At 41.4% G+C, this 119,629-nt stretch overlaps 1 protein-coding gene across 1 annotated transcript; it reads right to left on the bottom strand.

Annotated features, from left to right (window-relative positions):
• Positions 1–17,594: 17,594 nt before the first annotated feature.
• PPEF1 (protein phosphatase with EF-hand domain 1) lies at positions 17,595–87,559 on the bottom strand. Its single transcript, XM_047076366.1, has 14 exons — positions 87,505–87,559; positions 79,746–79,909; positions 70,296–70,410; positions 66,564–66,610; positions 53,095–53,261; positions 49,953–49,989; positions 48,951–49,100; positions 44,747–44,896; positions 38,888–39,073; positions 37,366–37,508; positions 27,661–27,767; positions 20,417–20,580; positions 19,240–19,324; positions 17,595–17,864 (listed from the first exon to the last, which is right to left on the bottom strand). The coding sequence occupies exons 1-14, from the start codon at positions 87,542–87,544 to the stop codon at positions 17,656–17,658; spliced, it is 1,764 nt and encodes a 587-aa protein (XP_046932322.1). The 5' UTR covers positions 87,545–87,559; the 3' UTR covers positions 17,595–17,655.
• Positions 87,560–119,629: the final 32,070 nt, after the last annotated feature.

Below are 119,629 nucleotides of genomic sequence, written 5' to 3'. Positions count from 1 at the left end.
CCCAGGGACCCCAGGAGGGGAGCCACGGGCTCTGATCCCACCATGGCAGTGCCCCCCCTAGGACAATGGTTGGGCAAAGACCCAAGAAGGCAGCAGTGTAGGACAGGAAGGGACCTCAATGCCGGGAATAGGGCCTCCAGCCTGCGCTCAAGGCAGAGACGATCCACGCCGGCGATTCAAGGCCTTCCTCCCTCGGGGACAGCCCTAAAAGCCATAGGGGCCCTCAGGATGCCATCTACCTGAGCCTCTGGAGACAGAACCCGAACATTTGTCCCTGCCCCGAGATGCTCAGAATTACAAGGCGTAACTCGCAAAGAGACATTCCTGAAAGGGCAGGAAGTCCAGGCTCCTCCCACAGGGCCTCTTGAAGAACAACAGCTAACGGGCCTTCGATTCTGGCCACACCAGGCCCACGAAGCCATGTGACAGTGAGGATCCACCCTTCTTACCAGAGATACACAAGTCTGGCTCACTAGAGACCATCACCGATGTGCCCCAGGAGAGAGGGACAGACTCTGACCTGAAGCTGATCTAAACATGAGCCCAGTTCATTTAGTTAGAAATGCTTGGCTTTGCTCTGAATCCCTGCTATCGTGGAAAGATCACTGGGATTAGAGTTACAAGGACACTGGTTTGACTTTCAGTTCCATGAATTATCTCTGCCACTTTGTCACTTAAAACTCTCGTGTGAGGGGCGCCTGGGTGGCTCAGTCAGTTAAGAATCCAACTCTTGATTTTGGCTTAGATCATGATTTCATGATTCATGAGATCGAGCATGGAGGCCGCTTGGGATTCTCGCTCCCTCTCTCTCTCTGCCCCTCCCTGGCTCATGCTCTCTCTCTTTCAAATAAACTGAAAAAAAAATTCTCATGAAAACCGTGCAAAAACACACAAATATAAGAAAACTATACACCTATAAGTTCCATTAAAACTCTATAGTCGCTATTAACGCGGGGGGAACTAGAATGAATGTCAACTTAACCAAACTAGAAAAAATGGACAAAACCCCAAACAACAGCTTAATAAGTAGAGTAAGATAAGTAAAATCAAGCATATTAGTCAATTCACCAAAATTGGCTAAACGGAATTTACCCAATAAAAGACACAGCCTTTCGGAGCTAAAAATAAAAATCCAGGTATATGCTGCTTAGAAGAAAAACAAAGTGACAAAGAAAGACAGAAAATAAAATGCCAAAAAGATATAAGAAAAATGCTAAAAAGAGGAAAGGAAAAACAGATGTAAAGAAAAAATTAATGCTGAAAACACTAAATAAGATCAAAAAGGACACTGTATACAACAAAAATACAGTTAAGCAACAAAACATTTATAAATTTATGTGCATTCAATAACAGATGCCAAAATTATAAGGCAAAAAAAACCCTTTAGAAATGCAAATGGGATATAATGAAAATACAGTGTCGGAGAGATGTTTTAATTCACTTCTTTCAGAATTGGATATATCTAATAAGCAAAAAGTCAGTAGGAGCATAGATGAAATGATTGATACAACTAATAACTTAGGGTGACAAACACAGAGAGCCTGACCTCAAGTGAAAAATACAGACGTCGTCCATGACATATTTATAGAAATAGATCAGGTACCTGACCACTAAGAAAATTTTGCTAAATATGTTAAGAAGAAAACCACAGGGGTGCCTGGGTGGCTCAGTCAGTTAAGCACCTGACTGCGGCTTGTGAGTTCGAGCCCCGCGTCAGGCTCTGGGCTGACGGCTCAGAGCCTGGGGCCTGCTTCACATTCTGTGTCTCCCTCTCTCTGTGCCCCTCCCCTGCACGCACTCTGTCTCTCTCTCTCTCCCTCTGTCAAAAATCAACATTAAAAAATGTTTAAATAAATACAAATAAATAGAAGAGTGGGTATAATCATTGGCAAAGAAGTGGAGTTGCCAGATAAAATGCAGAATTTCTAATGAACAATGAATAACTTTTTGAAGTTTATTTATTTACTTGGGGAGGGAAAAAGAATCCCAAGCAGACTCCACACTGTCAGCACGGAGCCCAATGTGGGGCTTGAAGTCACGCACCGCAAGATCATGACCTGAGCCGAGATCAGGAGTCAGATGCTTCACCGACGGAGCCACCCAGGCACCCCGAGCAGTAAATCATTTTTTAGGGTAAGTATACCCCAAATATTGCATGGGACATATTTATCCTAAAAAATTCTTCGTAGTTTATCTGAAATTCATATTTAACTGGGCATTCTAGATCTCTTTTGCTATGTCTAGTAACGCTAGGAGAAAAGATAAATTAGTTTTGTTTGCTGTTAACGCCAGAGACCCTATTAAAACACTTAAAATTATTAACAATATTTGGTAACGAGGTTAGAAACCAAACATATTACAATAACAAGCAGCTTTTTTTACTCTAATAATAATTATCTAGAAATGCAAATGGGGATACGTTTTTCATTTGTAACAGTGGCAAAAAAGTATAAAATATTCAGGAATAAAATTTGTATGAGAGACATAAGACCCATAAGTGAACACCTATAATACCCTATTAAAAGACAGAAAACAACTTACGAACCAATGGGAGGTTAGAAGTGTTCTCAGATAGGAATACTTAATAATGAAAAATGTTAAATTTCCCAAATGTAATATACAAGTTGCATTCAATTTCAATTAGAATCTTAACAGGACTTTTCTTAGAATTCTATAAAGTTATCTTAAAGTTCAGATAGAGAAATGAATGTCTGAGAATAGCTAAGAAGGACGAAAGGAACAGTGAAGGGGCCTTAACACAAACGAGGGAATTCTATAAAGCACAAAAATCAATTTAACATTAGTATAACAGAAACAAAAATTAATGGAAACATCTAGAAAATCTAGAATATTGGGATATTTGAGAAATAGGTAGGATTTGACAGGGAAATAGGTAGGATATGACAAGTTTGGTGGTTCGATTCAGTAGCAAAGCATGAACTATTCAGCAAACAACAGGGTATCCGTATCAAAGAACATACACATAAACAATAGATTATAGTATGTAAAACAAAGTCCTGGACCTAAGGACTTAAAGGCAAGAAAATAAAAATCTTGCAAGAAAATCCAAGAGAGTAACTAAGTCATCCAGAGAGAACGAGACCTTTTGCAGTTACAGAATTTATAAAAACAAACACACAGGGTTCGCAAGCCCACACCAGCCCCGGGAGCGCTGGGGCATAGAAAATAAGCCATGGGAGTTTTTTGTCTTATTCTGGTTTGGCTCTGTTTTTTTTCTTTCTTTTTAATTGCGTAATTATTGTTTTCTTTCTCTAAAGAGCCACAATTTAAAAGAGCAACTAGCGGGGCACCTGGGTGGCTTAGTCAGTTAAGTGTCCAGCTCTCGGTTTCAGCTCAGGTCATGATCTCACGGTCAAGCGACGGAGCCCCACGTGAGGCTCCGTGCTGAGCATGGAGCCTGCTTAAGATTTTCTCTCTCCCTCTCCCTCTGCCCCTCCCCTGCTCACCTACAGGTGGGCGCTTGCGCGCTCTCTCTCAAAAAAGAGAGAAAAGGCAACGAGCATAATAAACGTGTCTGCCCTAGAGCTCCACCCAGTGGTGGGGGAGCTCTACTGGAACTCGCTCTGGGTGGGAAGGGCTAACGGACGTAGTTTATGCTCCCCTTCTACCTTGAAAGCACAGACCGATGCACAATCTGGGCCCACTAACTGGCCTGCCACTTCAGCAAACCCCAGGGCCTCTAGCTCACACCAGCTCCAGCTGCCCCACCAAGGTGACCACGGGGCAGCGCACACTGGGATACCCCTGGTTAGCACTCACTACGGGCCCAGCCCTCACACCAATGTGACACAGGTGCAAAGTACCCCCAGAATACCCCAGGCCCACACCCCTCTGGCTTCAGATGGCTTGCTAGGGCACCGCTGATGTAGAGCACGCCAGAACATCTCAGCGGACATCGGCTTCTGATCCAGCCGCACGGAGTGCCCGGGAACCCCAGGCCTGTGCCTGCATCAGTTTCGGCCACACCGCGAGGGCGCCCCCTGTGTAGAGTGCCTTGGAACCCGCTCGCCTGCACTGGCCTTGGCTACAGGTGCCTAGCGAGGGCATCCGCTGCACAAAGCACCCTGGGACACCCTGGCTTGTGCCCCAGTGAGCTTCAGCCATCCCACCAGGGCACATTTTACAGGGAGAGCCCAGGGATCACATCGCCCATGCCCCTTTTAGCTTTAGCTGTCCTGCCAGGGCGCCCCCTATGCAAAGCACCCCAGGACCTCCCAGCCTGTGTCTTACCTCAGTTCCAGCCAGCCCTTCAGAGCAACCTCTGTGCGGAGTCCAAGAACACCCTGGTTTATATACATTTCTGCATCAGCTATCTAGCCAAGGTACCCTCTCTGTGTAGAGCCCTGGGTTCTCCCCAGCTAGCACCCACTTTACTTTCAGCTATCCCGGTAGGCCATCTCTGCGCAGAGAGCTCAAGGACCTCTTCCCCTACACACCACATCAGCTCCAGCCACCCCAAGGCACCCCTTGCAGAGCACCATGGCACACTCTGGCTTGTGCCTATTTCAGCTTCAACGATCCTGCTGGAGTGCCCTCAGGGGATAGATCCCTTGGACACTGCAGCATGCATCCACTTCAGTTTTAGCTGTCCTGACAGGGCACCTGCTACATGGAACCCCCGTGCCCCCAGCCCATGCCAGCCACAGCTCCAGCCGGCTAGCAAAAGCCACCAAGCACACACAGTTGATATAGGAGATGACCAAACACGAGACCATTCCTTCAAGTTTAGGAGAAGTAGCCATTCCATCTAATCCGTGGAAACAAACACAGAAAGTCAAGCAAAACAGGGAGACAGAAAAATATGTTCAAGAAAAGAACAAGAAAAACAATCTCAGAAAAACTAAATGAAACAGAGAAAAGCAATATGCCTGATAAAGAATTTACATGTCATAAAGATGCTCACTGGGTTGGAGAGAAGAGTGGAAGAATTCAGTGAGATCGCCAATAAAGAGATAGAAAATATAAAAAAGAACCAATCAGAGTTGAAGAATACAGTAACAGAGATAAAAGTAAAAACACTAGAGGAAATCAACAGATTAGCAGATGCGGAAGAACATATCAGCAATCTGGAAGACAGGGCAATGGAAAGCGCCCAAGCTGAACAGCCAAAAGAGAAAAGAATTTTTAAAAATGAGGATAAGGGATCTCTTAGACACCAAGCAGACCAACATTTGCATTATGGGGGGGAGGGGGGAAAGGGGAGGAGGCCGAAAAGAGAGAAAGGGGTAGGAAACTTACTTGAAGAATTAATAGCTGAAAACCTCCCCAACCTAGGGAACAAAAGGACATCCAAGTCCAAGAAGCACCAGAGTTCCAAACAAGATGAACCTGAGGAGGTCCACACCATCGCACACAATAACTAAAATGTCAAAGGTTAAAGATAGAGAATTTTGAAAGCGGAAAGAGAAACACAAAAAGTTACCTTCAAGTGACAACCCCATAAAGCTATCAGCCGATTTCTCAGCAGAAACTTGGCAAGCCAGAAGGGAGTGGCACAATGTAATCAAAGCGCTGAAAGGGAAAAACCCTACAACCAAGAATACTCCACCTGACAAAGTTATCATTCAGATTTGAAGAAGAGATACAGTTCTCCTAGACAAACAAAAGATATACGTTTATCACCCCTAAACCACCCTTACAAGAAATGTTAAAGGGAGGTCTTTAGGCGGAAAAGAAATGTCCATAATTAGACATCAGAAAATTATGAATAAAAAGATATAAAATATGACAACATATACATAAAACAGAGGAGGGAGTAAAAAGGAAAAGAAGGGGAAAGAGAAAAATTTTTCTGTGTTTTGGCTTTTGGGTTTTTTTAGAACGTATTTGAACTTAAATGACAATAAACTAATATAGACTATTTACTTAGAATGTAATATAGGAACCACAAAAAATAAGAAGAAAGCCAAATATAGCACTAAAGAAATTCATCAATCCCCCAAAAAAGAGAGCAAGAGACAAAAGAACAGAGAAGAACTACAAAAGCAACCAGAAAACAAATAACAAAATGGCAGTAAATACAGGCCTATGAATAATTACTTCAGATATAAATGACCTAAATGCTCCAATCAAAAGACACAGGGTGGTGAAATGGATAAAAAAACAAAACGCATCTATATACTGCCTACAGGAAAGTCACCTCAGACCTAAAGACACATAAGACTGGGGGCGTCTGGGTGACTCAGTCAGTTAAGCATCCGGCTTCAGCTCAGGTCATGATCTAAGAGCTTGTAGGTTCGAGTCCCATGTCAGGCTCTGTGCTGACATCGCAGAACCTAGAGCCTGCTTCGGATTCTGTGTCTCCCTCTCTCTGTGCTCCTCTCCCGCTTGTGCTCTCTCTCTCTTTCAGAAATAAACAAACATTAAAACATTTTTTAATTAAAAAAAAGACACATACAGACTGAAAGTGAAGGAATGGAAAAACATTTACCATGCAAATGGAGTGGGGAAAGAAAGCTAGGGGAGCAATACTTATATCAGACACAATAGACTTTAAAAAAAAAGATAGTAACAAGAGACAAGGAAGGGCATTACATAATGATAAAAGGATAAATCCAATAAGAGTAGATAACAATTTCAAATATCTATGCACTTAACACTAGAGCATCTAAATACGTAAGGTAAATATTAATGGACATAAAGAGAGAAACTGATCATAATATAATAATAGTAGGGGGACTTTAACACCCTATTTACATCAATGGATAGATCATCCAGGCAGAAAATCACGGAAACTATGTCTTTGAATGACATATTGGACCAGATGGACCTAACAGATATATACAGAACATTCCATCCAAAAGCAACAAAATAGACATTCTTTTCAGGTACACATGGAACATTCTCCAGATAGATCACATATTAGGCCACAAAATAAGTCTCAGTAAACTTAAGAAGATTGCAATCATACCATGCATCTTTTCCAATCACAATGGTATGAAGCTAGAAATAAAGCACACATAAAAAAATGGAAAAAACACAAACACATGGAAACTAAATAACATGATACTAAGCAACCAAAGGGTCAGTGAAGCAATCAAAGAAGAAATTAAAAAAAAAAATACATGGACACAACTGAGAACACAACAGCCCAAAATCTTGGGGACACAGTGAAAGCAGTTCTAAGAGGGAAATATACAGAGATACAGGCCGACGTCAAGAAACAAAAAGCTCAAATAAATAATCTAACCTTGTACCTAAGGAACTAGAAAAAGAATAATAAAGCCCAAGGTGAGTAAAAGAAAGGAAATAATGCAAACAAGAGCAATAGTAAATGACGTACAGACTAAAAAAAACAAACAAAAAACAAAAACAAAAAAACCCCAAATCAAATAGAAAAAAAAAAAAAAATCAATGAAGCCAAAATCTGGTTTTTTGAAAAGTTCAACAAAATTGACAAAGCCTTACCCAGATTCATCAAGAAAAAACAGAAAGGACCCAGATAAATAAAATCAGAAACAAGAGAGAAGTAACAACTGACACGACAGAAATACAAAGAATTATAAGAGAATACTATGAAAGCTTATATGCCAACAAATTAGACAATCTAAAAGAAACGGATAAATTCCTAGAAACATATAATCTTCCAAAACTGAACCAGGAGGAAATAGAAAATCTGAACAGATTATAAGTAACAAAATTGAGTTGGTAATCAAAAAACTACCCAAAAATAAAAAGATGGATTCACAGGTGAATTCTACCGAACAGTTAAAGAAACTCAACACCTATTGTCCTCAAACTATTCCAAAAAATAAAAGGGAAGGAAAAAGTTTCCAAATACATTCTACAAGGCCAACATTACCTTGATACCAAAACCAGACAAAGACCACACACACACAAAGGAAAACAAAAAAAAAACTACAGGTCAATATCCCTGATGATCATAGATGAAAAAATCCTCAACAAAATATTAGCAAACCACATACAACAATACATTAAAAAGATAATGCGCCACAACCAAATGAGATTTATTCCAGGGATACAAGGATGGTTCAATATTTGCAAATTAATCAACGTGATACATATCAACAAAATGAAAGATAACAATCGTATGATCATCTCAACAGATGCAGAAAAAGCATTTGACAAAAGTCAGCATTCGTTCATGATAAGAACTCTCAATAAAACAGGGTTAGAGGGAACACACCTCAACATAATAAAGGCCATATTTAACAAACCCACAGCTAACATCGTAATTGTAAAACACTAGGAGCTTTTTGTCTAAGATCAGGAACAAGACAAGGATGTCCACTCTCACCACTTGTATCCAACATAGTACTGGAAGTCCTAACCACAGCAATCAGACAAGAAAAAGAAGAGGAATACATATTGGTTAAGAAGTTAAACTGTCATTATTTGCAGATGATATGATACTATACATAGAAAATCCTAAAGACGTGACCAAAAAACTACTATAATAAATGAATTCAGTAAAGTTTCAAAATACAAAGTCAATACCCCCAAATGTGTAGCATTGCTACATACCAATAACAAAGTAGCAGAAAGAAATTAAGAAATTTACAATTGCTGGGGCACCTGGGTGGCTCAGTCAGTTGAGCGTCCGACTTCCGCTCAGGTCTGATCTTGTGGTTTGTGGGTTCAAGCCTCACGTCTGGCTTTGTGCTGACAGCTCAGACCTGGAGCCTGCTTCAGATTCTCTGTCTCCCTCTCTCTCTCTCTGCCCTTCCCCGCTCATGTTCTGTCTCTCTCTCTCTCTCTCAAAAATAAGCACTAAAAAAAAAAAAAAAAAAAAAAAGGAAGAAGAAATTTACAATTGCACCAAAAGGAATAAAATACCTAGGAATAAACTTAACCAAAGAGGTCAAAGACACGAAGTCCAAAAACTATAAAACACTAATGAAAGAAATTCAAAATGACACAGAAAGATATTCCATGCTCATAGATTAGAAGAATATTGTTAAAATGTCCATATTACCCAATCTACAGAGTCAATGCTATTTCTATCAAAATACAAACAGTTTTTCACAAAACTAGAACAAGTAACACAGAATTTGCATGGAACCACAAAAGACCCCAAATGGCCAGAGCAATCAATCTTGAGAAAGAAGGAAAAAAGTTGGACGTATCACAATTCCAGATTTCAAGATACATTACAAAGTTTAGTAATCAAAATGGCAGGATACCAGCACAGAACAAGACACAAAGATCAATGGGATGGAATAGAGAGCCCAGAAATAAACTCAATTACATGCCGAATCCTTTGTCCAATCTATGACAAAGGAGGCAAGATTATACAACGGGGGAAACATAGTCTCTTCAACAAATGGTGCTCAGAGAAGTGAACAGCTACCTGTAAAAGAGTGAAACTGGACCACCTTTTAATACCATATACAAAAATAAACTCAGAATGGATTAAAGACCTAAATGTGAGATCTGAAACCATAAAAATCCTAGAAGAGAGCACAGGCAGTAATTTCTCAGACAGCGGCCATAGCAACATCTTTCTAGATAGGTCTCCCAAGGCAAGGGAAACAAAAGCAAAAATAAACTATTGAGACATCAAAGTAAGAAGCTTTTGCACAGTGAAAGAAACCATCAACATAACAAAAAGACAACCTGCTGAATGGGAGAATACGTTTGCAAATAATATATCTGATAAGGGGTTAATATCCAAAATACATAGACCTTGTACAACTCCACACCAAAAACCCCCCAAAAAATCCAATTAAAAAATGGGCAGAAGACCTGAATAGACATTTTTTTTTTTAAAGAATACATACAGCTGGCCAACAGAAACATGACAAGATGTTCCACATCACTAATCATCAGGGAAATATATACCAACACCTCAATGAAAGATCACCTTACACCTGTTCAGAATGGCTAGAATCAAAAACACAAGAAGTGGGGCGCCTGGGTGGCGCAGTCAGTTAAGCGTCCGACTTCAGCCAGGTCACGATCTCACAGTCCGTGAGTTCGAGCCCCGCGTCAGGCTCTGGGCTGATGGCTCGGAGCCTGGAGCCTGTTTCCGATTCTGTGTCTCCCTCTCTCTCTGCCCCTCCCCCGTTCATGCTCTGTCTCTCTCTGTCCCAAAAATAAATAAATAAACGTTGAAAAAAAAAATTAAAAAAAAAAAAAAACAGAAGAAGTAACAAGTGCTGGTGAGGAGGTGGAGAAAAAGGAACCCTCGAGCACTATTAGAGGGAATGCAAATTGGTGCAGCCACTGTGGAAAACAGTATAGAGGTTCCTTGAAAAATTAAAAATACCATATGATCCAAGAATTCCACTATTGGGTGTTTATCCAAAGAAAACAAAACATTACTTCAGAAAGATATACGCACCTGTGTTGATCGCAGCATTGTTTACAATAGCCAAGAAATGGAAGCAACCTAAGTGTCCCTTGACAGATAAATGGATAAGGAAGATGTGTGTGTGTGGGGGGGGGGGTTGTATAATACACATAATGGCATATTACACAGCCATAAAGGGGGATGAGATCATGCCATCTGAGACAACATGGCTGGACCTAGAGGGTATTATGCTAAGAGAAATAAGTCAGACTGAGGAAGACAAATATCATATGATTTCACTCGTAAGTGGAATCTAAAAAGAAGACAAATGAATACACAAACAAAAAGCAGAATCAAACCTATAAATACAGAGAATGAGCTGATGGCTCCCAGAGGGGCGAGGGGAGAGTGTTGAGCAAAATGGCGAAGGGGAGTAGTAGATACGGGCCTCCGGTTACGGAATGAGTAAATCATGGGAATAAAAGGCACAGCAGAGGGAATGCGGTCAATGGTACAGTCACAGGTGTGTATCAGCATCCATGAGGGCTACACACTTTGGTGAATCACACTGTACAATTGAAACTGATGTAACATTGCGTGTCAACTATACCCCTATGAAAATAAAAAATGCATATTATGAAAGGAAAAAAGCAAATATGGTATATTTGCTATTTAAAGCATAAGAACTTTTGTATGGCAAAGATAATATGACAAAGTCAACACAGAAAGATGTGGACAAACATTTCTAACACAAATGACAAAGGGTTAACTTCTATACTGTACAAAAATATTTTACAAACTGCTAAGATTAAAAGCTCAAAAAGTGAGCAAAAAAATGAACATGCAATCCACAGAACAGCGTGTCCAAACCCATGAAAAGATGCTCAAATTCTCTAGTAGAGAATAAAAATTAAAGTACTTATGAGATGTCATTTCATACCCATCAGATTCACAAACCAGAACTATAACATCTCATGCTGGTAGAGTTGAGGGAGAAGGGAATTTTCAAACACGTCTGATGGAAATGGCATTGCCACCGAATTTGGGGAAGACAATAGAACAACAGCTCTCAGTTTTGAAAGACGATAACTCTACTAACCAGCAATTCAACTTCTGGCCGTCTGTCCCATCGGGAGGGAAGGACTGGTACCCCTATGTAGGCACATGCAATACGTATTGCAGCTTTGGGGCACCTGGGTGGCTCAGTCGGTTGGGCGTCTGACTCGGCTCAGGTCATGATCTCGCGGTTTGTGAGTTCGAGCCCCACATCGGGCTCTGTGCTGACAGCTGAGAGCCTGGAGCCTGCTTCGGATCTGTGTCTCCTTCTCTCTCTACGCCTCCCCTACTTGTGCTCTCTCCGCCTCTCAAAAATAAATAAACGTAATAAAAAGTATGTATTGCAGCTTTGCCTTAGTGGTCAAGAGCTGGAAACGAAGTAAATACCTACTAAAAGCAGGCCGGCCAAATCGAGGGTGGTCCTCTGTAGCACGGAATTATTATATAGCCACTAAAAAGAACCAATTAATGAACAAAATGTTCATGGTAGCACCGTCCATCATTACCCCAAAGTCTCTCAGTAGAATAAATAACTGCTGGTATATTCACACAATAGGATATTATAGACTAACCAGAAGGCACAAACTACAACTACATACAACAACCTTGTGAATATAATGGTACCATGTTGTACAAAAGAGGATGTACTGAATGATTCCATGTACACCAGGCACAAAGGAGGCCAAAGCCAAATCTATGCTGTTACAAGTCACGATGATAGTTGCACTTATATGAGGGTGTGTGTGGGGGGAAGAGATACATGGAAGAAGGCATGAGGGGGATTGGGGGATCTCGGGACACTGGTTGCGTTCCGTTTCTTGATCTGGGTGCTGGTTACATAAGTGTATTCACTGATGTGTGTATTCAAAAAAGAAAAAGAATTAGAGCCATTACAACTTGCAGGGATTTCAAGTAGGTATTATTGGTTGAGAAAAGAATGCAGAAAAATATGTATAATATAACCCCATTTTTATATAGCATATAGTAATCAAACCACCTTATGTATTACTGTGTGTGTAAATCTATGCTTGTATGAGGACAGATACAGGTCTGTACAGGTTCATATGGGACAGATGGAAATATGGAAGGCCATAGAGTAGGTTAACATGGTGAGTTAGTGAGTGAGTGAGAGAGGATGATGAGGGCCATGCTTATGTTGGGGGAGAAGAGGGAAAAGAGGAAAAAAATGTGCCCCTGTTTTTTTTAATGTATAATATTCCATTTATGTAAAAAACAAACATTAAAGAGGAAAATTATTTAGAAATATGTTCTACCAAAGTGTAAAAACTGAGACTCACTAGGGGCGCCTGGGTGGCTCAGTTCGTTGAGTGCCTGACTCCTGATTTTGGCTCAGGTCATGATCCCAGGGTCATGGGATCGAGCCTGCTAAGTGTGGAACCGGCTTGAGATTCTCTCTCTGCCTCTGCCCCTCTCCCTCACTTGCCCTGTCTCTAAAATTAAAAAAATGTTTTAAATTGAGATTCACTAAATGACAGTATTGTGTAATTCAAGCACCATGGCCTATTATAAACTTCATTGTCCAAGTAAAAACATGAAGCCTCAAGATTATTAACAAATAGCAGTAGATACCAAAAGACTATTTATTGGCTTCTAGCAATATGGTGGACTCAGACAACTTGAAAATCCTTTTACTATAATCACCTACAAGTACAGGGTAAAATGTAACATAATTATGACAAATGTGCAGCTAAGCTCACAAATAATAAAAGCAAATCCCCAGGTGCCAAAAACAAAGAGGGAAATGAAAGAGCACGGAGTGGGTGCTTAAGCTAATGGGGGAGGGTATTTGTCTACAGAACCCAGGGGTTTGGTGTTAATTCCCACACAGGAGTAGTAAATGAAGCTTTGGAAGGTAGGGGATTGGAACTGAGTACTTTGCATAAAGCCAAGACCCTTAGAGGACTCTTTTATTTATGAAAAGATCTGAAAACAAGAGAGATTACGGGACACAGGGCTTTGTGTGGGGGAAAATAAAGAAAAGCTCTCTGAGAACTCAAAGCCACAGGACCACAATTCACATTGCTTTTACTCTACCCACATAGTTCAGCAACTCCAGACTAAAAAGTAACAGAATTATTCCTCAAGCAGTGATACTACCACGGCCCCAAGGCAGAAGCAAACAAAAACCTTCTCTGAAGAATTGTGCCCACATCCCAAATATCATGGGATTTTACACACACACACACACACACACACACACACACACACAACCAAAAACAAAACGCAAACCCTGCTAACGAGATGTCTACAATAAAAAATGGCCGAGCCCAGGAGAGAACAATCCAACCGGATCAAGAGTCTGCACACACAATTATACCCCCATAAACTCGAAATATAGGGAGATAGCCAGAAAGGGATTATAAAATAAATGCACATAAAATGACTGAGGACTAGAAAGGAAGAAAACAAATCCAAATAGAACTAAACCCTATGAAAAAAAAAAAAAAAAACAAGAGCCAGCAGAATTGAAAGAAATAGGTGAGACCCCTTCACGTATCTTGGAATAAATCTTTTAAAAAAGATTGTAAGAGAGGCACCTGGGTGGCTCCTTCACAGAAGTCCTACAATGTATACAGAGGACTAAAGGACCCGAGACATTCTGACGAAGAATAAAGATCGGGGAGGGGTCGGGGCTCCTAATGGCAGCTACAAAGACTGCTCTAAGCTGGAGCGTTAAAATACGTGAGGTATTTGTGAGCAGACAGACCAGAGACCAACGGATCCTCAGCTTAGAAACGGAGCTTGCTATATGACACAGGTGCATTTCAAACGAGTGGGAAACAATGAACTATTCAAGGGGCGCCCGAGTGACTCAGTTGGTTAAGTGCCAACTCTTGATTTTGGCTCAGGTCACGATCTCGGTTAGGTTGACCAGGTGGAGCCGCGTGTAGGGCTCTGTGCTGACAGCACGGACCCTGCTTGGGATTCTCTCTCTCTCTCTCTCTCTCTCTCTCTCTCTCTCTCTCTCTCTCTCTGCCTTCCCCCACCCCGCTCACACACATACTCTCCCTCTAAATAAATCTTAAAAATTATTAAAAAAAAAAAAAGAACGAACTATTCGATAAATGGTGCCTCCACATCACACCCCAAAATCATTTCCAGCGGATGAAACAGCTTAACGGTCTGGAAAACCACTTTTTTTTTTTTTTTTTTGAGAATACAGTCCATTCTGGTTATTTGTAGTATTTGTGTTCTATACAATCGCGGCAACCACTGCTTTCGTGAACACTGAGGCAGCGCTCCTGGGGAAATACAGGGCTCGGTCCCTGCGAGACTTCGGTCACAAGATTTTCGTCACACGATCAGTAACATAACCTCATTGTACGTGTGTTTCTGTTCACAGACGCCCCATTTCATACACATAGATGATTCATCAACACGGACGAAGGAAGCTTATCTAACGCACCTGTTTTCTCTGAAACACCTGTCTCTCCCCCCGCCCCGCCAAGGCCTCCTTGCACTTCAGGAACAACACGAGCAAGAACTTCAGCACTATGTTTGAGGGCCGCTTTCCACGGTGAAATCACCAACACAAAGCACAAAACTACAAAATCGTGGCACTAAATAGACATTAGTTACCAATCTTGAGGAAAATCAAAGTATATTCTTTCGGTGAAAATTCCAACAAAGGCAAATAATCAATTCGCGACTGGAAGCCCAGGAGAGAAAATGAGAGTTCCAGAAAGAACGCCAAGAAGAGATAACCAAATGCTATTCAGGAAGCAACAAAAAGAAAGACTCATGCCGGACTGCCTTAAAACCGCTATCCTGGGATCATCCGCGGATTTTCATAGGAGACAACGGGGCAGGGGCTCCAGATACATCAGGTTGTACACATTCGGAGCACTCATTAAGATTCTGTTCTTTTGGAACCAGTCTCGGCGCGAAATTTTGTATCAGTCGGGGTTCAACCCGAGGCCGAGCCGGGACGATCCATGTGTGTATGCGTATACATACGAAACCACTAGAAGGGGCTTATGCAAATGCGGGAGCTGGTTAAGCGGGCTCCGGAAGCCGCCGTACCTGGTGTCGGAGCTCCGAGTCCACGGGGCGGGCAGGCAGAAGGGGAAGCAGGCTGGAACACACGAGCACAGGCTGGCACTCCACAAGAGCGGACTGAAGACGGAGCCCACTCTTAGTCTCCGCTGTTGGTGATTGGTGACGAGGTCATCCTGCAGAAGCCAGGGCCCTTCGGCCGGGAGCTAAGACACGCCTGGGCCAGGAATCAAAGAAGCTGACAGAGGACCCAGGGCAACTCAGAGCAAGTGCCGGCCTAGCAGCCCCTCCACACCAGCAAAGTGTCTCGCGGGTCAGCAACAGCGTGTGGGAGCCACGCCACGACCGCCACTTTCCTTTGCCTTCCCGACCACTCAAGAATCTCCCTGGCCGCCCACCTTAAGCAGAAACACGTGAGACAGGGGGATTCTGAGAAATGTAGTTCAGCCGGCCAAAAGGACACGTGGCAACACCAGCCCACTCCTTAACGGTTATGTCTCCTCAGACCCTCTTTTTGTTCTCCGGTTAGCTTTAGTAAATTAGAGTTTTCCCTAGAAAACGGCCCATTCACCTATTTTTGAAAAGAGTTATTTGCCGTAGTCCTGTGAAGCATTTGTAGCAATTTCTGGTCGAGCTCCAGTTATGTCACTTGGCACTCATTAATCTGGTTACCTTCTTATGTCTTCTCCTAATTTAATTGCATTATCATCGGAGAATGTAGTATCTTGGGTTTTGGTTGCTTGGTATTTGAGAGATGTTTTGTGGTCTAATACATGATCAATTTTTATACACGTCCCATGTGTGCTTGAAAACAATGTGTATTCTCTAAAACTGATTCCAGAGTACACATGCCCACAGTTAGGTGAATTAGGTTGCCCAAAACTCTACACTTTTTTATTTAGATGGTCAATTCCTGGCACGGGCATATTAAAAATCTCTATCAATTTCTCCTACTGGTTATGTCAATTTTCGCACTACAAATGTTAGAGTTCTGTTATTGGATGCATATATGTTTATAATTCTTCTGTCTTCCTGGCGAAGCATTCCTCTCAGCATTCAGCAATGACCTTTTTTTACCCCTGATGATATTTTTTGCCTCAGAGTCTACCCTGTCCGACGTTAGTATAGCTCTGGTTTTAATTATGCCTTTTTTCCCTTGCCCAGTAGGGGTTTCTTTTACTTTCTTGTCAGCTCAGCTATGCATATATATATGCATATATATATATATATTTGTTGTATTTTATCCATTATTTCTGGTGTGTCTATCAAGCAAGGTTGCAGGAGATCTAACGTGGCATGTTGACAGATCTTGAAGTTCTCAAAATTAGAAAACAATGAAACACATACTCGCCTTTAAAGGGAAACCTATTATGTTTGATATGCAATCAGAATACCAGAATAAATTGCAAAATGTATGCATAACCAAGGCCCCATCTCACCAATGACCGTGTCAAACCATATTAATTGTAGGGCTCAACGTGAATTGTATTCACTTTGTATCTCCAACAGACAGGAAAAAAAAAAAAAAAAAAAAAAAGCTTTTTCAAACAATCCACTCCCACAGCTTCCACGAAGAATCTGATTGACCCCCATCCCTCAAGGGTGGTTCCCCCACGATTGAGAATCACCAGTTTATGGTCTCCAAAGAAGACTCAGCTCAAAGGGGTGCCTGGGTGGCTCAGTCAGTTAAGCATCCGACTTAGCTCAGGTCATGATCTCAGGGTTCATGAGTTCGAGCCCCGCGTCGGGCTCTGTGCTGACAGCTCAGAAGCTGGAGCCTGCTTTAGATTCTGTGTCTCCCTCTCTCTCTCTGCCCTGACCTCACTCACACTCTGTCTCTCTCTCTCAAAAATAAATAAATTAAAAAAATATTTTTTAAATAAAAAAAAGAAGATTCAGTTTAAAGATGGAAGTATTTTATTCCATTACTAGTTTGGTATTCCTCCTCCCATCCCTCAGTCATTCACAGATGTTGCACTTTTCTCTGCGGTTCTGTGGGTTCCTTTCAACATGTTTCCAAACTCCTCTGGTATCTTGGTCAAGGAGGCCAACACTAGGCTCAAACCCAGTTTCTACCTGGCAATGCATGAGTCCTAACACTGGAGCCAAATCCCATCAGCTGACATTTAACCTAGTCTTTCCAATTACAGCTTACTGGAGACTCAAATACCCACACTATACATCTGCTCATGACACGAATGGGGGTCTACTTTTCTCTACAACTGATTATGAATTACAAGGGTTCGGGAAAAGATGGTGTCGGTGGTTTGGGCCCCAGGGTTTACAAGCAGAGAGAGCCCTAGCTCTTGTTAAGCAAGGCCGCTACCTGATTTGTTCAACTTATCCAACTTATGCACTACATGGAAAGCCTTTAGGAACTCATTAAAGTCAATGCTTCCATCTTTGTTTAAGTCCATTCTTTCAGCGAGCTCATCAATTTGAAAATCATCAATATGAATGTTGTAGTGACTATTGAAGAGTTTCCACATGGAACGAAATTCTTCCACGGAAATCAGGCCTAGAAGAATATAGAAGAAGGTGTGAGTGTTCGTGTTAAGACCCACTTAATGGCGGAGTGGGGAAGCTATACTGATTGAATGGTCCCAATGAGAAGAAGTTCACTGCCGTGCCTGACCATCAGACACTGAAGGAGATGGAAAAGTCAGATTGTAAATATAAGAAACAATGTGTCACTTTCAACTACCAAGTGGCCCTGACATTATTCCAAACCTGGAATGAGTATACACTCAAGGGATGGGGGTAGATTATGGACCGTGGGACCCTATGTGGTATAGAAATTACAAGATCTAAAATCTAAGGGAAAAGGACATCAGGGCAGAGGGAGAAGTTACCCTGGCACTCAACAAGAGGACTGCAAACAATGGCTCTGCCATGTTTTCTAGGCAATCATTTGCTTTCATATTTTGATTATTGACCTTTTGGTATTCTGTGATCTCTGCGGTTGAGGATTATCTGGTGATTGTTTTAAAGTTTGAAAATAAGTATGGGGTGCCTGGGTGGCTCAGTTAAGCACCCGACTTTGGCTCAGGTCATGATCTCGCTCTTCATGAGTTTGAGCCCTGCATCCGGCTCTGTGCTGACAGCTCAGAGCCTGAAGCCTGCTTTGGATTCTGTGTCTCCCTCTCTCTGCCCCTCCCCGCTCACATTCTCTCTCTCTCTCTCTCTCTCTCTCTCTCTCTCTCTCTCTCAAAAATAAATAAAAACATTAAAAAAGTAATAATAATAAAGCTTGAAAATAAGTAATCATGCATCAAAGCCAAGCAGAAATGAATTTTCATACCCCTGAGTCCCAAACATAGAATCAGAACTCCAGGAATGATTTTTATTGCCAGGAGTAACTACTATGTTTAAATGGACAGTGAATTATCTTTTCATCTGTGCTGATGATTTATAAAAGGAGCTATTCTTGTCTAACAGATACAGAGGCCTATATAGGGGCCATATGGTCTTGAATACAGTTGGTGGACAAACTAAAATAGTAATAATCCTGGGGCGCCTGGGTGGCTCAGTCGGTTAAGTGTCCGACTTCAGCTCAGGTCATGATCTCACGGTCCGTGAGTTCAAGCCCCGCATCGGGCTCTGTGCTGACAGCTCAGAGCCCGGAGCCTGTTTCAGATTCCGTGTCTCCCTCTCTCTCTGACCCTCCCCCGTTCATGTTCTGTCTCTCTCTGTCTCAAAAATAAATAAATATTAAAAAAAATTTTTTTAAATAGTAATAATCCTAATCATGAGTTTATCATCGCCTCCCCCCCAGCCCTGAGTTAAACCAACTTTGGATGAAGAATGCAATAGATGAAAATAGAGTTCTGGTTTCTGAGAAACAGATTAGCCCTTGCTTTCCACTGCTACCGAACTAATCAAAGTTCATTTACCTGAGTGATCAGAATCAATGACATTAAAGATGATTTGCAGGTCGGATCGGTATCTGTACAGAGTTTCAATTAGAGTAGATTGAGCCTAAAATAAAGACGTTCTAAATGTTAAAACACATAGAATTCATAACGGTCAATTTTAGTACATGCTACAAATACAAAACGTTCCCACCAATTCAAAGCATGTGATTCAGACAGAAATTCGAGAAGGCAGGCCTTCCTTGGAGTCCCAACCTTCTTTAATCAGAGAAAAGACCACGCTGTTGCGTGCGGAGGCGTGTGCAGTCTGCAGGGCCCTGACTGATCAAGAAGCAGTGAACAACAGCCAACACGTACTGAGAGCACGTGCGCGCGGGCTCCGGCCTGAGACTTTTCTGTGGGCTATTTCATTCAGTCCTCAGCAACGGCCCCAAAGAAAAGAACTATTATTATGTCCATTTTACAGATCAGAAAACAGAGAGGTAAGGTAAGTTTTGCAAGGTTCACGTAGCTAGGGAATGGGATCTGATCTCAGCTGCCCGAAGCCAAGGCCCGTGAGTCTGGTCACCGTGGTAAACTGCCTCTTGCGTGAAGCCGAAGCCTCTCTTGTGGGGGTGTCTTAGTTTCCCACCTGCCTTACTTCTCTTCTCTCTGCTCTGACCTTCTCATCTCCCCTGCAAACAATCGCCCCAGTCTTCCTTCCCATCGGCTCACGTTCAGCCCAGTGTGGTAACTAACTGGCAAAGAGTTGTTAATAAGTACGGGCCGGGGACGGGCCTTACAACTCTCCCCGGGGTATTCCCATTTTAATAAGAGATTTTTAATTTTACAAACACTTAAGGCATAAGATGTCATGTCAGCAGGTCTATACTCTCGCGGTGTAATAGGGACTCTGTTGAGGAGCTGAAGGGGTGAGTTGTATGAAAGAGGGGGTGTCGTATCTGCCCTTCTGATTTGACATGGATTTTCTCGCAGAAGCTTTTCCTTCTTTTTCCATTTTGCCTATCCTTAGAAAGCACAAATTTCCCGAACAGATCACTATGTACTTGGGGGAGCCCCCGGAGGCCTTCCCCAAGCCTGCCATGCCCATCCATTAGATGATTCCACACCCAACTTTTCAAGACTGAGTCCCTCTCACAGGTCATCTGAAGGGTGTTTCGCTCCAGCCAGGTTTCAGCTGGGGCTATGTTTCACTTGCCTCTTTCACAGGTTTCTGAATGTGGATATCCTGGAAGCTGGACATGTAGTTAATATCTCCATTGGTGTCTGTGGTGACCAGACGTGAACTCAGGGATCTCCATGGTAAGTTCAGCCCCAAAGTGTTCTCCATGGAAAAAGCCCACTGGCTCATAGAAAGTTTTCCTGACGACAACAACAACAACAACAAAGCCCATATAATTGGTTGATGATTTGATAAAGAAACGCAACCTACGTGGCAGAGTCAGTGAGCAGCCTGGGGTTCTGAGGCCTGGGTGCCTCCTTCGCCCCTTTGTGATTTGTCCCACCAGGCCCCACAGCTCTAAGGGACAAATAAACTAAAGAAAGTCTTGGGTGTTCCACAGATCTTGCCCGTAATGTTATGTGTAAGCAATCAGACATTGGGTGTTCGATCTTTTGTTCCTTTTTCTGATTAGCAAAGGAAGGTGTATTTACAATAGAGGATTTTAAAACACGAAAGGATATAAAGGATAAAAGATTACTTTCATTTTTCATATTTTGGCATGTAATTCACTTCTCATTTTCCAAGGTCCTATCCCTTCATCCCCTGATATTATATGTAGTCTTTCAAAAATATAAATATCTTTATTTTTTCTGATTATTAAAGATACGCTCGTTCGAAATGATTTTGAACGAATAGAAAAAATGTTATTACTTGTAGTGCACACAAACAGGGATATATACAAATATATCTACATTTTACCTTTCTTAGAGCCAAATGTGCCTTGTAGTCTAGCAAATGTTTTATATACATGTGTCTGTGGCAACACACATAGCATATTTATTCTTTTTTTTAATGTTTATTTATTTTTGAGACAGAGAGAGACAGAGCATGAGCGGGGGAGGGCCAGAGAGAGAGGGAGACACAGAATCTGAAGCAGGCTCCAGGCTCTGAGCTGTCAGCCCAGAGCCCGACGCAGGGCTCAAACTCACGGACCGTGAGATCATGACCTGAGCCGAAGTCGGACGCTTAACCGACTGAGCCACCCAGGTGCCCCATAGCATATTTATTCTAATCTGAGTTTTTACTTACAATAAATCATGGACATCCATCTATGTTAAGAAACGTAGATCTACATCATTATTTTAATGGCTATTCAACTATTTCATTATCTTCTTAGGATCACTCCTATAAGTGGAATTTACTGGATCAAAGAGGATGCACATTTTTAAGCCTTTTGACATACAATACCAAACTGTTTTCGAGAAAAAAAATATCCATTTACACTCCCATAAAACCATTCCCCACATACTTACCTGCCAAAGACATAATTCCTTTTTACCTTTTGGGGGGGGGTGAATTCCTTTGTTTCATCATTTTGAAGGGAGAAAAGGAATTAATGAGGTAGAAAAAATTAAAATTAAAATTAAAAAAATTAAAATTAAAAAATTAAAAACACACACAAAAATTGAAGAAATGCTGCTAGATCCTAGGTGTGTTTTGATAGTAGAGAAAAATTAAAGAAAAATATTTTTAACAAAAATTGAAAATAAAGATGAGTTTTTTCTCTTTCTGCTGAGTTCCTTGGTTCAGGTTGTGCAGTTGTTGTGTTATCCTCAGATCAGTTTTCTAGGTGTGCAGGATGCTTTAATGTTGGTCTGGCTGTATGTCATGGACGCGAGACACACAAAAAACCTCCACACTGTTCCCTCTTTGAAGCTTTTTTAAAAGTTATTTTAATTCCAGTTGCCGTGCAGTGTAATATTAGTTTCAGGTGTACCTATAGTGACTCAACACTTCTGTACATCCCCCTGTGCTCACCCCAAGTGCACGCCTTATTCCCCATCACCTACGTCTGGCTTCTTTTGCTCAACGCTAAGTTCATGAGATTCAGCCATGTTGTTCCATTTAGTTGTAGGTCTTCATTTTCATCAGTGTATAGTATTCCATGGTGTGAATATACACAATTTATATATCCGTTCTACTGTTGGTGGATGTTAGGTTATCTCCAGTTTGGGGCTATTACAAACAGTGCTGCTAAGAACATTTCTGTAGGGGCGCCTGGGTGGCTCAGTCGGTTAAGCGGCCGACTTCAGCTCAGGTCACGATCTCACAGTCCGTGGGTTCGAGCCCCGCGTCGGGCTCTGTGCTGTCAGCACAGAGCCTGGAGCCTGTTTCAGATTCTGTGTCTCCCTCTCTCTGACCTTCCCCTGTTCATGCTCTGTCTCTCCCTGTCTCAAAAATAAATAAAACGTTTAAAAAAATTAAAAAAAAAAAAAGAACATTTCTGTAGATGCCCTTTCGGTGCATTGAACCTATAGCTCAATTTGAAGAGAATTCATATCCTGACAACTTCGGCCCTTGCACACAGCAATACCTACCCATTTATTTTCGTCCTTTTTAATTTCTCTTAATCATTTAGAAATCTCATACATCAATCGTTCGGTTCCTTTCTCGTCCTTGATTATCTACCCTGAATGGGATCTTTGAAGATTTTCATTACCTAAAAGTTCATTGTGAGCTCTACCAGCCATCAGTTTACTCCTACTCAGCTCAAAGCTACCCTTCTTTGCCCTGTTTTATGACACTGGAACTGAACCCTGTAAATAATTCTCTTTGGGCGCCTGGTATAATGTCAGTAGAGAGTACAGGAAGGATACCCTAAGACACAGCAGAAGAACCACTTCTGGCATGCTTTCCTTCTTGCTTTTCCAGTGGAGCATGGTTACCAGAGTGTGGGAAATGCATTGGCACCCACTCTCCAGTCAATTTCACTGACACCACAGTGAATGGCTTCCTTGCCAGGAGTGTGTGGGAGGCACAGCGGTACACAGCCCAAAAAGGGTTTTGTTGGCACTCCCGTGGGTGGCCCCATCCACTTCAGTCCGGGCTCAACAGCTACCAACCAGCTCTGACATGAGACACTTCAGTGAACTTCCACCGCATCTAGTGGGCCACAGTCATTCCCTCTCCAATTAGGTCTGAATATTAGCCTTGCTTGAGAGCAGGGGACTCTTCCAAGTCTGTTCCTTCCTTGGGTTCACTTTCTTAGCCTTAGAGATAGTAGCTGCACCCTACAATTTCTATTCCTGTATGCTTTAGCATTCTCTTTCAGCCATTTTAGTAGTTAAATAGCCTTTTACTAGTTAATAATTCTTTACATTAAATTTCCCAGTTCAAATTATTGCCGTGGTTTCTATCTCCTGAATAGACTCTGACTGATAACCTGATATATGAAAACACAATAAATTTCTCTGCGTTGACCTTGTGTTCTACAACTTGTTCAATTCAATTATTAATTATAATAGTTTTTCTGTGTATTTGGGTTTTTGATATACTCAATCATGTTGTCTATACGTAGTAACATTGTATTTCTTCCTTTGTAATTCTTATCATCTTATTTAACTTGCCTTATTGTAGTAGCTAGCATCCCTAGCACAATGTTGAACAATTTTGAGAATAGACATCTCTATTAGTCTCCTATTGCTGCTGTAACACATTACCACAGACTTAGTGGCTTTAAAGAACACAAATTTATTCTCTTATAGTTCTGGGGGCTAGGAGTCCAAAATCACTTTTGCTGGTACAAGCGAAAGTGTCAGTGGGGGTGGTTCCTTTGAGAAACTCTGATGGGAGGATCTGTTTTTTACCCCTTTTCAGCTTCTAAAGGCTGCCTATATTCCTTGGCCTGGAGGAGTTTTCAAGGAGTATCATTTCAATATCTTCTTCCATTATCACATCACCTTCTCCTCGGACTCTGACTCCTACATCCCTCTTATAAGGACCATTGTGATTATATCAATGCCACTTAGATAATGCATGATAGTCTCCCTAGGTCAAGATCATTATTTTTTTTAAGATTTTATTTGTAAGAATTTCTATACCCAACATGGGACTCGAACCCACAACTCTGAGATCCACTGACTGAGCCAGCCACAGTATTTTAATCACATCTGCAAAATTCCTTTTGGGATCTAAGGTAACACTGAGAGATTCTGGGGATTAGGATGCAGACACATTGGGGATGGGGAATTATTCAGTATCTTTCTCTTATTCCCAATCTTAGAAGAAAAGGTTTCAACATTACCCCATCAATTATGCTGTTTTCTATAGGCTATGATAGATATCCTTTATAAGATTAAGGAAATTTGCTTCATTTTTAGTTTTCTAAAACCATGCAACCAAGGTAAAATACATCCAATAAATTTTTCTTATTTTGAGAGAATTAAGACTTCTTTAATTTGGTTAAATTGGTGAATTACACTGATTGATTTTTCATTTATCAAATCAACCCAGAATTCCTAGTGTTTCTAGAATAAACCAACTTGTTCGTTTTACATTAACCTTTTTCCAGTATTTCATTTGGGACTTTTTTCATCTAAATTTATGTCTGAGATTAGCCTTTAATTTTCCTTTTCCATAATGTTTTTACTAGGTTTTGGTATCAAGGTTATGCTGACCTCCTAAAATAATCTTGGAAGTGTTCCTTATGTTTTTATTCTCTGGAAGAGTTTGTGTAAGACTGATTTTATTCTTTTTTTTTTTTTTTTAAGTAGGCTTCATGCCCAGCACGGAGCCCAATGCAGGGCTTGAACTCTACAACCCTGAGATTAAGAGTCAGATGCTTAACTAACTGAGTCACTCAGGTGCCTCTAGACTGGTTTTATTCTTTAAAAAAATTTTTTTGTAATGTTTATTTGTTTTTGAGAGAGACAGAGTTTGAGTGGGGGAGGGACAGAGAGAGGGAGACACAGAATCTGAAACAGGCTCCAGGCTCTGAGCTGTCAGCACAGAGCCTGACGTTGGGTTCAAACCCACAGACCATGAGATCATGACCTGAGGCAAAGTCGGATGCTTAACCAGCTGAGCCACCCAGATGACCCTAGACTGGTTTCATTCTTAAATGTATATTTTAATGGCTAATGAAGCTATCTGAACCCAGGGCCTTCCTTGTGGAAAGTTTCAAAATTTCAGATCCAGTTTCTTCAACAGTTATAGAATTGTTCAGGCTTTCTATTTCTTTTTGTGTCAGTTTTGGTAAGTGTGTGTGTGTGTGTGTGTGTGTGTGTGTGTGTGTATACATATATATTTTAGGAATTTGTCCATTTAATCTAAAGCATCAATTCACTAGCATAAGAGTTTTTATAATACACCTTATGAGCTTTTTAATATCTGTAAAGTCTGTATATACTAAAATTTCCCCTTTCAGTTCTGGCATTGGTTATTTATGCTTTCTCTATCTCCTTACCAGGGTTTTATCAAATTTTCCAGTTTCTTCAAATAACCTTTTTGTTTTTACTTTGTTGATCATAGTTTCATCTTTCAAAATATATGCATTTTCAATTCTTCTCTAACTTGCATCTTATATGTTGCATTTTCCTTATCATTGAGTTGCAGATTTCTAATTTCCACTGTGATTTCTCCTTTGACCCAAGGGTCATTTAGAAGTGTATTTCTCATTTCCAAGCCCAAGGGGGATTTTCTGGCTACCTTCTGTCATTGAGTTATAGCTCAATTCACTATGACAGAAAATTTATTCCGTATGTTTCCAATACAAAATTTGTTGATATTTGCTTTATGTTCCAGGATATAGTCAGGATATGTTCCATGTGTGCTTGACAAGAGTGCGTATTCTGCATTGTTGAGCAGGGTTCTATGTATGTCTTTTAGGGAAACTCTGCTAATCTTTTTGTCAGTTAATTCTTTCAGTTAAAGGAGTATTATAATCATCCACTATGATGGTAGATTTTTCTACTTGTTCTGTCCATTTTTGTTTTACATATTTTTGAGGCTATATTAGTAGGTACATATGCATTTATAATGGATTCAATTGGCAAACAGAATACTTTATCATTATAAAGTGTCCCTTGTTATTTCTAGTAATGTAGACTTCCTTGAAGTCTACTTTGTCTAATATTAATAGAGCTGTTTCAACCTCGGTTTTGTTAGTGTTTTCATGTTATATCTTTTTCTAAATTTTATTTTCAATGTTTTGTATATATTATTCCACTGTCTACTGGCTTCTATTGTGACTGTTGAGAAGTCTGATATCAGTCAAATTGTTTTCCCTTTGTAGCAATGTGTATTTCTCTCTGCTTGCTTTTAGGATATTTTTCTTTGCTGTTGGTACTCTGTGGTTTCTCCACAAGGGTATATAGGTGTGGATTTAATTTTTTTTATCCTATTTGAGAAACACTGTATCTCTCTACCTGTGAATTTGAGTTGCTCATCAATTCTGGAAAAGTCTAGGCCATTATCATGTCAAATACATCCTCTCTTACATTGTTTCCTCCTGGGACCCTGAGTAGATGTATGTTAAACTTTATTTTACTGTCCATTAGTCTTAACCTTTCTAATTCTGTCTTAAGTAGTGTCTAATCTTCTGTTTAACCCATCCAATATGGTTTTTTTTAAACAAGTATATTTTTACATCTATTTGGCTCTTCTTCAAATCATTCTTTAAATGCATGTCAGTGATCCACCTTTTATTTCCTTAAACATTTCTTAGTTATTTTTATTTGTATTTGATAATTCCAATATCTGATATCTTTAGAGAATGAAATCTGTCATTGTTTCTGTTGACGCTTACTCACGGTAGCTTGTCTCCTTTGTTTCATGATCTTTGGTTATGAACTCATGGTTGATCTTAATCTCTGCATATGTTAGTGGCCAAAATTAGGGATGCATCCCTTGAACATGGATTTGCATTTGCTTGCCAAGAGTCAAGGGGCACTACAAAAATAGCCTACTTTAGCCACTTTCAGGGTCCAGGCTTAATGTGGAAGTCTCAGATTCAGCTTATCCATCTTTCTATTATCCTTTGGTCTAGTCTCAGGATTGAGCACAACACCAAAATTAGTATTTGCCCTCAGGACAATCTAGCATTTTGTGCTTGTTTGCTGCTCCAAGCTGGTTTCAAAAAACGTTTCATGAGAGAAAAATGTTTGCTAGATATTTATCTTACTGTGAGGCTGGTAGATGCATTACAATTCTGTATCCTCTAGAATCTCGCTGTTTCTTAACAGGAGGGCCTTCCAGAGTGTCTAGTCTGAGCCACTACCAGAATAGAAGGGTTGCTGTTGTTTTAAGTTGAAAGAAACGTACTGCAAAGGAGGGATATGGCTTTTTTCAAGCACATAACGGATTATGTTTTATTTTTATCTCTATCTTTCCTTGCTAGTAAAAATAGAGAACTGAAATCTTAAGGAAGCGAAAAAAATGAAAACTGATTTGTACGTAAGCTGGTATGTTAAGAAACGGTAAGCATTACATAATTTTATTACCTGATTTACTGCGGTCTTGAAGTTGGAAAGCATGAATGAGGTCAGTTTTTCGTGCAATTATTCTCTCTCTTAATATCCTGATGGCACTACTTTCAATAGCATTCACCCTATGTTAACAAAACAATTATTAGGCAAAAGATACAGAAATCATCCTGTTCTGTCTTGTTTTAATGTGCTATGTTACCACTTACCAGTTTCTACTTCAAATGAATTGCCTAATTTCACACATGCCATGTTCCTAGGTGGTCAGTGTTGGTATATGTATGCCTGTGTGTGCATGTATTGTGAAATTTTAAAAGGACTACCACTGGTGTTTTCTTTTTGAATTCAAAGATTTACATGAGCAATTAATGTCTGAGCATATCCAAGATACTTTTGAAAAACAAGAAAATTAAGAGGGACTTGCTAGAGCAGACTTTAATATTTCCTGTGAAGTTGCTGAAACCTAACAGCAGGTATTGACACAGGAGAAGACAGATACATGAGCAGAACATAATAGAAATTGCATAAACATAGTCAACTATATATGGGAACAATATATATGACAAAGGAGGTATTACAATTCAGTAGAGAAGAGCAATTTTTTTTTTTAACATGGTGCTAGCTAGCATAGTTATCCGTCTGGATGCTAAACCACCTCAGACCATTTACAAAAATAAATTCTAAATAAAGGAGGAACAGAGGAACAAAGTAGCTATGAGTCATATACCCCTCTCCCCAAAAAAGCAAAATGGCAGAGGTAAATCAAACCATATCAATAATAGCATCATATGTGAATAGATTTTTAGACATCAAAAAGCAGAGGCTATGAGACCGGATTTTTTTTTTAAAGACCCAACTATGTTTTCTACAGGAGATACACTTCAGTTTCAAAGATACAAAAGAGCTTGAGAGAACAACAACAAAAAAGATGTATTATGCAAACATCAACCATAAGACAGTTAGAATGGCTATACTAACAGTAGACAGAGTAGACTTGAAGACAAAATCTGTTACTAGAGACACAGAGGAATATTTTATAATGATAAAAGAGTCCATCAGTCAGGAAGATAAAACAATTACAAACATCTATAAACCTAACAACGGAGCCCAAACCTATATGAAGCAAAACCAGACAGAACTGAAGGGAGAAACAGACAATTTAATAATAACAGTTGGAGACTTCAATATTCTACTTTCAATAATAGATAGAACAATGAGGCAGAAAATAAAAAAGGATATAAAAGACTTGAACAGAGGGGCACATGGGTGGCTCAGTTGGCTAAGTATCCGACTCTTGATTTCAGCTCAGGTCATGAGCTCACAGTTTGTGGGATCCAGCCCCATGTGAGGCTCTGTGCTAACAGCATGGAGCTTGCTTGGGATTCTCTCTCTCTCTCTCTCTCTCTCTCTCTCTCTGCCCCTCCCCTGCTTACACTCTCTCTCTCTCTCTCTCTCTCTCTCAAAATAAATAAATAAACTTCAAAAAATTAAAAAAAAATTTAAAGACTTGAACAGCACTATAAACCAACTAAATTTAACAGATATGTATAAAACACTGCACCCAACAACAGCAGAATATACATTTTTCTAAAGCATATATGGAACATTCTCCATGATAGATCCTCTGCTAGGCCATAATATGTCTCAATACATTTAACATGATCAAAATCAGACAAAGTAGCTTTTCTGACTACAAAAGGAATAAATTAGAGATCAATAACAGAAAAAAATTTGGAGGAATCACAAATATGAGGAAATTAAACAACACCATCCTAAACAACCAATATGTCAAAGAAGAAATCACAAGAGAAATTAGGAAATACTTTAAGATAACGGAAGATTAAAACACAACATGACAATGTTGTGACAATGTGAGACACAACTAAACCAGTGCTTAGAGGAAAATTTGTAGCTATAAATGCTGATATTAAAAAAAAAAGATCTCAAATCAATAACCTAATCTCTACCTTCAAAAACTAGAAAAAAGAAGAGTAAAAGTAAACCCAAAGCAAGCAGAAGGACGGAAAGAATGAAGAGGAGAGGAAAACTACAGGCATCCGTGTTTTCCTGTGCTTCACTTTATTGCATTTCACAGGTATTTTTTACATGTGGAAGGTTTGTGGCAGCCCTGTATCGACCAAGTCCATTAGTGACATTTTTCAAATAACATTCACTCACTTCGTGTCTCTGTGTCACAGTTTTCAAACTTTCAATATTTCAATTTTTTCAAATATTTCAAACTTTCTCATTATTATTGTATTTGTTATGGTGATCTGTGATCAGTGATCTTTGATGTTAGTATTGTAATTTTGCCTTGGGGGGGGTACACCATGCCCATATAAGACTTAATTGATAAATATAGCGTGCGTTCTGACTTCTCCACTGACCAGCCATTCTCACATCTCTCTCCCTCTCCTTGACCTTCCCTATTCCCTGAGACACACTGAAATTAGGCCAGTTGAGAACCCTACAATGCCAAGTGTGCAAGTGAAAGGAAGAGTCATGTCTCTCACTTTATTTCTAAAAGTTTATTTATCTATTGTTTTTTTAGTAATCTCCACACCCATGTGGGGCTCAAACTCACAATCCTGAGATCAAGAGTCGCATGCCCTTACAACTGAGTCAGCCAGGCACCCCTCTCACATTAAACCAAAATCTAGAAATGATTAAGCTTAGTGAGGAAGTCATGGTGAAAGCCAAGACAGGTTGAAAACTAAGCCTTTTGTGCCAAACAGTAAGCCAAGAGGTGAATGCAAAGAAAAATTTTTTGAAAAGAAATTAAAAGTGCTACTCCAATAAACACAAAAGATAAGAAAGTGAAGCATTCTTATTGCTGATATGGAGAAAGTCTGAGTGGTCTGGATAGAAGATCAAACCAGCCAAGGTGCACCTGGGTGCCTCAGTCGGTTAAGTGTCTGACTCTTTTAAATAAAAAAAAATTTTTTTTAACGTCTATTCATCTTTGAGAGACAGAGAGAGACAGAGCATGAGCGGAAAAGGGGCAGAGAGAGGGAGACACAGAATCCAAAGCAGGCTCCAGTCTCTGAGCTGTCAGCACAGAGCCCAACGTGGGGCTCGAACTCACGAACTGCAAGATCATGACCTGAGCCGAAGTCGGACACTCAACCGACTGAGCCACTCAGGCGCCCCTAAAAAAATTTTTTTTAAGTTTACATATTTATTTAGAGAGAGACAGAGATAGCGTGAATGGGCGAGGAGCAGAGAGAGGAGTAGAGAGAGAGGGAGAAGAGAGAGAATCCCAAGCAGGCTCTACATGGTCAGCACAGAGCCTGAAACAGGGCTTGAAGTCATGAAACCATGAGATCATGACCTGAGCTGAAACCGAGAGTCAGATGCTTAACTGACTGAGCCACCCAGGCACCCCAAGTGTCCAACTCTTGATCTCGGCTCAGGTCTTGATCTCAGGGTTGTGAGTTCAAACCCTGCATTGGGCTCCACACTGGACATGAAGCCTACTTAAAACAAAACCAAAACAAAACAAAACAAAAAAGATGAAACCAGCCACAATATTGTTTTAGTCCAAAGCCTAATCCAGAGCAAAGCCCTAAACCTCTTCAATTCTATGAAGGCTGAGAAAGCTAAAGGAAGCTGTGGAAGAAAAGTGTGAAGCTAGCAGAGGTTGGCTCATGAGGTTTAAGGAAAGAATCTATCTCTGTAACATCAAAGTACAAGGTGAAGCAGCAAGTGCTGATGTAGAAGCTATAGCAAGTTATCCAGAAAATCTAGCTAAAATAATCAACGAAGGTGGCTACACTAAACAACAGGTTCTCAATGCAGATGAAACAGCCTTCTACTGGAATATGATGCCATCTAGGACTTCCATAGCTGGAGAGGAGAAGTCAATACCTGGCTTGAAAGCTTCTAAAGCCAGGCTGACTCTCTTGGAAGGGGCTGATGCAGCTAGAGACTAAGTTGAAGGCACTGTTTATTTACCATTCTGAAAATCCTAGGGCCCAGAAGAATGATGCTTAATCCACTCTTCCTGTGCTCTATAAATGGAACAACAAAGCCTGGATGACAGCACACACCTGTTTAAAACATGGTTTACTGAATATATTAAGCCCATCGTTGAGGACTACTGCTCAGAAAAAAGGATTACTTTCAAAATACGACCGCTCAGTGACAATGTACCTGGTCACCCAAGAGCTCTGATGGAGATGTACAATGAGATTAATGTTGTTTTTGTGGCTGCTAACACAACATTCATTCTGCAGTCCATGGATCAAGGAGAAATTTAGACTTTCAAGTCTTATTATTTAAGAAACACATTTTATAAGGATATAGCTGCCATAGATAGTGATTCCTCTGACTGATCTGGGAAAAGTAAATCGAAGACCTGAAAAGGATTTGCCATTTTGGATGCCAGTAAGAACACCCATGATGCATGGGAAGAGGTCAAATAGCAACATTAACAGGAATCTGGAAGAAGTTGATTCCAAACCTTATGGATGACTTTGAGGGGTTCAAGACTTCAGTGAAGGAAGTAATTGCAGATGTGGTAGAAATAGCAGGAGAACTAGAATTACAAATGGAGACTGAAGATGTGACGGAACTGGTACAATCTCATGATGGCGAGAAACTCCAATTTTCAAAGAAGTTACTATGGATAAAATGCTGTCAAACAGCATCACATGCTACAGAGAAACCTTTCATAAAAGGAAGAGCCAATCAATTCAGCAAATTGCATTGTTGTCTTATTTTAAGAAATTCCCACAGCCACCCCAGTCTTCAGCAACCTCTACTCTGATCAGTCAGCAGCCGTCAACATTGAGGCAAGACCCTCCACCAGCAAAAACATCACAACTTGCTGAAAGCTCAAAAGATGGCTAGCAATTTTTTTAGCGGTAGCATATTTTTAAGGTATATACATTGTTTTTTAGACATGCTATTGCATGCATACCAGACTACAGTGTAATGTAGACATAACCTTTATATGCACTGGGAAAGCAAAAAAATTCTCCTGACTTGCTTTATTGTTAACATTTGCTTTCTTACGGTGGTCTGAAACTGAACCTGCAATTATTTCTGAGATATGCCTGCAAATGAAAGAGAAAATAGAAAAACAATAGAGAAAATTCACGAAGCCAAAAATTGGTTCTTTGAAAAGATCAACAAAACTGACAAAACTTTGTCTAGACTGGCCAAGAAAAAAAAAAGAAGACTCAAATTTCTAAAATCAGGAATGAAAGACGGCTCATCACAACTGACCTCACAGAAGTAACAGATTATAAAGGGATATTATAAACAATTGTACACCAACAAATTAGATAACCCAGATGAAATGGACAAATTCCTACAAGGATACAAACTACCAAAACTAAGAAGAAATAGAAAAACTGAACATACCTGGAACAAATAAAAAAAATTGAATAAGTAACCCAACATCTGCCCACAAAGAAAAGCTCAGGGCCAGATGGCTTCACTGGTGAATTCTACCAAACATCTAAAGAAGAATTAATACCAATTGTTCGCAAACCCTTCCAAAAAAATAGAAGAGGTGGGAATACTACCCATCTTTTTATATGAAGCAAGTGTTAGCCTGATACCAAAACCAGGCAAAGGTCGCAAGAAAACTACATATCACTACAACATCTCTTAAGAATATACATCGAGGGGCATCCTGTTGGCTCAATCGGTAGAGCATGTGACTCTTGATCTCTGGGTTGTGAGTTTGAGCTCCATGTTGGGCATAGAGATTACTTTTAGACTTTTTTTAATTAAAAAAATGAATATAGATGGAAAATGCTTAACAAAATAATAGCAAACTGCATTCAGCAATATAGAAAAAGGACTATATACCATGAACAAGTGGGATTTATCCCAGGAATGCAAGGTTTGTTTGACATCTGAAATGAGTAAATGTAACACACTATATTAATAAAACAAAAAAAAACCACATGACCATCTCAATAGATACAAAGTATTTGACAAACTCCAACACTCTTTCATGATAAAAACACTCAACAAATTAGGCACAGAAGGGAACTTCCTCAACCAGGTGAGGGACATCTACATAAAACACAGAGCTGATATACTTAGGGTGAAAGACTGAATGTGTCCCTCTTAAGATCAGGAACAAAGCAAGGATATCTGCCCTCACCACTTTTAGTCAACATTAGTTGTCAGCTAAAGCAACCTTGAAAAAGCAAAGCCAAGCTGGAGGCATCACAATTCGAGACTTCAAGTTATAGTACAAAGCTGTAGTAATCAAAACAGTATGGCACTGGCACACAGATCAATAGAACAGAACAGAAAACCCAGAAATAAACCCGCAATTATATGGTCAATTAATCTTTGGCAAAGCAGGAAAGAATATGCAATGGGAAAAAAGACAGTCTCTTCAACATATGGTGTTGAGAAAACTGGGCAAACTACATGCAGAAGAATGACACTGGACCATTTTCTTACACCATACACAAAATAAATTCAAAACGGATTAAAGACCTAAATGTGAGACCTGAAACCATAAAAATCCTAGAAGAGGGCACAGGCAATAACCTCTCTAGCGTCGGCCACAGTAACTATTTTCTAGACAGGTCCCCTGAGGCAAGGGACACAAAAGCAAAAATAAACTATTGGAACTACATCAAAATAAAAAGCTTCTGCACAGCAAAGGAAACAATCAACAAAACTAAAATGCAACTTACAGAATGGGAGAAGGTATTTGCAAGTGACATAGCCAATAAACGGTCAGTATCCAAATTATATAAAGAACTTACAAAATGCAATACCCAGGAAACAAATAATCCAATTTAAAAATAGGCTGAAGACATGAACAGACATTTTTCCAAAGAAGACATACAGATGGCCAACAGATACAGGAAAAGATGATGATCATCACTTACCATCAGGGAAATGCAAATCAAAACCACAATGAGATACCACCTCACAACTGTCAGAATGGCTAAAATTAATAACACAAGAGACAACAGGTGTTGGTGAGGATGTGGAGAACGGGGAACCCTCTTGCCCTATTGGTGGGAATGCAAGCTGGTGCAGCCACTCTGGAGAACAGTATGCAGCTTCTTCAAAATGTGAAAAATAGAACTACCCTACGACCCAGCAATTGCACTACTAGGTATTTACCCAAAGAATAAAAAAATACTAATTCAAAGGGATACATCCTAGGTTTATAGCAGCATTATTTACAATAGCCAAGATATGGAAGCAACCCAAATGTCCATTGACTGATAAATGGATAAAGAAGATGTGGTGTGTGTGTGTGTGTGTGTGTGTGTGCGTATTATGTATACATACATATATATACATACATATATGTATGTATATATATATATATGAATATTATTCAACCATAAAAAATGAAATCTTGCCATTTTCAATGACATGGATGGAGCTAGAGAGTATAATGCTAAGCAAAATAAGGAAGTCAGAGAAAGACAGACACATGATTTCACTCACATGTGAAATTTAAGAAACAAAACAAACCAGCAAAGAAAAAAAAGAGAGACAGACCAAGAAGCCGACTGTTTACTATAGAGAACAAACTGATAGTTACCAGAGGGGAGGAGGGTTGGGGGGTCACGGGGGAAACAGGTGATAGGGATTAAGGAGTGCACTTGTCGTGATGAGCACAGGGTGATGTATGGAATTGATGAATCACTATATTGTACACCTGAAGCTAATGTAACACTATATGTTCACTATACTAGAATTAAAAACATAAAAAAAAATTTTTAATAAAGAAAATGTGGTCTATCCATCTAATGGAATATTATTCAGCCATAAAAAGGAATGAAATACTCATGCATGTTACAGCATGAATGAACCTCAAAAACATTGTGTTGAGCGAAAGAAGCCAGTCACAAAAGACCACATACTGTGTGATTCCATTTACATGCAATGTCCAGAATAGGTAAATGTATAGAGACAGAAAGCAGATTACTGGTTGCCTAGAGTTGTTGATGGGGGAGGTGACTGGTGAGTGACTGCTAATGGGTACAAGTGGTCTTTTCAGGCTGGCAAAAATGTTTAAAAACTAGATTACGGTGATGGTTGCACAACTCCAAAAATACTATCGGTGAGTTGTGTATTTTAAATTGGTCAACTTCATCATATGTGAATTATGTCTCAACAAAGCTGTTAAAATAAATTAGCTTGAGATGAACTTACTAATATAACAATATAATGAAAACTTGGTGTAGAGACATTTTTCTAACAGAGATGAAAATCCAAAAGATATGATGAAATTATATATATAAATGGGATTTCATAGAACTAAAGCAAAATGAAGACACCAACAAAATATATGCAACGTAACCGTAAAAATCCTCTATCCGTCATATGCAAAGAACTCCTAAAAATTGATCAGAAAGTGACAAGCAACCCAAGGTCAAATGCAGGAACTATATAAATAGCAAATTCAAAGAAGAGAAAAATGCAATGTCCAAAAACCCAAGATGGGTGAACTCAGCTGTCTAAAAAGTTGCCAATTAAAACAATGAGATTCACCATTTTGATCCATCGGCTTGGCAAAAATTAAGAAGTCTAACAATATCTAAGCCTGATGAGCATGTGGAAAAATTGGTTTGTTGTTTTCATATTGTTAATTGTTACAACTCTTTTGGAGTACCTAGTAAAATTGTAAACATATAAATCCATAAATATCCCATTTTGAGATGTTATGTAAAAAAAGCCCACTAAAACTTATGGCCGTATGTATGCATGTATATGTACACACAGAGGAGTGTTATAGCATTGTCTGGAATTGCAAAACCCTGGAAGCAATCTGGATGGCCATCAGTTAAATAAGATTCGGTCACTCCGTAATTATTATGGCACATCTACTAAAAAGAATGAGTTAGGTCTATGTGTACCAACTTGGAGTGATGTTCATGATATCATGATATCATCTTTAGAGAAAAACTCAGTTGTAGAATGTGCAGCGTGATTCTATCTTTGTAAAAAAAAAAAAAAGTGCGTATGTTGCCGACTGCCTTTCTCCTTCCCCTGGGATCCGTATTTGATGAGGAAAAGGGTTTTTGCTTCTTCTGTTCACTGCTGTATCACTTGTGCCTACAACGGGGTGTGACGTATAGTAGGTGCTCCAAAAACACTTTTTTATTCGATGAATATAAAGGTCTGTTTTTGTGGGAGCAAGAAGAGGCTGTCCATTTCAGTTGCATCTGCAGAAAAGGATTATCGAGAACGAGGGGGAGAGATGATTGGCATTCTCTGTATACATCTTTGGCCTCACTCGTTAACAATAAACATACTCGTTTTGTGATGACAGCTTCTTAAAAAGGTAATGTTAAGTGGAGAAAAGGAAGATAAACTACGGATGCCATCACATGGAGAGACACTCAACTCCTGTCATACACACTCTGAGCAGAGAAGAGACCAAGAGGCAAGAGCACACGGGGCCGTTTGGGGACAGAGAAGACTGCAGGGTGCGGGACTGGGTGGATGTGGGGACCGTCTTTTCTTTACATTCGGTTAGAGGCTGTTCGTGCACACTGACTGCTTTACCCATTTACAGAGACATATGGGCTGGAAAGGTCTTCTCTTGGTTTCAAATACGAATGCCTTCACCACCGGGTGTCTGGAACGAATTCTATTTTGTTTATGCCCACGAGTAACCAGTAAGTAGTTGCCTTCACTCCCACAGCTGCTCTTAGTCACTCTGGACTGATCCCACTTGGTCACCAGCACCAGCGCTCAGAGTTCTCCTTAGGGCATACACACCTTTGGTAAAGAGGCCTCAAGCACGTTGTCCTAGTTACTTGGTACTGGAAGAATCGAGGGGCCATACCAGAAGACAGTTTGATGTAAGCGCCTCGATTGCTGCCTTCTTCATAATAATTGGAAGCAGAAAATATAGTAATGACCTGATAAAAGAAACAGAAGACCAGGATCACATGGAGGTCGTTCTCAAAAGGTCTCTCAATAAAGTCAGAAATAGCTCAATTCCTAAAAAGGCAAACATCAAAGTTCCGGACGCATACAAATGATCCAAGTCTGACAGGATTTTCTGTGCTTCCACTGGAGAGGCAACAAGGCTCTCAAACGGGTGTCCCCAGGAATACGGACTTCTAGCCACTCGTCCCCGCAGTGCCTGGCCTTGCAATCCTGTGTACGATTTCAGTTCCGTATCTGACGATCCCCCTTATCGCTAGGTTTTGGAAATTCTAATGTTCCAAGCGGGGGAAGACTTTGTTTTCCTTCCCTGTGGTATTTGAGCGTTCAAAATAAAACTTGTCTAGTATGAGTCTTTTTCCTTTGCTTAAAGCTGCCTGATTTAGAGCGTTTAGGGCCCCCACAAAACTAGGCATGTAAGGGCAGGGAAAATAGTGGCCAGAATAAGGGCCCGGGACCACCGTGTTGGGAGGGAACGGCCCCGGGGCCCTGGTGGAGGATGGCAGGGTAGTACTTGTTGTAGCCGGTTCTGCCCTAATCGGCCTGCTACTTCAGACAGGCCGTTTTCTGTTTTCTTAGCACAAGAAGCCTCACATAATACTTGCCTCAACTATCCCACGGCATTAGTAGGAGCCCGAAAGGAACTAACAGAGGTAAGCAAAGCAAAAGTTTTGAAATAGAAAGGAATGCCCCACAAGCTGGTATTCCACTTGATTCACGGCTGTTCTCTACTAGGAAAGGGACATCCCGGGACAACTTGGGACAAGAAACCAGTTCACCAGCCCTCGCCTCTCCCAGCCTCACCACACCCGCACTGAAGGAGCACAACACGCTCCGCTCCAGCGGCTGCAGCTGAACTGGGACCAGGCGAGTGCCTTGCTGGGGCTGGCCCGCTCGGTGAGGAGAAGGGAGGCGACTCTGTGGCTCTGCCCCGCACAGGGAAGGTACAAAAGGCGAAAGGGAGCAAACTGGATTCACTGCGGCCTTTGAGGCGCTCGGTGAGGACAAGCAGACTCTTAACCCCACTGTACTGGAAAGTTGCCTTCCGGTTAGTCAAGAATGAAGCCTTTCTGTGAGGGTCCTTAGAGCTACGGGTCAGGATTTCGATCTCTGGGATTAGGGAAGATGAGGGAAATGAGCCACTATCTCTTAGGGTGAGGCACGGCGAGGCCCCTTCACGCAACCTGTGTGAACCCTATAGTCTCCTGCTTCCGTCTACCAAAGCGTGGCCTTCTGTTTTTGTCCCGGGGAAGACACCTTCCCGGAGGCTTCGAGGTCAGACGCATCCTGGGAAGAAAGACTGCTCGGGGCAAGGATGTCTGTGATGACATCACCAACGGTGTTAGCTCACCTTCCCATCGTGGCAGATTTCATACCCTTCGGGCTTACATTCATGAGACCTGATGAGCATCTTCAGTTGGTATCTATTAAGAACCTTGGAGGTGATATCTGGTCCAAAATAGCAGCCCCCTCCTCGACTTGTGTTCGGGTAACAGCCTCTTTTGCCTCTGGGATCACTCCACAGAATATCGATGACCTTTGAACAACAAAGCAGGTTAGGCTGCTATTTACAAGTGAGACTCTGTCGTTCTAGACTTCGACTTCTTTGCCAGAAACATTAACCCGAGTTATCCCAAAGTCTAACTGTTCCTCATTCCTCCTTCAAACTTGTTTCGTACTCCTCTCCTCCATGGATCTTTTCCACGACAACTGCAAGGCCCACAGCCACCGCAATCCCTTTCTGCTTGCTCGTCCCCAACAACCAATGTACCAAGAACAAGAACCAACGCAGCAATACTTAGTAGCCATGGAGAATCGGCCCTTGCCCTTGTCTGTCTGTCTTTAAAAATCTCATCACGATTGTTTCACAAGTGCCGAATCTACCAATTCACGATTCTTACATGAGATGCAAGTTCTCTTAAAAGAACTTCGTTGTCCTACTCCAAAGAGAAAGCAGCTCTCCACAGCGAACACACGCTAGATGGTCTTTTTTGTTTTAATGTTTATTTACTTTTGAGAGAGGAGGGGAGAGAGAGAGAATCCCAAGCAGGCTCCGCGCTGTCAGTGCAGGGCCCGACTCTGGGCTCAGATCCACAAACCGTGAGAAGGCGACCTGAGCCGAAACCAAGAGTCGGACACTTAACCGACTGAGCTACCCAGGTGCCCCCACATTAGATATTCTTAATACGTTCAAAGAGATAATTGGGTCTCCCAGCTGTGGCTCTGGCCCTGGCTTTTGTCCTGTTGAGCAGACAGCATGAGGAAGCCTTCTTCCCCAACACAGATACAGATAAGAGTTCATCCAAGAATACTTCCCTAAATCATCTCCTTCACTTTTTGGCCCATCCATAAGAACACTCTCAGTTTTAGCAATAAATTCAGCCACCGACTGGTTTCCCCAACGTGTCCTAAATCCACAGGTATTTTATTAGCATCACATTTCCTTCTGGGGCTGAAAGAGGTAAATGCAGGCTATGTGATGCCCAAGACTGAAGATCCAAGTTTCTAAGAATATTTTTCATGGCTCTGATCTACATATAATGTTTCTTTATTTAAACTCCTATAGGAGCTTAAGCAGCAGTGAGAAAAAAAAAATAGCTGTGTCACTAAAGCTGTGAAGCCTTGGGAAGACTCTCTGGGTCTCAGTTTCTAGATCTCTAAAATCAGCAGTTTGGGCCAGATGACTTGTAAAGTATCTCCAAGTTCTAACACACTATGATTCTACGAGTCCATGTTTTGTGGGCATGAAGAAACCATGCATCTTAAGTTCTGCAGTTATTCAAGCAGGTCCAAGTGAGGTCTTGACGAGAGGACCAGAAATGGTTGTCCCGGTAAACTTGAGTGTACACCCATTCGTAGGTTTGGTATTGAAGGGGGGCTATAAATCAGTGAGGAAAAAGACAGCGAGCTGGAGCGAAGAACGGAACCGGTAGGAGAACTCTGGAATGACCGGCACCTGGTCGGAACTTGTCGAAACCCTCCATCAGGCCAAACCAGACATTTGTGCCAAGTTTTTGACGACTGATTGAAGTGAGACTTAAAACCACCCGAAGAAGATTCAGACCAAGATTCTCCTCTCTCCCCCTGAATGCCAACACTGAATGCCAACACTGGCACAATCCTGCCCTTCCAAATTAATACACTGGAGCCCCTTTCCTTGGCTGGTGTTTGTGTCAAAACCAATACTTGTCACATCTGGCTCTTACACCATGAATTCCTGTTTGGGGGTCCCGATTTGGCCTTTAGTGTAATGAAGGCGGGAAAAATGGAACACAAAGAACTGTGCTTGTATGAGGAAGGGATTAAGTGGTAAATTCCCACATGAGATGCAAGCCATTTATAGCTAAAATTACCCCTGGGAAACCTCTGAAATTACCCTTAAAGCACACTATACGTGATTTTATATATACAATCCTACACAATAATATGGATGTGTGAACATTTTATAGATGTAATAATACATAATGTGATAAATAACATTTGTGAAAATAAAATTATATATACTTTTCTCCTTTCTGCCATATACATATAGTTAAAACGCACAGAAGTTAAACGTATGCATAACGAACTCTGTTGAACTCGGAGAAACACTGGCCAAGGACTTAGGTCTTCGGCTGGCACCTGTGTCACCTGAGGCAAATCATTTAACCTAGCTGAACTTTAGTTGGCTCATCAATGAAACGAGAAAGACATATCAAGAATTCATTTTTCTTTGACTCAAAGTCAAAGGGGGTATGAGCTTTATAGAACTAAAGTTCTTCAGAATCATCCCTTACCAGGCGTGGGCATTTCTTTTTTCGGTCTAGAATCCATTCACTTGACTAGGTTTACCCAGACTGTGGCTGTAACATAGACTTGATTCTAAAACTCACAAACAGAAAAAGGACCCTTTGTGGGTGAAGCAGATTCCTCAGAAGAGACCCTCTCTTTCCTTCCAGCAACATCCTCTCCTCTGAAATGCAAGGGCCTTGTGAGTGGTAAGCGCATGAAACAGTTATTCGCAATATCCCTTCCCGAAAATGTTCAAACCGAAAATTGGAAAAGCTTTACTGAATGACAGCTCATATATGATCCGGCCAACAAAAATCTCTTCGTGCCTCGGCCTTCAAACCTCCTAAATCCAAAATGAGTCCAGCAAGAAATGTCCTGTGCTTGTCTGCAGCTCTCAGTTATCCAGTTCCCAAAAGCACGCTTTGGGGGAGAGTTAATAGCTGTGGAAGGTATATCTAAATGCCTCTCTTCTAACACACTAATGCTATAGATTCACTATTCTTTTGCATTTTCCCCTTAGTGACGTATCTTCCTTCCAGCTTGTGAACATCTTTTAAAAGCTGCGCTCAGCCCAAACCCTCCGGCAGCACCTAAATCACTTAAGATGCCTACTCCCTGTGTACCCGTTAGCCACACTGGATGAGAAACCGGAGAAGTTCGACTCCTTCTTGAGACCCGCCCCCATCATTCCGAAGCCATCTTTCCCTTCGGAAAAAGAGCTTGGGCCTTAAAGGCAGACCTGAGATCACATCCTGCTCTATCACCCAGTGACTAGCCAAGTGACAAGCCATTTCACTCTTGCGAGCCTGCACAATGAAGCTGACTACTCCCACTACAACTCTGTCCCCCGCCTCCGGTTCTCCGGATACCCCTAACCTTGTTCTGGTTTTCCTTTTTTTCCATAGAACTTTTCACTTAACATCTTATATAATTTACTTGCTTTACCTACTTAACTCCTCTCCCTAGAATGTAAGCTTCACAAGGTAATACATCTTTGGTCACTGACATTCCCAAAAGCCTACGACAGTGCCTGATACATAGCGGGTGTTCAGTAAATTCTTGTTGAATGAATGAATGAAGACTCACTCAGGAAATAAACAACTGCAACTATTTTTTAAACCTCTCTGGTCTTCTTGTTGCAAGTCTGTCTTAAAGGAAGAGTGCCACATTTGTCTATAGAAGGACTTAGCTATGAGTACGTGTCTCTCCCACATCTCAGTGAACATAAAACCCAAACCATAGCACTCTGCCAAGAATTATGCACTTCTGTGAGTATGGCACAAATAAAGAGCCTATGACCTTTATCATAACACAGCTCATAGATATTAAGAAATAAAGTGCGAAATCTGGTTTTATCTGGAAATTTCAACTCTAGCTAACTGAAGTATGCACACCCACTTTGTACCAGCAACTGAAGGAAGAAAATTAAGGGTACAACCGAAATTGTTAAAATATCGGGAATGAGATTCTGGTCCATTTTCCCCTGTGTCAACTCCAGTCATGTACAAGGAGTCTGTAAGATGCCTCATTCATAGAGATGGGGTGGTGGGAGGTTCAATTACAGAATAATGACCCCCCACACACACTTCTTAAAGCTCCATCCCTCTATAATTCTAACTCATCTAGGCTTCCAGAAGCCACACTTTTCCTTTTGTGCAACTCCGATCTCTTTGGCATCATCCTTTTTATTTACCACAATCCTAGAAGTGCTTGTAATAATCTTTGGTCTCTGGAATTTGGATTTCAGAATCTAAGGAGGCATCCTTTCCTACCTGCCATAGGTTGCCTCTTGTACTTAACTTGATTTTTTTTTAATACTTTGGATGCACAAGCCATTAACGAATTCTATTTCTCTCGTACTACCCCTTCTTCCACCCCCTCTCTATCCTCCCACCTCTCTCTTCTCCTCATTATTAGAGGATATTTTGCATCAGAAATCACATTTTAGTCTACATTTTAGGAATCAGAGTGTAAGAGTACAGAGTCAAGAAATAGGGGCTTCTTGGGGGGTAAGCAAGTAGAAGAGAAGAAGGCTGATGGGTCCATGATACTAGGACAGAATCAGGGAAAGGGGTAGATGAGAAGAGCCCTCTTAGGGCCTCAAAGATTGTCGTACCCTGCCTCTGCAAAAGAGACCAAGTTTCATGGGATCAGATTGTGGATCTGTTCGTGAGCCCTGGGACATTGTTAAAAACAATAGCACAATCAGCTCAGAGCCTGGAGCCTGCTTCGGATTCTGTGTCTCCCTCCCTCTCTGCTCCTCCCCTGCTCACACTCTGTCTCTCTCTGTCTCTCAAAAATAAGTTAACATTTAAAAAAAATTAATTTTTTAAAAATGTTTATTTATTTTTAACAAACGTGGGGCTTGAACCCACGAACCGCGAGGTCATGACCTGAACTGAAGTCGGACGCTCAACTGACTGAGCCACCCAGGCGCCCCTAAACAACTCAATTTTTTAAATGAGCAAAGGATCTGAATAGATATTTCTCTAAAGAAGACATAAAGGTAGCCAATTAGCACATGAAAAGATGCTCAACATCATTAATCATTAGAAAACTGCCGAAAAACCACAACAAATCAAAGCCACAATGAGATTCCATCTCATACCCACTAGGATGGCCACAATCAAAAAGGACAGACAATTTGTTAAGTGAGGATATGAAGAAACTGGAACCTTCATACATTGGTGATGGAGATGTAAAATGGTGTAGCCACTTGGGAAAAGTTTGAAGTTTCTTAAAATGTTCGACTTAGAATTATCTTATGACCATACAATTCCACTCCTAGGTACATACCAAAGAGAAAGGAAAACATATGTCCACACAAAAACATGTCTGTAATGTTTACAGCAGCATTATTCATAATAGCCAATAAGTGGAAACAACTCAAATGTCTACCCACTGAGGAATGAATAAACAAAATGTTTATTATAGAGTATTATTTAGCAATAGAATATTATTTAGGATATTACTTAGCAATAAAAAGCAACAAAGTACCAATACATCTTACAACATGGATGAACTTCAAAACACTGGGCTGAGTAAAAAAAAAAAAAAAAAAAAAGAAAAAGAAAAAAAAGCCAGACACAAAAGATCACCTGTTGTATCGATCTATTTCTAGAACATGTCCAGAACAGATAAATCTATAAAGACCAAAAGTAGATTAGTATGGGATTTCTTTTTCAGGGGATGAAAATGTTCTAAAATTAAATTGTGGTGACAGGCACACAACACTGTGACTGCATCAAAACCATTGAATTAATATACTTTAAATGAGTGAATTACATCTCAAGGAAACTATTAAAAGTATAGTGGCGAATTCCCAGAGAAGAGTATGACCTGCTTATGAAGGTCAGCCACTTTCCTGTGTACATATTATAAGAGATATCATCTATGCCGCATCTTCGTTGCTACTTTGGTGAATACTCTGATTACCTACCTGTTCCCATTCATGCTTTGTTAACTGTTCAGAATGGGATGCACTCGTTTTGACTTCCTGAGGTACAATAGTGGCGTTGAATTTCTTTTTCTTCACGCTGGTGTCAGGGTCTCCATCTAAGGGGGTTGGTGGCATCAGCACAGATTTCATCTGCAAAGCAAATTCCCTCTTTAGTCGAACCCCAGGTTTCGTGTGCTGCACGCAGAAACTTCAATGCGAGCCGCCACTCTGTCTATATCGTTGTGCCTCGACCCAATGAGAGACACATGGTCACCTTTTCCATCTCACCTACCACTTTCATCTCGTGGAGCCACTGATCTCTGTAAAGTGGGCCTGTTACATTCGGTTGGCACATGTTTTAACTAGAGACATGGCCCTTCAGGCCCTGGTTTCCCATTCGAGTTTCTAAAGGCCCCCAGAAGCACAGATGTCAGTGCTAGACGTGTCCTGAGGTCTGATCACAGGAAATGCAAGTTGCAAAGGGAAAACTCGTCTCCCTCTGAGCCTTCACCTACACATGGGGCTAAGAGAGAATCAATAGGCTTTAAATTCAGAAATGCTTCTCGAGAGGGTGGCTGCCTTTCACGTTGTTGTTTTTTTCCAGGAGATATGGGAGAAAATACATCTGTGTTCACAAAAGTTCTCCAAAGGGACAGAGAAAGCCGTTCAACTTCAATGCCATGTAATTCACAGTCTGACCCTGCCAGCAACTGGTTATGTTCTCTAATCTTAGCAACAAAGGTGATGCATCCTTCGGAAAATAAAATGTCTTTCTGATAGTAAAATGACTATTACAATCCCTTCTGTGTTCCCTTACTTAAGCTAAGACTATAATTTTGTACTTGTTTCTTCATAACACCATACCTTTATATAAAACAATTGGAAACAACACTTCTGTTAATGGTAGGCACTTTGTCTCTTCTATAAACTAGGGTGTATACGAAATCTTACCTTTAGTTTTTAAAAATAAAATTGAATCTTATTCTAAGATCTTGTCATATTGAGATGGCTGGAAATTCAATCTCAGCGATTATCAGTGAGTTCACAGCCTACCCTCCCATCTCTCCCCAGAAAATATCCCCAGGTCCTGAGCAGGGCAGAATATTCTGGGAGGCCGCTCTCGACTTGGGTCCATACAACTTCTGATAAGCTCACTGGGCAAGGCCACATGGTCTCTTGTACATGTGGCTTTGATGTTTTCAAGGCTACTTGGGATCAAGATACTTTGCCCCAGCTCCCCCCTAAGGTAGCACACCATCATTTTCTCCTGGGAACCCTACTAGCCATCCCTTCCTACACCCCCTGCCAGGGAGTTTAAAGAATACGAAACCAGAGTTTTATAAAATCTTCCTTCTCTGTCCCTCTGATTGACACCCCCCAAGCCTTTAATGAACCTAGAAGGAGGTTGTCATCAGGTTCCCCCATCCTACCCCACTCTGTTAAAATTATACCACCGCAACAGGTATAAACAAGGAAACAGTGTCATCCCTACACTTAAAGGGTACTAAGGGATGGGAAAGTGGAGGCTGTAAACTAGACTTGAAAATCTACTTTTATAGTTCATCTAGTAGAGTTCCAAAGGCTTGCACCTACTACTTTCATCACGGTTCAGTTATATTTAATACAAGTATGTGCTTCCAGTTCAACCTCACTCTGGCAGGGGTAGAAGATACATGAAGTACACAAGTCAAATGTCTATGTTTAAAACCAGGCTTATGAGTAGACGGAACGATGATTCTCAAAAGAGGTGAAGTTTGAGGTTTCCTGAGAAAATTCCTGGCCCCAAAACTTCTCCCCAGCGTATGTTTTGGTGACTAAAATTCCAACCTCAGGGGCGCCTGGGTGGCTCAGTCAGTTAAACATCCAAGTTTTGATTTCAGTTCAAGTCATGATCTCATGGCTGTGGGATCGAGGCCTGCACTGGGCTCTGCGCTAAGAGCCTGCTTGGGATTCTCTTTCTCCCTCTTTCTTTCTCTGCATCGCCCCCCAACACTGCAATAGCATGTGCACACGCTCTCTCTCTCTCTCTCTCTCTCAAGTGAATAAACTAAAAAAAAGAAAAGGAAAAAGAAAATTCAAACCTCAGTTCCAAGTATCAGGAAAGAGAGGAGAGCGTTGAAGGAGAGAGCTTTGTGTTCAGAGCTTACTTTATGCTGTTTTCTTCATCTAGGTAATTATATTTAATCCTCCTAACAATTCAATATAGTAGGTATTTTTAGCTTCCACACACGGGCGCGGAAACTGAGGCTTAGAAAACTTTGGTGCCTTGCCCGGTCACCCAGCCAGGAAGTGATGGGAAGCAGGAAATAGAGCTGGCTATGTCTGTGTGATGTCAGAGCCTCACGGAGTTTACTAGGTCAAGGTGGCTCACACCTTAGGGTCTCCACAGACATAGGAATAGGCATTTCCGGGCCATGCTCTTAATATCTCAAAAAACTCTAGAGAGGGCTGACGGTTCAGACTAACTTCAGGAAAGGCAAGTTTTCAATCTGATCGATTGGTGGTGGCTGCTTAGCGCTGTCGTCCCAGGGCGGGTGACGGTAGAGTGTTGCCTTCCTGCCATGTGCTTGCCAATATTTGACTGACAGAAACATCATGTACCCTTGCTCTTGGCTAAAATCACATCCAGTCGTTATGTTAACATTGACTGTCTCGTGTGGATCAAAATATTTTATTGGGTCGATTATGTGCTGATATCATGAGAAAGATGCCTTAAACGTAGGGTGAAAAACTTATCGCAATTGAAGTACTTCTGAGAGTAAAGGGAGGCACTATTAATAATCACACGAGGACAATAGGGTCAAGGCTGGGTCAGATTCGGGAGGAGGTATGTAAAATCACAACAGAATCAGGAAAGAGGTTATAAAGAAGTTTCTATACGGTTTCGTATGAGGTCTGCCCTGCTTCCGTCTAAATCTCTTAGGAGATACCTAACAAACAGTGATTGAGTATGTACTACAGCTTAGGGGCTGGAGCTATGTCAGTGAATTAGAGAAGCAGGGGAGGACAGTAAACAAACAGTACCCCAGCTCTTTATTCAATTCTGGTAACTGTTATGAAGGATATGTACAAGGGGCCTGAGAGCATAGACAAGGGGACCCGACCTAGTCTGGACGTCATGGAAGGCTTTCCAGAGGAGGGGTGCGTTTAAGCTGAAATTGAAAGGATGAGAATTAGCAATAATATTATCTTTCATATGTATGTAAAGGTGTGAGGGCTCCAGGAACCCGAGGTGAATTTCTGTCTGTATCAAATGAAACTCCAGCTCTAGACTCGGCTTGCCTACATGGGTGAGAAGTTGACTATCAGTCTTGAGGGGTAAGGGTTCAGGTTTCTCACTAAGACCATAGGATCATCTGGTTCCAGAGCTGCTTCCGGTCCTCATGCTCACGTGGCACCTCCCGTGCCCCTGGTCTGGGGGCTTCAGCCGGGCTCCGGTACAGGAGGAAGATAATTCCAGGCACTCTGCGAGGCCCAGCCAACGGGGCCCTTCACTCAGTGTGGGAGCTTGACAGGCCACACATAGCCTCTTGAAGGCTCTAGACATGTTCTTGCTCTGCTTCTGTTGTACTTAATATGACTACTCAGGTTTAAAATATTCCCCTCGCCAAATACCCTGAGCCATTTGAAAGTACAAGAGAAATCATATCAATTCAGAAATAAATTGCTGCACGATTCCATTTATATGAGGCACCCAGAATAGTCAAAATCAGAGACAGAAAGTAGAACGGTGGTCACCAGGGGCTGGGGAGAGGGGAGAATGGGGAGCTGTTGTTTAATGGGTATAGAGTTTCGGTTTGGGAAGTTGAAAAGTTCTGGAGATAGATGGTGGGGGTGTCTGCACGACAATGTGAATGTACATTATTAATGTGACTGAATTGTACACTGAAAAATGGTTACGTATACTTTACCACAACATTAATTAGAAATCTTAATTTCTAAAAATCAGGATTTGTCACTTTTAGAAACTATACGAAATGTCAACATTTCTTCATTTTCCACTTTCATCGTGAAGTTAAAATACATATTTTTTCCATATTTAGAAGTTACCCGTTTGGTTATTTCTCTTGCAATCACAGATTTTCTCAAAATTTGTACTGATCTCTGCAGAGTTACAACTACCAAAACACAAACGAATACAAAATAATAAGTGGAAAGAGGTATAAAACTCTGAGACAAGATTTATGTAAACACTGCTTCTTACTTTGTGTCTTTCTACACGGTGGAGTAAATTCAAGTCTGTGGACTCTGATATCCCACCATGTATGACCAGGATTTCATTGTCAATGATGGTACCAATTGGGAGCCAGGTATAGACGTCCTCTAAGATTTGTAAGATTTGTTTCCCATGTATCTGTAAGTAAGAGCTTGAGTAAGTTTTGTTTTTCTGATAAGTTCAAGTTTATCACAAAATCAACAGTTATCACACCATGCAGAGGGAGTCAACATGGAATTACTAACCCATCAGCATGCATTAATCCTGATACTTTTAGGTATTTGATGGCTTGCTGACTCTAGAGAAGAGACCACCCCTCCCAGGGCTAGCTAATTCCCAGAAATCGGAGATGAACTGTCTTTCATATGCAGGTAGAGTGCCTTTCAACCAAACCAACCAATCCAGACCCCATGCCCCCCAACCACCTCCGTTAGAGGGCTTTGGCACTCTAGGCCACTATTCCCGTGCCTTAATCACCCCACAGCCAGACACCAGACAACTAAACACGGCCCCTATGCCCCAGAGCCTGCTGAAACTGTTCAAAGCAGCCAATCCTAAACCCTGATCCCTTCCCACAGAAACCAAAATGAAGGCTCTTGCCCACATTTCCCCCTCATTCCTTCTGCCTCCGGGCCAACCCTGGTGCTTCCCCACACGGCCCCCCTGGCGCTGGGCCTGTGTTCTAGGGAACTGTGAGTAAAAATCTTCCTTTACGACAGTCATTTCTGTATCTGCGTGTCTTCCCATATGGAGGAAAACAAATCCTGGATACCTTTAATACAACAGAATATGTTCGTATCTATGCTAAAACTTACACAAAAGTCACAATGAAAAAGCTCGGTTTAGTCCAGGAAGCACTGTATTGGCATGGAGCCTGACTAGTTTACTCACCGCTCTTCCTAAAGGCTCTTTTTTTTTTTTTTTAGTTCTGTGTATAAAAAGCAGAGAGGATGCAAAAAAAAAAAAAAAAAAAAAGCATAGGAGTCTTACCTTATATTTACACAAAATTTCTTTTGTGAAGCCATACCTGAAAAAAACAATGGTATTTAAACGAATTAAATGTTGACAACTCCTAACTTACGGGAGTCACGCCAAAAAGGGAGCCACTGACATCTCACCATCAGAGGTATCAAGAACTCCAGAAACTAGAGTGTAGTTGAAACTATTACTTACCCAAGTCTTTGCTAGGCACGATGGGAAAGAACAAAGGCAGCCGTCCCTACTCCAAAGGAGCTTATAGTATAGTTGGAGAAAGAAGATAAATTCTCATGAAACAATTACAAGGCAACTTAAGAGATATGTTGTAGGTATAGGATGTGTAGACGCAAGTTCTCAGAGACGTGTGCTGTGGCAGCTGGGGAAACTGTGTGGGAGAATGCTTTTCATTGAGATAGAATTTCTCAGACAGCCTAAATCTTATAGTAAATGAATGAAGGCACAGGAAGGGGGGATGGGGGAAGGGACTGAACAGAGACAAAGAAAAGCCTAGAAGACAGTAAGTTGGCTCTTTGTACTCTCTCTGATAGAGTTCAGGTAATGGTATTCAAGATTTTCAAGAAACTGTCAGGAATTTTCACGCCTGAACAGCAGTCACTATGGGAGCTTTAATGATGGAAATCTTTTTTTGATTGCTTTCGTTGCCTCAGGATTATAACATATATTCTTAAGGCCCAACACAGGGAAGTCAGCACACAGCATACTCATTCCAGGTTTCCGTGCAAATCCTGTCACGTCAGGCTTCTACAGTGTCATGCTACGTTTTCCGAGAGGAAGTCAGTCCTCACCAAAGACGGCTGTGTTGTGAAATGCAATGGATACCTTGCAGTCTTCATTTTTCTTGCCCTCTCTGGGATACCAAATACGGTTGACTACACCATCCTTCTGGGAAGCTTTTCTTCTCTTGGATTCTGTGCCAATAAACCCTCTTGGTTTTCCTCGTGCCTTTCTGGGTATTCTAAATCCTTGGCAAGTTTTTCTCTGCCTAGCCTCGAATGCTGGAGTCCCCTCCGATTCTGTCCTAGGCCCTCTTCTCCCCTCACTTTCTCTTGTGGCAATTTCATCCTTGCCTAGAGCTTCGGGTACTATCTATGAGCCACTATGGCAGGACAATGCTGTAGGCCACACTTCATTTCTGAGCCCTGGACACATACACCCAACTGCCTACTCAAAAGCACTTCTAATAACCTTAACCCGGACTGAATTGACCATTCTCTCTCATGCCAACCTTTTCCTCTCATCATGTTCCCAACATCTGTGAACAATGCCACTGTACTTCCCAATTCAAGCCTGGAACCTGGAGGTTACCCTTTATTCTCTCCTCTTTCAAGTCCTCCATATGACGTTACCAAACTTTAAATCATCCTTGCCTAGGGGCGCCTGGGTGGCGCAGTGGGTTAAGCGTCCGACTTCAGCCAGGTCACGATCTCGCGGTCCGTGAGTTCGAGCCCCGCGTCGGGCTCTGGGCTGATGGCTCAGAGCCTGGAGCCTGCTTCCGATTCTGTGTCTCCCTCTCTCTCTGCCCCTCCCCCGTTCATGCTCTGTCTCTCTCTGTCCCAAAAATAAATAAACGTTGAAAAAAAAAATAAATAAATCATCCTTGCCTAAACTCCTCTTGAATCTGTCTACTTCTTTGCATCTCTATCCCTACAGCCCTAGCCTATGTGAGAGAATCCATCATCCATCTCTTCAACTACTTCCTAAGTGGCCTCCCACGTGCAAATATTTCTTCCTGCTGCATTTTAAAACACAAATTTTATGATACTCTTCTATGATTTTTTTTGCTGTCCTTAGAAAAAAGTCCAAATTCCTTTGCACGATCCAACCATCTCTTATGTCTCCAGTCCTATTAGGGACCGTCCTGTCTCTCAGTCGGTGCTCCTGCCCTCTGAAGTGCTTTCATATCGAAAAAGTCTGGTCTCAAGCTCTGCACAAATTGTCCCCTCGCTGTGGAATACCATTTCTCGTCTACCACCGTGGCCCTTTCTGAATGGCTTAATTTATCCTTCAGGTCTCAAGCTAATGCCATACTTCTATGAGAGAACCCTCTGTCACCCCTCAGACAAGTTAGGTCCCCCACTTTACAAACTCATCACATTGGAAAAACCCGTTTAACATAAGCCTTCCCCACTAGGTGGAAACTCTGTGAGGGCAGAGGCCCTGTCTCTTTCATCAACCATTATAGACACTAGATAAATATGATTGGCTAACTGAATAAATGAAGGGCTACGTGGCATGCCCAAATAGAAGTCTTGAGCTACGTTATATATAATGGGCCTCTGAGGACAGTCTTGGATTATTTTTCATCATAGTCTCGGCATCTGCTTCCATAAACTGAGAGTCAGAATTGAAACTCTATACTCAAGCCAGGTGCCAAAACTGCCCCAGAGACAAAACTAATCAGTTGCTGAACTTTCATCAAGGCATCCAAAAGCCTAGGATCAAAAGCATAAGGCATATCACATGTCATGCCTTCTACTGCCCTAGATAGAGCCAACTGGTAAAGGAGGGGTGAAGGAGGAAGAAAGAAGGGAAAGGGGAACGTTTATCACCTACTGTGCCTTTCAGCACAATTTGGGAAACCATTTAACCAATCTTTATCCCTCAAACCTCCAGTGATTCAGAGAGCTGAAATGCTACGTTACAGCTGTTCTCAAATATGTTTGTGAACAACTATGCCAGAAGCAATCACCGTGTCATAAAAAATATACACATCAGTGAAAAACACAGTACTGGTTTCTGAGACAACATCTGAGGCAAGCCAAAAGAGCAGCAACAGAATGATCTCATCTAAGCCTGCTCATGGAAACTACCACACCGCCAAAGCTGGCCTAGCACATCCACCCAGGAAACCATTTGGCCTGTGATGGTAGTCACAGGAGGAAGAGAAAGAACATTAACAGAAGGGAGAAGCGGGGACAGAACTGGAAGCAAAGATGGGAAGAGGACTTCAGAGTAATTTATAGTCACTCAGTAGAAGACTGAGGTGGTAAACAGAGGTAAGAATTGAGGTCTCCCTTGAGACTCCCCTCATCCCTACTTCTCTACACTCACCTCTAACTCTCTGCAAGGAACTAAACATGGCACGATTTTTCAGAATGGGAAACAACAGAGGAAATCTAAAGGCCTAAGTTACCTCAGATTCATCATAAAATCTTCATGGTTCCCTCTGTTCAAGTGCAGGTCATTGGGGTAGACAAGAAAACTCACAAACAGGATCATTAGGATCTCTATGGAATTTCTTCCTCGATCTACAAAATCCCCATTAAAAATATATGAGTTGCTCCCTGAGGGGAGACCATTCTGTGGAAGGAGGAGAGGGGGAAAAACAAGCAGTTAAAAGAATGTACTTTTAAAGTAAGGCTTTGTACCTAACGTCCCTGTGAATATGGAGAAAAGAGGCTGAGTTAGTTCCTCCACTGGGGAAAATCTGCTACCTTGAGCTAGTTTCACTCTTCCAGGGCAGGCATCTCCTACAAGGGACCTTGGAAGTGACGCATTAGCTTGAGACAGGAAGATTCCAGGCGTGGGGCTGGGGGATGGTGATTGCTCTTTCTACGCACTACCTACTATGAGTTTTCTCTGAGAGGAGCTGATTTTTGTCCTATCGAAAATGGCTACTCCCATCTCTTCCTTCTCCCTTGAAAAGAGAGAAACTTCCACCCAAGGAAGAGCACCGAACCAAGAGCCCAAAGTCTTTCACTGCAAGAGGCCCTATGTTTCACTTCTTATGGCCGTGAATCCCTCAATTTGCAAAAAGGGGATGACACTATACCCACCCCCCTCCCCAGATCGAATGAGACAATGGATATGAAAATACTCGGTATGGATATGAAATGGATATGAAAATACTCTTGCTCATGACCAAGGCTGATAGATCACCAGAACACTCTGATATCATCGCGCCAGGTGTCGAGAGCTGGCAGATATTGTGACCGCTCACCGACCAGGCTTTAACTATTTCGATTATCACTCCTGGACATGAGAGAATACTTTTAAACACAGTGTTGGTACAAAAAAGAACTGGGATCAGGACAAAGGTCTGGTCTTTATACTAGTCCAAATGTTTAAAAAATACATGACAAAGAGAAAAACGTAAGTACTTATCTACCCAAGTGTACGTCCCCCTTCAGAAAAGTCACCTTCAGGAAATAATGCACATATTCTAGTTACATTAATCTTTTTCCAGCTATTTCCAGAGTCCTCTTGTTTAGATTTCAAACTACAAAAGAAATCTTATTACTTTATAGTCACCGCCCGAGGATTTATATACATTTCAAGTTGTTCATATCAATATAATAGAAGTAGTTGAAAAAAATATAATACAGGTTACAATATATGACTTACAATATAGGATTCCAAAAACCATCATGCAATGTCACATGTTCCGAAGAGAAATGGAAACAAACAAACAAGCAAGCAAGCAATAGTATAGTACCCTGGGCCAGAAATAAGAAGACTTATTTGCTAGTCCAACTTCATTATTTAATCTTTGAGCTACAGTTTCCTCATCTGTAAAATGGGGATGATAACTTCCATGCCTAACCATACAGGGCTACTTTGGAACTCAAATGAGGCTGTGTGTGTACAACTGCAGGAAAACCACAGAGTACCGTACAAATGAAAAGATTCATTTTATTCCGACCTCCGCGTTATTTCTAATTTTAAGGTCCCGTTATTTTACATTTTCTAATATACTAATTCACATAACTTTATCACGTTAGGCTTAAACAGTATGAGCCAGTTGCAAAAATATAGGTTCCTGCTTTTCAAAACTCAAAGAAAAATGGAAGGATTCTGCGGCTCTGATACTCTTCCTTCCCCAGCCTTCACCTGGTGGGGATGAGTAAGCCAGAGGAATCTGACGGCTGTCAGAGGCTACAGGCTCTCTTGGGATTCCAGGCCTGGAGGGGGCTAGAGGAGCAGCAGAGAGCCCTGGCATGGAGGAACTGGGCCTGAGGGGACCTGTGCACCCCTTGATTAAGGGAGGCGCTGACTCAGAGCATGGGGGAGGGGGAGCTGGATCTTACTAGAAGAAAGTATAGGGAAGTTCTTCCCTATTTCTGAAGCTAAAAGAAAACTAACACTTGCATTTAGGGATCCCTAGGAACATAAAGACTTCCTCTCACACTCTTGATGCAGGAGTAGCAATTATTGTGCCTACAACAACAAAGAGGCCTTCTATTCTAAGCAGAGAATAGAAAATGAAAATAACCTAGGGGCGCCTGGGTGGCTCAGTCTGTTGAGCCTCCGGCTTCCGCTCAGGTCATGATCTCACGGTTTGTGAGTTCGAGCCCCGCGTCGGGCTCTGTGCTGACAGCTCAGAGCCTGGAGCCTGTTTCGGATTCTGTGTCTCCCTCTTTCTCTGCTCCTCGCCCGCTCGTGCTCTGTTTCTCTCTCTCTCTCAAAAATAAATAAACATTAAAAAAAATTTTTTTTTTAAATAAAAATAACCTGGTACTTAAGGGGATCTAGTAACCGGAGAAAAGCAGACCAATCAGATCTGCCAAAGTTCTATCCCCCTAATAAGCTAGAATTGTTGAAGGAGACAGGGGACAGTTTTATTTTTAAAAAAATAATCAGAGGACCACAAAATAAACAACAAAAAGGTAATAATTCTTAGCATTTAAAATGTGCTATTCAGATTTAAAATATCAATATATTAGAGCTAATTAAAAGAAATAATGATTGGAAAATACATTATTGACCTGAAAGAACAGATGAAAAATCTCTTAGATTAAAAAGCAAAATGATGGAAACTGTAAGGAATGAGTAAGAAATTAGAGTTCAGAGCCAAGAGAACTAATATGCCAGTAATAATTCCAGAATCAAGAAAGAGGAACAGATGGAGAAGAGGCAAAAATTACACAAATAAGAGAGGGAGACTTCTATGGTTAAAAAGAGACTTCATCCTGAAGTTTGAAAGAGCTCACGAATCCCATGCACAATTGATGAGGGAAAAATATCCCTATTACCTGGTAAAAATCTTAGAAGCTGCTAGACAAAAAGAGCAAGTTACAAAGGGAAAAGAATCATCCTGGCATTAGACTTCTCACATGCAGCAGTGGGAGGTAGAAGATGATGGAACAAATCTACAAACTAAAGAGAGAAAAGGACTATGAAGCAAGAATTCTATATTGGCCAAGACATCATTAACTTCCTAGGGTGATAGAAAATATTTGCAGATGTGTAAAGGGTCAAATATCAGCAGCAACATCATCGGGGTGGAAGAAAGACATATGTGAGTATGTAGTGATCTAATACCACAAAAACAATGAACATGTATTGATTGTGTGTTATGTGCCATACACAATTTTAGATGCTAGAAACACAGAGGTAAATAATACAGAGTCCCTGCATTCCATGAGCTTGCATTCAGAGAATATAGCACCCACATGCCCCACAGAGGAAAACACTCAAGAAAATATCCTAACCAAATAACAGCACAGTACAAAAAAAAAAAAAAAAAAAAAGTTCTCAAGCCAGGGAAAGACCCAAGAAGAAAGAATATAGATGTGAACAACAAACCTTTCAATATAAATCAACAGTGATAATGTGGAACTTGCATTTAAGTACTAAGCAAGGATTCTGGAAATAAAAGAGACATACTATGAAGAAAAGCCTAATAATGGTCAAGAACTAAAAATATGGCATGAGCAGTAACCAGAATTTGCAGGGGAGCTCCACAAATCTCATCCCAATGGGGGACATACATGGAAAGTGTGACAATAAACACATTTATCTTGCTGGAGGAGAGGGAGTATAATGGTGAAAGAAGAAAGTTATAGCTATTTGAGAAATATATACACATACATTATTTATCAGAAATGTCAAGAATGGGAAAATAACTACTAATGAATGAAAAGCACAGTAAAAATGTCAAAGAAAACAATAATAAAGAAAACTTTACCAGAACAGCAAAAAGAAAAGGGAGAGGATGAAGCAAAGTGAAGTAAATAGTAAACAAAGAAGAAAATTTTTCAAAAACATCTGCTGTTATACTAAATGTGAATGGGTTAAATTCTTCCATTAAAATATCAAGATTACCAGACTATATTAAAATACAAAACTCTGATATATACAGTTTGAGAGAAAAACACATCAAAAATAGATAAAGGAAGGTTGAAAACAAGGTAAATACAACAAACAGAAAACAAAAATGTAAATATTGATACTAGACAAAGTGAAATTTAAGATTAACAGTGCTAATAAACACGGTCACAAAGCAACAATATATAATAGAAGGCACTTATAAAGAAGGTACAATTCATGAACTTGTATTCAATAAACAAAAGAACACATTTTTCCTTCATATATTTAACTATTATAGATGCAAGAAGAAACTGTTTAAAAATACAAACACAGTAAATTATTCAGATTGAATTATTGGTTTAAAATAACATCTACAAATTCTTGACACACCCTTTAAAAGATGAAGCCTAACTTCCCTCTTCTTGAAGGTGGGTTGGATTTAGTGATTTGCTTCTATGAATTGAAAAAAAGAAAAAAAGCAGGACTGATGGTGAGCAGCTTTGGAGACTAGGCCATAAAAGACACTACAGCTTCCTTCCTGCTGTCTCTTTTGCATCACTCACTCTAGGAAAAGTCAGATGCTATGCCATGAGAACACTCAGATACCCTGTGGAAAGGCACATGTGGCTCTTTTGCCCATAGCCAGTGAGGAGCTCAAATGCTGTGCCTGCAGCCATGTGAGTTAGCAATCTTGGAAATGGGTCCTTGAGCCCCAGTCAACCTTTCAGATGACTTCAGGTCTAACCTATAGCTTGCCACCGCATGAGAGACCCTAAGCCAGAACCATTCAGCTAAGCTGCACTCAAATTTCTGACCCACAGAAACTGTGCAACACTAAATGTTTATAGTTTTAATGAACTAAGTATTGGGGTAGCTTGCTACACAGCAATATGTAACATACACATTTAGACAGATACATTAGAAACTGAATATGTGGGAAAATTGAATATTTAGGGGCACCTGGGTGGCTCAGTTGGTTAAGCATCAGACTTTGGCTCACGTCATGATCTCATGGTTTGTGAGTTCAAGCCCCACATGGGGCTCTCTGCTGTCAGCTCGGAGCCTGCTTTGGATCCTCTGTCCCCCGTCTCCTTGCCCCTCCCCCCACTCACAGGCGCACTTTCTCTCTCTCAATAAACATTTTTAAATATTGAATATTTGATCAATGAACTTAATTTAATAAATGGATATATGAAGAACTTTACATCCTACAAGTAGAGAGTATAATTAATTCTTCATATGTCTAAGGACACTTTATGACAATTAATCATGTGCATGATTTCAAAGAAATCCTGAATAAGTTCAAAATAATAAATATGTCATAGGATATATTCTCATGTCATAATCCAATAAGATTTGAAATATATAATAAAAATATGATTCAAAGAATTCTAGCTCCTTTAATTAAGACCCTTGGAAATTAAAAACTGTAGTGTTAATAAGCATTAGATTAAAGAGAAAATTCAAAGCAAACTTACAAGTTCAATCGAAGACTCAATTAAAACTAACATTAGAAAAGATGGGTAACCTTAAATGCCTTCATTATTAAAGAGGATGCACATGAAAGACTATTCATCTCAGGAAATTAGAAAAGGAACAATAAAATCAATCAAATAAAGATAAAAGCTAAAATTAATGAAATAGAAAACAAACAAAAAAGAAAAAAATACATAAAGCCAAAGGACGATTCTTTGAAAGACCAATAACGCTGATACTCATCATGAGCCTGACAGAGGATGAGTGAAAAAAGAGAGAATTACAAAATATGAAAGAGGAAAGAGTAGAAAAAAGACATAAAGACAGAGAAGTAGATAAAAGAAGTACATATATGTAAACAATATGATGCCGACATCTATGATGTACTTTTACAGTCTAGAGAAATGGAAGATTTCTCTGAAAATAAGAAACTATCAGAAATGATTCAAAAGAAGTAAAAAACTTGAACAGTGCATCTCCTTGTGGCTTTATAGCAGAGCTGTATCTCCATTTTCTGTTCTTTTTTCTTTTTAGTTTTTATTTTTGAAGGACAGAGCAGGAGTGAGGGGGGGGAGAGAGAGGGGGAGACACAGAATCCGAAGCAGGCTCCAGGCTCTGAGCTGTCAGCACAGAGCCCGACGCGGGGCTCGAATCCATGGACTGGGAGATCATGACCTGAGCCAAAGTGGGACACCCAAATGACTGAGCGCCCCAGGCGCCCCAGCTCTATCTCCATTTTCAAGAGCAAATGGTTTTAATGTTATTTAAACCAATGATTCATTCCCATCCTTGAGTGCACACTGAATTCACTTGAGGGATTTTTAAAAGTCCCCGGGTGGGGGCGCCCAGCTGGCTCAGTCAGAGGAGTGTGGGACTCTTGATCTTGGGTTGTGGGTTGGAGCACCATGTTGGGTACAGAGATTAGAGATTACTTAAATAAATAAGACTTCTTAAAAAAGTTTTTTTTAAGTCCCCAAGTGTCTATCAGAGTCTGAGAGTAGGACTCACATTCAGTACCTTTTTTTCCAATTCCCTTCGGTGACTACAATGTCAAGTTTGAGAACCAGGGCCTTTAATTATTCCAAACCACAGAAAAAGATGAAAATCTTTTCAATTCACTTCATGAAACCAGCATAACCTTAATACCAAAATATGAGAAAAGCATTTAGTGGTCTAAAATTATATTTATTTATATTTTTAATTTTTTAGTTTTGTTTAGAGAGACCACAAGCACATGTGCACATGCACATGCATGAGTGGGGGAGGGGCAGAGAGAGAGGGAGAGAGAGAATCTTAAGTTCCATGCTCAGTGCAGAGCCCGATGCAGGGCTCGATCCCACGACCCTGGGATCATGACCTGAGCTGAAATCGAGTCAGATGCTCAACCGACTGAGCCACCCAGGTGCCCCTAAAATCACATTGATTGTATCTGGATAATAAACATGTTTTCCACTAGGATGACAAACTTTCTTGCATTAGAAACTTCTCATCTCCAGTTAGGCCAAACTTTGTAGGTATTTCACCTCTACTATGAGCAAAGAATGATGAATTCCTTTAGCCAAACCTAATTTTAAGCCCCAAATAGTAATGGTCACCTAGGTCATCCACCTTATACAGCACCATTGACACCCAGTGAGTTTTAACCTTTTCAAAAAATTACACATGTTGTCAAAAGGCTAAGATTTGCGATAATGAAGTTCATTCAATAGAATATGTCAGAGTCTCTGAAAGGGACTCTAAAAGGCGTCTTCAATGTATACTGAACTCCTGTACATGTTAAGTCTCTCAGAACAGACACTTCAAAAACGGCAAGGTTTATTTGAAGGTATAAGATCTGTCCTACTGGTTCAGTATTAGTCATATTACTTTATACATATGAGTTCAAGTACATTTTTGTCTTAGAACAGCAAGGAAATTAGAAAACCGATGCGAAGATGAGGAGCTAAGTGTCCCTGTACGTAAACTCTCTAGGACGTCTGGGCTTCCGACTACTGAGATTTGTCTGGTTTTCCTTCAAAGAAGCAAAAACTGCTGCTGTAACCCATCCTTCACTCAGTTCCAGTAAACCAAACTCTCTGGCTTATTCTGTAGCTAATATACAACAAATCGTCTATGGCATGGAAACGAAGTTGACAAATACAGCAAACCCAGGGCAACTACAAACCCTGAACAGCATTCAGATGACCCGGAGGGGAGACACCAGCAGACCACAGTTAATTAACTGGAATGGAGACAAAGACAAGATGTTTCCCTATATTCTCACCTATTTCCTCCTGAAGCATTTTACAATCAACATCTAGAAGTTATGCCTTTTTTTTTTTTTTTGCTCAAACAATAACCTCTGGACCTCAACTCCGCATTATTTTAATTGTTATTTCTTTTGCCAACCCTGTTTTAGAGATCTGTTCTTCTGATTGCAGCACACTGCCTTCATCTCAAAAGAAAAGGAATTGACCACTGTGTAGTATGGAGCATATCAGCAAGAGAGAAAAAAGAAAATATTTAATGACCTTCTCGAGTGGAAAATCATGGGCACGGGGAGTGGAGAATGGTAGGGAAGAGAGAACGAAAAGGAAAACAAGGTGGCATGGACAGCATCAGTGTGACATCCGCAGGGTTAAGAGTTAATTCGCTTCTCTCTGTCCATGAACATCTCTTTTTCAGCTTCAGGAGGTCTCCACTCACAGCAGCAATTTAGCAAACTAATTTGCCAATACTTGATCTAAAATTCCAAGCTTTCCATTCAGTGAGGAAAAGTCTCGTAATTTTAGCAAGGCTAATTAAGGCTCTGAATGAAGTATTTCAAATCGGTCACTCTAATTAAGCAAAAGTGGCTGATTAAAATTAACCTTTTCAGAAAATAAAATCTAAAAATAAACCTAAATAATGCCATGTAAATTGCTTCACTTGATGATATTTGAAGCCATATAATGTTGAGATGCCCTTTTAGCAAAGGTCTGTTACAATGTGGTATCCAGAGGAAAGAATTCTTTTCAAACCCGGATAGGATTGCAGCTGTAAATGTCTAGCTTAGTCTTAAGGTGCTCCATGGCAAAATTTTTAAGGACGACCGAATATGAAAGAAACCCAAATCTCAAAACCAATAATCGAAAGCAATCACTGGTATGAATCCCATCGGAGGAGGTGACATTCAAGACAGTCCGTTCAAGGAACTTCAGTAATTTAGCAAGTGCCTAAATCCCAGTCACTAATACATCCCACCCTGAACTGTCCTGTCTTTTCATTAGTTGACCTTCACCACTAAACTGTGAGGTCTCTGGGGCTAAAAACTGCACCGTGATCAGACCACACTGCCAACCCTTAGCAGAGTACTTCATTCATACCCGGTGTTTAATAAATACACGTGAAAGGAATAGACTGCATATTTGTCTTTGTGTCTTCTCAGTTTTTATATAGTGCCTTGAACACTGCAAGGATCAGACAAAAGTTTATGAAATGAATAAATTGGCGGATAGGCTCGCTTTCGTGTGGGATTGGTTATAACGATACAAGTCTTGAACCAAACCAACCACTTGGATGAAAAGAGTGACATAGCAAGGCACCTCAGGGATCCTACACTGTACGGTATGCCTTTGGTTGGCCTTGGGCCAGCCCTGGCCTGCAGCCTACTCACCCTAAACCACATGAAAGAGCCGACAAGGAAGAAATTGCCTAGCAAGACGTCAACTGAAAGATGAGTAACAATTTTGCCTTCATTCAAAGCCTGGGGGTTTCCCGGTTTCTCTTTGGGGCTGACTGAGAGGAATCGGAGCATGATATGAACCGTAGTGATCTACAGCTCCAAAAATCTCCAACGGGAGTATTTTGCCAAACTATCCTCTGCGATTCAAGTTCAATCAAAATCTGAACAAAATACATTTGGATAAATCAAATAATCCGTAAGTTGCTAATTTTAATAAATTAATTAAACCATAAATTAAACAGGGATCAGTTAAAGCACGGTCACTAGCTGCTTCTAAGTAGAAGACAGAGAGAGCCCGTGGCTTACACTGAGGTGACTCAGTCCTGCGCGCTCCTATGAATGAACCGGAGGAAAGCACCACGCGCAGGGCATTACATGTAACCAGGAATCAAAACCACATTGCTGATGCTGTGAATATTGCAGTGAGCATCGGCCACCATCACCGAAACTCTACCATTGCCTGAAGCAATCGAGAGATTGCTCAGGTCAGAGTTAACACCAGCTGTAATCCCTGCGCAGCCACCCTCGTATCTGAGGCCACCAGGGAAACCCACCCCTCACCTCCCCTTCTCTCGCCTTATTTGTAAGATGTTCTTTCTTGCCTCCTCGTCTCTTTCCTGGCACATTATGCTTCTCTCAACTAATCTTCCTTTATTTTGTTTTCACGTTCTTTCATGCTCCGATACCTAAGACCCCATAGTGATACTCACTCATACCGTAAGCATTGCTGAGATGAATTTTCCAGATCACTGAAGCTTACTCCTTTAAAAACTAAAATGCGTTTTTAAATTACTTTAACCATTTTAACTAAGGGTTTGGAAAGTGTGCCGTCTGTTCTCTTTACTTCTTAACAGAGCGCACGCCGGAGCCCCTCGACACTTTCTTGACCGTGCAGGCTTGTCGATCTAAGCATCCCCTCAGGTCCTGCTGAAAAGGACGGAACTCTCTTCCCTGCATATATTTCCGACCTTGTGCTAACAGTTCTAGATCTCCTGTGCCATTTAAGAGCTCTGCTTTTCATTGTTGTCCTTGTTTCTCACTTCTGCCTTTCCCCTCCCCCTCCCTAATTGGCCGTGGGGTGGGAAGCCACACAGGCCAACTTGGACCAAGACGGTGTCAGGATGTGAGTGATATATGTTCATAGGTCTTTGAGTGAGGGCCCAGGGCCCGTCCGCTCAGGAAAGTTCACTGGCTTTGTGACAGCGATTTCAACAGCTCAGAGACCCTTTTTCCTTCATTGTGGGGCCGGGACCATAGGAGTGTTAAGCAAAGGTAAGTCAAGGGCACGGGAGCTCGTCCTCCGGATAGGCCGGGCGGCACCGTCATCTGCATTCGGGTAGAAACACCGCTTCCCCGTAGTCTGTGTGCCTGGTTGCAGACTGTACTCCACCCCTGCGAGCCTACCCTCAGTCCTCATTTAAACTTCGGACAAAAAACGAGACAGAAACAGGGAAAATGCTGACTTTCGCGAGTGACAGCACCCTTCTGTGAAGGAGCTTCCTCAGACATCTCTGTGCGGCTGCCCTTTCATCTCCAGGCCCGCAACTCGGGACGCCCACCAGGCCCTTCTCGACACCATTAACCACGGCACCTTTTCAAGCTTCTTAGAGTGGAACCTTGCTGTCCTCGGTGGCCCTTCCCTCAGTTTTCCCTCTCAAACCAGGCAATTTCCAGATCCTCGTGTGCATGGTTTATCCCACATCCAAGATGCATTGTAGCTGCTTCTCGCTCACGCTTAATGAGATTCAAATTCATGGCTCCTGCAGGCTTCTGTTTTCCAAACATCCCTCTCACCTCCCTCTACCCAAATCCCTCTCAAGTTAGACCGCCCTACTCTTTTCTCTGCTGGGCTCTCAGTCTGCACTTCTGGAACGCTCTCATTGGTTAACTCTCAAAATACTTCTTGCTTTCATGTGAGCGCTATATTTTCACCTTCGGTTCTTTTTATGGTACTTCTTGCCTCCCACCTCCTCCTGTTCAGTCTTTACGTTAGCACTTTCCAGTTTCCTATGTTCCATACCGCTCTGCTGAGAGAATTAAAGAAACCCGTGGCAATTTTCTCCTTTCTCATCTGTCTACACCAGAGTCCGTGCCCTGACCACACCTTAACATCTTCAACTACCTCTCAAGAAATTTGCTTTTCTAACTGTCTCAGAAGTCCTTTTTCTCTTTTACTTTACTCAACTGTTTTCCCTTTTACATATCTCCCCAAACCTCTAAAAACATAATCGCTAGATTTTCTCTTGTGGTTGTGTCCCATATCCTCCCGCCCCCTCTTCCTTCCTTCGACCGTCACTGTCAGCAATAGCAGGACTGAACCTCCGAACATTTTATATGGTGCCGCGCATGGAGTCAAACGGACCTCATTCCCCAAACTGTGCAACTCCTTGGGGTCCTCTCACGAGTCCACTCTCCCTCCGCTGCCACAGCGTTCCAATATGGCCCATAGAATCCCCGTTTCATGGTAGATAAACTCTCCTCTGCCTTCAACTCATTCGGGAAGACCGCCCTCTGGAAATCTGGGCCTCCCTTAAGGACGCTGCTGGACTCCGGACTCATGCAGCCCTCTGGAAGGAAAGGACTCATTCCTCCACAGGATGGATACCTCAGGGTCAGGAGCTGGGGAGGGTTCACGTGCTCCTCAGAGGCGCTACAAGACCAACACTTTGCCAGCCTCAGGTAAAAGCCTCTCCTCCTTTCTAGTCCATGACCTCTGACTGGCCTTCCTTGCCCACTCCTCACCTCACGGTCCTGTGGTCAGCTCATTTAACCCACCTGCTTTCCATTTCCACATCCTCGACCTCCTCACCTCCAATATTCTCTTTCTCGCACTTCGGCCGGCCGCATTCGAGACTCCACATTGAACGTGCTCATCCCCTAGGACTATTCCTCATATAACTTCCTACCCTTCCTGCTTCCCAAGGCCCTTGCCCCCGTCAGTCTGCTCCCTCAGAAAGCATGCCAATCCTGTAGTCTACCCATCTGTCCCGGTTGGCTGGCCCATCCTGACTCCTCTTCCTTCCCTGCCCAGCTTGGGTTCTGTCACTGGTCTCGGGAATTGCTCTTTAACCGGCACCCTCACCTCCCTACCAGAAAAACTTCGGGTGGACTTCCTGACGCCAACCTAAGTTCCTGGGCAGCTTCCTACTTCCTCTGCTCCCACCCTCCAGCTATGAGGCTCTAGATCCTTGCTTAGGCCTCCTGCAGTCTCAACTGAATCTCCTCCTAAGAGCAGCTCCGTTCATCCACTCCTGGTTTGGCCCTCTCCGTTCCCTTCTAAGCCTCCACTCCAAATGAATGAAATAAAAAAAAAAAACCCTTGCATCTCTATCATAATTCATTACTTTAAAACATGCTTTTGAATATCTGTTATTCTATCCACAAGACAGCTTTTGTGGGGTGGCAGCTCAAGGATATTACAGCCCCCCCCCAAAAAAAATTGAGTTTCACAGAGGCTATGTGGCTTACTTAAGCTCTCACAGTATCCAAAGAGTAGAAATGATTGGCCATCATAATAATCAAAATATATTTTCTCTCAACCATCTGAGACACCTACGCTGTGCCCAGTTATTCCACTCACTAGTTGTAGGGACTGACACACTGATCAAAAAGAGAGATAAAGGGGAGCACCTGGGTGGCTCCGTGAGTTGGGCATCCGACTTTTGATTTCAGCTCAGGTCATGATCTCACAGTTCATGAGTTCGAGCCCCATGTCAGGCTCTGTGCTGGTGGTGCCGACTCTGCTTGGGATTCTCTCTCTCCGCCCCCCCCCCCAAAATAAATGAACAAACAAAAAGATAAAGAGATGACGGCGGAGGTCACCTCAAGATCACTTTTCTTCACGCGGTTGTCCCAGAAGCAAATATTCAGGTTTGTTATTGCTGGCTCAGAGAGAGAAATGAATCTGATCGAAGAGATGCAGAGAAATTCCATGCCAGCAAAGCTGCTCTCTGCCCTGTGTGTAGGCCCCACAACCAAACCCCAACAAATGAACAGGAGTCACAGCGCTGGAAAAGCAACTGAGCTCAGCAATGGTGAATCAGTGCGCAAAACGGATTGCTCCTCTCCGCATCCTCTGCCATCTAGACATTTCTGATGTCATAAAGACCACAAACACAATCAGGTGCAAATCGTAATGGATACACAGATAACAGTACTATTGAACAAAGACCCAGGTTAATTTTTTTAAAGACATTTGTATGAAATACGTGTTAAAAAGCCAAAAGATATCCCTCTACAAATATTTCGGCTTCTTCGATGAAAAAAAAAAAAAAAAAGAAACCGTTACATACATCTGAATCTATCCATATCCCTAATAAAACTAACACTGTTATCTGCCCTGGGACTCTCCTCCCCCAGCAAAAATGCAACTATTTAGCCAAATAATTATTTACCTTATAGAAGATCAAAAGAAGGTCATCCAGTTTCCCATGCAAATCACCTGCAGTGCAAATGAAAAATCACTCTTCAGTAGGAAACAAGAAAACGCCCATTTTGTTACAGAATTTTTAAACAGAAATACTGCTGATATACTCCAAGCATTCTCAGGGCACTGGGGTTTTCCCCATGATGGTATGAATTCAACAATTTGTTTTTATAGCTCTCTTTTTGTCCCCTTTCCTCTGGGAGACGGCATCTGATATTACAATTACCTGTTCACTCCTACCATTTATGCAGCGCTTAGCTCACTCTGTGCCAAGCACTGCATTAAGGGTTTGCGTGAATTATCCTGTTCAATCCTCACAACCACTCTATGAGATGGGTATTGTTTTCACCATTCCTAGGTTACAAAGGAGGCTCAGAGTAGTTACCCGGTACAAAATTACCCAGCTACCAAAGATCAGAGCTGGAATTCACACCCAACTTTACTCAAAACTCAGGCTCTTCACGATTCTTCTGTATTGTTCATACTGTAATCTCTAGGAGAACAGCGATAGTATATATCAGTCGGCATTAAATCCCCAATGCCTCTCATAGTATCTGGTGCATAATAGGCACTCGATAAATACATTTCATTGGTAAATGTACAGTTTTTTAAAGCCATGTATTAAAGAATATGCTCGAGCAATAGCATCTAAAATTTAAAACTTGTGACTTGTGGGGCGCCTGGGGGGCTCAGTTGGTTGAGCGTCTGAGTCTTGATCTTGGCTCAGGTCGTGATCCCAGGGTCATTGGATCGAGCCCCACATCAGGCTCTGTACTGAGCATGGAGGCTAAGATTCTCTCTCTCCTTGTGCCACTCTCTCCCACTTGTGCTCTCTCTCTTTCTCAAATTAAAAAAAAAATTGTGAGTTGACATCCTTTTGATGAGACAGTTACAGGAAATAGAAATGAAAGCATGGCTTTATAAAACTCAGCTAACTAAAGGACACCACATGAATATATGCAGATATTAATTAAAAATTAAGAGTGAATACATGAATATTCAAAAGCCCTATTTGGATAATTATTTCTAGGTAAAAGACCTGTCTTTCATAAGCTCTGATCATAAATTTTTATTCTTTGCATCCAACTTGATTACCAAATAGAATCTAATATAGAAATACCTTTCCTCAGGTTGCTTAAAATCCTACAACCAAAATTAGCCAAATATATGCAATGGAAGACTCCAATTATGAGAATAATTAAAATCCTGTGTCACCAGCACTTATTTATAAAATGACTATAATATTGAGAGCATATTAATGCTACTGCATACTTAAATCTCATTGCTTTCATATGATCTTATTCCAATTCTAAGGAAATAAAAGTGGAAGGACTTTTTACTTATCAATTAAATATATTTTAAACATCATTTTATTTTCCTAATTTTCTTTAGGGGGACTTGCCCTTCAAAGATTTGGGCAGACAAAATTATCACAGCTGGCATGATAAAAAATGAACTGGTTTCAGCATATTAGGAATTGAGGCTATAAAAATATTTTTAACTTCCAGTTGGACAGCAATAGATAAAATATGAGGTATCACGGAAAGACAGCCACAGAGAGCAACTTCCACCGCAAAGAAAAACATGAGTGCAGAATTGGTTATCTTTATAGAATGACTATAGACTAAAACACCTTCTATATTGCACGTGTATTGAGAACAATGTAGCGTGTTGAGATGTTCGTGTAAATAAATGCATCTGGACACTAAAATAATGGTAAAATTTCATCACACTTTCTCTCCCTTTCCTAGTACCGTCTTCAACAGAAGTTTTTGAAAAGACAGCCCCAGTTTTGAGTTTTGAATGATGACCAAATTTATTTAAGTTCAGTAGGGCTCTAAGGACCGAAAATAATAAGTCCTATGCTAAGGTGCTCCCTCCAGCAGTGGTGCGACACGGAAAAACGTCTGGAAACAAATGCCCAAGACGTGGAGATCTTTAAGTGAATAAACTGTCCAATCAATCCATTCCCTAGTCTTTGTCTCCTGATGGAAAATGAACCATCAGAGAGATGTGTGATAGGAGATAGGGGGCTGCCTCTAACCTGGGATGCAGAGGACCTGATTTTTTATTCTGACTCTGCCACTAACTAGCTGAGTGAGCTTGCAGGTGGTGGGGGAGAGTCCCCACATAGAAATTCAGGGAAGGAGGGGCGCCTGGCTGGCTTGGTCCGTGTAGCATGGGACTCTTGATCTCGGGGTTGTAAGTTTGAGCCCCATGCTGGGTGTAAAGATTCCTTAAAAATAAAATCTTTACAAGAGAAGAAGAAAGAAAAAAAGAAAGAAAGAAAAGAAAGAAAGAAGAAAGAAAGAAAGAAAGAAAAAAGGAAGAAAGAAAGAAAGAAAAAAGGAAGAAAGAAAGAAAGAAAAAAGGAAGAAAGAAAGAAAGAAAAAAGGAAGAAAGAAAGAAAGAAAGAAAGAAAGAAAGAGAAAGAAAGAAAGAAATGCAAGGAAGGCGATACACTTTCCTCTCTGCACCTCAATTTCATCCACAAGAACAAGTGATAGACTAGTCTCAGTAAGAACCATTCAGTTCTTACACTGTGGGATTCCAGGACTCCCTTGCCCTGTAATTAATTCACGTCTTCTAGATCCTTTTACCCAAAGATAAATTTGCAGTGGCAACTGGGGGTATACTGGAAACACGTGGGAGCAGATCTCGTGTTCTGTTAAGCTTATTCCATACACTCTGGTAGCATATACAGCCCTGGCCCCACAAGCTTCATGGGTCGGCACGGCTTCCTGAGCTGCGTGGCCTCAGATTCTTAATCTCTGTGAAAAATCAGAGCCGGTGAGGCTTTGAATAAAAGGCGCCCGCTGCTGAGACGCATCGTCTGTTAGGCAGAGATGCGTTGGCCTCATCAGGTTCGAACTGCGTCATTAAAGATGCTTCAGAAGCCCGAGTCAGGTCGCTCTCACCACTGTCAGATGCTAGAAATGGAAATGGTTTCCCTCGATTATCAAATCCGCTTCTACCTGACACCGTAAAAGAAACACAGGCTACACTTTGATTTGGAAAATAACAATCACTGCTTTGTAACCTAAAGGCCTAATTAGAAGTTAAGGGAACTGCTGTTCCTTCCACGCACCCCATTCTCAAACAGTTGCAAGCCTGCTGAGCACCAACTGTGTTGAATTTCAGTGTGTACTGTTTCTTGAAGCAATATCCTGCCAGGCTGGCCTATATGATAACAAAATCTCCAGCCTTGTTATTTAGAAGAACAAGGAACAGATTTCTAGGACATTCCCACTCTTCTGAAAGCTGCAGAGACCAGTTGGAAAAATCTAAAACAGCAGCCAAGGGCAGAGAAGAGTTGCATCTCCACCCTGCCTGGGGCTTTTCGCCTCCCAGCCTAAGCGGCACATAGTGGCCCACCTAGGAAAAGTAATATGGAACAAAGATAATGAGAGCTAGACGGAGGGCAAGGAAGGCTTATTCCACCCATGGGTGGTTTTCCGTATTAAAATGCTGCCTGCCTTTATAAAAAGCCCTGAGTTCTTTAATTTCTCACATAATTAATTCCTGCCAGCTGGTATGCAAAACAAAGACAAGACGGGGAACAGTATTATCATGATAGATCACTCTATATTAACACTTTTCCCTTAATACAGTCCAATTTACACGGTTTTCGAGTTAAGCAAATGATGTAGAACCAAGGCGCTCCTAAATATTAATTTGGCAGCTCTGCCCTGAAACTTACCACAGATTGTTATCTCTTTGGAAGGAGAGGTTTTTACGTGAGTGAAGTTCGGCATTTGCTTCAGGACTTTCTTGGTTTCAAATAGCACCTCTAAGACGTAACGAGCATGAAGTATCTGTGAGGGTGAGGCAGAGGAAAAATATATAATGAACTAGCAAGAAAAGCATGACTACGTAGAAAGCTATAAAGGTGGAGCATATGAGCACATTTCTGGAAGCTATATTGCAGGATAATCTCTAAATTATTCTCAAAAAGGGGCGCCTGGGTGGCTCAGTCGGTTAAGCGTCCGACTTCGGCTCAGGTCATGACCTCGCGGTTCGTGAGTTCGAGCCCCGAATCGGGCTCGGCGCTGACAGCTCGGAGCCCGGAGCCTGCTTCGGATTCTGTCTTCCTCCCTCTCTGCCCCTCCCCTGCTCATGCTCTGTCTCTCTCTGTCTCAAAAATAAACATTAAAAAAATTTAAAAAAAATGATTCTCAAAAAGATTATTCTAGCACTGTGTCTGGCATATAATAAGCCCTCACTAGATATCTGCAAATTGAATGAATGAATGGCTCCTAGGACATTTATACTTTCATGGGTTTTTTAAAATGTTTTTATTTATCTTTGAGAGAGAGAGAGCAAGCGAGAACACGTGCAAGCAGGAGAGGGACAGAGAGAGAGGGGAACAGAGGATCCATAGAGGGCTCTGAGCTGACACCAGTGAGCCTGATGCGGGGTTTCAAGCCACGAACCACGAGATCATGACCTGAGCTGAAGTCTGAGGCTCAACTGACGGAGCCACCCGGACACCCCTACTTTCATGTTCTTAACTGACATCACCCATTCACAGAACATCTGTGATTATTCTTGGTCCTTAGGGCCCAAGAGAAGTGAAAGGGAAGAAAAAAGAGTCCCTTGCCCCAGGGAAACATGCAGACAAAAATGAATAAATAACAGAGAAGGAGGGAAAGGAGAGAGAAAGAGAGAGAGTGTGTGCAAGATGGGCCGCTTTGCATTTGTTTGGGACATCCTGCCACCTGGGATGGCAACCTGGTGGTGGCGCTGGGTTCCCAGAGCTCACAAGGCAGTCAGAGCAGCCCCAAGAAACCCCTGAGCCAAGAATCCCAGGTGTGGCCCAATGTTGGGTACACAGACGTGAGAGTTTACAGAACAGCAAGTGCATTTATATACTAGTCTAAATACAAAACATATTCCAAACCCAAATAAACCATTTGGATTATCTCCTATTATGACTGTTCATCCAATTGCTCTCCTCCAATTACAGTGCTGATGACATCATTGTTTTGGACAGATTTACTCCGCTTTCTCCACTGGGCTTTTTTTTTTTTTTTTTCACATGAAATTTATTGTCAAAGTGGTTTCCATACAACATCCACTGGGCTTTTTTTGTTTGTTTGTTTTAAATCGAGTATGTTATACTCTCTCTCTTTTTTTTAATTATAAAATATTCCAAATACATAATCCCCAAAGTAATATAGCCGATACAAACTGAACAGATGCTAACACCACTTCATGGGAAAGGACTGTTTGTACCGCTTGAAATGGAGCTAGCTGAAATTGACATGTGCTGTGAGTACAAAATACACACTGGATTTCAAAGACTTATAAGAAAAAAAAAAGTAAAATGTCTCCTTAACCACTTTTAACATGAGTACATATTAAAATGATAATAATTCCATATGTTGGATTAAATAAATTTAAAAAATTTTTTTCACTTATTTTACATTTTTAAGTTTATTTTGTAATTTTTTATTAAAATTTTTTAAAAGCTTTTTTATTTTTTATTTTTATTTTTTTTTTTAATTTTTTTTTTCCACGTTTATTTATTTTTGGGACAGAGAGAGACAGAGCATGAACGGGGGAGGGGCAGAGAGAGAGGGAGACACAGAATCGGAAACAGGCTCCAGGCTCTGAGCCATCAGCCCAGAGCCCGACGCGGGGCTCGAACTCACGGACCGTGAGATCGTGACCTGGCTGAAGTTGGACGCTTAACCGACTGCGCCACCCAGGCGCCCAAAAGCTTTTTTATTTTTGAGAGAGAGAGAGAGAGAGCGCGAGCGCAAGCGTGAGTGAGGCAGGGGCAGACAGAGAGGGAGACACAGAATCCGAAGCAGGCTCCAGGCTCTGAGCTGTCAGCACAGAGCCCAATGTGGAGCTCGAATCCACAAGCTGTGAGATCATGACCTGAGCCGAACTCAGACGCTCAACCGATCGAACCACCCGGGCACCCCTATGAAGTTCATTTTTAAAAATAATCTCTACACCCAGTATGTTTTTACTTTTTTAATGTGACTACTGGAACATTTTCAATTATGTATGTGGCTCACATTATATTTCTCCTGGACAGCACTGGTTTAGATTATTAAAGGCTGAGAGAGGGGTCATATCTACATATTGTTCGGATACTGCTTTGGATATGGGATTCAGAACAGATGGAATCCTTTATTCCCTTGGAACAATCTGGCTCAGTGTCTTAAAATTTCTATTTGCAGAGCTATTAAAATACTAAAACTATTTTCTAACCCAGACCCCCAAAACATGACTTAAGTTTGGACAATTTTGATGATCAAATATATTTTTTAAGGACACGGATCAGGATTTTAGGCAATGTGAGAATCAGGAGGAAAGAGAAATTCGCCCTGGAGGGAGATTAGTGGAGAGACCTATATTTCCTGCCTCTCCAAGACCTAATGAACTGCTAAAGATCTTCTCCACAAAAGCATTCGAAATCCATTCAATCCACAACTTGAGTCAAATCTTGAATGTCAACTTTCCTTTAGCCACATTTTAAGGAAATTTTGAGGAACAGGCAAAACACCTTAAACCAATGACTTATTTCAGTTTGCACATTTAGTCTATTGATTCCCAACGTTGCACTTAACTTGCCACTGCAGATTTTCTGGTCTATTTGCAGCATTAATCAGAGTAAGCGCTGTCTGAAAAGGCAGTTTTGTTTTGTTTTGTTTTTTTAGTGAAAAAACATTGAGGATATGCTATGACAGAAAGACCCTAATATTAAAATAGTTTTTCTGGGGCCTTTTAAAAAAAAAAAAAAAACAACTTTTTTTTTTTTACCTTTTTTATTAGTAGTTTTTTTGTTGTTGTTTGTTTGTTTTAAGTAATTGCAACACCCAACCTGGAACTCAAATTCACAACCCCGAGATCAAAAGTCACACACTCTATGGACTGAGCCAGCCAGGGGCCCCTGGGCCCATTTTCAACTGGCTAACATCACTTGTCTAATATCAGTACTTGCTTACAATGCTGTCTTTCAGTAACATTATAATTGTGTTTACAGTTACAATATTAAATACTCAAAAGAGTTAACTTACATGTTGGTTTCCACATTTACAAAGATAGAGTAAACAGCAACTTAAAATATTCATATTCTTTTAGAGATATTGAAGTAGGAAAATATTACTTTTAAAGGATGTTTATTTTTATGAAAGAGTAAGTTTTCAAATGAAAAAAGTTCAATTTTTTAGTTGAAATAAAAAGTTAAATAGTAAAAAGGAGTATAACTGAAAAGTAATTTTCCTTCTTCCATGGGCCAGTCCCTAAAAACAGCCTATGTTAAGAGTGTCTTGAATATCTTTCCAGAACATATTCTATGCGTTTGCAGGCATATAAAAATTGATATAACCAGATGTGAGTAGGCAATATTAATATATGTTATGATATATTCTTTTCTATAAATATATAATCCCTCAAATAAAACGTGGGGTATATTCACACAAAGGAATGTTATTCAACTGAAAACAGGAATAAGAAACTGACACATGCTAAAACATGGATGTACCTTGAAAACATTTTGCCAAGCGGAAGCCATATACAAAAGGCCACATGTTATATGATTCCATTTGTATGAGATGTCCAGATTAGGCAAATTTGTAGAGACAGAAGGTAAATTAGTGGTTACCAGGGGCTAGGGAGAAGAGGGAATGGGAAGTGACTGCTTGATGGGTACAGGGTTTTGTTTTGGGGTGATGAAATGTTCTGGAACTAGGTAGTGGTAATGGCTGCACAACATGTTGAATAAACTAAAAACTGCTAAATTGCACACTTAAAAATAGTTAAAATGATCTATCTTATGTTATGTGAATTTTATCTTAATTTTTAAAAGTATACATATATTTACAAATGGGAGCACACTGTACTTTACCTTGAAACTTTGATTCTTCCCTTAACAACATAATTTTTTCATTTTTATAAAGTCAGAATTATTGATCTTTTCTGTTATAGATCCTTGGATTTTTGTCACATCTTTTATCTCCTGGAACATATTAGGCATATTTATTTTCAACTCTGAGTCCAATAATGCCATTATCAAAATATTGGTCCTTTTCCATCGTTTGTTGTTTGCCTCCGCTTTCTGTCATGAATCTTGTATCCCCCTATGCCTTGTGGGCATATTTGTATAAAGTTAATATTTGTATAAAGCTCTGGACATTGTACATGAAAACTTGAAGAAATAATTTGAGGCCAACTTTCTTCTAGAAAGGATTTACTTTTTCTTTTGGCAGGTGGCTAGGAACACCAGCTATCTAGGATAATCTCAATTCAATTTCAGGAATTAGATGATTCAAAGTTTTGCTTCAATCCCTATACAATCAGTCTACTTCTAGTTCACCCCTACTCCTGGGGTATGCCCGCAGGGTCCTAACCTAAGAAATGAGGGTTTGGGGGTAATGTCAGAGAAACTAATGGAATAGGTAGCTCCCAGGTCCTATCCCTCCATAGAAACACTGAAAACTCAAGCCAAAAAACTGTCAGAATCAACCTTCACAGAACTTTGGTTCACAACGTTTACAGCAGCCCGACAAATCAAAACGAATCAAAAAGAAGGCAACTTAAAAAAGGCAGTGCAAGCAGGAAGTAAAGGCTAAAACAGGTTTGTAAACAGTCTAGCTAAGTAGTGAAGGAGTGTACCAACAAAGAGGCCATCTTGCCTCTCTCTCTCTTTCTCTCTCTCTCTCTCATTCTATCTCTGGTGCCTGGTGTTCAAGGAAATCTCTATCAACACAGGCTGAAAACAAAATAAAAGAACACCCCACTCAACAAGAGCAGGCTACACATTTTTTAACAAGAGCACATGGAACATTCTCTAGGATAGACCAGACGTTAGGCCGCAAAACAAGTCTCAATAAATTTAAAAAGATTGGGATCATGTAAAATATCTTCTCTGAACACAATGGAATAAAACTTGAAATCGGTAACAGAAGGAAAACTGAAAAATTCACAAATACGTAGAAATTAAACAACATACTCCTTTTTTAATGTTTATTTATTTCTTTTCGAGAGAGAGAGCAGGGGAGGGGCAGAGAGAGAGAATCCCAAGTAGGGCCCATGCTGTCAGCGCAGAGCCTGATGCAGGGCTCGGTCTCACAAACCATGAAACTATGACCTGAGCTGAAATCAAGAGTTGGACGCTTAACCAACTGAGCCAGCCAGGTGCCCCTAAACAACATACTCAAACAGTCGATGGGTCAAAGAAGAAATCATAAAGGATATGAGAAACCACTTTGAGATGAACAGAAATGAAAACGCAACACACCAAAATGTATGGGATGGCAGCAAAAGCAATGCTCAGAGAGAAATTTACATTAAAAAAAAGAAAGTTCTCAAATGAAAAGCCTAACTTGACACTAAGGAACTAGAAAAGGAAGAATAAACTAAACCAAAAGCTAGCAGAGGAAGAAAATAAGGATTAGAGTTCAGATAAATGAAATAAATAACAGGAAAACAATAGAGAGAATCAACAAAACCCAAAGTTGGTTCTTTGAGAATATCAACAAAATTGACAAACCTTCAGCTGGAACGACAAAGAAAAACAAAGAGAGGAAATGCAGATAACTATAATCAGACATGAAAGTGAGGACGTTACCACCAACCTTAAAGAAACAAAAAGAACGATAAGAGAATATTATGAATAGTTATACACTACCAAATTAGATACATTAGATGAAATGGACAAATTCCTGGAAACACACAAATTCCCAAAACTGATTCAAGAAGAAATAGAAAATCTGAACAGATCTAGGACAAGTAGAGATTGAATCAGTGATCAAACATCCTAGCAAAGAAAAGTCCAAGGGCAGCTTCACTGGTAAACTCTACTGAACATTTAAAGCTTTAACACCAATCCTTCTAAAACTCTTCCAAAACACTGAGGGAGAAGACACAATTCCTAACTCATTCTAGAAGGCCAATACTATCCTGATATCAAAGCCAGATAAAGACACCACAAGAAACTACATACCAATATCCCTTACGAACAAAATGCAAAAAACCTCAACAAAATAGCAGCAAACAAACCCCAACAAAATTTTAAAAAGAATCATTGACCTTGACCCAGTGGGATTTATTTCAGGAATACAAGGCGGTTCAACACAGACACAAAATTAATCAGTGTAATAACACACATTAATAGAGTGAAGGAAAAAACACATGATCCTTTCAATTGATGCAGACAAGGTATGTGACAACATCTAACAGCTTTTTATGATAAAGCCACTCAGAAAACCAGGAATAGAAGAAAACTTCAATGTGATGAAAGGCATCTATGAAAAACCCACAACTAGCATCAAACTCAATGGTAAAAGACCGAAAGCTTTCCCACTAAGATCAAGAATAAGACGAGCATGCCTGCCCTCACCACGGCTATTCAACATTGTACTGAAAGTTCTAGCCAGAGCAATTAGGAAAGAGAGAGAGAGAGAGAGAGAGAGAGAGAGAGAGAAATGGCATCTAAATCAAAAAGGAACAACTAAAGCTATCTCTACTCTCAAATGACACAATCCCGTAGATGGATTATTTCAAAATACACACACACACAAACTACTAGAGCTAATAAATGAATTCAGCAAAGCAAAGTGGCAGAGTAAAAGCTCAACCCACAAAACCAGTTCTCTTTCTATATACCAACAATGAGCAATCCAAAAGGGAATTAAGAAAGCAATCCCTTTTCACAACAGTAATCAAAAGAATAAAATACCAAGGAATACATTTAAGGTAGTGAAACACTTGTGCGCTGAAAACTAGAAAACATGGCTGAAAGCAATCAAAGATAACCTAAATAAATGGAAACACATCCTGTGTTTATGAGGTGGAAGACTTAATATTGTCATGATGGTAATACTAACCAACGTGATTCACGGATTCAATGCAGCCCCTACCAAAATCCCAATGAGCTTTCTTTGCAGAAATGGAAACGCCAATCCTCAAGTTCACTGCAAGGGAACCCAAATGCCAAAATCATATTGAAAAACAACTAAATTGAAAGATTCATAGTTCCTGATTTCCAAACTTACTACAAAGTTACAGAAATCAAGACAATGTGGTAGTGGCATAAGGATAGACACATATACAAATGGAATCGAATTGGGAGTCCAGACATAAAACAACACATCTAAGGTCTACTAGGTCTCAATGAGGGCATCAAGACCACTCAGTGCGGGGAAGGAACAGACTCTTCAAAAAAAGGTGCTGGGACAACTGCATGTGCACATGCAGAGAATGAGGTTGGCCCCCTACCTCGTGCCATATACAGAAAGTAACTGAAAATGTTTCATGAACTAAATGTAGAGCTAAAACTATAAAATTCTTAAAAGGAAATAGAAGGGGTAAATCTTCATGACCTTGGATCTGACCATGGCTTCTTAGATATAACACCAAAAGCACAAACAACCAAAGAAAAAAATAGATAAATTGGACTTCATCAAATTAGAAACTTTCGTGAATCAAAGGACATTATCAAGAAAGAGAAAAGACAACCTACAGAATGAAACAAAATTTTCAAACCATATATCGGATAAGGGATTTGTATCCAGAATATATAAAGAACTCTAATAACTCAATAATAAAAAGACAAATAACATGATTTTAAAATGGGCAAAAGATATGAGTAGACATTCCTCCAAAGAATGTGTGCAAATGTCCAGTAAACAAGAAAAAATGCTAAACATCTTCAGTCATTGGGGAAATGCAAATCAAAACCACAATGAGATACCACTTAACACACAACTAGGATGGCCATAATAGAAATAAAATTAAAAAGAATAAACAAAAGCAAATAACAAGTGTTGGCAAAAAATGTGAAAAAATTGGAACCCTCCCACGTCACTGGTGGGAAGGTAAAATGGCACAGCCAGTGTGGAAAAGAGCGTAGCGATTCCTCAGAAAGTTAAACAGAGTTACCATATGACCAAGCACTTCTACTCCTAGGCACATATACTCAACAGAACTGAAAACATGTTTATACAAAAACTTGTAAGTGAATATTTGTTTATTTTTAATTTTTTCACGTTTATATTTTGAGAGAGAGAGAGAGAGAGTATAAGTGGAGGAGAGGCAGAGAGAAAGGGAGACACAGAATCTGAAGCAGGCTCCAGGCTCCAATCTGTCAGCACAGAGCCCGACGCGGGGCTCGAACTCACAAACAGTGAGATCGTGACCTGAGCCGAAGTCGGCGCTTAACCAACTGAGCCACCCAGGCGCCCTATAAGTGAATGTTACTTCATGAGAGCCAAAAGGTAGAAAAAAATCCCAATGTCCATCAGTGACAAATGAATAAATGAAATGTGGTATATCCATATAACTGAATATATATATCCACATAACATGCATAGCAATAAAGGAGAAGTTAAACATGCTATGACATGAATGGACATGAATGTACCTTAAAAACATGCTAAGTGAAAAAGCCAGACCCAAGCGGCTACATATTACGCAATTCCATTTGTATGAAATGTCCGAGAGAGACAAATCCCCAGAGACAGAAACTAGACTAGCGATTGCCAGGGGTGAAGGAGAAGGGAATGGGAATGGGTATGGCATTTCTTTGTGAGGTGACAAAAATGTTCTGGAATCAGATATTGGTGAGGGTTGTGCAGTTTTGTGAATATACTAACAATCTCTGAATTGTACACTTTATTTTTAATTGAAGAATTGTTGACACACAATGTTACATTAGTTTGAGGTGTAGGACAGTGATTCGACAAGTCTACACGTTACCCTGTGCTCCCAAGTGTAGTTACCATCTGTCACCATACGACACCATTACACCATTGACTATGTTCCCTAGGCTGTAGCTTTTATCCTCACGACTTACTCCATAACTGAAAGCCTGGATCTCCCAGTCCCTTTCACCCATTTTGCCCATCCCCTCACCCTTAAACCACTCACCTTAAAATGATGCATTCTATGACATATGAATTATAGCTCAGAAAAAGAAAAAAAGGGAATGCAGTGAGCCTATAGATAGGAGATTTCTGTACATCCGAGGAGACTTCGGTTTAATAGGTGAAGCAAAGCAGAGGATAACTCTCAGTATGAAGCTTTTCCCCAAGAGAACGCATTTCTGCTGCAGTATTTTCATCCGTTCATTCAACGGATGGTCACTGAGCACATGTTATGTACAAGAATCAGGGCGGTATCTGCTTCCACTTGCCTGTTGTTGCTTGAAGGCGTCAACAAGTAAGTCAATATCAGTAAAGGTGAGAGGAAACTGCAGTCGAGGGCCGTTATAGGAGTTTGGGACGTCTACAAATGCGACATAGTCCTGTCTATCCTTGTAGTCCTGGAGGGTGCTACCGAAAAGTCGAGCAACTATTTCTGGAAAAGGAAAGACATTACCATGCTTAAATTCAATCGATACCTCGTTGAATATCGAGCCTGTGTAAGGCACTGTGCTACATGTTATGAATACCAAGATATCTCACATATAACCATGAGGAAGGATCTGTTCTCAGATCATTAGGTATATTCACATGAATCGCCCTCCTCCCTTCCTGAGTGGATACTGTATCAAAGCAGTGAGTTGATTGGTGGAGAGGAAAAGGAGAAACACAGGGAAAACTGGTCAGCCGAGGTACTCTGATGCTCTGAAACTACCTCTACCTTTTTTGCCCACTCTCACATCTTGGATTTTTACAAATAGGGCTGAAAACATAACAGTGCGTTGTATTTGATTCAAACATCTGTGCTATTCATGATCTACAGAAAATTAAACTGCAATATTCAGTTCTTCCCGTGAAACACTTCAAACTTTACCTGGCTGTAATCGATTTGTTTCTCTCTTCAGATAGAAACAGATTTTTTTGGTGTGATTTTTTTTCTTCTTTTTAACAAAGCAAATAGAGTTAGATGACGAACCGCAGGCAGAAATACCCAAAGGGCCTCTCATTCAGAGACACATTTCTACGTTAACAGATTGTCTGCACTGCCCCTATCAGTAGGGGCTGAGACTCAGAGTCCCTTTCTTGCTAGACTGCCTATAAAATAGCCAGCCCAAGTACAGAAATCTGGCCAATTCAGGTGGAAAAAGATGAAAGGGGATACGGTATAGACTGATTGCAAAAGTGACTCCAATTGTCCATCCCAACTCCTAGACTTGCTCTTTTGCACGTGATTTGCAGTTACTCTCACCAAAGTCTACAAGCCTTGCGTGCTTCCATGTTCTCTCTTTTGAACCCATGCGACTACCAAAAAGCCCAAGCTAGTCTAATGAAAGCTCCAAGACTATGGGGAGCAAAACGGAGTCACCCCAGTCAAGGCCATCCTAGATCAGTCATTAGCCAGCTGATCTCCGAATACATGAGTGAATTCTAGCCAAGACCTGAGAAAAACCACCAAATCAAGCCTGCCAAGATCAGGAGAAGCACTCAGATAACCTGTAGATTTGTGGGCAAAAAGAAATGTCTCTTAACCTGCCACCGAGCTATTGTGGTTGTTTAACACACAGTATTATTTCCTTAATAGATAAGCGCTATAGAAGATGACGATGTACACTTCAACCCATTAGCATTGAATTGCTACCAAGCCCATCAATCAGAAGTTCTGTGCAAGAAGTTTCTATATTTTTGAATATTTAGAATGGACATGTTTGGAAGGTGTGACGTTAGCTGATGTAAATAGAATACGTTTTTTTTTTTCCCACGATCCATTTATGCTGAGAGATTACAGTTAAGAACTAAAGTTGAAAACATTTTTGTAAAATAAGTCATATTTGGTAACTTAAACACGCTTACTAAGTTATTGTATACTCCAATACTTCTTTGGTGGTGGTTGATGATGTTTTATAAGAAGTTAAATTTAGGAATAATAATGTCTGTCTTCAGTGTGGCCCAGCACAGGGTATTTTTCTCATTTGGATTTGATTTGAGATTTGAGAATAACTTAATTATTCCATTTTATGTTTGAAAATTAGAAACGCAGAGGAGCTTGGTAAATTTTATCTCAGATTCCACTCTGCAAGCAGTAAAGCCTAAATACTCCAGTTAACCGTCTTAACGATCATACCGCTCCATTCTCAGAGAGAAAGCTTCCTAACTCTATACACGGAAATATCGGGCTCCTCTTGGGCAAACAACAACAACAAGGGAAAATAAAAAGAGCCCCACCAGCCTCACTAGATTATCTTATAACTGACTTATTGAGTAAACCCAACTGTGTGAAGCACGAGCACGAAACGATTTTCTTTTCCCAATCACTGCCTTCACCTATGCTCTGTCGACTCCCCCTTTCTCATCAAGCCAATTGCATCAGTTCCAGTCATTAAAATGCAGTCTTGTTTTTTAGGAACAAAATTAAAATATTGCTTTTCTTCTTTAAAATGCACCAAAAAAGCTTGGTCTGGCCCTTCTTTCCATACATTCGTTGACCTCCAATCCTTACAAGTTCCATTTCCCTATGCCAATTCTTAGAAAAAGCTACCCAAAATGAAATATCAGTAAACATCAAATCGTGGCTCTTTTTTTAAAAATCATAATCCTTTTGCTGATTTTTAGCCACATTAAAAAAAATAACATAGATTCTCTTCCTAATATGGTAGCTAAGGAGGCTCATAATACGAACACAATCAAAAGCTTCAACAGTTCAAAGGCAAGTACTGTGGGCTGTAACTATTATAACTAATAAGGGTAATTTAATGAATGCCAACAATACATGAAGATTTGTGCAACATGTAATTTGAATGAATCCTTACCTATTTGATTCACAATTCTGTCAACATGAATCTAAACTAATTAAATATAATGAAATCTTGAATTATAACCAAATGATACCTTTACAAGTTGTTCTAAAGAAAATGCCTCAAAAATACCCCACCACGTATAATTGTTTCTTTTTCCCAGTAAAACTCAAAATCTGGACAGGGAAAATTTTAAAGCCCACAATTAAACACACACACACACACACACACACACACAGACACACACACACACAATTTCTGCCTCTGCCACCCACATGTCACTTTGAAAACAAGCTCCAAATATGGCTAGGGGGGAAAAATCACCAATTGAACTGCATTTATAGTTATTTCATTCCTCAAATATGAATCCAGATTAAGAGCAGTGACTACCGGATAGAAAGATGCAAAAATAACATTACTTGTGACCAGTGTGATTAAATATCCATACTCACGAAAATCAATTGAGAAACTCCCAGAACTGACAGGATCGATACTACAGAGGTTTAAGCACAGTGGTCTGAACCACAGCTTTACCACTGCTGAGACGCATAACCTAGGGAGGTTACTTCCTAAGCCTCAACATTCCCATCTGACAAAAGGGAATGATAACACTAGCAGTCTCAGTGGTTTGTCATGCAGACTAAATGAAATATTTAAAGCACTTAAAAGACATGGCACACGGCAAACATTTAACAAATGCCAGCAATAATAATTTCATTAACATTGTTATTCGATAGGAGCACAATACAAACAGGTATGAATCAAAGGCTTGTTAAAGACTACCAAGAATCACCGGGGAGACAGAATGGGGAAAATAACCTATTGACCATGACAACAAAAAGTATAAAATAGCTGGGTATGATAGGACGTTTTGGCCGAGCGGGGAGGCAGAAAGAATAGTCAAAACAACACTTGCACACACTCCATCACACTCCCCACTTCCATCAAGCTCTAGTTTAAACCTACTGTTACGTACAGCGGCTGCCGCTCTCTACCTGTGCGGTGGATGTGTGAAGTCTCCCCATCAAGTCCTAGGAACTGGTTTGAGCAACTAAGTAGTAGGACGCAGGAATGAATTGCTTCCAGGTCACCTCCCACCCGCGGAACACCCAGAATGTCTCCGCTAACCCTGTGCCTCAGAGTTCAAACCATTATTCCGGAAATGGGAAGTGATCTTCTGGTCCCTAAATATACCCCACTTAGGGTCACAGCCCTTCTGCCAAACAGACTTTGGGGGACATTGATGGAGCCATCCCACCAAAGAGGGCCATCAGAAAGCAACCTACAGTAATGCACAGCACAGTGACCCCAGTCAACAATCCTCTTTTGGGTGCTTGAAAGTTGCTAGGAGTACATTTTTAAAGTTCTTGCCATACACAAAAGAATTGTAACTGTGAGATGAGGGGAGTGTTAACTAACCTTATTGTGGTAATCATTTCATAATATACACGTATGTGAAATCACCACATTGTATACCTTAAATTTATACATTGTTATGTGCCAATTATATTTCAATAAAGCTGGAACATTTTTTAAAGGAAATAACCTACAGAACTAATCTGTACATCAATTGTTCTGTTATGTCAATAATCAGATCAGTAAGATTCAAGGACTCTATAATAGAGAGATGTATAAGAGAAACGACAGCCTAGAAATATGCCCTATTACACATTTTTTAATGAATACATGATGAAGGAGGTACTATAAACCATGGTGAAAAGGTACATTACCAGAAATATTGTGGGGAAAATTGGTTAACTGCTTGGACATTGTCTTTTTAGCTGTGTTTTTAAATTGTTTTCAACCACGAGGCATCCAAATTTCCTTTTTTAGTTTAATATAAAAAATCCAAAATGTATGAAGTGCTAAAATTTTTAAAAGCCAAACCATAAAAAAATCTAGAAATACAGGCATAGCGATCCACATTTTAAATATTTCAAGGCCTTCTAAGTTTAAAAGTAGGGATGCACAAAGAAAAAGATATTTAGACTTGAAAGGTATTTTAAATAATTAATGGGTAAAAATTTCCTAAACCTGATGGAAAATACCAAGCTAGATATCACAGAAGCTCGGCAAACCCCACACGGCGAAAATATAAATGAACCCTCATCAAGACACATTATAGTTAAAGCCCTATTCTCCAATGTTACTTAGATTAGTTTGTTTCTTCACCACCTCCATGAGGTGATTTTGTTACTCGTTTGTAATACGGTGAAATTCATTTGTCACTGTGTGTGTTCTATTTTGGTACGTTCAGAGGAATGTTACTCCTCCCTCAGTCCTCTACCCAACTCTCCCATTCCTTTTCCCCTATTCCCACCCATCCACTCATCCCCTGTAGGTAAACAATGTCATTAGTTTCTGATTCATCCTATAGGTTTCTCCTGTATTTATTTTTGCACAAATACACACACACACACACACACACACACACACACACACACACATTGATACCAGGCGAAGACTTCTCAATTACGATGCAGAGAGCACTAACCATAAAGAGAAAAAAAAATTGTACTACATTAAAATCAAGAATGTCTGTTATCAGCGAAAGACAGCATTTAAAGATTGGGGAGACAAAAGGCAAAGACTAGGAGAAGACATTTGCAATATGTTTCTCTAACAAAGGTTCATATTCTCGTATTTAGAATACTTGGATACTCTTCAAAACTGGTAAGAAAAAAGTGGCTAACCCAATAGAAAGATGGAAGGAGACCTGAACAGGCACTTCACCAAACAGGATGTTCATATGGCCAATAAATACACAAAAAGGCACACAATTTCGACGCTCACCAAGGAAACACAAATTAAAGCAGAAATGTGATACTACTACATACCTGGCAGAATGGCCAAAATGAAAAGGACAGACAACTCCAAGTGTTGAAGAGAACGGAGAGCAACTGGAACTCTCATCCACTGGTGGCAATATAACTTGGTACAATAATTTTATAAGACGGTTGGTCAGTATCTAATAAAGCTGGACATACGCATGCCCTGTAACCCAAAACTTCCACTCCTGGGTGGCAGTCCACCTTTATCCTGGCCCCCAGTGCATCACCCCTCTTTGTGTGTGCATCCCTTTACTGTAGAATGCCACTGCTTCCCCTGGCAAGAGCCGAAGCTCTCCTAACCCTGTGAATCTGTGGCTGCCCTTGTGACCTGCTGTGACCGATAGAATACGGCAGAACTGATTTTGTGTGAGTTCCAAAGAATAGGCCTTAAAGGTGTCGTAGCTTCTGCCTTTGTCCTCTTGGGATCCAGCTACTGGGTAAAGAATTCCGGGATATCCCGCTAGGCAGAAAGAATTGAGGTACCTAAGTTCAGAGCCAACACCAAAGTCCCGGCCATGCGAGTAGGCCCACCTAGACCTCCCTACACAGCCCAGCTAGGTTGAGTGAGGCTGAGTGACACCACATGGAACAAAGACATGCCATCCCCACTGAGCCCCGTTCACCTGCGTGATCCACAGAATCACAAGGAGTTAAATGGTTGCTGTTTTTAAGCCACTAAATTTGGGGGTGTTTGTTATGCAGCAATAGATAACTGAAAAAAATGGTCTGTATGTTCACCGAAAAGGACATGCACAAGAATGTGCATAGCAGTACCATTTAAATTACCCAAACTGCAAACAACCCAAATGTCCATAAACAACAGAACGGATCAGTGTTGGCATATTCATAAAGTGAAGTATTATTCAGCAATGAGAATGACCAAATTGCAACAGCGTGGATGACACTCGCAAATACGATGGTGAGTGAAAGACAGACTCAACACTGTATGCTTCCATTTATGGAGTGAAGTTCAAAAGCAGCCAAACCAATCTAGGATACAGAAGACAGGAAAGTCATGATGGAGGAATTGGGAAGTGACTGGACAGGAGAGAGGCTTCTGTGGCTCTGAAAATGTTTTCTTTCTTCTGGGCGCAGGTTACAAGGGCCTGTTTACTTCGAAAAAATGTACTGAGTCATATACTTGTGATTTGGGTACTTATTTTAACATAGGTTAGACTTCAAGAAAAGTCTACATCAGAAGATTAAAACACTGTCCCCTTCTTTGATAAAAATTTTTAAATATTTTTGAATCACCTGCAGATTTTTTTTTTTTTACATGCAGATTTTTTAAAAATACAGAGCCTGAGTAAATATCTCCGGGCTGGAACCCAGCCATCTGTGTCTGTGAATCTCGATAAGTGATTCCAGTACACAGACCAGATCCAAAGAGTAGGTCATTAGCAAAAAGAGTGCTGTTTCATTTCACCATCATTATATTTCCTCTCAGAAATATTTTGCCAAAGAACATGAAGCACAAACAACTGTCTCCAAATTGCAATTATCTGAAAGAAAGAAAATGGCAAAATACCCACTTCCGCCCACTCCCCACTCCTCAGGTTTGGCTATTCTACCATTTAGAAAGCTCCTACGGATCATTAAATGCTTTAATTAGTTTCATACATATGCGCTCAGCTCAAGGCATGCCATTAAAACACTATTCTTTTGCCGCTTTGAAGGGTGCTCGCTAGATGATTTAAAAGAAGCTCTTAGATGACATATACTTTTAATTAGAACCAAAAAGTGACCCAAATTAAAGAAAAGTGAGTCTGTGAGTCTAGCATCTACCTTGAAGAGAACAACAGGCATCTTGATTTGCAGAACGAATGCATGCCCCGGGAATAACCATCATTTTGAAACCGTTTTGAACCATCTCTACATTGTCTGTCCCTGAAATGATTTCCTTAGTCATTTCAGAAGGACTAAATAAATGATAAAGAGACAGAGAGACAGACAGCTGGCTATGCGGCAAAACAGACAACCGTGTTCAAGCCACCATTTCCCCCCAGATTCGTTTCACGAGATCCTCAAGACAGTCTGATCTCTCGGCACAAAAGTTTTTGTGGATAAAAAATAAGATCCTCTTTACTAAGCTACTTTCTGTATATCAAGAGATTGTGGTTCAGAGAAGGTGTTCAGCAAATTAACATTGAGTGAAATCGAATTCAGCTTTTTCAAAGTGAAAAAAAGTAAATGACCAATTTAGTCAAGTCAACAACAATCAGCGAAAGAAGCCACTTGACCTGATTTCACCAGTTGTTTGGGGGGGGGGGGGGGCGGGTCGCAAAGGTAAGACAGGTGAGCATCGTTTTAATTTCTTAGCGTTCTCCCATCTTCGGAGTTTACATCCCTTGAAGAGGGCGATTCAGTATGTAATGACTGCTTTTCAAAAGACTAAACATTGTACTTACCTGGATCTTTCTCATGTATATGTGCGTAGTTTTCCAACATGAAGGAAAAGAAGTTGGATAGCTGGACAAAATAAAAATACGTTAGTCAATTGATGACCCCCAAACAGCTACTGTGGCAAATGCTGTTGGTGTTCCAAGCAAGTGCTCTTCACTCTTCTGGAACAGTCATCTCCCAGCTGCCTTAGGTGCTAACAGGTCCCACCTCCACCTGCCTCCCACCTCCCTCCTGGCCGCACCTCCCCCAGAGACACACAGGATATCACAGATACCTCCCTCCTTTTTATTGTTAAAAATGTACTTTTTTTCTGCTAATAAGCATTAACGCTGGATTTATACATCACTTTTGCAAGCTTGAAAAAGGCCTTCCTCACTCATCTCTATTTTCTTCTAGAACTCTCACAGGTTTGTTCTCGGGAAATGTTTCCATTTTTTAACTCCTTAAAGTATTTTTTCCTTCATTAAAGTGACAACTTTACTATTGGGGCACGTACCCAAGAACAGAATAAGGCCATTTTTCATTAGCTGACTAGACATCTGGCAGCCCTCTTCAAAATGTGGACTTCAGAACTGAAAAACACCATCTTCCTCCCAAATCACACCCTCTCCGAACGGCTAGTTCCAAGGCAGTGTCGCTACATCCTCCGTTACAGTTTTCGCCAAGGTTCCTCAGCTTAAAATGGACCCCAACTTTCTTTGTGTTTTCAATTACGAGGGGTAAAGAGAAGCACTTTGCCCAAAGAAGAGACGAGCTTGCAAAACAGACCTGCAATTGGCCTTGTTCATCGGCGTATTCGATGGACTGGAAGATGGTGAGGGCATAGCGCTGTCTGGCCTTGAGTCGAGTGCTGTAGCCCCGGTACCAGTTCTGGATGACCAATGCAGCTTTGAGCACTGCAGCGCCACAGGATATGAAGATTAGAGAAAACCAGTTACCACGCAGCTGTGGGATTGGGGAAGTAGGTATTCCGGAAAAAAAAACAAAAAACAAAAAAAAAAAAACCCAGTCTGCCTGGATTTCCAGGTTCTAAGAACATAACAACTACAATAAAATTGACCTTTAGATTTTTGTAAAATGTCCTCAAGTCTCAAATACTCAGAGAACACTGATGACCTAGCCACTGTCAGTAGAGTTTGGGCGGCAAGAAGGCATGAATTTGAATCCCAGCTCTGCTAATTACTGCCTGTGTGACTTTGAGAAGTCACTAAAACTCTCAAAGCCTCCGTTTCCCCATCTGCAAACTGGGGAAAATAACAGCACCTACCTCCGGCACTACTTAGGCATCATGAAGTCTACGTATGCCCTATGAAGTAGCAATTCCATTCTTCACCACGTACCCCCAAGCAGTCCTCACACGGCCCAAGAGGGAGACATACGGGGCGGCGGTGTTTCTTTGTTTGTGACACTAGGGAGTCTGCCACCAATGGAGCCTGGCTGTCCACCGCTAGGAAGGAGAATGTGTCACTCTGGTAGGTGCACACCATGGACCATCAGGCCACAGCTCGAAGCAATGGATTAAGTAAACCCACAGCAACGTGGCTGGGTCTTAAAAACACAGCGCTTCAGTTAGAACGGTTGTTGACAAGTTAAAGACAATGAAATAGAACACATCACTTTACATAAATTTAAAATACGTATACACAAACCCAAAATATACGTGTCCTAAGAATATATACGAAGGAAAAGACATTAAACAAATAGAGCGGGTATTTACGGAGAAGGGGGTGAATGGGTATGGGGTACACGGGTAAAAAGGAGCAAGCAAATTAATTAACTAAGATAAGAAAGGGTCTTGCACAGACCAGGGATGGCAAAGTACAATGAACTGAAAAGTACAATTCGCTCCAGCCTCCGTACCTGAGATTCAATCGATAAAAGATGGATAAATGAACACACCTCCCTCCTTCCCAGAGTTACCATAAGGATGAAAGGAGATCCTACAGGTGAAGAGTTTAGCCCCACGCCTGGTTAATAAATGGCTAAACAAACGGCTACTGCAGGGATAAGCATGGTCCTGTTTGTGGATTATTCAGGCACACTGACTCCGTTCTGGGGCTCTGAGCCTTGGAACCATCCCGTAGCTTCATAGCTTTGAAGAAGGCAATCAGGTGAGAGATAATGAGATTTAAAATATAGCCTCTTATGCCTTCCTCAAATTTTAGAGTGAAGAGCAATCAACACCAGCTGGCTTCTTTTATTCATGTTATAATTTTTCCCAGTTAGCACATAAAAATTAAGAGTTGACTATAACAAGAACAATTTGAATTCTAAAAGCAGGATTCTAGCCTCCCGTCCCAGGATCCCCGGCTCAATACTGCTGTGGTATTACTAGTCATCTGAGCGTATTTATTTATGAGTTTCTCCAAGGCTCTCCGGTTCCAGAGACACTCATTTCATTATTCAGCTTCCAGAAGACCCCAGGAAGTAGACATGAGGTCAAGTATCATGATCTTTACAGGGAAAAACCACAGGGAGAAGAAACAGAGTGACTTGTTCAATATGATAAAGCAAATGATTGGGAGGCTGAAAATCTCGAGTGTTCTCACCATATGGAGAGCCCAGGCTCACCTGAAAGGTCTGTTCTACGGGACAGTCACTGTCATGACCAACCAACCCTGACCTCAGGGGCTCTCTCTGTTCAGCAAGCCCAGTGGAACTGTCCAGGGCTATTTACTGAGCACTTACTGAGGGTCGGGCAATGGACTCTTTTCCGTGATCCTCACCGCACTGTGAAGCTGAGAGAGACTAGCCAGTAAGTGGAAATGAACAGCAAGGGCTTGAACCCAGGTCTCACTGATCTGTAGCCCACGCTCTTAACCTCCATAGAGCTACTGACCTTTTTCTGTGCCTCAGTTTCTTCATCTGCACAGTGCTGTAGTAGAATAAATGATCACTAAAGTCTCTTCTACTTAGGATTTGCACCACCAATAATAAATAGCCATGCTTATCATTTCTATAATTAATAATGGAACAAAGCAGCGACCACATGTTAAGGGTCGACTGTAAGACACTTGGTCCCCACAAGTATCATCTCTACGTTACACATAAGGAAACTTTGCGTTCAGAGAGGCAAGTATCTTGTTTCAAGTCACTTATCTAGTACAGACTCAGCTCTTCTGAGTCCAAACTCTGGGCTCTCTCCACTATCGCCAGTTACTTCATTCCCTAAACTATTTGCACCTTTCCTTCGTTTGAGTAAGAACTGCCACCATTCCTTGAATGCCTAGTATGTGCCTGCCACTAAGCTAGACGTACGTTAACTACCACCTCTACTCCCCCTCCACGAGGGGAAATAGGTGATCCAAGCCCCCTGCCCTATCTCTGCCTTGCTTCTGCCCCGTCCCTTGCTGGGATCCCACCCCACCCCCCAAGGCGGGAGCTGCCATTTTATTTGATAAGGCACACAGTACTTTCACGGGCTATATTTTACTAGTAGGAGTGGAAGGGAGATGACAATGCTCAGTTCCCCGGCTCCTGCATTTCTTCTTCTGCTCCAAAGGCATTCCCCACCCCCTTCCCGGCCGGAAAATGCACCATCCGGTACCTGAGCCCCTACACCCGGGCATGAATGCCACTTACGAAGCTATCACGTGTCAGCTGTCACCCCACACTCCTCTAGTCTGCTCCCTGATGCTCTGCCAGTAGGGGCAGTGGGGGGGCGACAGTGAGGCTGGAGGAGGGAACCAGGGACACACTCCTTCCCGTCTGCTTCCCGTTCCTGTTAGTGGAACCTAGCAACGGCTCTCCACCCTGCACCCCCATTCTGCAAACCCCCCCCCCCAGCAGCTTCTCCTGGTAGCTGCGCTGGGTCCAGTCTGCAGTTAGCCAGCACTTGCAAAACCAGCCTCCCAGCAGCCCCTCAGACACACCAGCACCAGCCGGGCAGCCCCCATTCTCCAAGGTCTGAGTTCCAATGCTGCACGAACCCTCCTCCAAGCTTCTACATTTTAAGAATTCCAACCTTTCCCTTTCTCTCTCAGCCCTAGAGATGGTAACTTTCCCGTAATTGCTACCTCTGTATACCTTAGGGTTCCTTCAGGGACCTTTCAGTGACCTAGGAACAACTCGACGCCCGATTGACAGTTCTTTAAATTCACCTCTGTCGTCAGATCACTCTATGGTTTCTGCCTCCCCGACTAGGCCCGGCCCGATGAGCCGGTGTCACTGGGTGGGAAAAGCAGGCTCAGGTTAGGCCTCAAGCGTCCAACTTTCCGGACGCTCCAGCTCAGGCCCTTCCCAGAATCCCACATCGGGGTTTGAGTACCTCGGCAGCGGCTGATAAAAGGGGCTCTGATTCACATCCCGCTACTGCTCCTTTGGCTTACAGCCCCCCCACCCCACCCCCAGGGCCCTCTCTGGCGCAGGGAAGGAGACGGGCAGGGCAGGGTTGAATGGGCTAACATCCGACCTCGAAAACCTCACCTGATTCCTAAGAACCCACCCGCTCGCGGCACGGCCGCTCTAGCCAGCTGAGGACGCTCTCCTGGAGCAGGAACCCCCAAACGGCAAAGGTTAGAGCCCAGGTACGAGAGACCCTACCCGAGGGGTTGCCGGCTCCATACCTCCCCCAACCCTGTGTGCAGAGTTGAAGACCTGTGTCATCCAGTCCTGAACCTGCTGGACAGCCTAGGTCCCCTTCTGGTCCTGCTGCTTCATCACATGACTGGTGACAGGGCTTGTCTTCCCCGTCCCATTAATTCCATGCAGAAAAAAAACCAGAGTTAAAGCTATTGCCATATGTGTCCCAAGGGCCTCCTATTTTCGTTTCTAGAAGGAAGCAACAGTATGGGTTTAACAAGTTACCTGGCCAATTTTCTGTCTCCAGCACAGGTGGATTCTCTATTACCAAGCCAGGGTGTTTTGGGTTTGGTTTTCCCGTGGCTTCTTTCCCATAGTGGCCATCATTATCATGAGAGTTTGTGAGAAATTAAATATCCACGTAGGTCAATGAATAAGACAAAAATTCAGAGCATTGGTTTTGTGCCGGACACTGTGCTTGGTGCTTTATGCAGATCATTTCATTTCATTTGATTTAATCCTCCCACCAATCCTACGAAGTGACATTATCCTCATTTTACAGATAAGGAAACTGAGGCTCAGGAATAACTTGTTCGGGGTCACATCACTTGTCTTTGGGAGAACACAGAGTCAAATCCAGATCTCTGTTATTCCAGAAACTGGGCTTTTAACCATAATGTCGTACAACCCAGGGTGGCACTTGGAATCAGCCATAAAAAAAATGAGCCAGTACGTAGAACAGTATCTCCTCCCTCCCACACCTTCCCTACCTCACGTTCTCTATGCTCTTTACCTGCTCTGTTGTTCTCCATTCCACGTTTTACCATTTGGCATTCTATATGCTTGTATGGTTATGTGTTTATTGTCTATCTTCCCCTATTAGCTAAGCTACACGAGAACAGGGACTTCATTTTGTTCACTGCTATAACCCCAGCACCTGGGGTAAGGCCTGGCAACGGATATGCGTTGAACAAATGAATGAATACCTTCTAGGGCTGTTAGAACAATAATCTATTAGTAATGTATAATAATGTACTAGCAACGTGTTGCTATAGGTATTAGTAATATACCAATTAATTGAGTGACTAATATAAAACGCTTAGCATATTGCCTGGCACGTAGGAAGCACTCAATAAATAGCAGATGCTTTTTTTTTTTAAAGTAAGGTGGGAGGGGCGCCTGGGTGGCTCAGCCGGTTAAGCGTCCGACTTACGCTCAGGTCATGATGTCGCTGTCCATGAGTTCGCCCCCCACGTCGGGCTCTGTGCTGACGCTCAAAGCCTGGAACCCGCCCTCTCTCTCTCTGCCCCTGCCCTGCTCATGCTTGCTCTCTCTCTCAAAATAAACATTAAAAAAGTTTATGTAAGTAAGGTGGGAATAACACAATAATCGCCTCTCTCCAGTCTAACAACTTCTAGTGCCCCCCCCCCACATTTCCTAATGATACATAAATTCATTAAAAATTTCACAAACTACTGTGGACAAACAGGCTACCATCCCAGAACCCAAGAGTCCGGAGCAAGAAGAACTGTGCCAACCAGAATCCATAGGGCTCACTCCTTTAGAGAGCACAGTCGTGGCTCAAAGACCGCCTTCTCAGTGAGGCCTTTCCTGACCACTCTTTTCAAAATGGCACCCCGCTGCCCATTGTCCATCTCATTCCTTATTTTCTCACCCTGGCACTTATCACTACCTGCTATAGCACATATGTTACTCATTTGTTAATTGTCTCTCTCCTTCCACTAGAATGTAATCTCCATACGGGCTGGGATGTTAGTTTGCTGGGTTAGCGGCTACATCCCCTGACTCTGGAACAGCCCCTGGAACATGGTAGATGCTCGGTATATATATGCTGAATGGATGAAATTACTCTTCAGTTAAGACTTTCTGTCTTGTGTTTCTCTTCCTGCTGACTGGTAGAGTCTTATCTTTGGTTTGTTTTTCAAATGAGAGTTTATTTGACAGACAGTTCTTTAAACCAGAACCTTACATTCAGGACAATAAGGCATTTAAAGACTCTCTGCTTTTGAAAGTCTGCTGACAGAGGCCTCCTGAGGAGGCCCCAGGATGAGCAAATATTTAATGTAACTTTAAGGGGCCTGACATCCAGTCAGGAAGAAAGAGAGGCGCAAGTGTGATAGAAGTCATTAAAATGAATTCAAATGAACTGGAAAGAGAACGAAGCAACTAGTAGCCAAAGGCTTTAAACAAGGGGAAACCATCTCTTCCTTCAGCACTTCGAAGCATGATGACACTACAGTCTGGCTTAACTCTGGGACCGCAGTCTTCTTGGTTATTCTTGTTTACAACTATTCCACACCTGCCAGCTGCTAGAGTGTGTGACTGTCATAGAGAGACTTCTAACTTCACTGGAGAAACGGCTCAAAGCACATGCCCAGCGGACACGAGATGGTCACAAAGTCTGCTTCTTGGGCAGCAAGCGAGACAAGAACCGTGTGAGGCTCACTCATCCGCGAACTCGGGCAACCCTGCACAGCATTCTTGTCCCTAGAGAGCATTCTTTTTTTTTTTTTTCCAGATGTTTATTTTTGAGACAGAGAGAGACAGAGTGTGAGCAGGGCAGGGGCAGAGAGAGAGGGAGACACAGAATCTGAAACAGGCTCCAGGCTCTGAGCTGTCAGCACAGAGCCCGATGCGGGACTCGAACCCACAAACCGTGAGATCATGACCTGAGCCAAAGTCGGACGCTTAACCGACTGAGCCACCCAGGCACCCCTGGAAGGCATTATTCTTCAGAGGGAAATGAGAGTAAAGCATGAGGCCCAGTCTCCAAATACTGACGGGCACTTCAAACAAAACCATCACTCTCCCTAAATGACAAGAGAGATCATAATTTTATCATTCTTGGAAACCTCTGGTGTTCCGGTCAGAGAAGGGCAAGAATTAGAGGTCTTTTCTTTGACTTTTTATTTACTCATGTGCTCACCCACCCAGCAACCCGTCCACATGAGATAATAAAAAATAAATTTTGAATTGGTCATCTGGAGACTTCCATTTTGGTTCTGACTCAAGCAGGTGCCAACTGTGTAACTTTGAACAAATTGTTTAACCTCTCTGGTCCTCAGTCTCTCACGTGAACCGTGAGAACTTGGAATTGTGTGATCTCTAAGATCCTCTCCAGTTCTGAAATATTCTAATTCATCCTTCTATTTTTTTTTTTTTTAGGGCCACAGCTTCAGCCTACCTACTACTGCACATTGCAAAGCTGAAAATAACAATTCAAGGACAAAATAGGGCAGGTACATGTGAACACTCAGCTTAGAAGCTTCTGGACAAAGAAGACAAATTCTAAAGGCTACTAAAACAACAACGACAGCAACAAAACAACTGAATTATCCCTATAGAAAAATCCAAGTCAAGTCACTAACATCCTTGGCGTCTGCATCAAGAATTGTAGCAAAGTTTGCTAGCAAGTAGTCTGGGAACATTAAACACTTCACCCATCATTTCTCTTTTAAATTGCCTAGAGTCTGATTACTGTGTATGATCGGTTAAGTGGCTCAAGTGACAGCCAAGAGAAGATGGATAGAGATGCACGGGGAAGAAAGTGAAGACAAGCGTGGGCTGGGAGACAGAGACACATGGGAAGGGGCTAAGGTCCGGAGGTTTCAATGAAGATCAAGAGATCAGAACATGGGATAGTCATAAAGACTACCAGAGGCAGAACTGATGCGGGTGGCCACAGGGGCCAGGAAAGGGGAGTGAGCCTCTCAAGTAGAGTGAGGAAGGGGTGCTGGAGTTTAGGAGGTAAAGGAACTGAGACACCAGTGCATTTGGGCTTGTCCATGTTTACAGTGAAGCTACTCGAGATGATGCCAGGACGTGGTTCACGGAGTCTGCAATGGACGGAGAAGGGAGAAGAAGGGAAAATAAGCAAGAGCTAATAAACGGCATTCCCAAAGGGCAGAACCCTAGGCTGCGGCCACCACAGACTTAACAAACACATCTCAGGTTGCACAGGACTGGGATATTATTTATGTTTATTTGTTCATTTTGAGAGAGAGAGAAGAGAGGGAAAGAGAGAGAATCCCAAGCAGGCTCTGTGCTGACAGCACCCTGATGCAGGGCTCGATCCCACGAACCATGAGATCATGACCTGAGCCAAAATCAAGAGTCAAATTAACTGAGCCACGCGGGTGCCCAGGACTGGAATATTCTTAACTTTTTCTCTGAAAGATTTTCAGACATATGGGGCAAGGTGAGAATAGTACAATTGTTAATATTTTGTCACATATGCATTCTCCTACTCTCTCTCTTGCTTCTCCCTCTACACATGCCTACCATTTCTTCAGTCTCCTTTATTCTAACACAATTCCTTAGCCTTTCTTTCTTTTTAATGACACTGAAATTTTTGAAGAGTACAGGCTAGTTATTTAAAATATCCCTCAGTTTGGATCTGTTATTTCCTCATGATTAGATTCAGGTTATATATTTTGGCAGGAATAAGTGATGAGTCTTTCTCAAGTATGTTACATCAGAAGGCAGATGACATTAATTTGTCTCATTACTGGTGATATGAACCTAGATTACTTGGTTAAACTGGAGTAAGGTAAAAGGGCCCACAGCGACCACCACCTGGCTAAGTGCAAACAGGCTCGTTAGGCGACGCGCCCCCAGGCGCCTGGGTGGCTCAGTGGGTTAGGCATCCGACTCTTGGTTTTGGCTCAGGTCATGATCCCACGGTTGGTGAGTTTGAGCCCCAGCTGGCAACGTGGAGCCTGCTCGGGATTCTCTGTCTCCTTTTCTCTCTGCCTCTCTCTCATGCTCTCTCTCTCTCTCTCTCTCTCTCAAAAATAAAATAAACAAAAATCTTTTTTTTTTAATTTTTTTTATTATTTATTTTTGAGAAACAGAGACAAAGCATGAGCGGGGGAGGGGCAGAGAGAGAAGGAGACACAGAATCTGAAGCAGGCTCCAGGCTCCGAGCTGTCAGCACAGAGCCTGACGCGGGGCTTGAACCCACGAACTGTGAGATCATGACCTGAGCCGAAGTCGGACACTCAACCAATTGAGCCACCCAGGCGCCCCTAAACAAAAATCTTAAAAAAAAAAAAAAAGAACTTAAAAAAATATCCATAGGCCCTAGCTGAACAATGGACTACTTATTGAGCACAGGTACCAAAACAAAGGAAAATTCCATGTGTTCCCATACCTCCTCACCCTTCCCTCCTTAGCTACAGCCCCCCACCACTGCCTCCTGGCAGACAGTCTCTCCTTTGCTGCTCCTTGGCAGGATATTCAATAAACTTCATTTGCCTTTGCTCTGCCTCAAGTGACTTCTTTCACCACCAGACCCCACCCAATCGGATGGATCGCCCCACAGCGGCCACGTAAAATTCTGTACTGTAGATGTATTTATTTGCTCCCTCTTTACAATTAATAAACAATTTGCAGGAACATGCTTTAGGACTGTGTATATATTCTGTTCTCCAAAATATCCACGGATAATTTTTGCCCAAATCAATTCTTTCTATGGTAGTTGCAAAAATAGTGATTTTCGAACTCATTCTCTCTACATTTATTAGGATTCAGATTGTTAAATGCCCCATTTAAAGCCTTCTTTTATTCAACAGGGCAATGGAACAACACAAAGATTGCACGAAGCCCATCTTATGGAAGTTTTCATAAGAATTGCAATCCTTGGCTACACCATAGTTCAGGAAAATATGAAGCTTTAGCCGTACAATACCGAAATAATAAGCTAAATCAGTAAAACCACGAAAACGACAGTTTACAAGTAACCGTGAGCTCTCTATCATATGAATTTCTGCCAATTTTGTAAAGAATCATTATCAGGAAGATCTCAATTTTTAAAAACTACTATATTTTTAATTATGTAAGAAATTTAGCTATGTAAAAGTACTACTAGCATTTTAAATTATTGAAAAATTTTCTCATAGGAAATATGTTCTATTCAACAATTCAATCATGACCTCTAATCCTCACTCGGAAAAAAAAAATTAAATGTCTTGACTGCAATTCTGTTTTATGTCTCCCCTGTTATTAATTACTAATCTGAGTTATACTGCCACATTCATTCACCCAAGGTCAAATACGATCAGCATTAAATTTTTGCCTTTTGCAGCTGCTGGAAAGATAAGGCAATATAAAGCCATAATTGTGTAAGAAAAGTGTTCTGATTACAGGAAATAACTGGCAAGTGGGCCTCAGGTAATGCCCTTTCTTATACTCCGTTGAAATATGTCTCTTTGTAACAGGATTTTCTAACAACTAACAGGATCCAACTAAAAGCTGGCTCCTTTGTGAATTGTCTAGTCAAGGCTAGAAGCTGGTGGAAAGCATTTAAATGGGGGAGGTGGGACTTCATACTCTTCCGGTAATACTTTCTACCCCCCAAGAGCTCATGATTCTAGAGTGGGTCTCTAAATAGTCCGTGGCAGAGTCTCATAATACTTAACATTTCTAAAAGTAGAGGTGGATTAGTCACACAGCGAATAAACAAAAAATATGAAGATGCATTTAATAGGTGTGAAAAATGAAAAGGATGTTTGGTTTTTGTGTGCCTGTTTCATACAGGCAATAAATGTGTTTGTAGTACCATTCCTATATAAACCTCAAGACCCACACATTAGCATATCAAAAAGTGAACAATTAACTAAAAATTATTATTGAAAGGGATCATAATTTCAGATGCAGAAAGTGGTTTCCTTCCACAAAGAAAAGTACTTGTTTAAAATGATTCCCTAAATTCTGTGCTGACAGCATGAAGCCTACTTGGGATTCCCTCTCTCCCTCTCTCTCTCTGCCCCTCCCCTGTGTGCTCGCTCTCTCTCTCTCTCTCTCTCTCTCTCTCAAAATAAATAAATAAACATTAAAAAAAAAAAAGATTCTCTAAGGGGCGCCTGGCTGGCTTCGTCAGTAGAGCATGTAACTCTTGATCTCAGGGTCATGAGTTCAAGCCCCATGTTGGGCGTGAAGCCTACCTTACAATAAATAAAATAAAATAAAATAAAATAAAATAAAATAAAATAAAATAAAATAAAATTCCCTAAGAGAACTCTTATCGTGATGAGCACTGAGTATATAGAATTGTTGAATCGCTATATTGTGCACCTGAAACTAACATAACACTATATGTTAATTATACTGGGATTTTAAATTGATTGAATTGGTTAATTAAATAAAATGTAATGATTCCCAACTGATGCCAACAAGCCAACAAACCAGGGATATAGTATATGATATAGGCCGAAAATGAAGATTTGGCAGTTTTGACATACTGATGATAATGAAAGCCATGAGAGTAAAGTTACCGCAGGAGAGCACTCGAGTGACTAAGTAAAAGGCCCGAGAGGAACCCAGAGGAATCCTAATATTTAAAAGTTGGGAGAAAGTGGAGCCCTTATAAACAGTTCAGAGACACAAGGACAACCAGGAGAATGGGTCGAAGCCAAGGGCCATGAGTGCAAGAGTGCCAAGTACTGCCAGGAAACCCAGCAAAATAAGAACTGAAAATGGTCCAGTGGGCTTCAAGGGCATTCAAGAACTTGTCAAAATCATTTTCCATGGGACGGAATGAACCACGAGAAGGTGGGAGACAGCACTGTGAACGTCCCCTTCAGGAACAAGCTCTGAGAGGGAGGAGAGTCAGTGGAGGGAACCAGAGGGAAAGGGAAGGCCTTTCTTCCAAAGGGAAAGGAAAAAAACAGTTACAAAAGGCCGTTTTGGACAATGAGGAAATTCTGAATATGAACTCTATGTTCAACAATATTAATCCACCAGTGCTACAATTTTTTTCAGTGTGATACAGTATTACAGTTATATAAAAGAAAAACCCTCTTTTTAGGACACTCATGCTAAGTATATAGAGGTTAATATCATAATGTCTACAGCTTTGCTGTCAAATGGAGAAGGCACAGGAGACGGAGAAAGGGAAGGAAGGGAGAGCGGGAGAGAGAAAATGGTAAAGGGTTAACAAGCTGGTGAACCCAGCTGACGGGGATGTGGGTGTTCGCTGTATTAATCTTCCATCTTCTCTCTGTAGGTTTGCAATTTCTAAAGATAAGAAGTTGGGGGTAAAGTAAAACAGAACGACATGAAGGGAAAAAAATGTACCCAAACCCAAAGAAAAGGAAAAAAAGAGGAAAGGCACGTGAGCACGTTAAGTGTTAATGCGGTAGCAGCTAAGGGAGTAAGCAACAGAAGGGGGAAATGAATACCCCCACCCCTCCACAGGTACCCGCAGCTATAGAGCATATTGATGGTCTTTGGGTGGCAAGAACTTTAAAGAGCATCTCATCTGATGTCCCATTTCACTGAGGAGGAAAATGAGGGACATCCCAGCTCACAGAGATTTCTGCTATACCTCACGATGCCAATAAAGACTGCTTGGTGGCAGTTATAAAAGAAAATCCAACACTAACAAGAACGGCAAAGGCCCCTCTAAACTTTCAGAAAACTCCTCAGAGATCAACAAAGATAAAGGAAACAATGTCATTGATTGTTTTTCCATGAAGGTCCCAAATTTAAATATACAGCATTGCAAAGGACTTAACTTTGGGAATGTGGAGGTGGGAGATACGGGGCTGGGGGTGGAAGGAGGGGATCTCTCAGGCAGCTGTGAATGGCTTGCTCATTAGATTTTTAAACAATAAATAAACTAGACGTTATTCCAAGAACTAAAGAAATATTTGGTTTACTAGTTAGTATTTTTAAACTTTTAAGTAAAAATAAAGAACAAATATTTTTTAAAAGAACAATCTCCATTAGAGAAAATTTCCATTTCTCATAGCTTAAAGCACCCAAGTGCACAGCCAAAAAACGCTACATAGCCTTTGTAGGCTCCTCAGCACTTAGGGAAAATGAATAAATGCATTTCTAAGTGGTTTCCAGGGAAGAAATAAAAGAAAATAAATCATCGTGTCCTCAGAGTATTCCATGGGGGAAGAAAAGGCAACAGATTATTAATTCAAAATACATCAATATAAAATTTTAAGTATAAAGCGAAGCTCAGGAGAATGAAATTGCAATGTTTCATTTCCATTTTTTCGACAAATTCCTATTTTACAAGTCAGGGCAGCATATCCAGAGGGGCATGGACTTTGGAATCTGTCAGAGCTGGTTCCAATTCAGGTGAACTAGGACATGACTTTGGACAGTTCTTTCATCTAGGTTCAGTCTCCTCATCTAGAAAAGGAAACTAATCGAAGCTTCCTCCAAGAGTTTTGCAGAGAAATAGAAATAACGAAAGTAGTAGGCAATCAATATAAATGACAGCTATGATTGTTCCCTTCCCCGTTGCATATCACAAAAGAAGCGAAATAATAATAATACAGCATTGATGCTACTTCTCTACATGGAAGGTAGATAGCCCACAAGAAGGGGTAGCCTCGATTTTATATGTGGGTTACTTTTCCTCCAAAATGCCCTGATACACTAGGAGGCAGAGTTCTGTATTGAGGCCGAATGACCAAAGTGGGAGGGAAAAGCCCTTCACTCTAGTCAGACCATGAGAAACAGGAAGCAAGCCCTCACCCGGGCTCTGCCACTTACTAGCTATGTGTCTGTCCGTAAGCAAATCACTTTGCCTCGCAAAGCCTTGGTTTCCTTTTTTTACAAATTGAGAACAACCCTTCACAGCCTGTAGAGATCAAATGTATATGAAGGGGCCCATCCAACTATAAGAGCACTATGCAAATAAAAGGTACTTTGTAGGGGCGCCTGGGTGGCTCAGTGGGTTAAGCGGCCGACTTCGGCTCAGGTCATGATCTCGCGGTCCGTGAGTTTGAGACCCGCGTCGGGCTCTGCGCTGACAGCTCAGAGCCTGGAGCCTGTTTCAGATTCTGTGTCTCCCTCTCTCTGACCCTCCCCCGTTCATGCTCTGTCTCTCTCTGTCTCAAAAATAAATAAACGTTAAAAAAAAAAAAAAAGGTACTTTGTAGGAGTAAATTTAAAGTTAGTTTCCAAGAGCAGCGACATTGGGAGGAACCGTAGAAGGGTGTGACGGTTGATGGCAAAAAACCCACTGTACTCAGAACTCCTTGGGTTCAAACCCCAACTCTGGCAGTGGTTAGTAATCTGACCCCGAAAATTACTCACTCGCGGAGCGTGAGAGCTTCTTCAAACTACACAAAAAAAGAATAGTAACGCTTGACTCAGGTTTACTGCAAGGATTAAATAAAAAGTATGCAGAATATTGTGAACACTCTCTAGAATATAGTTAGTAATCAGGAAATAATAGCTATCATTTTCTATCAAGAGCTTTCAAAACATTCATAACCCTTAACACAATAAGTTCGTATCTAATCACCTGAATACGGGAATAATCCAAAGTAAGGAAAAACACTACATAAAGAAATTCTTCTAAGTACTGTTTATATTAGTGGGAAAAAAAGGTCCCATGTTAGAGGAATAATTAAGAATATGATGATTGGGGCACCTGGGTGGCTCAGTTGGTTAAGCGTCTGACTTCGGCTCAGGTCATGATCTCACGGCTCATGAGTTCAAGCCCTGAATGGGGCTCTGTGCTGACAGCTCAGAGCCTGCAGCCTGCTTTGGATTCTCTGTCTCCCTCTCTCTCTGCCCCTCCCCCGCTCACACTCTGTCTCTCTCTCTCTCTCTCTTTCTCTCTCTCTCTCAAAAATAAATAAACATTAAAAAAAAAGAATATGATGATCTACCCATTAAATGAAATGTTTAGTAATGGTTAAAATGTTTACAAAGCATTTATAAAAACTTGAGAGATGTTTATATAACAATGTCTTAGTGCCAAAAGCAAGGCTACAAAAAATTAATGTTTAGGATGATCAAAAACCTACACTATACCAAAAAAAAAATAAAACTGGAAAGAAATTATCAAAATGTTAACAGTTGTTGCCTCTGGGTAGTGGAGTGAGGAATATTAATTATTTCCAAATGCTTTTCTATATTTTACAGTATTTCTAAATGAGAAAAACTTTTTATGGATAAATATAAGTAAAAATCGTTGCTTCAGTTTTCAGCAGATTTATTATTACGAAGTCAGAATAAACATTGACTAATATATTCAACAAGAGATAATGGAAGAATAAAAAAAACTATAAGGGAATACTTTGACAAGTATATGCTAATAAAGTAAATAGCTTAGATGAAATAGGCAAATTCTTAGGACACAAAATGCTGAAAATGACTCAAGACGAAATAGAAAATCTGAATAGATCTATAACAAAAGTAGAAGTAATCAAAAAACTACCCACAAAGAAAGGCCCATGTTCAGCTTTATTTATTGATTTATTGATTTATTTATAGAGAGGGAGAGAGAGAGAGAGAGAGAGAGAGAGTGCACAAGTGGGGGAGAGAGGCAGAGGGAGGGAGAGAGAGAGAGAGAGAGAAAATCCATGCTGAGCATGGAGCCCAATGTGGGGCTTGATCCCATGACCCTGGGATCATGACCTGAGCTGAAATCAAGAGTTGGATGTTCAACCGACTGAGCCACCCAGGAGCCCCTCTACCAAACAGTTAAAGAATTAATATCAATTCTTCACAAGCTCTTCTAAAAGATGGAAGAGAAGAAGAAATTGCAACTCATTCTATGAGGCTAGTATTACCCTGATATCAAAACCACACAAAGACACCCCAGGGGAAAAAAAACTATAGACCAATATCTTTTATGACTATAGATGCAAAAATCATTAACAAGACACTAGCAAACTGAATCCAGCAACATATCAAAAGTATTATACTCCGTGACCAAGTGGGATTTATCTCAGGAATGCAAAATTGGTTCAACATCTGAAATTCCATTAATGTATACTGTATCATAGAACAAAGGGCAAAAACTGCATGATCGTTTCAATACATGCAGATAAAGCATTTGACAAAATTACACACCACTTCTTAATAAAATAATAAAAGCAATCAATAAACTAGGAATAGGAGTGAACTTCCTCAACCTGATAAAGAGCATCCTGGAGAAAGGCACAGCTACTATCATACTTAAAGGTGAAAGACTGAATGCTTTCCTCTATGATCAGGAACAAGACAAGGATGTGTAGTCATGAATTTCTATTCAACAGTAAGAGAGGGTCTAGTCAGGAAAATTACGCAAGAAAATGAAATCAAAGGCATAGAATAGAAAGGAAGAAGTAAACCTATCTCTATTAGCAGATGACACAGTTTGTAAATAGAAAATCCTAAGGAATCAACCAAAGTCTTGGGATACAAGATCAATATACAAAAAGCAATTGTTTTTCTACACACCTGCAATGAACAATCCAAAAATGAAATTAATAAAACAATTCCATTTTGTAATAGCATTCAAAAGAATAAAGCACTTGGGGTAAATTTAACAAAGGAAGTGTAAAATGTAAATTCTGAATGCAAAAAATAGCGTTGAAAGAAATTAAAGACCTAAATAAATGGGAAGACATTCCATGTTCATGGATCAGTAGATGTAACTGTTAAGCTGGCAATACTCCCCAGATTGATCTACAGATTCAATGCAAGCCCCATCAACATTTCAGATGGCTTCTTTTGAGAAACTGACAAACTGATCCTAAGAGTCATATGGAAGTACAAGGGACCTGGAAAGCCAAAACAATCTTGAAAAAGAAACAAAGGTAAAGGACTCAGAATCCCAATTTCAAAACTTTCTGCAAAAGCTACAATAATCAAGACAGTGTGGTATTGGCATAAGGAGACACATAGATCAATGGAATAGAATTCAGAGTGCAGAAATAAACCCTCATATTTACAGTCCATTGATTTTTGATAAGAGTGCCAAGACTATTCAACGGAGAAAGAACAGTCTTTTCAACAAATGGTCGTGGGGTGACTGGATATCCACATGCAAAGAATAAATTTGTACCTCTACCTCATACCATATATGAAAATCGACTCAAAATGTATCAAAAACCTAAATGCAAGAGCTAAAAATATAAAACTCTTAGAAGAAAACATAACCATAAATAATCTTGGCTTTGGCAATGGATTCTTTGTTATGATACCAAAATCACAAGCAACCAAAGAAAAAATAAATTGGACTTTATCAAAATTACAAAGCCTTTCTGCTTCAAAGGATATCATCAAGAAAGTGAGAAGACAGCCCACTAAATGAAAGAAAACATTTGCAAATCATATACTTGATAAAGAACTAATAACTGGAACATATAAAGAATTCTTATAACAAAACAATATAAAAACAAATGACACAACTAAAAATGGACAAATGATCTGAATAGACATTTCTCCAGAGATCTACAAATGGCGAATGGGGTGCCTGTGTGGCTCAGTCAGTTAAGTGTCCAACTCTTGACTTCAGCTCAGGTCATGATCTCACCGTTGGGCTCTCTCTGTGCTGACCGTGTGGAACCTGCTTGGGATTCTCTTTCTCTCCCTCTCTCTCTGCCCCGCCCCTACTCATGCTCGCTCTCTCTCTCTCTCTCTCTCTCTCAAAATAAATAAATTTTAAAAAAAAGACATTTTACAAATGGCTAATAAACACATGACAAGATGCTCAATATCACTAGTCATTAGGGAAATGCAAATGAAGACCATAATGAACTACCATTTCATACCCACTAGGATGGGTATAATCAGAAGGACAGACAAGTGTTGCAAAGGATGTGAAAAAATTGGAACCATCATAGGCTGCTGATGGAAATGCAGAACGATGCAGGCACTTGGGAAAACAGTTTGGAAGTTTCTCAAAATGTTAAACATTGAGCCACCATATGACCCAGCAATTCTGCTCCTAGGTATATACCCAAGAGCACTGAAAACATCTGTTGACACTATAACTTGTACACGAATGCTCATAGTAGCATTGTTCATAATATAAAAAAAATAGAAACAACCCAAATGCCCACCAACTGATGAATGGGTGAGTGTGCATATTCCTACAATGGAATACTATTCAACAATTAAAAGGAATGACATTCTGATTCATGCTACAACATGAACTTTGAAAACATTATGATGAATGAAAGAAGTCAGACAGAAAAGACTCATATGATCTGATTACATTTATATGAAATGTCTGGGAAGAGTCTGAATCTATAGAGACGGAAAGGAGATTAGTGATTGCCTAGGGCTGGGGAGGTAGGGGGTAGGGGAGTCACTGCTAATGGTTTGGGGGAAGGATATGAGAATGTTGAAAATTGATAGTGGCGATGGTTGTACAGCTCTGTGAACATACTAAAAACCGGTGAATTAGACGCTTTAACCTGGTGAGTTGTGTGGCATGTGAATGATATCTCCATAAAACTGCTCTTTTTAAAAAGCAATGCAGGAAAACAGTTTGACATTTCCTCAAAAAGTTATACACAGAATTACCGTAAGACCTGGCCATTTCACTCCTAGGTATATACCCCCAAAGAACTGAGAACAGGGACTCAAACAAGTACACGTACATTCATGTTCAAAGCAGCACTATTCACAGTAGCCAAAGAGGTGGAAATAACCCAAATGTCCATCCACAAAGGAATGGACACACAAAATGTGGTCTCAACGTACAATGGAATACTATCTAACCTTAAAAAGGAATGAAGTATGAAAGATGCTACAATCTGGATGCTAAGTGAAAGGGGGCAGAAGGTACATTGTATATGTGACATATCCAGGATAGGTACGTTCACAGAGGCAGAATATAGACGGGTGGTTGTCACGGGCTGGAAGGAGAGAGAAATTGGGAGAAACTGCTTAATATAAAAGGGGTTTTGCTTTGGAGTGATGGAAATGTATGCAACTAGAGAGAAGGGCAGTTACACAACTTTGTGACTGTACCCAATGCCACAGAAATGTTCCCTTTAGAATGATTAATTAATTTTATGTTATGTGCATTTCACCTCGGTAATTTATTTAAAAGAAAAACCAATCCAAAAATCTAAAGTATTATTTCCATTTACCTGCAACATTTTAAAAGTTGAGAAGTATTTCAAAAAGAGAGAATTCACTGTTATGAGTTTGGCTTGGCCTTTTTGTTTGTTTAACCTAAGAAATTTGGCGAAATTTAAAGAACGCTATGTAATCCTACATATAAAAAGATAATTACTCGCTTTACTCTCTTATGGTAAATTATGACCATGGAATTAGCTCAGTTGGAGCTTTTGAAAGATTTACAGATTTGAAAGAGTTAGAACGTCTCCCTACTGTGGGAGATCGGTTTTGCTAACTCATGGAGCAGAACAGCATTTGATTCCCAAGAGAAAACATCACACGCTAATTAGTAGAGAATACTCTGCATCCTAAACTGTCCATCTTAAGCCTGAGTGAACTTCCAAAAGCAACATGTGGAAGAGGAATTGGGAAAATTATCTATAACCTAGACACCAGAGGAATGGAGCGTGAGAGTGAATAATTCACATAATCTTCCCAGTTTGTTTGTTCTTTAAGTTGCTTGTGGAAACTATGTCTCTTAAACACTCAAGTGAGTTGCAACTTGGTAGGTATGAGAAGCTCAGTATGAAATAAACAAAGGGAATACTTAAGCCTCTAATTATATAGGGGTCTTGGGGGGCATGTCATGTATTTAGAAACAACACCCTTTTGGGGAAGCAGATGATCTTGCATTTCCCAAACTCTACCTGGAATATTCTAAAAACATGGGGGCAAATCTCATGAAGTTCTGTGTTGAATAGCTATAAAAAATAATCCGATCACCGAGTTACAAACTCTAATAAAAAGTCAACGATGCCACTAAACACCACATAGGTATGGATACAGCTATTTATAAGCATATCGAATAAACAGAGGTAAATGCACAGAGACTTTCTTGTTCCCTGCCACAGAGTTTTAAATTGAGATTTTATATTGGTCCATTTTCAGCTGAAATCAAATCAAACATAAACTCTCTCTTAGATAATACTTCACGGCACATCATAAATTCAGAGCTACATCTTCCTAAGTTATGCCAATGTTTAACCTTCGGCTCAAGTGATGGTGCCTTGTGTACCACCACACCGGGCTGGTGGCTGGAGGGGCAAGTGACTCAACGGGGGAAGGGGAGAGGGCGGGGAAGGGGAGAGGGCGAATCCGGTGCACTCGGGCTCCCCGTTCATTCACGAAGACAGGCACCCCCACCCCACCCCCGCTGGCACTCACCTTGCTCAGATCTCGTGTCTTTCACAGACGAAGTGCCACAGCCCATGTCTTCTAAATTATGTGTGCTCATGAATTTAACTTCTCATTCCAAAACAGTGTGAAAAGTGTGTCTCTTTATGCTGCGAGGAGCCACTCCTAGCTGACCCGCCTCAGTCAGAGATCCTGATGAGGAAGGCACAAGAGGGAGGGAGGGGGAGAGGGAAGCGCCCGTTAACAGCAAGGTATCTAAGGGCTTCTCGGCAGGATTCATTTTATGCTTCTTCTCAACTGCTGTTCATCATGTGATGTGGAAAGTGATCAGACATAATCTAATCCTGGTGCATTTTCCAAAACACAGCAGCCGCACCGGAGCAACCATAGATTGCTTTTCTGCTACACATAAATTATATCCCCCCCCCCCCCGTCTAGGTCAGAAAAAGGTCTATATAAAATAAAGCATCAAAAATGGAAAGAGAAATGGAAATGTAAGAGCGTACAATTTTCTAATTGAAATACGGGGAATGGGATATGAAGGAGCTGATAGAATTTAACTGTTTTAGTTTTAAGTTCATAATTAAATCTATTTGGGTTTTTAAAAACACAGATCGGAGATGATGAGACAAAACAACATATTTAAAAACCTGTGCCAAAATTCAAATCAAAGTGAGTTCCTCAACACTGTTTCTCAGAACCGGTTGGAAACCTTGTTTTAAAAAAAGAGGCCGAAGGCCTCCCCCCCCCCACCCCCACCCCCTGACTAGAGTTCCAGAATCAGGGAGAGTGCCCTTTATGTTTGTTTGTGGGTTTTGTTCGTTCTTTCTTTCTTTCTTTCTTTCTTTCTCTCTCTTTCTCTCTCTTTCTCTCTTTCTCTCTCTCTTTCTTTCCTTTCTTCTTTCTCTTTCTTTCTTTCTCTCTCTCTCTCTCTCTCTCTCTCTTTTTAAGGTAACTCTATGCCCAAGGTGGGGCTTGAACTCAGGACCCCAGAAATCAAGAGTCAAGTGGCAAGCTCTACCTACTGAGCTGGCCAGGTGCCCCTGGGGGGAGTGCCCTTTTGAAACAAGCCAAAACGGATTTTAGTGTCCCTCCTCGTGACTGTTTTGGGTGATGCTGCCTTTATTTTGTATTGCTCCAAACCAGCCTGATCGAATCTATCTGCATTTCTTGATAGGAACAAGGTCAAAAAACAACTGACTTGGGACCCTACCAGGCACATCTATTTTTCCATTAGCAGTATGCTAAAAGCTTGAAAATTTTGACTCAACTAAAGAAAGAGAAAAATGAACAAAATACCTGAATTAGGGAAATATCATTAAAACAATAATAACCTTAATAAACAGATATTCCGATCAGAGCTAGGCCTAATTCTTTTATGTATTGAAATAGTTAACCCTAGTCAATGTTGGGGTATCTCCAAATTTGACAGGCACTTCTATCCGGTCTTTCTTACCTACATCATGGATAAAAAATGTTAACAAGGTCAGCTCCAAGGGCATTCCACTCCAGCCCGTTCTCCAGGGTTCCTGAAGATCCATTACATTCACACTCTCTGAACATATCTGTTCAGTCAGGTGGTAAATCCACCCATTGCAACTATTATCTTATTTATCTATGAGGCATCCTGGGAAATTTTGCTAAAAATGTTCATGAAATTAAGATATATACTTTGACACCTTGACATTCGGGACTATCCCAGCCCAGGAAGAAGAGAACAGGAGGAGGAAGAGAAGGAGGAGGAGGAAATCAGTTTGGCATGATTTTAAATAACAGAATCATAGAAGTTTAAAACTGGGAGAGACCTCTAAAATTACCTAGAAATTGGGAATGCGAACTGGTTCAGCCACTCCAGAAAACAGTATGGAGGTTCCTCAAAAAATTAAAAATAGAACTACCCTACGACCCAGCAATGGCACTACTAGGTATTTATCCAAGGGATACAGGGATGCTGTTTCGAAGGGGCACATGCACCCCCATGTTTCTAGCAGCACTATCAGCAATAGCCAAAGTATGGAAAGAGCCCAAATGTCCATCGACGGATGAATGGATAAAGAAGATGTGGTATATATATACAATGGAGTATTACTCAGCAATCAAAAAGAATGAAATCTTGCCATTTGCAGCTACGTGGATGGAACTAGAGGGTATTATGCTAAGCGAAATTAGTCCGAGAAAGGCAAAAATCATATGACTTCACTCACATGAGTACTTTAAGAGACAAAACAGACAAACATAAGGGAAGAGAAGCAAAACTCATATAAAAACAGAGAGGGGGACAAAACAGAAGAGACTCTTAAATATGCAGAACAGAGGGTTACCAAGGGGTTGTGGGAGGGGGGAATGGGCTAAACGGGTAAGGGGCATTAAGGAATCTACTCCTGAAATCATTGTTGCACTATATGCTAACTACATTGGATGTAAATTAAAAAAAAATAAACATGGTAAAAAAAAAACAAGAAAGAAAAGAAAGCACTCTAAACATTTACTCCTCACAAAAACATTGAGCTAAGTACATTATTATCCATTTACTGATGTTCCATGTACCTGAAAAAAAAAAAAAGCCTGACCTATAGTAATAAACAATAAACAAAATTTTAAAGAGAAAAAAACAAAATAAAATTACCTAGAATTTACACAAAGTGCAAGGAAGTCAAGCGACTTGCCTGATGTCATATAGACACCTTGGTCGTCAAACTCTTGCATATTACCATCGCCTGGGGAGCGTTTAAAACTCCCACTGTGCGGACAGCACCACATTAAATGAGCATCTCTGGGGGGTTAAGAAATACTGATGCCTGGGTCCCAGCCCCAGAGGTTCTGATGTAATTGGTACCGGGTGGGATTGGGCATCAAGAGCCTTTTAAACTCCCCAGATGATTCTAATGGGCAGCCAAGTTTGACAGTCTTTAATAGAGACGATGTTTTAGCAAACCCATGACGACACCTGAGGATCATCACATTTTCCTCTAAATGCTTTGACTCCATCTGTTTGGAATAAAATTTTTCCAAAGGTCATGTCAGTCTTATAAAGCCGTGGTTTCGGGCATCTTATTCTTTTCTCCTTTTTGAAACTGGAGTGCTATTTACCCATCACCTGCCTTCTCTCCATACTTAGAAATTTCTTACAGGTTCTCTGCAGCACCTATGAGAACACATCTACGGGGGCCCTTCATCACCGTTTGAAGTAGTTCATCTCGGCCTGGTGACCTTCTCCATGTGCCTAGGTCAGTGCTCTCCAACGTAAGTATCATAAGACTTGCCAGGGGGAGGTTATTAAAAAATGAAGACTCAAGCTTTACCACCAATACTCAGATTTAAGCAGTCTGGCGGGCCTGGGAATCTGCAATTAAAGTGCAGCCTCCAGAGGCACCTGGGTGGCTCAGCCAGTTAAGCGTCTGACTTCGGCTCAGGGCATCATCTCACAGTTCGTGTGTTCCAGCCCCACGTCGGGCTCTGTGCTGACAGCTCAGAGCCTGGGCCTGCTTTGGATTCCGAGCCTCCCTTTCTCTCTGCCCCAACCCTGCTCGCTCTCTCTCTCTCTCTCTCAAAAATGAAATAAACATCAAAAAAAAAAAAATTAAAGTGCAGCTTTCAGGCGACCGTGACACAGGCACTCCCAGGTCTCAGTTTGAGAAACACTGCTCTCCATATCTCCCTTGGGCTTCGCGTCCATCTTTACGGTATTTATTCTACTCCTTTTTGTGAATACATAAGAGTAGGGCATTGAGTAGGCAACACCGATGCAACGATAAGAAGTGAGATATTTCAATCTTGATTTTCTTTTTGCAGAAAAAACATAAAACAGTCCCTCTCCAAAGGTATTTGGTTCTCAGCCACCCCTCAGTTCATTACGCCACAAACAAAATTCCATATAAAATTCGCTAGGAGCTAAAGAGCACCAGACTCGAGTATGTTTCTGTCAGACTGTAAGATCCCACGGGTATCTTTCTTTCTACGTACTCCTCCTTGAACCTCTGGCACCTACACAGTGCCTTTCACACAGCAGGTGTTTGAGAAATGCTAAATGAATTAATGGAGATTTCTAAGTCAGACTCCTTTAAAAAAATGAATTGCTGAAAGTCATTATTGGTCTGTGATTTGCTGCAGATACATGCTATTCGAATATATAAAAGCCTTTTATTAAACCAGAAAATGGGTAGTACTTAGACATTCCTTTTTAAAGAAGATTTTAAAATCATGATGGAGAAAAAACTGAGGATTGTTCTAGAATTCTTTGGTTATTAGGAAACAACCTGCTGTTCGAATTTTTACATTATTAAGTAACAATCACTAAGCGAATTATTCTCAAACTGTTTTTCTCCTTCAGGTAACAGGTAAAACAAACAAAAAAGCTCCTTTCAATGCTCACCAAAACAAGAGGTGGCTAAGGCCAGGTGCCACTTTTTACTCCCACACTCTGTCCAAGCTAGACTGCCATCATCCACTTAAAGGCAGAGAGGAAAACAAGTTTTTAAGCAGCGTAGGTACCTTTGAGGACATCTCTAGCTGGCTGTTAGGCTGATAAAAATGATTTGGGGATTTTCCATTATTTGAGAAAAATCTAAGCTTCTTCCATTTCTGGCCCTCTGTCAGCACTAGAAAAGCATTTAGTGTGCTAAAGAAGTCTCTGGAGAAATGATTCCCTCGGGCCTGAAAGGGGTCCTCTGGCTCAGGAGGTGGGGAGTTTCTACAGGGTTCACAAAGACCCCGGAATGCCATAGTCAGTGACATGTACCACTGAAAAGGTAGATCTCGGCAAAAAAAAAAAAAAAACAGCTTGAAACCTTCCCAGAGCGGCTGCCCCTACCGATATCTATACGCCAAAGATGGTTTTAAAGCACAAACATGAAACAGTGACTCATCACTTACGCTCACTTATAATCTGCGAAAGAAAAGGCTTCTAAGGCTTCTGCTAAAAGGCTTTTACTGTAAGTGGGGGCAGCCAGGGTAACTGAAGGGCAGAACTGTTTGAGGTCCGGCTCTCTTCATCCCACTTTTCACTTCCCAAGGTGAAAACACAAGAAAACAACAAGAGATGGCCCTTGGAGCCAACCTAACCTCGGCCATTAAGCACCCTCCAAGCGCTAGCCCGGCCTCCCCAAGTTGTTCTTATCCGTTCTGAACTTTATTGTATCACCAAGCGCATTCTTATTGGACTCCCAATCTCAGCTCAGCCACCTGGGCCTTGATTCTGCCTCTGGCCTTCTAGATTTGAATGGCGTGGTTACCCATGCTCAAAACTCAGCCTTTCTCAGCGATGCAGCCTTTTATGAGAAATTCCTACTCTAGTTCCGGCCCTGCGGAACCCAAACCCGGAAGCCATAGTCATTCAACCGGCACCACACCCCCAAGCCCAACGTGGGAGTTCAGTTGGCAGGTCTAATTCTACCCCCGGGTTCATCCTCTCCAGTATTCATCAAAAACAAGCGTTCTGTAGCCTGATGTCTATGGCCTAAACATAACCAAGGGGCACAGAGTGGGGCAGAGGAGTCCTTGGCAGATGGCCCTAGAGAGGCCCCTTCCAGCCCAACCTGTGCAGTGGAACACTCTAGCGTTTCCTCGTGTCCAGGCTCTCGAATGAATAAGGGGCGGTCTGTGAGCCCAACCTGGTGAGTCTTCCTCGCTCTCATCAGATGAAAGGATTAAGAAGAGGGAGCAAACTACACTGACCACCAGAAGGTGTCTGAAGGCATGTGGTACCGTATCGACAGGATGAGAAGCAAGAGGCAGCTTGGCCTAGTGCCAGGTTTTCCAAAATATGTCTGTGGGAGAGTAGTTCTCTGTGCTTTAGGATTCCGGGAATAAGACAAAAAAGGCCCCACAGTCAAGTAAGACAGATTTCCTGACTGCAGGATTCCTCACGTCCCAAACAGCCTCGCAGGGGACAGCTTTTGAAGAAAAGCATCTCAAGAGTATATACTGTTCCGAACTGCTTGTTCCTAACTACCTACTGATGGCTCAGTAGAGCCTGGGGCTTAGAAGTCACACAAACTGGCTGGCTCAGTCATAGGAGATGTGACTCTTTTTTTTTTTAATGTTTATTTATTTATTTTGAAAGAGAGAGAGAGAGAGAGAGAGAGAGAGCGAGCGAGCCTGCGAGCAGGGGAGGGGCAGAGAGAGGGGGAGAGAGAATCTTAAGCAGGCTCCATACTGTCAGTACACAGCCCGACACGGGGCTGGATCTCACCAACCATGAGATCATGACCTGAGCGGAAATCCAGAGTCGGATTCTTAACCGACTGAGCCACCCAGGCGCCCTGTGCAGGCGACTCTTCATCTCAGGGTCATGAGTTCAAGCCCCACACCGGATGTGGAGCCTAATTTAAATAAATGAACGAATGAATGAATATTAACTTTTGTAAAAAAAAAGGAAGAGGTCAAACAAACCGGAGTTTAAATTCTTCTCAGCTAGTCATTAATTCCTCTACACCTCGCTTTTCTCATCACAGGACTAATAATGCCTACCTTACAGGCTTGTACTGAGGAGCTCAGTGGTGGGGAAAAAAAAAAAAAAAAACCAGTTTGAACAAAAAGCAGCTCTTCTTAGCTGATGAGTCAGGAGGGGTCACGCACGGGTGGGGGCCCGCCCAGCTAGGAGTGCTGAAACGGGACTGTGTTTGCTCAAATCTCTTCCTTCAGAATGCTTGGTCTGGGACCTCCCAGAGACTAAAACTCTGGGGCGTCTGCTCCTTCTGGGGGTAACTGTAGAGTCATAAGAAATGGCCTTTTTTTCCGCTGAGAGCACAAAGACCCGAAAGCATGCTATGCCGGTAATAATAACAATGTAGCGAAAATCACTACTATTTGCTAAGGACTGCTACTTACCCAGCACAGTGGGTGCTTTCTATTTCTATTATTCCAGTCAATCTTAACAGCAACTTTTAAGGTAGTATCATCACCCCCATATTACAGATCAAGAGCTGAGACGCAGAAATTAAATATTGTACTCCATGGCACAGCTGTGTAGGAGCAGCGCCGAAGACCCATTCTGTGTAATAATTAAAGAACAAAAGTGACCACGAAAAGGTCGGCTACCCCTTGGTCGCAGATCAAATCCGATCAGTCTATGCAAGCACTAAATCACTCAGGAGAACTCTCGACCGTCGCAAGGAATTGTTTCCCTTTCTTGCAGAGAGATACAAGAGGCCAAGGGGGCTCGGAAGATTTCTGAACACAAAGTTGTGGAGCGGGGTTCGGGGACTGCCCCCGCGAAGGGGCTGGAAGGGTTTCCCAAAGTATCTCTTCCCTCATTTCTAGTCCTCACCCGAGGGACCACAGAGTTTTTCCAAATATCGCGCTCATTTGAAATAGGCTGCGACCCTTCACATTGCAAAGTCAGCTGTACATCTTTAAGATGATGACAGCCGACTGGGAATCCGGATCTTTGAGAAAAATCATTCCGAGAAATTGCAAAGCAACAAAACAAAGTGTAAGGAGCGCATGTTTCCTGTCCCGTTGCTACCCAATATATGTTTATAATGTAGACTTCCGCTTGCTCAAAATACCCGAGAACAAACAAACGTATTACCTCTTTCTTCCGCTTGGCCAATGCAGAGGTTTTTCCTCACCCTGGGTGTTTCAAGAGAAACAAACACAAGAAAAAACCTTCTCTACGAGGGGTGCACTGGTCTGAAAGAGAAGAGGTACAATCCCAGCTCTCTCTGGAGCACCCTCCCCCCCAACACACGCGCACACACACGTGCAAGCACGCATGCATTCACACAATCCGCAACTCACATCTCTGCAGCTCTCTGCAGGGAGAACTCTCGCTGAAATAAATCAAGAAATAAACACACATGCGCACACACGAAGAAATAACTCAAACAGGCCACGGCTGCTTTGCCTTTCAGCCTGGAAGGCGAGCTCCAGTCAGAGATCCCGGAGAGAGGCTGGGTTGGCCCGTGAGCCACAGCCATCTGCCCCAACCCTGCCCCAGAGGAGATAAAGGGAGAACACTCGAGTAATGGGCTGCGGTCACATGACTGCTTCCGAGGGGACCAGGCTCTGTACAGGCAGGACCAGGCCGCTGTTTGCATACATAATCTGCATCGATACAAAACACACAATGAATTTTGAAGAAGGGCAGAAAAGCATTCAGTGGCTCTTTAGGTCAACTGAGGATGACTTTTAGGCAACATTACCGTAACCCGGGTATGACCGAGAGAAGTGGAAACACTAAACATTCCTCCTTAGGACTCGAAAAGGCACGGGCTTAAGGGAGTGGCCTTGGCTGCTGTGCTGCAAATGCATTTACGTGACAGTTTTATTCCTCTAGCTATTCTATTAGCTGCTTGACGGAGAACCTATCTGTGAAAGAGAGATTCGCCTCCCTTCATCAGCAGAAAGGAAATTGAAAGTTGACCTGTCATTTTGCTGAGCTCGCTGAGGAGGGGGAGGAGGAAGACCCATTTGAAGAAGCAGGTGCCCATATCAGTACCGGCTGCCACCAGCCACAGTTCTGTCGGCTTTCGAGGCAATGCAGCGGATTCTGGCTCCCGGAGTCTCATACTGACGGCAGCTGCACCCACAGCAATTTTCCTCCCAAATTCTGCCTGGCTGGTTACACGGCATATGCTCTTGAACTTCCCGGCCTTGGGCACTGCAAGCTAGGATTTAAAGGACTCCGGCCAAGATCATATCATAACCCCACCCAAGCTGCTCTTTAGCCAATTCCTCTCTGCGATCGAGAGCCATAGGAGATCCAGTGAAGTGGTTACCTAAGCTTGCTATTTAATCTAATGGAGTCACTTTAAAAATCACTGGAAAGGCAGCTCTGGGCTTCTGCACTCCTATTAGCATATTAAATATTATCAGAGGGCCTCATTATGAGGCAATACAACCATACAGGTTTCCATGGTAGGGACTCCAAGACTAAGACCTAATGAGGCTGCCATACACAGTATAAATGACAGCGTAATTACCCAGGCTCTCAAAAGATAGTGGACAAAGTCGCTCTACAGCCTCTGTGTTTCCGGCCAAATGCCTATTCAATCCACGGTGATCAAACGATGGCTGTGTCTAGATACGGTTGTTCAAATGTCACCCCTTCTATGTGAAGCCTTTCCTAAATCACCAAAGGGGAGTTAGGCAGTCTTTTCTTCTGGTTCCACAAGCTCTGTGCGTGCCCACTTACAGAGCTTCCCAAAGTGCGCTACAGTTTGTCCTTTTACATGCGAAATCCTGAAAGGGAGGGATCCATGTCATTCCTCTTGGCATTCCCAGCCCCAAATGCCTGAGAGGTCCTCACCAGGTACTTGTCTAATCGCAGAAAGAGAGGAGGTTCTAGGCATTTGTTAATTTGACATGTGTTAATCTTATTTAATCCACACACCATCCTATTATCCCTGTTACGCTTTAGGAACTCTAGCCCGAAGTCAAACAGCAAATGAGTGGCAGAGCTGGGATTTGAACCCGGGCACTTTGATTCTGGAACTCCTGCTTATGATATCCTTACTCTATACTGCCTCGGTCAGCACCTTATGTGTTGGCAAAGTGAAGGTTCCAGCCTCTTCTCAGATGCCCTGTGACTTTCCTCCAGCTGAGCAGGGATGTGTTCTCCCGGCCTGAAAACAGAAAAAATAATCGGGAAAGTAATGCTGACAGTTTTAAACTCACTCGTTAACAGATTTGTACCCGTCACAGTCAAGGGCGATTTCTCTCTCAGTGGGCACATCATCCTATGAAAACAGCCAACACGAAAGGTGAGGGCTCACTTCCCCCCTGGGAAAAGGCCACGGCAATACCAGATCATCCTCAACTAAGATGGCCTGTGCTCTTCAAGTCAACACATCGTCACCGAGCCACCCCTAGGTGGCAGATACCGTGCTGCAGGATGGAGACGTAAATGGCGAACAAAATGGACATGATCAGGTGAGGCAAACCCACAGGTGAATAAGTCATCAAAATAAAATCACAAATTACAATCTTTCTCTCATATCGAAATATAAACACCAGGCATCTAAAACAGTGCTAGGCACAAAACAGATCTTTATTACACGAATAAATGAAAGCAAATCAGTATGATAGGATCTCTAGTAGGACAGCTGAGGGGCACAGAGAAAGAGCCCCATCCCCAAGAGGGGGACAGAGGAAGGCTTTCTAAAAGAAGTGATGCTGGAGTGCCTGGCTGGCTCAGTCAGTAGAGTGTGTAACTCTTGATCTCAGGGTTGGGAGTTCAAGCCCCACGTGAGGCATAAAGTTCAGTTAAAGAATAAATACATAAAAGTAAAGAAAAATAAAAGAATGATGCCCGGCCCTCAGGCCCTAATGACCCAGCAGTCAACCAAGGAGAAAGGAGGTGAGGGAGAGAAGAGGCAGACAAGAGGGACGCGTATTCTTGCGCATGGGCGTATCTTACAGTACTTAACGAGGATGTGAAATGGGAGAGGGAAAACAAAAATCAGCATGAACGGAGTTCCGAACACGGCAATTAGACTTACAAGTGGGTAGAGAAAAGTGCCCGTCTGCTATGACTGAACAATGGCAGCTTCTCCAGCTCTACAGGCTGGACTCCCTCTTTCGCGGCTGTCTGTCCTTCCTTCCTCACTTCCCCATTTCCCTACTGGTTTGCCTTCACCTCCCAAGTAGACGTAGTCTCACATGCTTGGCTCGGCATCTGCCTCTGAGGGAACCCAAGCCAGGACATTCGTCTAGTCTATGGCGGCAGCAAGCTACAGAAAGAGAGGAACAGAGAGGGCTGATTACCTCACAAGGGAGAGACTGAGCGTTGCAGGCAAGGCTCCCCTACCTCGCAAGCCTCCTGACGATGGCCACCCTGCCATCTTCTACCAAGGAGAAGTAAGGCTAATGGGCAGCTCCTCTTACTGGTCATGACACACACTGAGAATATGCTGGACTCGAGACAGAACAGCTGGGTTTGGGAAGAGACTGAGAAAAAAAAAAAAACACCTGATGTGTGCAGATCTATCGGGTGGTGAGTACTTACCGTGTCTGTCCACTCATGGCCCCTGATACAGCGATGCCCGATAGCACTCCTTTGGACGGTAGAAAGCAAAATACTGGAACTCACATTTTTACCTATTTTTAAACTCCTTTTGAATTTCCTGTTTTCACGTGTGTGTGGCAATGTAGACAATATACGAGTTCAGTAGTATCAGTTACAAATAAGTTAGTATGCCTGTATGAGGCGTCCAGTCTCAAAAAGCTTTTACTGTGACCGGTTCGTGATCAAAAACATTCAAAGAATCTTGATTTCGAGAGCCTACTTCCTTTTAAAGAGCAGGAAGGAACACCAAGCGATTTCACTTTTCAATAAAGAGAAAGGACTGAGCATATTTCCAGGGATGAATTTTGGGTATTGAAAAGCCACGTTAAGTAGGAGAAAAGAGAGGCCAGATTTGGCACGTCATCAGAAAGTCATTAAAAGAAATTAAAGGTGGGTTACAATTCACTATCAAGGGAAAGAAATTCCTAAAGGTCAGTGCTGGCCAGATGTATCTGTTGGGGTCACCTGGTCAGCAGCCACAATGACAGGCTGGAACAGCTGTCATTATGCGTTGAAGTTCACAAGTTCAGCTTTGAAAAGGCTCCATCGTGGGCACAAAAGTTGACCTTTCC

This window comes from Lynx rufus, unplaced genomic scaffold, assembly GCF_022079265.1.
Source record: "Lynx rufus isolate CCGP_SWC_20201006 ecotype Redwood Valley unplaced genomic scaffold, mLynRuf1.p SCAF_14, whole genome shotgun sequence".
NCBI classification, from domain to species: domain Eukaryota; kingdom Metazoa; phylum Chordata; class Mammalia; order Carnivora; family Felidae; genus Lynx; species Lynx rufus.
The sequence above is the reverse complement of the archived record's forward strand: the minus strand, read 5'-3'. Positions and strand labels throughout refer to the sequence as shown.

What these genes read in the sequence shown, in the direction of transcription:
- PPEF1 (XM_047076366.1), bottom strand. Translation starts at nt 87,544, where the DNA reads ATGTTGGAAAACTACGCACATATACATGAGAAAGATCCAG. An exon ending in TTCTTTTGATCTTCTATAAG is followed by an intron (nt 53,262 to 66,563) that starts GTAAATAATTAT and finishes CTCCTTCCACAG; the next exon opens with AATGGTCTCCCCTCAGGGAG. An exon ending in CATTGATTCTGATCACTCAG is followed by an intron (nt 17,865 to 19,239) that starts GTAAATGAACTT and finishes ATATTCTTCTAG; the next exon opens with GCCTGATTTCCGTGGAAGAA.